Consider the following 144,179-nt stretch of genomic DNA (forward strand, 5'->3'; position numbering starts at 1 on the left):
TTCAATATTTTTTAATACAATTATAAATTTACAAGTGATAGAACTAATATTTTTAAAAATAATATTTTAAACTTATATATACATATGAAACAAAATAACATCTAATTTTTTAACTAATATTTAATTATGAATTTAATGTTTAATTTTTAATATTAATATATGTCAAAAGATTTACAATAATTTATATTTTAAAATAAAAATGTGTGATTTTATAATCATATATAAAAATAGAAACACAAGCATTAAATATTAAAAAATTAAAATTATATAAAATTCATTTCAATAATCTATTATATATATTTATTATTAAATTATATTTTTATATCATTAATATTTTTTTTACTAATATTTTATAAAAATATATTATTTAACACTCTTAAGAGATATAATTTCAATTATTAAATTAAATTTTTAATTCACTGATATTTAAAGATTTATATTATTTCAAGACTCTCGATAATTTCATAAAATTCATATAAAAGAAAAGTTAGTAATATTACATAGTTCTAAATTTTAATTGAAGGGTCGTTCACCTCAACCATACATAAAATAAAAAGGAGGATTATTTTTCAATATAACTTATCTACGAAAAAGGCTTGAGATTTATCGATTAAGGTTGTAAGTCAATACTGAATCCTTTAAAGCCTATGTTTTGTTTTTCTTGGTCAGCGTATTAGTAGAAATTTATTCCTCTTTTATAAGTATCATATGAATGTGGGAATAAACTAAAAAAGACTAGATTGAAAAATCTGCAGCCCGTTTCCATGACACAACATAGACAACCATTTTGAGTTTCTAGGTAATTTCAAAAATTATGTTCTAATTTTTGCCATTTAATTTTCTACAAGGGGCAAACAAAGAGGACAATCTTTCGAACGGAGGAAACAAAATTATGTGGGATCGCAAATGGGAATAGAAACAACTAATAGAAATGGAGAAAAATACAGTTACAGAAAAGGAATCCCACAAAAATGGAAATATTGAATGAGAGGGAATGGAAAATGTCAGAAAAAATGGGATCCATGGGCTCGACAATCTAAGTATGCAGGTTTTCGCTTTAAAACTATGGTGATTTTTCTTATAAAATAGCATAGTGTTAGGTTAGTTGGGAAGTTCATTCCCCAAAGTTAGTTTTGTACATGACAAAATAATGGCTTTTTATAAAGTATATTTTTGTACAATGGTTTGATCTTTAATTGCAGCATGTTCACCATTCTAACACATAGGACATTCATCCCATATGTTGAACACATAGAAGTTTCATCCCATATCTGCATTTTATGTAACCAACGCTTGTAACCATTGAATTTACAAGAGGGTCCATAGAACATTCATCCCATATCTGCATTTTATGTAACCAACATGTGTAACCATTGAATTTACAAGAGGTTCCATCTAAAACTCTAGATTAGATCCACCACCTCATGAAAAGTGTCATTTTGAAACTTGGGAATCGCCATGATTGCCAAGTCGATATCCTTACTACCAAAGTTTCTTTCTTTGCTTGTATTCACAGCTTTCTTCCCGAAGATGAGCTCCTTAAAGCTACACCGAAGTAGTAGACATCACTTTTACCTATGAGATGATACATTTGATGATACATCGAGTCTCCATAACTGGGCATCCCATGGGAAGGTATAGAAATATGTGTCGACTCCAGAGGCATCACCCTTGACAGCCCAAAATCAACCAGTTTTACTTTCATATGTTCATCTAACAAGATGTTAGAGGACTTAACATCTTTGTGAAAAATTTCAAGTTAAACGAAGAAGTAAAGGTAGGCATCTACAGTTTCCAAAGTAATGTTTAACTAAGCATTCCAAGATAACCCATTTTCTCTTTCTAGGTATTCATGGTGAATGTGGTAGAACAAGGTATCATTGGGGATATATTCATAAACAAGCAACAGATTTGTGTTGAGCTCATTAAGGAACTGCGCCATCCTTTTAGGGTTGTTCTCATGGAATCTCTTCTCCTCAACAATGCGCTTGTGGTCTGTATGCTTCCTCTATATAAAGTCTTTAGTTTTCTACGAAAGCAAGAGCTTATGATTATGAATGAGCTTAGAGGGGACTTTTTTTTGTAATCTCTGAATTTCATTAGCAGCAATGTTACTCTTTGTTGCCCTGTGTACTTATGTCATGCCAGTATCTAGATCAAAAAGTCTTTGAATTGTTTAACAATACCCTTCTTATTTGCTTGGTACACTAGAGGGGCATTGTTAACTATATGATTTACACTAGTAGTGATGCTGCTCTTGTAGAATTTTGCAGCTATCCCTACAAAATAAAATAGATCTAGCAGAAAAGAAAGAAGCAAACTTGCAAGTAAAATAGAGAAGAAAATCAAAACCGAATTAATGCAATTCAATCATCTCTATTACGGATCTGTATAAATTACAAATGATATATAGATCACAGGAGCATAAATTATGCATGAAATTTCTGGAGATCAGCAACTATTTGCATGAACTGTCAAAATAGATCGGGTAGAGAAGGAGGAGTTAAAAACAAGAATGAACTCCCTGGTTATCTTAATCATAAGCAATTGTCTCAGTTGTAAATCACAGAGATGAAAAGTTATGTTATGCTAACACCCCCCCGTTAAGTCTAATTAAGGAGAGATATGGGTCTTGGCAACCAAGCCTGATTAAGAACCCCATTACAAAGAAGAAAGGATAAAACCCAATTGAGAGAAACTCCTAACCATTTATTCAAACTAAAGAAGAAAGCTGCAATTGTCAATGAAGAAGAGTTGCAAATGAATCCATACTGCAACGAGATTGTATTAGAGTCATAGAAACCACTACATTAGTACATCTGTGATACTTTGAAAATGCAATTATAAATATTATGCTTTTCTCAAATAGATGAAAAAATAGGTACATGGCCTCTGAATACATAAACTAAGCATCTGAAGACGACAAGATATGAATCTGCAGAAATATTCTTCAAGTTGAAGAACTGCAAAGAAGACCTCTAGTTGGGATGATGTCATTGTTTATCCAATGCTCAATATTGTCTCGCTAGAAAGAAACTCTGGAAGCACTTCGGGATGTAACTCTGGAATCTCATGTAATCAGGAACAATCTCTAGGAGAAAACAAAGTTGCAACATTGGAATCTCATGTAGACAGGAATTTAGAACAAAAGAACATTTTTGGTTGTCAATTGGAGGAAGAGTGCATAGCAACTTTAATATTCTATTTTATTTAGGAAACTTATTGAAAGAAACCTATACTAGATGCTTTAAGCAAAAACCCTCATGTAAACTTTATAAAAGTTCAATTTTTACAAAGCTCCAAATTTCCCGATCTTTATCATGCAGTGCAAAAGATGCACAATTTCTAAAGAATCGACATAGGAAGAAAGGAAGGAGAATGCAAAAATTAGGGGAAGAATATGAATGCATCTATAAAACAAGGTTTATGTCAGCTTCCAGTTTTCATAAATATGCCTGCAAATAATTTGTGTTTAGCTTCTTCTTCCTAACTCCCAAGCTCTGATACCATCTAGAATTTTGCAGCTATCCCTGCAAAATAAAATAGATCTAGTAAAAAAGAAAGAAGCAAACTTTCTTCATACTTGGACATCTTGTTGACCATTCAAAGACTACCATAGCAACAGTGCATTAGTTAATGAATTCAGTACAAATTTTTTCATGACATGCCCTACTCCCATGCCAATAATAAATTTGGCACCATTTTTTCACAAGATGATTTGTTTTGTAGTAATAAATAGATATAGGTTGTGAAATGAAAATGAACATGTAGAGATGCAAAAAAGAAAATAGTACCAGTGCCTCCAGAGATTTCACATGTGACTCTCCTTTGTATAATTGCCCAATGCCATCATCAATTATGTCATTAAACGGAGAAGTAAAAATTCAACAAAATTTAAAAAGAAATAGCCTTATTACCCACCTTTCTGTTTGGGAAGACATCCTATCTTCTTGAATCCAAAATTGACGCCACTCTCTTCACCAAACCCTGTAGAGATGTTTTCACCACAATAGAAAAAAAACTTATCAAACCACTCAATTAAATCAAAATAAACATTGAAAAATGGAGGCTTCTGCAACCTGAGCTTATTAAAGCATGAGGATAACTAAAAAACTAACTAAAACCTTCAGTTGTAGTGTAAAAAGCCTCCCGTGATATAGCCTGCACTGCTCCTATCTGCACACGGAATCATAATTCAATACACTCCTATTATTTGCATACCCGACAGGGAATCAACTCAGAAAAAATTAGACATCATATTAACCAAACAAAAAACCCTAAAAAAATCATACTCCTGCATCTTTTACAAGACTCTCTGCAACACCATTCAACAATGGATGTCCCAAGTCAAAATACTTGAATCAGTACAAATATATTAACAATGTGAAAAAATAATCAGAGATAAAATGAAAGCAATACAAAAATTGACTCAGGCGACACACTCTTATGGGAAGCAACATGAACATTAATAACATTGAATGACATTTAGAGAATTCTGAACCATAGTTGTTATCCATGATGAGTTATCAACAAAAAATTCCATAAAAATGAAATTTAGCAGGTTGATTTTGCATACCACAATGCAGAAACATCAAAAACACAAAACGAGGAAAACCAATGACTTGGTATTTAAAAATCAAAGGATTTAAAACTCATCTGTTCCTTTTGAACAGTAACATTGAAATCCATTTTGTTTTAATTTCAAACTACAATCACTAGAGATCCACCATTGGCTTTGCCAATTTTTATGCTCCCAATTTCACTTCACACAGAAAACAAACATCAATACATTTGCTTGAACACTTAGATTTTCTCCAAAAATTGGAAATTGAGAACATTTCCTACATGTAAATTTATAATGCCTAAAAAAATTAACCAATCTAAATATCATAACAAATTTTGTGTTGTAGAATTTTTGTAAAATTGAATGGAACCCCATGCCATCTTACATAAAAATGTTGCCCCTATCATTGAGACGTCTGAATTAAGAGCTTGGCTTAAGGATCTAGATATTTCTTTGTAAGAGAAATCGCCCACCTAAAATATTGTGAAAGCCTAACCATTCCACATGTGTTTATCTAGTAAAAGGGTTAACCCTACCTATTTTGGCTTCAACTCATAAGCAATCTAGAACATCAAATTTCAAAAGCATAGTTCGACCCCCCTTGGGTTGGTTGCATCACCTCTGCCCTTTTTGTTGACTTTCTCTGTATTTCCAAATGTCCTTAGATCCAATTCTTAGTTTAACACTAGGTAAAAGGATATTTATACAGAAAAAATATACTACTTGTTTTTAAACCATAAACATTTAACATCTTTCAAAAAATATATAACTTTTATAGGTAGCTTGTACAGTTGTACTTGTTGCGTTTCAACTTTCTATTTATCTCAAGAAGGCTAGTAGGCATCTGGTCAGAGACCATAAGCAATGGAAGCAACATTTATGCAGACCATATGAAGACCATGCCATATATAAAACTATAAAACCATAGACTATGCACAAGTTTAACATGCTTTCTTGGATTGTTGTGATCCCCTTATTTCATTCAAAAGACTGGATTTTTGTGATCCCCTTATTTCATTTAGAAGACTAGAATGTAGCAAGTTTGGCATGTTTTCCTAGATTGGTTTGGCCCTCATCTAAAGTTCCAAGGAATGGCAAACCCAGCTTGTGTCCAGCAGAGCTACGTGACAATTTTCAAAATTGCAGGCTGACATTGTTGTGACAAGGAAAGAAACCATGTTGAAGAAAAAAAGTATGGATAATCAATTTTACAAATAAAGTTCATCAAGAGATTTGTCATAATTAAAAAGGTTGAAATCTGCAACTTCAGCCCAGACAACATTATAAGACTGCTCAGATGGTACTGGTCATCAATATTAAACATTTCAATAATCATATGAAGTTTATTATAAGGATGCAACATCAACAAACAAGCTCTCCATCAATTTGTTGTTAAGAACAGGAAAATAGGCAAAAGGTATATGCACTACAAAGGCACATTCTTGACAACCAAAATTGTTCCCTATGGTTAATACCATCACTATTGAACAAATTAGAAAATAACCAAGACCAGAAAAAACACCTGCCCACTTATCAAACAACTTTTTATAAATAACTCACGTAAAAGGAATCCAAAAAAGGCTTAAATCACAAGATGATTATACCTTTGATTTACTTCTGTAACCTACTATAAAAAAGCATTGAAAACCTATAAATATAAAAATATAGCACCACATCAACAAAGAACTAGGACTCCTGGCATACTAGAACAACACATAAAAAAACATATAAATCTGCTTCATAAACCAATAGAACAAAAAACCCTAATTTAACAAGAATTTCCAGGTCTGCAAAATCTTTTTCAAATGCTCAGATGCTCAGGCTCAGGTGAGAAAAATTATTTGTGTCAGTGTCTGCATAAAGGGGACACTTGGCCTTTTGTGGAGGGGACATGTAATTTGAATTTGTGCAATTAACTTGCATATGTATTCAATTGAATGCATTTATGTGAACTTTGAATTTGTGTAATTAACTTGCATATGTATTCAATTAAATGCATTTATGTGAATTGTCTCTATTACATTACGACACGTGTATAAATCGTATCATTTACTAAAGCAAAATTGTAGGCAATATGATGTTTTATTTTACCTACATATATATTTTTTGTATAGAGTATATAAAACACTTTCGGTTAGGCTAGTATCAGGAATCATCTAACAATTTTAAATTTAACTTTCCACCATTTATCTTTCATTTTCTTAGTTAGCCCAAATTCAATTACACTTTTTTGAGAATCACATTGTGAATCTAGAAAAAACTTGAACCCAAAAATAACATGCCCCAATATTATTAAACCCTAGTTTCCAAGAATATTATACACTTACATTAATTTAAAATAAAAATTTAATTGTAAGTTTAAAATAATTATACACTTATATTTATGATTAGGTTTATTTATATATTAATAATAAATAAAATGGTGTTTTTTTTTTGTTTTTGTTTTTAGCTTTTTGTTTTTTTTTTGGCAAGTGCTATCAAGATGGGGATAGCGCCCTATATTGATGAAAAGATAGATACAGTATATGATCATAAATTGCTTTCTCCCTACCAGCCCAAAACATACAACACAGCTAAAACAACATAAAACCTAACCAACCTAAACATCCCAAACAAGAAAAACATTTCTACAGAAGCCGCATGATAGTAGCCATTCACTCTCCCATTATGCCCACCTTATCAACGCTAGCCTCCGATAACCACCCATCCTCTCTCTGCATATTCTTCAAAAGGGTATAAAATCTACATTTGTGACTCCAACTCTGAACACCTCTCAAGCCTCTACCATAAACTCCCTCTTTTTGTTTCTCTGAGTGACCATCGCCATTTGTGCTTCGTCTTCTGATTCTAAACATTCAAAATCCGTTAAAAAATAGGTTGGGTTAAAGTATGGGCCTAGAATACTAGCCCACTCCTCCTCTACCTCCATTAACGCACCACCCATGAACACCGCATCCTCTTCCCTTACAAAATCTACAATTTTCTCCACACACACCTCCTTTGAAGGCATGACATCGACTAAAAGGCATAGCACAACTTCGTATAAAAACCCATTGCACCAATGTTGATTAGCACTTAACGCATTAACTACCAGCTCTTGGATAGCAGATAGTCCTTCTGGCTCGATTTTGAAGAGCCGTGCACATTGCTCTTCCATGGTCTCCTTGCGGCAAATGTAGCTTAACCCAAAATGGTGCACCATTGTTAAATATGGATTCACTATGTTCTGCTCTTTGCTTAAATAGACCGACCTCCTCTAGATGGTTCTACTGGCACTCCCATCTAATCAATCACCTGCTTTGTCCTTCACATCAGCCTTTAATTGCATACTCTCTTAGCAAGTTGTCGAAAATCTTGTCCTAATCACATGAATCTGCACTTTTTAGAGATAGAGCTCTCTACTCCCAACACACCATCCAGAGGATCTCCTTATCTAATTCCCTCCCTTGGGATGTACTCGTCGTCCTTGTGCAAAATCTTCTACAACTCTATAAACCCATTCTCTATCAATGATATGACTACAGTCCTATCCTTAGATATTCCTAAGTTGGCTAGATAATCTGCCACTTTATTGCCCTCCCGATAGATATGCTTAACTTGAAAGTCTTGCAAAGTGTTGATCAAGAGTTTAATCCTTGAAATCCATGCATTTAGTCTCTAGTTCATGAAGCCATCTTTTATGATCCCATTTAATATAATTTGGGAGTCACCCTCAATCATAACTTTCATTCATCCGAGGGAACAAATCAATTTCAACCCTTCTTCTAATGTGGTGATTTTCGTTATATTATTTGCAGCCACGCCCATAGGGCCACAAATAGCCCCAACTAAACACCCTTCCTCATCTCTGACAACTGCACCATAACCGGCTAATCCTAGGTTACCTCTACTAGCCCCATCAAAATTTATTTTTTTCGATCCAGTCAAAGGTGGTGTCCATTTTACTTTCATCCTTTCTATAGACTTAAAGTTCTGAAAATGACTGCTGATCTACTTCAGATTCCAAATTAATTTCATCTCCCTATCCCATTTGGAGTAGTATTTGAATCTCCTCCCAATAATCTTACCATTGATGGTTTCTTCAATAGCCTCTTGAATTTTAGCTAATAGGAAAGGTACCTCTAACTCTTCATCCTTAAAAATTCTTTTGTTCCCCTCTTTCCACACATGCCATACTAACATAGATGGACTAACAATCTATAAGCTGCCCCATTTAGAACTTTTACCACCCGTCGGCCACATAAATATGAAATCTTTGAAGCACTGATTGCGCATCATCTAAATTTGGAGCTTCTCCAAAAGCCAATCCCAGCACTACTTTGTAAACAAACAATCGTACAATAGATGTTCTATTGTTTCTTCATCTTTCTTACAAAGGGAACATCTACTAGGCCCTGTTATACCTATGGTTTTGATTCTATCACTTGTTAGTATCCTACCATGCAAAGCAATCCAAAGGAAGGCTCCTGCTTTAGGCAAAATTCTTTTATCCCAACACAATACGGTCGGCCAATTCTTATCTATTTGTCACTTTCTTTGTAGTTTGTACCTCAGATTAACTCTATATTTACCTGATTTTGTTGCATTCCACACTAAAGAATCATCTTCATTTGAAACAAAGGTCTTTTTGCTTTCTAGTATTTCCTCCAACTTTGACTTGTTCTCGCTCGACCATTCTCCTACCCATTTCCATGAAATTGGTGTATTAGAAGAATGGATTGTGTCAACATAATCTACCACATAGACTCCCATTTTTGCCTCTAATTGATTAATCCAATCATTGTCTTTTATAATTTCTGCCAATGCAACCTCCCCATTCCAAGAGTCCCTCCAAAACTTGGCTTTTTTCCCATTGCCAATTCTCCAAGTGAGGTGATCTATTATCATCTTCCTACTTTCCCATACAAATTTCCAAATTGGTGGTCCTCCAACCGAATTAGCCACTGTGAATATCCTTTCTGGTTCACTTGAGTCCAAATATTTCACTACCATAACCTTACACCATCCTTTTTGAGGAGCAATATACATTTTTCAGGCTAATTTGGCCCCAAGTGCTAAGTTTTGTAGTTTCATTTGCCTTAGTCTTGCCCTGCCATCCTCCTTGAGCAAGCAAGCAATATCCCAATTAATAAGAGGGATCTTTCTTGCTTCTTTCGACCCTTCCCAAAGAAATTTTTTAATCATACCATCTAAAGCAGTTGTTGCCTTACAGGACAATCTGTAACAAGACATATAATATATAGGTACTGCAGCCAATATAGACTTTATCATCTGACTGTGTCCTACCTGAGAAAGCCAATTATTCTTCCAAGTCATTGACTTAGTTTTACATTTATCAACTACTTCATCCCAGATTTTATTATCCACCCTGCCTGCAAACAAAGGAAATCCAAGGTATTTGATAGGGAAACTGCCTTGACTGAACTGAAGGATGCCATTTATTTTCAACTGAAGTCTTCTACTTGTATTAAGAAAATAAATCATGTATTTCCACTTGTTCATGTTCTGCCCAGATACTTTTCCATAATTATCTAATACCTCCTTTATGATATAAGCTTCCTTCTCTGAGGCTTCTCCAAACAATATGGTATCATCCGTAAATTGAGAATGAGAAATCGGATCCAGGGCAGTTGAAATGCTAACCCCTTTCCATAAGCCTTGCCCCACCCTGTTTGTGATGCTCCTTCCTAATACTTCAGCCATAAGTACAAACAAGAAAGGTGACAGGGGATCTCCTTGTCGAAGCCCATTAGTAGCAGGAAAAAAATCACATATAGATCCATTCACTATGATCGAAAAACTAATATAAGAGATGCAATAACTAATACATTTCAACCAAATATTATCAAAACCAAATCTTCTAAGGACTACCATTAGAAAGCTCCATACCGCGCGGTTGTATGCCTTGGACACATCTAATTTGACAATCATACCTTTGAACCTAGATGAGTGCATGGAATGTATAGTTTTAGCAGCCAAGATGATGCTATCTGAAATCTCTCGACCTGGGGTGAATCCATGCTGATTGGACGAAATGATCTTCATCAGTATCGATTTCAGCTTGTTCACCATTACCTTGGACAAAATTTTGTATATGGAATTGCATAATTAGAATGGTCGGTAATCAACTATGGAAGAGTAGTCCAATTTCTTGGGAATGAGGGCAATGTTAGTATGATTGATTTCCTTCACAAATCTACCCTACTTTCTAAAATTCTCCATAATTTTTAGAATGTCTTTCCCCAAGAACCCCCAACATTTCTGATAAAAATCCATTGTGAACCCATCAGGATCGGGAGCCTTGTTTGGATGAAGATCAAACACCATTGTTTTAACCTCCTCTAAAGAGAAAGGGCAACATAATGATAAATTATCCTCGACTGATACTGCCCTATGAATAACATTCATCATATAATGAGAAGGATTGTTGTCATTGCCGTCTCACAACAATTCCCTGAAGAAATTCACTGCCACTTCCTCTATATCCTCCATTGAAGAATGTCGGTTGCCTTCTTTGTCTAGAATCGAATCAATGTGATTTCTATTCCTTGTCGCCTTCACTGATGCATGGAAAAATTTAGTATTAGCATTGCCTTCTTTAATCCACAACTCTCTACACTTTGTTGGCATTATAACAAACAAGGGAGATTGTTGGCATTTCAATAAGGATATTGAGAAGGTTGTTGATGACTATGGATATAACTGATTAAGGATGTTCACTGTCTTAATATTATTATTTTGTCATTGATGTCAAGAAATTGATTTTCTATTTCAGTATGATGTTGCCATATCTTAAGAAGTATGTTTAGAACAAAGTTAAGAAGTCGGTAAAAGACTCAAAAAAGAATGTGATAAATAAGGGGTGGAATAAGTTATTCAATGGGCAACTATTACCGAGTTAGACAATGATGAGATCATGATGTTTAGATTATTTTGATATCCTACATATGTTATTGATTGTAAGGTTAATACTATACTATGTTACTGAGCAAAAACCTAGTCGGTAAAACCCTAAGGTTATCGCTATTCAGTTAATGAAGGCAGAATGTCTACCGAGTAAAGTTTAGTATTTATTGAGTTGCAACCGAGTAATAATAGAATGCATTGAATGTATAAAAGCATTATTTAATGAAGGAAGCTCATGAGCTGGAGTTGATTAAATGATTGGTAAGTCATGAATAAAGTTTGTTAAGGATCTATGGCAAAGGAAGATCGGCAGGAAGATCTATAGCTCATATTGAACCGCAATACCCTAGCACAAGTTCCAAGGAATGTATGCAAGTTCTGAGGTAGGGTAAAACATTTTCAGATCAAAGGATACATTGAACCTGGTCGAGTTTGAAGATCTGATGGCTATGATTTATCATGGGAAATGTGATCAAGGAGATTGAGCGGTTGGCAAAATTGTTTATAAATAAGGTATTGTTGATAAAGAATGTATGTGGGTAAGTGTATGCATAGGGATGCAACACAGTGATCACCGAGCATAGAAGCTTGAAGACCTATTTTGATAACAGAGTATAGAGCCCAGCAAAAGGACAAGATGAGTCCTATGATGAGATTGTATTGAGCAAATAAGAATCTGCTTCAGCATTTTAGATGTGAAGTTGCAGACATATTTTTATTACTGTTATTTTGTGAAGTGACAGAAAATCTCTTAACCGAGTGGACTTAACAGTCTTATTTGTAAAACCCTCTAGAAAGGTGACATTCAGATTGAGTGTTTGAAACCCTTTAACAAGGTCACCTCTAACAAGGTGAAGATCCTAACAGATCTAAGGCAAATCCCTTAACTGGGTCACATCTAGCAATGTGTTTGTAATCTTTAACAGGATTTTCTTTTAACCGAGCATACTCTAGAAGAGTATATTTCTTAGTGGGTCCGAAATCCCACAGTGGTTTTTCCCTATTTGGGTTTCCATGTCAAATCTGGTGTTATATGTTGTGTAATCTTATCTGTTTATGAGTTTGCATGCTTAACAGTTTTTCTGATAAGTTTACCGAAGTTGAGTCTGTTGTTTTTATGGATGATTAAGTTTGAATGATTCACCCCCCCCCCTCTCATCTTGTTAGCTTGACATCTGTACTAAACATTTAGTATCAAAACTATCAATTGGTATCAGATCTTTGGACTTCAAAAAAAAAGTTTAAAGGTACTTGAGGCAAAGATCCAAAGATGTATAAGAGGGATGCACCGAAGCTGAACAAGTCAAGTTTCTCTACATGGCAGAAAAGGATGAAGTTGCACTTATCAGGAGTTGGAGAATATGTTGTATATTATTTGGAGAATGATTTCATTACACCGAGCACTTATCCATTGATAATGGAAGAGATAAAGGCAAAGCAAGAACATATCCAAGCAATGATTGAAATAACATCTGCATTGACTGACTTAGAGTTTAATGACCTAGAAGGCTGCAATGATGCAAAGGCAATGTGGGATAAGCTCATATATGTGTATGGTGGAGATGAACATGTTCAAAGAGAAAAAGTGGATACTCTAAGAGGACAACTTGAATCTATGAGGATGAATGAAGGTGAGAACATAACCCAGTACAATACAAGACTAAAGGAGATTGTCAATCAAATCAAAGGAGCAGGTGGAACTATTGAAGAAAAGGATATAACAAGTAAGTTGTTAAGATCCCTTCTACCAACTTATGCAATCTGAGTCTTTGCAATCAATGAATTGAGGTTTGTACCCAATATGCCAGTTTCTTTAGATGCTACTATTGGTAAGCTACATGCTTTTGAGTTAAGTAATTTTGATAACAGTGGGTCATCGGTAAATAAAGTAGAATCTGCTTTCAGTTCTTTTCATCTTGATGAATCTGATGATTACAATGATAGAATGAGTAAGTACACTGAAGGAGATCACAGTGGAGCAAGTGAGAGATTTCAAAAGAATATGAAAAAAGTACACAAGCTGTATGAGGAAATCAGGAAGCAAGAAGAGTTTGAAGCACTATTAGCCAGAAGGTTACCAAGAGGTAAAGGTAAGTATAAGGGAAAGTTACCTTTAAAATCTTTCAATTGTGATAAGATTGGACATATGGATTCTAACTATCCTAACAGAGAATCTAGTGAAAAGAGAGATTACCGAGATGATAGACAGAAAGATAATCATTACAGAGGACATCGAGATTTCAGAGGAAGAGATAAGAAAACATGCCTAATAGCTGATGAGGAATCTAATGATGATAAATCAGATGAACTGATACAGAGGAAGTTGTTTATGTGGCTATCAAAGATGGATCAGATGAAGAAAGGTATGAAGAAAAATCCCTACTATCTCATATAAGTAAAAATGATTCTTGGATCATAGATAGTGGATGTTCACATCACATGACAGGTGATAAACACAAGTTTGTTATATTAGAAGACTATGGTGGAGGCTATGTAAGATTTGGTAATGATGCACCATGTCCGGTAAAAGGTAAAGGATCTATAACACTTCTTGACAATGCAAAATGCAATGATGTTTATTGGGTTGAAGGCTTGAAATACAATTTGTTGAGTGTAGCACAGCTAAACAACACAGGTTACCGAATAGAATTTCAGAATGGAATTGTCAAAGTTCATGACAAACATGGAAAGTTAGCTGCTACCAAGACACAAACAAAAGGTAACACATTTCACCTTGACTCAACTCGGAATAAGTGTTTATATGCAAAGATAGATGATACCTAGTTATGGCATAAAAGCTTTTGTCATGTAAATTTTGATAATCTGATCAAAATAAGAAAGAAGCACCAAGTAAGAGGTCTACCGAGTCTTGAAAAACGTGAGAATGCTATGTGCCGAGGATGCCAGATGGGAAAGATGACAAGATCAAGCTTTATAAGTAAGTCCTACACTTCTAAGGGAATTTTAGATCTTGTGCATACTGATCTTTGTGGTCCTATGAAAGTTCAGAGTTATTATGGAGATAAATATTTCATATTATTTGTGGATGATTACTCAAGGATGATGTCAGTAATGTTCTTAAAAGAAAAATCAGAATCTTTTCAAATGTTTAAATGGTACAAGGCAAGAGTTGAAAATGAGACAGGAAGACAACTGAAATGTCTTAGATCAGACAGAGGAGGAGAGTTCACATCTAATGAGTTCAACTTATTCTGCAATGATCATGGTATTAAAAGACAAGTCTCTGCAATGAGAACCCCACATCAAAATGGAATAGCTGAAAGAAGAAACAGATCTATTGTGGATTGTGCTAGAACCCTGATGATTGAAAAGAAAGTGCCACAAACATTTTGGAGAGAAGCAATAAGCACAGCAGTTTACACCCTAAACCGAGTACAACTGAAGAAAGGAACTTTGAAGACACCATATGAAATCTGGTATGACAAGAAACCTAATGTAAGTTATTTTAAAATCTTTGGAAGTAGATGCTATGTTTACAAAGATGATAGAAATGGCAAGTTTGATCAGAAAAGTGAAGAAGGAACATTTCTTGGTTATTCTTCTAGAAGCAAAGCATTTAAATGTTTGATCAAATCATCTAACAAAATAGTAGAAAGTGCAAATGTGAAAATTGATGAATTTGCAGAAAGAAATGATGAAGGAAATTCCAAGGAACCGGAAAATTATGATGAATTTGTCTATGTTCAACTGACAAGTCTTACTGAGCAGACTGCTAAAGGAAATGAAGAGAATATCCAGTTACCGAGTGATGAAGAAGATCATACAGAGCCTACTGAACCTGTATTAGCCAAATATGTCAGAAGACATCATGCATCAAGTCAGATTATAGGAGATAAGGATGATCCAGTGATGACAAGGAATAAACTGAGACAGAACACATGTCTGATATCTGAATTTGAACCGAGAATAGTGAAAGAGGCATTTAATAGTGAGGATTGGATAAATGCTATGACAGAAGATATTGATCAAATCAAGAAGAATGACACATGGACACTGGTCCCAAGATCGAAGGACAAAAATGTAATCAGTACAAAGTGGATTTTCATAAACAAGATAAATGAAAAAGGTGAGATCATTCGAAATAAGGCAAGATTAGTCTGCAAAGGTTATGCTCAAGAAGAAGGAATTGATTATGGTGAGACTTTTGCACCTGTGGCAAGACTTGAAGGAGTAAGAACTTTGTTGGCATATTCTGCTTTCAAAAATTGCAAAGTATATCAAATGGATGTCAAATCTGCATTTCTGAATGGTATTTTAGAAGAAGAAGTTTTCATTGAACAACTTGAAGGATTTGTTGAAGGAGAAAATAATGATCAGGTATGTAAATTGAACAAAGCTTTATATGGTTTGAAACAAGCACCTAGAGCATGGTATGAGAGATTGCATTCATATTTGATCAAAATTGGTTTTATAAGAACAAGTGAAAATAGCAATATGTACATGAAGAATGATGAGAATGGAATACTTATCTCAGCCATATTTGTTGATGATATTATCTTTTGTGGAAATGACTCTCTATGCAAGAACTTTGGAAATGAAATGAGCAAAGAATTTGAGATGTCATTAATCAGTGAGATAAAGTATTTTATAGGTTTACAGATACTGCAAATGAAAGATGACATTTTCATTACCCAATCCAAGTACATAAAGGAAATCTTAAAGAAATTTGGAATGGAGGATTCAAAACCAGTAAGTACTCATATGACTACCAACTGTAAACTATCAAAGAATGATGAATCTACATCTATTGATGAGACACTTTACCGATCTATGATTGGAAAGTTGCAATATGTTGTACACAACATGCCAGATATAGCACATGCAATAGGAATAGCTGCAAGATTCTCTGCAGATCCCAAGGAAACACACATGATAGCAATCAAAAGAATTTTCAAATACCTGAAAGGCACCAAAGATTATGGCTTAGTATATAGAAAAGGAAATGTATTTGATTTAAAAGTTTATACTGACGCTGATTGGGCAGGCAACATTGATGACAAGAAAAGAACAAGTGGAGGAGCTTTCTTTTTAGGAGAAAGACTAGTGAGTTGGCTTAGCAAGAAACAAGGATGTGTTTCACAGTCAACAGCAGAAGCTGAATATGTTGTTGCAGCATTGAATTGTACTAATATAGCACGGATCAAACAACTGTTGGAAGGCATAAATGAGCAAGTTACCGAGCCAATAACCATATTCTATGATAATACCAGTGCCATAAACATTTCGAAGAATCCGGTCATGCACTCTAAGACAAAGAACATCTCTATCAAATATCATTATCTTAGAGAAGAAGTTCAAGAGAAGAAAGTGGTGTTGGAATATGTTAGAACAAAGGAGCAAATAGTAGATTTCTTCACCAAACCACTACCAAGGGACACTTTTGAGTATCTCAGAAGTCAGTTAGGGGTCCTACCCCTATCTTCCATTCAATGATCGAGTTCGGTGAAAGCATCAATTCGATAACTCTACAAGAATATCTTTAGGAGTTGATGTTGATTTACACACTTTAGGAAGTTTTCTAAAGGTGTGCAAGAAACAATAATAGGGAGCAGAATTTGAAGACAAAATGCTTTGACCGAGACTGAGTAGATACATAACAGCAAGGAATTCACTTCTCAGTGGAAGAAATTATGCTTTAGTTCTTTTCATTTTTGGCATTGTTGTCAAAGGGGGAGAAGACTAACAAATGGGGGAGAAGTTTGAAGGAGGAGACTACATTTCAGAACCATGGAGAAGACTAATGATAGAAGAAGAGCATTTTAGCATTTCAACATTCTGAATCCAAAATCATTTAGGCCAAATCAATTGGTTTTGCCATCAATGCCAAAGGGGGAGATTGTTGGCATTTCAATAAGGATATTGAGAAGGTTGTTGATGACTATGGATATAACTAATTAAGGATGTTCACTGTCTTAATATTATTATTTTGTCATTGATATCAAGAAATTGATTTTCTATTTCAGTATGATGTTGCCATATCTTAAGAAGTATGTTTAGAACAGAGTTAAGAAGTCGGTAAAAGACTCAGAAAAGAATGTGATAAATAAGGGGTGGAATAAGTTATTCAATGGGCAACTATTACTGAGTTAGACAATGATGAGATCATGATGTTTAGATTATTTTGATATCCTACATATGTTATTGATTGTAAGGTTAATACTATACTATGTTACTGAGCAAAAACCTAGTCGGTAAAACCCTAAGGTTATCACTATTCAGTTAATGAAGGAGGAATGTCTACCGAGTAAAGTTGTAGTACCCCTACCGTAATCGATCTCTAACCTTGGTTTAATCTGGATTAGTTTATCGAAATATTATGTTATAGTTAGATGTTTGAATTAACGCATAGCTATTGATGTGGTTTTCTCACTAGTTGTATGCAGGTTATTCAGTGTCCCTATTTCGTGGTATTAGTATCGGACTAATGATTTCATTAATTTTATATATGTATGCATGTATGATCGTTGGTTGCAGGAGATTTCAGGTACGAAGTCGCATGAGTGCGAGGTTCGTCGTCACCTCGTTTTGCAGGTTTGAGCATACCTTTTAATCCTTAGAGTTGGATTAGGTGGTCGTAAGACCCTAGTCGACCTTAGTCGTGCTCAAGTGAGCATCGTCAGTCATCATCGGTAATCCCTTCTTGTTTGGGTTTGTGAGTCGTCTGTTTGGTTGACCTTCTCGGTTTGCGTGCCTGGTGTGTTTGGTTAATTGATGAATTAGTCCTTAGTAATTTTCTTTATTAAATATATGCGTTTGTGCATTGAGGATTAATGGATTAAATTAATCAGGTATTCGTTATGCGATTTTCGTTGTTAATGAATTGCCTATTTTAAATTGGAAGCAAATTTGATTTAATGATTGATTTGGAATATTTAATGCATTTTATATATGCTGTTGAAAAAGAAATTTTTGTATTTTATCGCAATAGACGTAATTGCATTCTATTGGATTCTGAAATTTGAAAGGTTAAATTTAATTGATTGAGGAAATCGAATTTTGAATTGAAAAGGCAAGTTATTTGTTGTGTTTGTGAGAAAGGATTAATTTTTAAGTATTATTTTTAAATAAAAGTTTTTATTCCAAAAATAGAAAATTTTGGGTCAACTCTTCCATATAACCCAATTTGGGAAATTTGGAGGGGATGGACATTTTTGGAGGATTTTGGATGGAGAAGGAAGAATTTGGGCAGCTGGAGATTGGGATTCTTCAGCCGGTCTTGCCAGGATTGCATGTTAAGGTAGGATCCAACTCTCTCAATTTTGGTTTTGTTTGGAATGAAAATGGGGGTTTTATCTTGGATTTAAATTCTCCATCGAATGCCATGTTTATGAATCAATTTGGTAAATTACCAGCTTGGCTGGAAGTGTTGTTGAGATATTGTTAATTCCTCCTTGCTTTTGGGCATTTTGTTTTGTAATAGTTCGAACTGTGTTTTTATGGAAATGAGAACATTTAATTTATCATCGAACTGTGTGTTCAACGAAATTTTAAACGTATTTTGTTCTTTTTACGAACTATGCGTTGTTATTTTAATGGGGAACGAACATGGGCATTTTAATCAAATTTGTTTTTTTATCAAATTCATGCTGGGAATGAAAACCGGACTGTGTGTTCCATTTAAAAATTTTAAACGTATTATTTTTGGTCTAGGCGTGTGCGTGTAACAGTGGGTCGGGGTTTGGGAGAGCGGGGAGCGGAGCTCCACCCGCTCCCCTCCCCTTCCCCCGTGCATCCCCCGCTTGTTTCCCCCTCCGTTTTCGGGTTCCGCATTTTGGGTGCGAGGTCGTGGCGATTGCGGCTCACGACGGTGGCCGCAGGGGCCGCGGTGGCCGCAGGGCGCCGCGGCACCTGCGGGCACCACCGCGAGCGCCGCCCTCCCTTCCCCTCAGCTAGGGTTAGGGCACGACCCCTCCCTCGCTTTCCTTCTTTGACAATGCGTTTTGTGCATTGTTTTTTTTTGTTTTAAGCAAAGCTTTTTTTTTAAATAGTTTTTTTTAATGTATTTTTTTATTATTACTTAAAAAAAATAAATGCATATGATATTATATCATGTTAATGAGGGATGTTTTTAATGTTAGGTTTAATTAGTTTTTGATTCTAATTAAGGTAGCTTATATTGGCAAATGTCAATTGGATATGGATTAACCTTATAATGGAGTTTATAAGTGCATTAACTATTCAACCCCATTCCTTGACTTATGCCCTTTTTTTTTGATTAAGTTCTAAGCCTGTAATTTTGCAATTGAATATTGTCGTTTATACTCTGATTGATCTGGGATTATTAAATCTAGACCTCACCTTCTAGCTGAATAGAGTATTTGGCTAATTGAGAAGTAGTGAAATATTTATCGTTGGGTGTTTGAATTAAACAATGTACTTTTGGAAATGACTATCTCCATTTAGATTCTCTTTCTACATTTTTATTTCCGTAATCCGTATTATGTAACTGGAATTGAAATTATGAATCTGTAGAGATTGATTTTAGACCAGTATGTCTATGATGCTTGTTGGAGATTAAATATCTTATTTTAATTGTTTAATGGTTGTCGGAATTTGATTAATATGAATTGGTTAAAAACTCCTTACAGCTTAATTTGCCTGTTCGATGTTTGAACCTTAGGAGTTAGAAAACCAAGAACAACTTATCCCTCGATGAGGTAGATAACTGTAACCCGTGTTTAGATCATGTAGAAAACTTGATCGATTTTAATGTTTAAATCAATTTGAGAAAATATTGTCCTTTCTGATTATTGCCGTGCGAGTTTAATTTATGTATTCGCCTTTAATTATGAAATGGCATGCTTTGCTTTGTTTAAAGGACCCTGTCGTATGGATGATTTGGTGTTCCTGTTTCAGTCCTTGAACTTTGAGTTGACTAGGGTGTTGTGATAGTGTCGTTTGATCAAATCCTCTTTGAGTGAGTCGATTAATGATTCATGGTTAACCTTAGTTGTCAGGTCTCTAGTTAGAGTACCGTCAGTAAGTGATTACCTTTGAGTCGTGTTTGACCAGATGATTGTATCTCTCTTCTTGAACTCCGTTCGTCTTACCATGTGTATTCCGTGGTTTGAGTTCGTCCGAGTTAGTCTAGTGTCGTATGGGAAAGTGGCTTTCGATTAGGGGCCGCGCCCAAAGTGGCTGCTGGATAACCCGTCGGAAGTGAGTCTAATAAGTGATAACCTAAGTAGATTAGAAAATAATCTCTAAATAAGATAATGTGCCTCACACATGAGACGAGTGCTATCATAGATTCGACATGATGTGAGAAGGCCTGAAATGGCAAACTACCTTCCTTGTCTTCACGAGAGGATGTGTGGGTCCACATGAGGCTTGGATGGGCCGGAAGTTCGGATTAGGTTGCCAGGGTTACCAGTGTATGGGTCGGGACCTATGAAGACTTGCCATGGTATCCATACCAGGTCGTGTGATGACACTTGTCCCTACGTTCGCTAGTGTGTTGTCGTTTTGTCCTGTTTTGAGTACCTTTGTGAGTCGTCCTTTGTCGCTGCCCTTGTGAGTGTCGGTTTCATGTTAGACCTTGGGTGGTGATGGCTCAGTATTGTGGATGCTCTTCTGGACCTTTGTTTTAGCTTTGATTATGTTCAGCTGGATCCTGTTCTTTTCAAGGATCGTTTATGTATTAATTGACCGATGTGGTCGTTTGTATATTGCTTATGTATCGCCTTGATGGCTGGATAGTACTTGGTGTAATCTTTTGTACTCTTAACTTTATTAATTATCAGAGGGGTCTTGCAGTTGAGCAGACCCGGAGATGTAGCCCTTTAGGGGTGAACTCCGAGATCATTATGGTGTTATGTGATGTATTCTTTTATATTTCCTTTAATCAGCTTTATCATGTATGTTTAACTTATGTTAGAATGGTTAAGTGGATAATTGGAATTAACTATTAATGCTTATATTTAGTCTATCTTGAACGCCTTGTTGATCGAATGCATAATTGGTTGAGATGCGATTTATCGTAATGCATGTGTGAAATCGTCCTTTTAATGCAATAAGTTGGAATATGGAATAATGTATCTTAGAGTAATGAATTATACTCAGTTGTTGTTAAGGAATTTAAATGTGCTTGGAAAGATCTCTCATGTTATGAGGAAATCCTAGTGTATTAGATGTTAGATGTATGGTTTGTAATTTTAAATTGAAAAGCTTGAATGAGGTTGATGAATGGATCTTAATGGATGAATCTTTGTTGTGATTTATATTTCCGTCCTTTGAAAGAAATTATCCTGATTATGAATTATCTCGTTATTAAGATATTCAGCTCTTGGATTAATTGTGTGAGTTAATGGAATTGTGAAAATTAAGTAATCTCGTTGGGAAACTAATTTGGTGATAGTTGTTGAAGTCTTCCGCTATGTAATCTAAATCGTTGAAACCTTGTTGCATCTTTGTGTTGTAACTTTAAAAAAATAAAAATAAAAAAATTTGCACTCTATTCTTGTGTTTGGCTTAATCCCTTCGGGGTTTCCTGGCGGGGCATTACAAAAGTTTAGTATTTACTAAGTTGCAACCGAGTAATAATAGAATGCATTGAATGTATAAAAGCATTATTTAATGAAGGAAGTTGATGAGCTGGAGTTGATTAAATGATTGGTAAGCCGTGAATAAAGTTTGTTAAGGATCTATGGCAAAGGAAGATCGGCAGGAAGATCTACAACTTATATTGAACCACAATACCCTAGCACAAGTTCCAAGGAATGTATGCAAGTTCCGAGGCAAGGTAAAAAGTTTTCAAATCAAAGGATACATTGAACCTGGTCGAGTTTGAAGATTTGATGGCTATGATTTATCATGGGAAATGTGATCAAGGAGATTGAGCGGTTGGCAAAATTGTTTATAAATAAGGTATTGTTGATAAACAATGTATGCAAGAAAGTGTATGCACAGGGATGCAACACAGTGATCACCGAGCACAGAAGCTTGAAGACCTATTTTGATAACAGAGTATAGAGCCTAGCAAAAGGACAAGATGAGTCCTATGGTGAGATTGTATTGAACAAATAAGAATCTGCTTCAGCATTTTAGATGTGAAGTTGTAGACATATTTTATTACTGTTATTTTGTGAAGTGACAGAAAATCTCTTAACCGAGTGGACTTAACAGTCTTATTTGTAAAACCCTCTAGCAAGGTGACATTCAGATTGAGTGTTTGAAACCCTTTAACAAGGTCACCTCTAACAAGGTGAAGATCCTAACAGATCTAAGGGAAATCCCTTAACCGGGTCACATCTAGCAATGTGTTTGTAATCTTTAACAGGATTTGCTTTTAACTGAGCATACTCTAGAAGAGTATATTTCTTAGTGGGTCCGAAATCCCACAATGGTTTTTCCCTATTTGGGTTTCCACGTTAAATCTGGTGTTATATGTTGTGTAATCTTATCTATTTATGAGTTTGCATGCTTAACAGTTTTTCTGATAAGTTTATCAAGTTTGAATCTGTTGTTTTTATGGATGATTAAGTTTGAATGATTCACCCCCCCTCTCATCTTGTTAGCTTGACATCTGTACTAAACATTTAGTATCAGAACTATCAGACTTATCCCTCAAAAATAATTCTTCTCTCCGAATTAACTCTACCAACTCCTCCTTTAGAGCTTTCTCTTTATAATACTCCTCATTGGAGATCTTGGAAGGGATGATAATGTTATTTAGTAATGCTAATTCATCCTCTACTCGCTCCCTTTCAGCAAAAATATTTTTTTAAATGTCTCTATTCCAAATTGTGATCTTTTCCTTTAAAAATTTTAATTTTTTAGTAAAGGTATATGACGGGGAACCGAAAAAGATATTGCTTTCACACCACCAACGTTCAAGATGTGATAAGAAATCTTTATCTCTCCACCACATTCTCATAAATCTGAAGCTACTCTTACCTTTGGAAAGAGCATCACTTAGTTTTAACTCTACAGGAAAATGATCTGATAAGGATACAGGAATAATTAACGCCTCAAGCTGATAGGATGACTCTACCCAAAAGCCTCCAACAAAGTGTCTACCCAGTCTTCCCGAAATGTGTACAAAATTAGCCCTACGATTAGTCCATGTGTATAAACCATTCTTCAGGACAACATCCATCAAATGATTCTGAACAACAAAGTCCCGAAAGTCTTCCATCACCTTGTTAGACATCCTCAAACCTCCTATTTTCTCATCTAAATCAAGCAATGCATTAAAATCTCCTGCCACAACTAATCTATCATTATTCAAAAGGAGATTTTTTTCTAAAAGAGCGCTCCAAACTTGGACCTTATCCATGGTTTTCGTAGGCCCGTAAACATTGAATAATGGAAATTCCAAATTCTCCTTGAAATAATACACATAACACATCATACAATTCTCATCTTTCTCTACTAGGGTAACTTTGACTAAAGTTGGATTCCATATGATGTCGAGGCCTCCCGCTATACCATTAGCTCCCTGAAAAATGTTGGAGTTGAGAAAATACAACACCACAAGAGCCCAAATGATCTCTGTAAGCTGAAAAACTTGTTACAAGGAGAAGCAAGGAAGCAAATCACGGAAGGAACAAAAACACAGGAAAAATATGCTCCAAAAGATGAGAGCTCAATAATCCCCAAAATGTATTGTCAATAATAATCCTTCTTCTTACAATGAAAAGAAAGAACTCAGCCTTTAATAGGTCAAGAAATCCTAAAAGGGAAAACCTAGGTTTGCACATAATAATTAATAAAAGAATTAATTATTATGCACCTAAAGTTAGCTTAAGTGTAAAAGAGATAAAGGGAACCTAAATAATTAAACAAATATTGTTTAATTAATCAAGTAAATACCTGAATACTCTAACACCCCCCCTTAAGCTAGACTTAGGGAGAAGCTAAAACCTAGAACAGCTACTGAAAGCAATAAAGATGGGTCCCGACAACAAGGCCTGATCAGGTACCCAAATACAATAAAATCTCTATGAATTGGAGAAATAGAGAAAACCACATGGGAAAAACCTCTACTCCAAAAAGAGATGGAAAAGAACACCACTGAAGCATGAAGAACCTGCAAACTTTGTCAAAGAATAACTGTTGATCTGAAGAACCTCCACTGAAATAGAACATGACCAGGTAGAGAAGACTATAATCTATATGAGTGCCCTCAAATGACACTACTCGAATCAAAAGGCAAACAAGGCAAACAACTGAGATCGAAGATACAGATGGCATGAAAACACCAAAGCCTGATGAGCTGATCAATCAAACCATAGAAGCATTAGAACCAATAGGACAAACCTCCCCATAATGCTGAAGAGGGAGAGGGATAGGTACACTGAAAATAATGACCAACAAGAACTGCAAGACGAAGAACTAGGAACATCAAAGGTGCTGAGAAAAGTACATGGTGTCGTGGAAGGAACACTCACTTGACACACATCATGAGGTGAATGTCGGGGAAGGAACACTCACTGAAAATATGCATGGAGAAGAATTAGGAAATAAAACTCATATGGCTGGAAATTACACAACACACGCTTTCCAAAAATATAAAGTTTTCAAAAAATGGAGGTCAGATGCGCATTCTACGTCTCCTAGAGTGCAAAAAAGAGACCTCACTTTGACTGGAAAAAAACATAGTCAAATATAAAAATTGAAAAAAATTACCAACATGACGAGGTCTGACTCAGAATTAGCTTTCCGACTCCTATTCATTTTCAAAAAAATGACTCCGTATGCCCAAGATATGGCCAAAACACCAAACCCCCCCTGAAAGAGGCAAAAAAGGTAGTTTGGTGGTTGGGCGGTGCTCCGATGGCCAGTGGGCTAGTGGCGCTCCAATGGCTAGGTGGAGCTCTAGTGGCCAGGCGGTGGTTTTTGACAGCGGCGAGGCCAATGGGCGTTGCGAGTGGCTGGTCTGGGCCGGGCAGTGGCGGAGGTCGTGGGCCGCAGTAGCGGTGGGGCTAGGCCGGGCAGCGGGGGCTGCAGGGAGGCCGGCGGTGGCAGGGTTGGGTCGAGTGGCAGTGGGGGTAGAGGGCTGCAATGGCAGTGGGGCCAGGGAGCAGCGGCTGGCAGCGGGCCGAGAACGAAGCATGGCGGTGGGGCCGGAGAAAGCTGCCGGAGGACCAGTAGGGGCCGGAGGGAGCTGTTGACAAGGGCCGGAGGGACGTGGAGGCCACCGGGGCCAGTGAGCCGAGGCTGACAGGTGGCCGGACTGTCAGCCCGATACCCCCTGAAAAAAAACCCCAAAAAAATTTTTATTTTTTTTGAAATTTTTTTCTCGAACTGTGTGCTAGGGTCGTACGGCCTGGATTTGAGAAAAAAATACTCCCATAGGCTCAGGAACCAAAATAGGTCAAATTTTATATGACCATATGGGTTTTCAAGCCTTCTGAGCACAATGGTGAGGTCTGTTTAGGCCCAAAGTGCTCAGAAAAAAATCCTATACCTAGGTGTATAAAAAAACTTTGTGAAACCCCAGATCTGCTTCCAAAGCAAAAAATTCTCAAAACAAGAACAGATAGCTGCAGATCTGAAGCTCTAATACCATGTTGGAGTTGAGAAAATACAACACCATAGGAGCCCAAATGATCTCTGCAAGTTGAAAAACCTATTACAAAGAGAAGCAAGGAAGCAAATCACAGAAGGAACAAAAACACGAGAAAAATATGCTCCAAAAGATGAGAGCTCAATAATCTCCAAAATGTATTGTCAATAATAATCCTTCTTCTTACAATGAAAAGAAAGAACTCAACCTTTAATAGGTCAAGAAACCCTAAAAGGGAAAACCTAGGTTTGCACATAATAATTAATAAAAGAATTAATTATTATGCACCTAAAGTTAGCTTAAGTTTAAAAGAGATAAAGGGAACTTAAATAATTAAACAAATGTTTAATTAATCAAGTAAATACCCAAATACTCTAACAAAAAATGTCCTCCCAACCTTTACAATATTTCATAAAACTGATCGACTGCTCTAAACTTATTTTAGTTTCTTGAAAAATGATAATTTTGCTACTGCTTCTACAAATTGCTCGTTTTATCAAGCATCTTTTGTCAGGGGTGGAAAGACCCCTGATGTTCCATGTTGTGATCTTCATTTCTTTCCTAGGGAATGACCTTCTCCCTTGGCTTTTTGCATAAAGTCAAACACACTAACTAATCCCTTCTCATTAGCTTTGTCTTCCCTTTTTTGACTATTACTCCTCCTACCCCGACAGCCTTTAGCTTTCCCTAGCAAAGCGTTGGTCGAATGACTAATGCATCTCGGATCCACAATCTCAAGGGCATCTTCAAGGAACAACTCTTCTTTGAATTCCTTATCTATTTCAAACTCTGTGTCAGAGACACCTCTACACAATTGATTGCTTCATGGGGGTGTCAAATTCCCTTCCATTATTTTTGGAGAATCCTGCCTGAGAAGATCCTCTCCACTACCGATCTCCCTGATAGCGATGGTATTTTTCTCTACATCCATAGAGTCTTTCCCTGATTTTGAGAAGGGTTCCTTATCTAATTGCTAACACTGATAATTTGCTTCTTGGAAATTTTCAGTTGAGCCCGTAACCATTTTTTACTGTATCGATTTAGGCCTCCATTTTTGTGAGGGATGGCTAAATGATTTTCTTGCTTTCCTAACAAACATCTTAAAATCTATTTGTCCATGAAATTTTCTACCACATCTAGAGCAACAACGAATCTCTTTTTCGACTTCCACCTGTTGACACCATACCCCATTCAACACTCTCAGTATTATGGATTTCGGGACACGTCTCACCATCACTATCCTTAGTCTTACATATTTGCATAGATATTCTTCATCATCAAAATTTATCTCCATAACCGTTCCTAGCATTCTGCCATTTTTTTCCAGAAAAACCTCACCCCAATACATAATCGGAAGACTGTATAATCGGATCCATAAAGGGCCTGAATAAACCGCCAATGGAATAGGGTCAAAATTTGGAGTCCATGGCTAAATATACACCGCATGCATATTTGCAAACCAATTTTCTTGATTAAGAATGTGGTCTCTTTCCGACCCTTCTTCAAACAACACCACAAAAAATCTTTTGGGCAAAAATTTGACAACTACTCGGTTCCCCCATTTCTCCTCGACCCATGATTTAATTTCTTTTCTGGACCAGTTGATACCAAGGATCCTAGCAATAACAGCGTGGTTAGCCCAAAACTTGTGATCTTCCTCCATTTCTTCCGTGAGATCTACCACTATCTCTCCATTGGCTTCAACCTTACTTCCATCCACCCTACCAAGTTCCTCTAATCCGCCATTGTCTTCCAACTGTTTCTACAGACCCGAATCCACCATCTTTTTTTTTTGTTATAATAAGCACTATGATTACAATTAGGGTACATAAAATGATGAGTTATAATTAATAGAATATAAATATTTAAAAAATAATATAATTAAAAAATATTAATTAAAAAAAAGATTTAAAATTAAGTTTATTATTATATTCTAATATTGAAATTTGAATTATGTACATTAAATTATAATTATAATTATATAATTTTCAATGATGTTACAATATGTTCAATTAATTTATTCAATATTTCATTCCCTAAAATAGAGCTAATTTTAAGTTAGAGTTAGAATTAAAATTGATATAATAAAGATTATATTTCTTTATTTAATATTTTTGAAATTAAGTACTATCATTTTCATGATACCTCTCTCAATAAACAATATATTTAATTTTAGCTAATATAGATATACTATTCTTAAATGATATATAATTACTTTATGACAAAAATTAAATCTAGTTTCTAACTTACTCAAATAGATTTCAATCAAAAGACAAGATCAACCTACAACTTTTCCTTTTCTCCCCTGCCATCTACATTTTTGACATTCGGCAGGAACATGATGCATTGCATCTCTTGTTGGAAGTGTTTCTATTAAGACCTCAAAATTTTATTAATGTCCTTGGAAATGTGTGGAGCTTTTTTATATTAATTGTCAATCAACTTAAATTATATTATAGTTAGTTTGGGAGAGAGAAATGACCAATACATTTAGTTAATTTTTTAATATTTTTTAATAAATTTAATTTTTAAAACTACATTTAAAAAAAGTAATTTTATATAATATTTAATATTTAATTTTATATATATATATATATTTCAAATTTGATTTAATAAAGATTTTAAAGATTAATTTTTCTTAATAATTTTTTATGTTTTAGTAAAGATTAATAAGTTCATCAAATTATTAGTTATAATCTTTAATTTACAAAAATAAAGATTTGACAATTATTAGTTATAATCTTTAATGTACAAAAATAAAAGATTTGACAATTATCTTGAATGTGCAAAAATAAAGATTTGACAATTATTTTTATTTTTAACTTTTATTAGATTTTATTTTTTTTGAATTATTGATTTAAGCTTTTAACAACCCTTCTTTATAAATGATTTATGAAAAATTAGAATTTTCAAGCATATCAATAATTGTGTGGATTGAATGATTGCAACATATTCTATATTATAGAAAACCAAAAAGTTTAATTTTATTAAATTAATATGTTTTAAAAACACACATATTTATAAGATTTATATTTTGAAATGACATATCATTGAAAGTATTTAAAATTTTAATTTTTGACAATTAAATTCAATGGACACTCCATTTAAACATCATACTCTTTAATGTTAAATAATTAATAGAAATTTCCTAGGTTATTCAACAATCATGAAATATTATGCAGCATCCAATTCAAAGAATCAAGTTACCCTCAACCCTATCTTCATCAATATACAAAGCTGAGAAAATTTTGTGAATAAAATAATAATTTGACTATTAGCATATACCAATTTTCGTAGAGTTGTAGACCTCTTCCATTTCAAAACTCACAAAACAATAATGTGTAGATAATCAACATCTTTCATTTGTATAGCATATAATTTCTCTCCATAAGAAAAAGATTGAGTATAGAAAATGAACCAATTCCATATTTGACATTATACGTGTGGAATGAAGAGTGGTAGCAACGACATCCCTATAGTTAAATCCAACAATAACTTTAGAAATTTTAGAAGGCTTAGTATACTACTAAAATAATGTCTATACTACTAAAATTTCACTTTTATGAGATCATTTTTTTATAAATTAAAATAATGTCTTGTAAAAAACATCTATTTGTAAAATTCACCTAAAATCGTGAATTACTAAACACCTTTATGACCTAAATAGGGACTTAACCATATCCTTATATCATCACCTATTAGCTAAATACTTTGATCCATCTCCTCCTATTGACTTGGCATATATTTATATTTTAGGTATTCTTATATTTAATTGGTGAAGAAATTAAATTGTGCAAGTAAAGAGAGGGTTATTAGTCATAGCTACTATATGGTATAACCTTGAGAGAGAGATATTCAACACTATAAAGTTGAAATTGATATATTGTGAAGTCATTTTTTTATAAATAAAGCTTGAAACAACAAGAATGTACAATCTAAAATTTCTAAAAAATATTGAAAAGAACACTTAAAAGTAGACTATAATATTATTAAAAATAGAAGAACAAAATATACAATAGAAAAGTATTTACTTTCATGTGGGGGATGTGAATGTAAACTCAAATCAAATCAAATCAAATCAAAAGAAATAGATGCACTTTCTTATTCTAATCATGATCTTCAAACCTTTGAAAATGAGCTTCTTTTCTCAAAAAATTGGTTTTCATGCATTATGAGGTTATATTAATGTTGTTTATCTTTTCAATTTCACAAGTATTTATTTTGATAGGAATAAGCTATAAAATTGATATTAACTATTTAACTATTGAAGAGTGTGATTTTGAAATACTGTCCATTGAATTTCATAGTCAAAAGTAAAAAATGAGTGATAAAAAGGGACAATTGTTTACCTTTTTTATAGGAATAAGCTATAAATTACTAATGATTATTTGACCATTAAAGTGTATAATGTTTAAATAGATTTTCTTTTGTCTATATACCTACCTGAGATAATTTCCTTTTTCTATATACCTGAGATAATTTCTTAAGAACTCATAAAAAATATGGCCCAACTAAGAGCCATCATCATCCTCATCATCGACATCAATAATCATTAGTTGCTAGAGATCTAGCTAAGCACTTTTATTATTTGGGTGACAACCTCAAAGAATTTTTTTATAGATATTTTAGCTATCTATATATTTATTAAATTTCATATTTGTCATAATCATATATATTTAAAAATATTTTGAAATATAGATAAAAAGTATTTATATTTAATTTTTGAAATAAAATATATATTTAGATATGCATCTTTTAGTTAAATATGTTTGAGATTTTATACTAGTTTAGAATATGCATATTATAACATATCACTTCATCATTTACACTATTATGACTTAATTTAGATTGAAATTTGTATAAATGTATGTAGTATTTTGTTAACTTTAAAAATAGTAATATGAATATAATTTTTAATATATATCTTATCTATTACATATAGATATAGAGACAAATATATAAATAAATCCACACATAAATAGAAAAAAATTTAAAAATAAAATGTTTATTTTAATTTTTATAATTGTTTTAGTTTAAGAGAGGGGAAAAATTAAAATTCAAAGGTAATATAATAATTCTTAAAAGTCACATACAACTTTCCAAAAAGTAGATTGAAAATAAATGATTTACTTAAAGTTTATTTTCTTTTTTATATGAATATCATTTCTAAAATCCATTTGAACTACTAAATCTATATGTAAGAAAAAGTATACTTTTTATTTAACTATATATTTAAGAACTATTTTATGTTAGACATTATTTTAATAAACTAAACCAAAATGAATTATTTAATTTTACTTTTACTTAATTTTTAATTTTTAAGAGTAATAAAGCAACCAACACATACAAATGATTATAAGATAGTTAAATCAATATATTTTATTCTATTTATCAATTATTACATCATTAATATTATATTTTTTATTAAATATTAATAATTTGGTATTAATATAAATGTCTAATTCAAATTGAGAGTTTTGTTAGCATATTATTATAATCCATTCTTTTTTAATAAATGATTTTAAAAAGTTATAGTTAATTTTAATTAATATTTATATTATAAAATAAAAATTATTATCACTTATTGTAAATAATTTTAATTTGATATAAAAACCTTAAAAAGAAATCAAATATATTAATGAAATTTGAACACTTTCAATGGTATTTCATTTGAAAATATAAATATCATAAATATCTATGTTAGATATTTTATGAGAATATAATTTATTAGTAAACAGGACGAAAAATGAATATATGTTAAATATTGATGATTAATTGATTGACCAATTGATTTTGAAATATAGTTAAAAGTGAAATTATGAACTCTTACAAATGCTCAATTATGAAATAGGTTGGAGAGGGAGTAATAAATTTCACACATATTTAAAATATCTATATTAATTTCTATTATATATTTTCTAATGTGATGATTTTTCCAATATTTTTTAATAGAATTTATAATTTACAAGTGATATAATTAATATTTTAAACTTATATATACATATGAAACAAAATAACATCTAATTTTTCAAATAATATTTAGTTATCAATTTTATGTTTAATTTTTAATATTAATATATGTCAAAAGATTTACAATAATTTATATTTTAAAATAAAAATGTGTGATTTTATAGTCATATATAAAAATAGAAACACAAGCATTAAATATTAAAAAAATAAAATTATTTAAAATTCATTTCAACAATCTATTATATATATTTATTATTAAATTATATTTTTATACCATTAATATTTTTTTACTGATATTTTATAAAAATATATTATTTAACACTCTTAAGAGATATACTTTCAATTATTAAATTAAATTTTTAATTCATTGATATTTAAAAATTTATATTATTTCAAAACTCTAGATAATTTCATAAAATTCATATAAAATAAAAGTTAGTAATATTACATAGTTCTAAATTTTAATTGAAGGGTCATTCACCTCAACCATCCATAAAATAAAAATGAGGATTATTTTTCAATATAACTTATTTACAAAAAAGGCTTGAGATTTATCGATAAAGGTTGTAAGTCAATATTGAATCCTTTAAAGCCTGTGTTTTGTTTTCCTTGGTCAACATATTAGTAGAAATTTATTCCTCTCTTATGAGTATCGTATGAATGTGGGAATAAACTAAAAAAGACTAGATTGAAAAATCTACAGCCCGTTTCCACAACACAACATAGACAACCATTTTGAGTTTCTAGGTAATTTCAAAAATTATGTTCTATTTTTTGCCATTTAATTTTCTACAAGGGAGGGACAAAGAGGAGAATCTTTCAAATGAAGGAAAATGAAATTTTGTGAGATCGCAAACAGGAATGGAAACGACTAACAGAAACAGAGAAAAATACAGTTACGGAATGGAATCCCACAAAATGGAAATATTGAATGACAGCGAATGGAAAATATCAGAAAAAGTGGGGTCCATGGACTCAATAATCTAAGTATGCATATTTTTGCTTTAAAACTATGGTGATTTTGCTTATAAAATAGCATAGTGTTAGGTTAGTTGGGAAGTTCATTCCCCAAAGTTAGTTTTGTACATGACAAAATAATGGCTTTTTATAAAGTATATTTTTGTAAAATGGTTTGATATTTAATTGCAGTATGTTCACCATTCTAACTCATAGAACATTCATCCCATATGGTGAACACATAGAACATGCATCCCATAGCTGCATTTTATGTAACCAACGCCTATAAGCATTGAATTTACAAGAGGGTCCATAGAACATTCATCCCATATATGTATTTTATGTAACCAACGTCTGTAACCATCGAATTTACAAGAGGGTCCATTTGAAACTCTAGATTAGATCCACAACCTCGTGCAAACTACCATTTTCAAACTTGGGAATCGCCATAATTGCCAAGTCAATGTCCTTACTACCAAACTTTCTTTGTTTGTTTGTATTCATGGCTTTCTTCCCGAAGATGAGCTCCTCCAAAGCTACACTGAAGTTGTAGACATCACTTTTATCTGTGAGATGATACATTTGATGATACATCGGGTCTACATAACTGGGTCCCAGAGGCATAACCCTTGATAGCCCAAAATCAACCACTTTTACTTTCATATGTTCATCTAACAAGATGTTAGAGGACCTCACATCTTTGTGAAAATTTTTAGGTTAAACAAAGAAGTAAAGGTAGGCATCTATAGTTTCCAAAGTAATCTTTAACTGAGCCTTCCAAGATAAACCATTTTGTGTTTCTAGGTATTCACGGTGAAGGTGGTGGAACAAGGTGTCATTGGGGACATATTCATAAACAAGCAGCAGATTTGCATTGAGCTCATTAAGGAATTTCCAGCCTTTTAGGGTTGTTCTCATAGAATCTCTTCACTGCCACAGTGCACCCATGGTTTGTATTCTTCCTCTATATAAAGTCTTTAGTTATCTATGAAGGCAAGAGCTTATGATTATTAATGAGCTTAAAAGGGACTCTTTTTGTAATCTTTGAATTTCATTTGTTGCCCTATGTACTTATGCTGACCCAGTAACTAGATCAAAAAGTATTTGAATTGTTTAACAATACCCTTCTTGTTTGCTTGGTACACTAGAGGGGCATTGTTAACTATACGATTTACACCAGTACCGATGCTCCTCTTGTATAATTTTGTAGCTATCCCTACAAAATAAAATAGGTCTAGCAGAAAAGAAAGAAGCAAACTTGCAAGTAAAATAGAGAAGAAAATCAAAACCGAATTAATGCAATTCAATCATCTCTATTACGGATCTGTATGAATTACAAATGATATATAGAGTACAGGAGCATAAATTATGCATGAAATTTCTGGAGATCAACAACTATTTGCATTAATTGACAAAATAGATCGGATAGAGAAGGAGGAGTTAAAACAAGAATGAACTCCCTAGTTAGCTTAAACATAAGCAACAGCCTCAGCCATAAATCATGGAGACGGAAAGTTATGTTACGCTAACACCCCCCCCCTTAAGTTTAACTAAGGAGAGATATGGGTCTTGGCAACAAAGCCTGATTAAGAACCCCATTAAAAATAAGAAAGGAGAAAACCCAATTGAGAGAAGCTCCTAAACATTTATTCAAACTAAAGAAGAAAGTTGCAATTGTCAATGAAGAAGAACTGCAAATGAATCCACACTGCAACAGGATTGTATCAAAGTCATAGAAACCACTGCATGAGTACCTCTATGATACTTTGAAAATGTAATTGTACATATTTGGCATTGCTCAAATAGATGAACAAATAGGTACATGGCCTCTGAATACATAAACTGGTCATCTGAAGATGGGGAGATATGAATCTACAGAAATATGCTCCAAGGTGAAGAACTGCAAAGAAGACCTCTCATTGGGATGATGTCATTGTTTATCCAATGCTCAATATTGTCTCACTAGAAAGAAACTCTGGAAGCACTTGAGGATGCAACTCTGGAATCTCATGTAGTCGAGAACCCTACAAGAAATAATTGCTAGGAGCAAACAAAGTTACAACATTGGAATCTCATGTAGATAGGAATTTAGAACAAAAGAACATTTTTGGTTGTCAATTGGAGGAAGAGTGCATAGCAACTTTAATCTTCTCTTTTATGCAGGAAACATATTGAAAGAAACCTATACTAGATGCTTTAAGCAAAAAACCCCATGTAAACTTTATAAAAGTTCAAATTTTACAAAGCTCCAAATTTCCAGATCTTTATCATGCAGTGCTTGCAAAACACGTACAATTTCTAAAGAATCAACATAGGAAGAAAGGATGGAGTATGCAAAAAATAGGGGAAGAATATGCATGCATCTATAAAAGAAGGTTTACGTCAGCTTCCATTTTTCAGAAATATGCCTGCAAATAATTTGTGTTTAGCTTCTTCTTCCTAACTCCCAAGCTCTCATACCATGTAGAATTTTGCAACAATCCCTGCAAAATAAAATAGTCTAGCAGAAAAGAAAGAAGCAAACTTGTTTCATACTTTGACAACGTGTTCACCATTCAAAGACTACCATAGCAACAGTGCATTAGTTAATGAATTCAGTACAACTTTTTTCATGGCATGCCCTGCTCCCATGCCAATAATAAATTTGGCACCATTTTTTTCACAATATGACTTGTTTTGTAGTAATAAATCGATATAGGTTGTGAACTGGAAATGAACATGTAGAGATGCAGAAAAGAAAATAGTTCCAATGCCTCTAGAGATTTCCCATGTGGCTCTCCTTTGGATAATTTCCCAACACCATCATCAATTATGTCAATAAATAGACAAGTAAAAATTCTACAAGCTTTAAAAAGAAATAGCCTTATTACCCACCTTTCAGTTTGGGAAGACGCCTTATCTTCTTGAATCCAAAATTGACGCCACTCTCTTCACTAAACCCTACAGAGATGTTTTCAGCACAATAGAAAAAAAAATTATCAAACCACTCAATTAAATCAAAATAAACATTGAAAAATGGAGGCTTCTGCAAACTGAGCTTATTCTTGCAGGAGGATAACCAAAAAACTAAACAAAAGCTTTAATTGCAGTGTAAAAAGCCTCCCATGATACAACCTGCATTTCTCCTATCTGCATGCAGAATCATAATTTAATACACTCCTATAATTTGCATACCCGATAGGGAATCAACTCGAAAAAAAATAGACATCATATTAACCAAACAAAAAACCCTAAAAAATCATACTCCTGCAGCTTTTACAAAGCTCTCTGCAAAACCATTCAACAATGGATGTCCCAAGTCGAAATACTTGAATCAGTGCAAATATATTAAGAGTGTGAAAAAATAATCAGAGATAAAATGAAAGCAATACAAAAATTGACTCAGACGACATACTCTTATGGGAAGCAATATGACCATTAATAACATTGAATGACATTTAGAGAATTCTGAACCATAGTTCTTATCCATGATGAGTTATCAACAAAAAATTCCATAAAAATAAAAATTTAGAAGGTTGATTTTGCATACCACAATACAGAAATGTCAAAAACACAAAACAACGAAAACCAATGACTTGGCATTTCAAAATCAAAAGATTTAAAACTCATCTATTCATTTTGAACATTAACATTGAAATCCATTTTGTTTTAATTTCAAACTACAATCACTAGAGATCCACCATTGGCTTTGCCAATTTTTATGCTCCCAATTTCACTTCACACAGAAAACAAAGATCAATACATTTGCTTGAACACTTAGATTTTCTCAAAAAATTGTAAATTGAGAAAATTTTCTACATGTAAATTTATAATGCCTACAAAAATAGACCAATCTGAATATCATAATAAATTTTGTGTTGTAGCAATTTTGTAAAATTGTACGGAGCCCCTTGCCATTTTACTTAAAAATATTGTCGTTCTCATTGAGACATCTCAATTTAGAGCTTGGCTTAAGGATCTAGATATTTCTTTGTAGGAGAAATCACCCACCTAAAATATTGTGAAATTCTAACCATTCCACCTATGTTTATGCAGTTAAAGGGCTAACCCTACCTATTTGGGCTTCAACTCATAAGAAATCTTGGACATCAAGTTTCAAAAGCATAGTTCGACCCCCCTGGGTTGGTTGCATCACCACTACCCTTTTTGTTGAGTTTCTCTATATGTCCAAATGTTCTTAGATCCAATTATTAGTTTAACACTAGGTAGAAGGACATTTATACAGAAAAAATATCCTACCTTTTTTTAAACCAAAAACATTTAACATCTTTCAAAAAAAGCATATATCTAACTTTTATTGTTTGTAACTTTTATAGGTAGCTTGTACATTTGTACTTGTTGTGTTTCAACTTTCTATTTATCTCAGGAAGGCTAGTAGGCATCTAGTCGGAGACCATAAGCAATGGAAGCAACATTTCTACAGACCATATGAAGCCCATGCCATATATAAAACTATAAAACCATAGACTATGCACAAGTTTAGTAGGCTTTCCTGGATTGTTGTGATCCCCTTATTTCATTCAGAAGACTGGATTGTTGTGATCCCCTTATTTCATTTAGAAGACTATATTGTAAGCAAGTTTGGCATGTTTTCCTAGATTGGTTTGGCCCTCATCTAAATTTCCAAGGAATAGCAAACCCAATTCGTCTCCAGCTGAGCTATGTGACAATTTTCAAAATTGCAGGCTGACATTGTTCTGACAAGGAAAGAAACCATGTTGAAGAAAAACCTATAGATAATTAATTTTACAAATAAAGTTCATCAAGAGATTTGTCAGAATTAAGAAGGTTGAAATCTGCAACTTCAGCCCAGACAACATTGTAAGACTGGTCAGATGGTAGTGGTCATCAATACTAAACATTTCAATAATCATATTAAGCTTATTATAAGGATGCAACATCAACAAACAAGCTCTCCATCAATTTATAGTTAAGAATAGGAAAAATAGGCAAAAGGTATCCGCACTACAAAGGCACATTCTTGACAACCAAAATTGTTCCCTATGGTTAATACCATCACTATTGAACAGATTCTAAAATAACCAGGACCAAAAAAAAACACCCGTCCACTTATCAAATAGCTTTTTATAAATAACTCACATAAAAGGAATCCAAAAAAGGCTTAAATCACAAGATGATTATACCTCTGATTTACTTCTGCAACCTACTATAAAAAATCATTTAAACCCTGTAAATCTAAAAATATAGAACCACATCAACAAAGAACTAGGATTCCTAGCATACTAGAACACCACATAAAAAAAACACATAAATTTGCTTCATAAACCAACAGCACAAAAAACCCTAGTTTAACGAGAATTTTCAGGTCTGCAAAATCTTTTTCAAATGTTCAGATGCTCAAACTCGGGTGAGAAAAAGTATTTGTGTCAACATCTGCATAAAGGGGACACTTTGCCTTTTGTGGAGGGGACATGTAATTTGAATTTGTGCAATTAACTTGCATATGGGTTCAATTGAATGCATTTATGTGTTCACTGTCTCTATTACATTATGACACGTGTATAAATCTTATCAGTTACTAAAGCAAAATTGTAGGCAATATGATGTTTTATTTTACCTACATATATTTTTTTTGTATAGAGTATATACAACACTTTCAGTTAGGCTAGTATCAGGAATCATCTAACAATTTTAAATTTAACTTTCCACCATTTCTCTTCCATTTTCTCAGCTAGCCCAAATTCAATTACACTTTTTTGAGAATCACATTGTGAATCTAGAAAAAACTCAAACCCAAAAAAAACACGCCCCAATATTATTAAACCCTGGTTTCCAAGAATATTATACACTTACATTAATTTAAAATAAAAATTTAATTGTAAGTTTAAAATAATTATACACTTAGATTTATGATTAAGTTTATTTATATATTACTAATAAATAAAATGGTGCTCGTTATAATTAATAGAATATAAATATAATATATGGATCCTAGCAGGCCAAACAATATACCCGTCCTGGACCATCGCAAGGCAAGGAATATAGTTTTGCGAGGGGAAAATGATAGTGCAAAAACATTACAAACTATAGTTTTGTAGGGGAAACTATAGGTCTGCAAAAAATTGGATTTGTTTTTTGTTGAGTTCCCGATTCTCCCCCAGTAGATTTAAAATTAAGTTTATTATTATATTCTAAGATTGAAATTTGAATTATGTACATAAAATTAGAATTATAATTATATAATTTTCAATGACGTTACAATATGTTCAATTAATTTATTCAATATTCCATTCTATAAAATAGAGCTAATTTTAAGTTAGAGTTAGAAGTAAAATTGATATAATAGATATTATATTTATTTATTTAATTTTTTTAAAATTAAGTACTATTATTTTCATGATACCTCTCTCAATAAACAATATATTTACTTAGATATACTATTCTTAAATGATATATAATTACTTTATGACAAAAATTAAATCTAGTTTCTAACTTACTCAAATAGAATTGAATCAAAAGACAGGATCAACCTACAACTTTTCCTTTTCTCCCCTGCCATCTACATTTCTAACATTCAACAGGAACATGATGCATCGCATCTCTTGTTGGAAGTGTTTCTATTAAGACCTCAAAATTTTATTAATGTCCTTCAAAATGTGTGGAGCTTTTTTATATTAATTGGCAATCAACTTAAATTATATTACAATTAGTTTGCGAGAGAGAAACGAACAATACATTTAGTTAATTTTTTAATATTTTTTAATAAATTTAAATTTTAAAATTAATTTTTTTTTAAAGTAATTTTATATAATATTTTATATTTAAGTTTTATATATATATATATATTTTAAATTTGATTTAATAAAGATTTTAAAGATTCTTTTTTCTTAATATTTTTTTATGTTTTAATGAGTTAATCTAATTATTAGTTATAATCTTTAATGTACAAAAAATAAAGATTTGACAATTTTTAGTTATAATCTTTAATGTACAAAAATAAAGATTTGACAATTATCTTGAATATGCAAAAATAAAGATTTGACAATTATTTTTATTTTTAACTTTATTTGATTTTTATTTTTTTTGAATTATTGATTTAAACTTTTAACAACCCTTCTTTATAAATGTTTTATGAAAGATTAAAATTCTCAAGCATATCAATAATTGTGTGGATTGAATGGTTGCAACATATTTTATAGTTGTTTTTAATAGTATAGAAAACAAAAAAGTTTAATTTTATAAAATTAATATGTTTTAAAAACACACATATTTATAAGATTTATATTTTGAAATGACATTGTAGCTAGGAATTCGGAAATCATCACAAGCAATTCAAAATATTAATCATAGCTCAATCACAAAAGCTCAAATGCAATGATCAATCCTAACACACTCAATAAAGACATGAAAATAAAACATTCAAAACTAAAAACTAAGCAAACCAGATGCAAATCCGAATGTCTCCTTCATGCGGCTCCATTGTCCTTCTTTCTTCTCCAAATAGCCTTTGTTTGTGGATCTCACCTTCAAGTGCATAAACCTAATGTGAAAGCAAGATTGACATTGACACAAGAATACTCAAAGCGTGATTGATTTGACAAAGTGATTCGAAAAAGTGATTATTAGATCAATAATGTGATTATTAGGGGATCAGGGGCCTTGATTGAAGAAAATCATCCAATTTATAGACAAATTGGAGAAATGATCAAATTAGCATGATTCAATTCAAATGGAAATTGTAAATCAAAAATGTCAATTATGACAAATTATGCACTTTCTATGCAAAATTGATTGATTGATAATTTATGACAAAATTATGACAAATTTCTATGTCAAAAATTGATTGATTGTCAATTATGACAAATTATGACAAATTGAAATGTCATTCCCATGAAATTAGGAGAAAAATAGGAGAGAATTGAAATTAGGAATTAGAAAATTAGAAAATTAGAAAAAGAGGAAAATTAGGAATTAAGAAATTAGGTGAATTAATTAATAATTTGTCATTTATTAATTAATTCACAAAAAGAGGAATAATTAGCCAATTAAATGAACATTTAATTGTGATGAGAAGACTTAGGATAAATAAATAATTTATTAATCCTAAAGGGTGAAATGACAAACAAGGTTAAATGATTAAAAAATCACGAAACCCTAGAAGATGAATTAGCAATGCAAAGATGACAATTAGGTCTTGATGAAAGATAATTGATATCGATTTGATTCTGATTAACAAAGGACCAATGTGATAAATGATTTAATTGATAAATGCACCAATTGACAAGGAACAATGACAAATTGATCCAAATTGGCATAATTGAGACAGACAACGGTCGATGGCAAATTGATCGCAAAATGATAAAATTGACAAGAGAACAAGGATCGATGACAAAATAGATTGCAAGACAACAAAAATGACCACGATCGATGACAAATCGATCGCAAAATGACAAGATCAAACATGACAACGATCGATGACAAATCGATCGTTAAAACGACAAGATTGAAAATGATAAGGATTGATGGCAAATCGATCGCCAGATGACAAGATTGATAAGAGGACAAAACCCTAATTAGGATTGACGATGTCCAAAATGATGACAAATGAGCACGCACATTGATGCGACAGGATAAGATCGATCAAAATCATGATTGAAGATTGTTGTCGAGAAGACCAAATTTGAGAGCGAGACGAATGAAGAATGCAGAAGAAAGACTCAATGCTTGCAAATGATAAAGACCAAGTGCGAATCATAGGAGAAATGTTAATGCAACGCAAAAACCTAAAATGAGGCAATGCGCAAATGTTAAAGTATGATCCCGCAAACGTTGACCATTTTTAGGTGTCTACATTTTGCCCCTCTTTGAGACAATGCGATTTTAAGCGTTGTTTCAAAGAATAGTAATGAAAATGCCCCAGACAATGACAATGACATATGCATGCCCCCTCGAGGAATTGGCCGGAAACATGCAGAAAAGAGGCCAATTGATCGACAAAAATGATAGGATCGAACGAACTGACAATCAGAGACCGAATGCATGAAGGACAAGCAATTGATGGTGCAAAAGACCACAACCAACATAAGATGGAGGGGGTGCACGTCCATCTATGCACTGACAAAGATCTATAAATGAGACAAAGAGAATGAAATTTGTTCATTTGCACTAGCCCAAGAAGAGGATTTGTTGCTTTGGAAAAGGACACTTGTAGAGAGATGGTGAACATTCCAAGGGCAGATCACCTCGAAGAACATGTACGCACGTATAGACAATTGAACGACGCAGGAGCAGCGGTATGTATCTCAAAAACCCATGTTTTCAATTTTATGAATTTGACTTGCTTGCGGGACATTGCGGGGCCCACAGGGGATGCAGAAAGGGACTCCTACGCTTGTGTAGGGTGAATCTTGCGCTTGTGTAGGGTCTTCTGCACTTGTGTAAGGGTACACAGGTGTAGGTTATGATACACAAGCGCAAGATGTAGAACACAAGCGCAGAAGTGCATTGGCAACCCTAATTTAGGTCAAAAACAGCATGCAAATGATCCGAAAAGGGGGGATAAGGGTAGGATAGGTCAGAATAGATGAAAAACACCCTAATTTGGACATGAAAATGAGGAAATGCAACCCGTAGGAGCAAACCCTAAAACTGACAAAATGTGCCCCAATTGTGATGCAGAGTCGACAATATCCATTGATCACGCAGGAGAACCGACCAGACTGCTTCATGTTACGGCATAGACTCAAAAGCATGAACAGAGATACATTAGCAGGACTGGGGATATACTATGTCACATTCATGCCCGAGATTAGGGCAAACACACGACTGCTTACCGCATTGGCAGAGCGATGGCATTCGGAGACTTCCTCATTCCATTTGGCAACTGGAGAGGCGACTGTGACTCTAGAGGATGTATGGCGTATCCTCCGCATTCTGATTCATGGAGAGATGGTAGAGTATGACCCAGTGACAGGGAGAGATGCGTTGTGCAGATTATTTGAGTGCGACACAGATGATTTGGATATCGTAGAGAGGGAAATTGGCTGGGAGACCATGGCATCAGAGTATGATCGACGATATGTGGTGATAGCCGTGGTGATAGCATGCCTACTAGCAGGAGACAGATGAGGACATGGATTCCCTATTGGATGGGGAAGTGTGCTAGAGTGGATGGCGATAGAGGGGACAGTGTATGCATGGGGACCATGTGTACTGGCTATGCTATATTTTCAGTTGCATCAGATAGCATATCAGGGAGTGCAGACTTTGAGCTATGGAGTCACATTGCTACAGGTATGGGCATTTGAGCACATAGCCATATGTCGACCAATTACAGAGAGACAGGTAGTACCACATCAACCATATGTGTACTGCTATGGGGGAGCACTGAGACAAGGTCCTTTTGGATACATATTGTATTGGTGACACGAGCTAGACAGATTGAGAGAGTTCACATGGAGGCCATATCGTGATTGCCCTGGATGGTCAGATGATAGTGATGAGCTACCGTATTGTAGACAAGAGAGGTACCTGATTGGGCAACTAGTGAATCACCAGAGAGTGATTGAGTTGTACCTACTAGAGAGATTCAGACGATAGTTTGGAGAGAGGCAGGATGTACCTAGGAGGACTGCACACTTTGCCCAATCTCACAGAGAGACGAGTCAGTGGGGGAGTATGATTCAGCCACACATAGCATATGCTGACTTCTCACAGCTACAATAGAGATAGTGGGATTGGAGATCAGATGTAGCAGACGTTGGGATGACAGAGGAGTATGAGAGATGGTTTGCACAACGACAGCCAGTGCCATTGACAGATCCAGATATTCCAGTACCTAGGAGACAGGAGGACTTCCCACTCACTGGAGAGGAGGAGGGAGATGATGAGGACGAGGAGGATGAGGGTGGTGATGAGGATGAGGGGGATGACGAGAATGGAGATGAGGATGGGGATGACGAGGATGAGCCAGATTCAGGCGAGCATGAGGCATTGCAGGATATACCCATAGAGCCAGAGACAGCTAGGATAGAGGAGATGGAGATGTGCAGGGCTACCATAGCGAGTTAGCATGATCATATTGTGACTTTAGAGAGAGAGCATGAGCAGTTCAGAGTGGAGATAGCCAGACTCACAGCGGCTTGAGATACAGTGATAGCACAGGCACAGTGAGAAGAACAGAGAGTCACTGAGTATATTGGGTCGATTCAGGATGCCAGTGCACGGGAGATGGCACAAATGTTGGTAGAGACCAGAGAGGAGATACGCCATTGGAGGACGCTATATGAGAGTGAAGTTCCACCAGAGTAGAGAGTAGCTTCATATTAGGCATGATCGAGGATAGAGAGTAGGGCACGCTCTCGGAGGTCATTGAGCAGCATGGGGGTAAGTGGACCTATGAGACCACCACAGCCAGGACCAGGAGGGACATCATCCGTGAGACATGGCAGGGATGAGGAGGACAGAGGGAGCACCCAGTGACAGAGGCACATGCTCCGTATGACTGACAGATGTAGTTTGATATTTTGTAGTCAGCCTACGGGCCATACTTAGGACAGATAGTCCAATTTTGTACTTCGATATTATGTGGATATATGATATGATATGCATCGATATGATGGGATGCAATGTGTTATGACATATGTTATTCTCCATGTATGGATGACTTATGCATTGTGGATGTACCATTGTGGAACATGTATGGATGTATTTTTTTATGTGTCTTTTGATGCATTGATAATATGAAATGGATAAAATGCTTGATGTGATGTTTGATATAATGCAAATGTACTAACCAAATGAATGCAGGATGCAGCATATGTGTATGGAGAAATCGGAGCACTAGACCGAATTGACTATCCGAACAGACGGAAGAAATGTTAGTAAGAAGAAAATGAGACAGAGGACAGTTAGAGATGAAGAAGAACTTGCTTTCACTAATGCACTTTGTAGGTGAGAACCTTTATTTTAATGTAGCAAAATGGATGTGTAGCATCATGGCATTGAAGGCCAGAGCTGAAATGCAACCCTTTTTGCAAAAGACAGACACATCGCAAACAAACAACAATTACAACCAAAAAGAAAAGGACCATGAACCATCTCGGTCACTCTAAATCACTCAATGACATCATCGAGCAACATAGGAACATGATCGAAGCAAAAGATAAATCAGTAAAAGATAAGATGCACAAATTCCAACAAATCAAACAAACATCTTGATTTTCATTGTCAAAAGTTGAAAGTGTTGATAGGATGATCATGTTGTCTGGTTTCAGGGAATGCGGTACCCCGTCTAAGATAGGACACAGTCTGGTGTCGAGTATACCACACCCTGTGTAAGACCCATGATAGTATGCCAAGGATGAATGATAGTTGAGGTTGATCGATATGACAATTCTTATCAGTTTGAATGTCTGGTTTAAGTGAAAAAGTTCATCTGTTAATGCGTGATTGCATTAAAGTGCAGCGTTGTGATTAATTGTTGTTGGATGCATACTCAGTGATCTGTCTATGCACAGAGGGATCATTTATTGACAAAATGCTTGTTTTTGGATTTTAATGTTTTGAAATTTTTTTGTTCATTTTTTCTTTTCAGGACTTTATTTGACTTTTTAGGGATTTTTTCAGGACATCATTTGATTTTTAGGGATTTTTTTCAGGACATTTTTCAATTTTTTTGGATTATTTCAGGACATTTTTCAATTTTTTGTGGATTTTTTCAGGACATTTTTCAATTTTTTGTGGATTTATTTCAGGACATTTTCCAATTTTTTGGAATTATTTCAGGACATTTTTTGATTTTTTTGATTTTTGCCCCCAGTGTCTAGCAAGGAAAGGAATATGACAGGTGAATAAATAGGCTTTCTAAAATGATGGTGGATAGAGGGAAAACAAAGGCCTTTTATTATGGAGACAATACGGATGCAATTTTCAAGGGCTATGACATGATGGGACAAGAGACTGGATATGACAATGTAAAGCAATGACACGGCATGAGGGACATATCAAGAGGTTTTTGAAACCATGTTTAAATTTTGCGTCCTTATGTCAGATCAAGATCAAGGAATGAAAAAGAGTGTATGGATAGTGGTAAGATATGGATAGGATAAGCAAGACCAAGAATGGATAAGGGACATGGACTGAAGGTCGGGATAGGATACGGGATAGTGGCAGAAAGTTGCAATAAGCTAGGGAATATGGATGAAAAGTTATAATAAGCAAATGGATAAAGACCAAAAGCTACGATAGACTAAAAGTTGCAAACAAGATGCATGATGCTCATGATGATCCTCAGCCTTGTCAAGATCAAAGGTGGAAAGAGGAAATGGACATGAGGGACAATAGGATAATGGAGGAGTATGACATGGTATGATAGGATAATGAAAGGCATTAGGATATGAAGGAGGAAACCTGCCCCCAAGTGTGGTGTGCAAGAAGTTCATAGATTACGCATGATGCTTGTTTGCCAGGTTTTCATCACGGTACTTGCCCAAGGCGCCTGTTTGCCAGGTTTTCACCAGTGGACAAATTATTTTTGCTTTATTTTTTTCTTTTGTCTTTTTTTTTCACTTTTTTTTTTTTTTTTTTTTTGTATTTTGAATTTTTCAATAGAAGATGGACACATGATAGGGGATGGAAGAAGGACTCAAAAATCTTTTTGTTTAGATAGTAGCCTTGAAAAAAATGGACCATGACCTTTGAAAGTATGCTCAAAGATGTTGGTAGGATAAGGACATGGAAAATAAGATGAAACTAAGGCGAGGATTTATGCAAAGGATTGGATCAAAGGGATGGAAGGATGGAAAATATGCATTGGATAATGGATAGGGTATTGGAAGAATTGGGATTCAGTGGATGGAAATGAAGGCAAGATCAACATTGGCACACACCTTGAGGGGTGATGGACTGATGGAGGACAAATGTATTTTGGATATTGAGATTTTGGCGAAGGAACGACTATGGATTTTGGGACATAAGGGCCCAAAACGGATGAAGAAGGTGGTGGAGAAATAGACTTGGAAGGTTTGGATGGAGGAACAAATTTGAGAGGGTTGGATGGAGGAATAGCAACTTTGGATGCCAAGTTGGATGTTTCTTTAGGCTTTTGTGCTTCAAGGAGCCGCTTAGGGATCCACATGGTTTTTGATTTTTCGTACTTTTGTGGTTCCTTGGAGTGCATTGCTTGCACAAGGGATTTAGGAACCCATATATATTTTGACTTTTCTTTATTTTGCTCAGTGGGCCTTTGTGGCCTTTTTGATATTTCTTTTTCTTTATAGATCATATTTTTCTTTGTTTTGACATGTCGATTATATTGGACATGTTGATCCTTGAATACATGTGGATTTCTAGACTTATGACTTTTATACTTGGCATCCAAATTGCTTGGAGGGGGAAAGGAATGCACGGATGGATATGAATGAAATGGAGTTCTTTTGGATTGATGAAATTTACTCAAGGATGTGTGCTTTTGCTGACCTTGCATAGAGGACGAAGGGATATAAGGACCTAAGATGGATGGAAGGTGTGATGGGGAAGGTGTATGTTTTGATCTTGATGGAGGGATACCAACGTCTTGCGAGTGAGTTGTGTAGACATGACCCTTAACATTTTCTTTCACATGAAGGGATTCTTGCTTATGGAGATCTACTCCTTTTTCTTTATGAATATCTTGACTTGTAGGATACTCTTTTCTTTGGGAAGAAGACGCGAATCCATTATGAGGTGGATATGATATGAGAGAAATAATGAGATCTTGAAGTGGATCAGATTGCACCAAAGTGGAAGAACCCATTATGCATGTTGAGGGTTCATGAACATCTTGCACTGACACGTTAGAATCATGAGGGGGATTAGGATCATGAGGGGGATTAGGATTGTGTAGTGGACATGATTCAATGATAGGCTCTTCAAGAGATGGAATGGGAGAAATAATGGGATCATCACAAGAAATGCGATCTTGGAGTGTATATGGAGCATTAGGACAAGGAGATGGAGGAACAAGTGGATCTTGTGGAGGATCTGAAGGAATAATTTGATCTTGACAAGGAGGAAGATCATTGGAATCCTCTTTAAAGTTGCTTTGCTCTTGACTTCCAATGGGATCATCGGAAAGGATGGAAGGGATATCTTGATTTTTCTTAGGAAGTGGAATGTCAATGGGATTTGAAAGGATATTTTGTTCATGAAATGTAAGGGGATTGTTTGGGATTGGATGGACTGAGATATCTTGAGCTTGCTTGGGAAATGGAGTGTCAATAGGACTTTGGATAGGATGGAGAAGAATAGGGGAATCATCATGAGTTTCTGGGAAGATGAGATCCTGGTCAACAATTGGATGGGATGATAAGGTTTCAGGATCTTGATCTTGATCTATTTTAACACACATTTCTTTATGCTCTAAATTATCCTCTTGACATGGGGTTAGACTTTGGATATGCATGGGGGATTTTGACAAGGAATCAATGTTTGAACATGAGGAAGAGGGACTTCGAATGGGGTCCTCTAAAATAGGTATTGGCAATAAAGTGTATGGTGGCATTGGGTCTTGTATTTTTGCAACATGACAAGGATGTGCACCATGAATTGGATTATCTTGGCAATCAATTATGGATAGCCCTTGGATAATTGCATCCTTGGGTGTATTGTTTGATGAGGACAATATAGAAGGTTCTTGTGAAACTTCTAAAGGTGTAGGGATAGATGCCACTGGAGAGTCAATTTGTTTGCGAGGGGATGAGGCATTGCTAGACAGAATTGTATTATCTTGATCTTCTTCAAAGAACTCACTTGGTAGGTTCCTTAAGAGCCTTGCAATAAATCCACCTTTCTTTCGAGGTTTTGACATAGTTGTATCTGGAATTTGAACTTGTTTGGCAAGGAGTTGGTTCTAATCTGATGTCATGTTTTGATATTGGACTTGGTTCAATTGTTCTAACATATTTGAAACTTGGCTTGGTGTGTGTTGCAACCTTTGTTTTTGAATGTTTGGTTGTAGTTGTTGACATTGATATTCCACCATTGGTTGAACCATTTGTGGACATTGTATAGTTGGTTGGACATATTGTTGAAATTGGACCATTGGTTGTGTTGGTTGTAAATGTTGGACCATTGGTTGTGTCTATTGGAAATGTTGAACAATTGGTTGTGATGGTTGAAAATCTGATTGATAGTAAACACCTTCTTGTTCTTGTTGTGGAGGCACATAATGTTGAAATTGTTGTTGTCTCTTTTCTTGAAATTGTTTCATCATCTCTATTTGTGAGAGGAGAGATGGTATGTCTGATCGTTCAAGAAGAGATCTTACATCAATTGGCTCAATATTTGGATTTTGACCTAGAAATTTTTGAAACATTTTGGACATTTGTGATCTATTCTTCTCAATGTTTTTCACTCTTTGTTCCAAAATCTCATTTTCTTGAGCTAGTTTCTCCTCTAGTTTTTGTATTTGGAGACTTGTTTCATCATAAAAAGTTTGATCGATATTGCCTTGTTGTTGGGTTGGATATAATTGTGATTGCATTGTCGGTTGATATGTCAAACTTTGTTGCATCATTGGTGCTTGGAACCTTGTTTAAATAGACATGTCACTATGCAAATGCAATATTTTTGGAATTTTTCAAGGATAATATATGATATGCAACTAAATGCAAACTAAATAAATAAAAATGCAATCTATGGCAAGAATGTAACCTATGTTTTTGGTTGTTTTTCAAGATTTTGACAAACTTTTTGAAATGCAAATCTAAAAGAGACAGTTAGGAAATTGAAATGATGTCTAGACCTCAAAGGACAAAAGGACCAAGTGACAAAAAGACAAATGACAAAGTCTCCCCTATATGCTTGGATACTGAGCTAGGTTTGATGAAATGACAATAATGACATAAAGAGAAAAGGTTTGATAAGGTCTAGACTTCCTAACAATGACTTAGGGTTTATCAAAGATTTGGATTACTCAAGTATGACAAAACCTAGTTTGACACTATATGCAAAGGAACAATTACTATGCAAATAACCCTAATATGATATGACAATGACCTAAGCTTAGGTTGAATTATGAAATGGTATTACTCTAATGCAAGAGGACACATGCAAATGGATGACCCTTATTGATATGCAAAGGAGTATGACCTAGATGAAACCTAATCTTGGTACTTGACAATGACTTTGCAAAATGCAAACCTAGGATGAACCTAAATCTAAGTGACATGAATGTTGAGACAAGATTTTGAAAAATGTTTGACAACCATGTTTGAAGGTGTTTTGAACTTTGTTGGATGAAATGTTCCTGTGTTTAGCCCTGTTTTGGATCAATTTGTCTTGCTTTTGAAATGAGATGCAATTCAACTTTTGACAAGCAAAGAAGACAAGATATTTCAACTTAGACTCAATACAATCATGCTCATTCACACATTTCTTATGGTAGGCAAGGACATTAGGTACTTGAGAGATAGACTCATTATGAGATTCAAGGAGAATACATAGATGCTTGACCCCACGGGCTCCCCTCCATGGTTCTCAGGGCAGCCAAGCATCAGTCCCCATGGAAATCTCCCCATGGCAAACTTAGTATCTCTTCCAAGTATCCGAACTTGTCCTTCTCAAGAAACTAGAAGGATTTTTGGCCTCTAAATACAAGGTGTTTAGTAAGGATTTTTGTTAAGCATTACTCCTTGGTGTCACGCAAGTGTGATTAAGACATTAAGCCCACCAAGATACCAAACAAATGTAGTCGTGCAAGCACGATTCAGACCATGAGGCCCTACTTAGATGTTGATATGAGAAAGAGTCCAAGGGTCATCACTTCCCAAGTAAATACAATTCCCACGTAACCCTTCCTTCAAAGCTTTTGCTCATCAGGTATTTATTTATAGTGAGTTAGAATGCCAAGGTATTCTAGCCGTACTCACTTTGGGTCATTCCCTTCTCACGATTGTCACTTGCTTGCAAAAGCAAATGGTCAGGAAGGCAGGCCCTCTAAAGGTGATACACAATCAAAAACATGAGCATGGTATCGAAGATCTGGATTTCTGATCACCCTAAGAAGGATGAGAGCATACTCTCCTACTCCAATGTCAAACTCAACAATCAAAGCAAACATATATTCATTCCATCCTATTTAGAAATCACTAGGTGCCTAAATATTAATTGCAAACACAAAGTTTAGTTGTAGTCCAAGGCAACCTGCAAAACCCAAGTCAGAAGTTTGATATGTTTAGTCTTTGACTATCGAACCTGTAGAAAAACGTGTTAGTAGTTTCATTCGTTGTCTTTGCCATGCATATGCCAAGATTCTGCATAGAGAATTAGTACCAAAAAAACCAAAAAGCAGAAATAGCATGCAAAAGAAAACAATTTGCAAGTAAAAACACTGCTTTTTTGCCTTTGTTTCTGGACTTTACACAGGCGCAGAAGTCTTGACACAGGCGCAGAAGTCTTGACACAAGCATAGAAGTCTTGACACAAGCATAGAATGTCCTTGACATAGGCACAGAATGTCTGACACAGGCGCAGAATGCTTGACACAGGCGCAGAAGTTCCCAGAAAACACTGCACTACCTTGTTTCTTGGGTTTTTGACCTGCAAATCATCTCAAAAGCACTCAAAAAGCATGGTTAGGGGGTTAGTTCACATCGGGTTCACCAATTAATGTAGCTAGGAATTCGGAAATCATCACAAGCAATTCAAAATATTAATCATAGCTCAATCACAAAAGCTCAAATGCAATGATCAATCCTAACACACTCAATAAAGACATGAAAATAAAACATTCAAAACTAAAAACTAAGCAAACCAGATGCAGATCCAAATGTCTCCTTCATGCAGCTCCATTGTCCTTCTTTCTTCTCCAAATAGCCTTTGTTTGTGGATCTCACCTTCAAGTGCATAAACCTAATGTGAAAGAAAGATTGACATTGGCACAAGAATACTCAAAGCGTGATTGATTCAACAAAGTGATTCGAAAAAGTGATTATTAGACCAATAATGTGATTATTAGGGGATCAGGGGCCTTGATTGAAGAAAATCATCCAATTTATAGACAAATTGGAGAAATGATCAAATTAGCATGATTCAATTCAAATGGAAATTGTAAATCAAAAATGTCAATTATGACAAATTATGCACTTTCTATGCAAAATTGATTGATTGATAATTTATGACAAAATTATGACAAATTTCTATGTCAAAAATTGATTGATTGTCAATTATGACAAATTATGACAAATTGAAATGTCATTCCCATGAAATTAGGAGAAAAATAGGAGAGAATTGAAATTAGGAATTAGAAAATTAGAAAATTAGAAAAAGAGGAAAATTAGGAATTAAGAAATTAGGTGAATTAATTAATAATTTGTCATTTATTAATTAATTCACAAAAAGAGGAATAATTAGCCAATTAAATGAACATTTAATTGTGATGAGAAGACTTAGGATAAATAAATAATTTATTAATCCTAAAGGGAGAAATGACAAACAAGGTTAAATGATTAAAAAATCACGAAACCCTAGAAGATGAATTAGCAATGCAAAGATGACAATTAGGTCTTGATGAAAGATAATTGATATCAATTTGATTCTGATTAACAAAGGACCAATGTGATAAATGATTTAATTGATAAATGCGCCAATTGACAAGGAACAATGACAAATTGATCCAAATTGGCATAATTGAGACAGACAACGGTCGATGGCAAATTGATCGCAAAATGATAAAATTGACAAGAGAACAAGGATCGATGACAAAATAGATTGCAAGACAACAAAAATGACCACGATCGATGACAAATCGATCACAAAATGACAAGATCAAACATGACAATGATCGATGACAAATCGATCGTTAAAACGACAAGATTGAAAATGATAAGGATTGATGGCAAATCGATCGCCAGATGAAAAGATTGATAAGGGGACAAAACCCTAATTAGGATTGACGATGTCCAAAATGATGACAAATGAGCACGCACATTGATGCGACAGGATAAGATCGATCAAAATCATGACTGAAGATTGTTGTCGACAAGACCAAATTTGAGAGCGAGATGAATGAAGAATGTAGAAGAAAGACTCGATGCTTGCAAATGATAAAGACCAAGTGCGAATCATAGGAGAAATGTTAATGCGATGCAAAAACCTAAAATGAGGCAATGCGCAAATGTTAAAGTATGATCCTGCAAGCGTTGACCATTTTTAGGTGTCTACAGACATATCATTGAAAGTGTTTAAAATTTTAATTTTTGACAATTGAATTCAATGGACACTCCATTTGAACATCATGCTCTTTAATGGTTAAATAATTAATAGAAATTTCGTAGGTTATTTAATAATCATGTAATGTTATGTAATATCCAATTCAAAGAATCAAGTTACCCTCAACCCTATCTTTATCAATATACAAAGCTAAGAAAATTTTGTGAATAAAATAATAATTTGACTATTAGCATATACCAATTTTCGTAGAGTTGTAGATCTCTTCCATTTCAAAACTCACAAAGCATTCAACATCTTTCATTTGTATAGCATGTAATTTCTTTGCATAAGAACAAGATTGAGTATAGAAAATGAACCAATTCCATATTTGACATCATACACGTGGAATGAAGAGGGGTAGCAACAATTTCCATATAGTTGAATCCAACAGTAACTTTAGAAATTTTAGAAGGCTTAGTATTTGAAAGATAGGTGCTATTTTTATAATTTTTATGTGGGTTTCTGAGGGCCATCCATTTGTTATAAATTGCCTATACTACTAAAATTCCACTTTTATGAGATCATTTTTAATAAATGAAAATAATGTCTTGTTACAAACATCTATTTGTAAAATTGACTTAAAATCGTGAATTACTAAACACCTTTATGACCTAAATAGGGACTTAACCATATCCTTATATCATCACCTATTAGCTAAATACTTTGATCCATCTCCTCTTATTGACTTGGCATATATTTATATTTTAGGTATCTTATATTTATTTGGTGAAGAAATTAAATTGTGCAAAGTAAAGAGGGTTGTTAGTCATAGCTTCTATATGGTATAACCTTGAGAGAGAGATATTCAACACTATAAAGTTGAAATTGATATCTTGTGAAGTCATTTTTGTATAAATAAAGCTTGAAGCAACAAGAATGTACAATCTAAAACTTCTAAAAAAAAATTGAAAAGAACACTTAAAAGTTGACTATAATATTATTAGAAATAGATGAACAAAATATATAATAGAAAAGTATTTACTTTCATGTGGGGGATGTGAATGTAAACTCAAATCAAATCAAAAGAAATAGATACACTTTCTTATTCTAAGCATGATCTTCAAACCTCTGAAAAGGAGCTTATTTTCTCAAAAAATGTGTTTTCATGCATTATGAGGTTATATTTATGTTGTTTATATTTTCAATTTTACAAGTATTTATTTTGATAGGAATAAGCTATAAAATTGCTATTAACTATTTAATTGTTGAAGGGTATGATTTTGAAATACTATCCATTGAATTCCATAGTCAAAAGTAAAATATGAGTGATAAAAAGGGACAATTATTTACCTTTTTGATAGGAATAAGCTATAAATTACTAATGATTATTTGACCATTAAAGAGTATAATGTTTAAATAGATTGTCTTTTCCTGAGATAATTTATTTTGTCTATATACCTGAGATAACTTCTTAAGAAAGATAATTTCTTTTGTCTATATACCTGAGATAATTTCTTAAGAACTCATAAAAATGTGGCCCAGCTAAGAACCATCATCATCCTCATCATCAGCATCAATAATCATTACTTACTTGAGATCTAGCTAAGCACTTTTATCATTTGGATGACAACCTCAAAGAATTTGTTTATAGATATTTTAGCTATCTATATATTTATAAAATTGCATATTTGTCATAATCATATATATTTTAAAATATTTTGAAATATAGATAAAAAGTGTTTATAATTAATTTTTGAAATAAAATATATATTTAGATATGCATCTTTTAATTAAATATGTTTAAGATTTTATACTAGTTTAGAATATACATATTACAACATATCACTTTATCATTTACATTATTATGACTTAATTTAGATTGAAATTTGTATAAATGTGTGTAGTATTTTGTTAACCTTTTTTAAAAATATTTACATGAGTATAATTTTTAATATATATCTTAATTATTACATATAGATATAGGGACAAATATATAAATAAATCCACACATAAATAGAAAAAATATATAAACAAAATAATATTTATTTTAATTTTTATAATTGTTTTAGTTTAAGAAAGGGGAAAAGATCAAATTCAAAGGTAATATAATAAATCTTAAAAGTCACATACAAATTTACAAAAAGTAAATTGACAATAAATGATTTACTTAAAATTTATTTTCTTTTTTATATGAATACCATTTCTAAAATCCATTTGAACTACTAAATCTATGGGTAAGAAAAAGTATACTTTTTATTTAACTGTACATTTAAGAACTATTTTATGTTAGACATTATTTTAATAAAGTAAAATAAAATGAATTATTTAATTTGAGTTTTACTTAATTTTTAATTTTTAAGAGTAATAAAGCAACCAACACATACAAATGATTATAGAATAGTCAAATCAATATATTTTATTCTATTTATCAATTATTACATCATTAATATTATGTTTTTTATTAAATATTAATCATTTGGTATTAATATAAATGTCCAATTCAAATTGAGAGTTTTGTTAGCATATTATTATAATCCATTCTTTTTTAATAAATGATTTTAAAAAGTTATAATTAATTTTAATTTTTAATATATGTTATAAAATTAAAAAATTAAAAAAAAATTGGCAAGGTGGCAATGCCACTTGATATATTTTATTAATAATATATAATTTTTACAATATATTTAAAAACTAGTTCAAACTGAGCTCCCAGAGAAAAGAACCGGCAAGAAAAACTTTGGTCATTGATCATCAACATGACTATAGAAGAGAAGTAGTGAACAATCCTCTAGCCAGAGCTAGTTACAAAATAGAGATCAGCAAAGGAGCATGCAGGCTCATTTACAAATAGGAACATGCAAGCTCATTTTACAGAATAGAAGCATGCAAGCTTATTTACAAAATAAGGACATGAAATAGAAATAACATAGGCTGCCCAATTAATGAAGAAGAGAGCTCCAAAAAGCAAGAGGACTAAACCAACATCGAAGGGCAGATCCATCTTTCTGGGATATCTTGAAGGCCCTACAACAAAGAACTCCTGCAACCAAAATTGGCATGCCCCTACACCAAAAAATACCTGCAACCAAAATTGGCATGCCCCTACACCAAAAAATACCTGCAACCAAAATATATATATACTACAGAACGCAGAGAATTTACAAGAAACACAAGGGTCCAAAACATGACTGACACCAACGACATGAGATCTGTGGTCCACCATTATAGACAAATGCCAAAGGAGAAGAGGTGAATGCAAAAATGCTAGAGAGAAATGAAGCCCAAATTTTTTATGTTGTAAATGAAAAGAAAGAGGAGATATATCATAAAAAATCTAACAAACCAAAAGAAGCAGCATACAGAGATAATCATGAAAACAACGCCACGCCAAACTTTAAATGGCATATGAAGGACGGATTCCCAATGCGAAAATAAATATCTCTAGATTTTGCACCAGAAGAGAGTACCAAACACATGAACAACATCAATAACAATCAACTCATCATTGATGGATGCCAAGTGATGATCGAGTAAAGCAAAGTACCTCAAATCAAAACCAAATGGAATTATGAAAAGGAATACCTCACCAAGAGAAGAGAATATCAACTAGTATAAACGAGCAATCATATAATAAGAAAGATTAAATACTCGATTCTCTACAGGCTATACTTAATAGGTTTGGGAAGCTCATCAAATCACACCCCAATCGAGAGGAATCAATAACAGTTTTGTCACAACCCATATTAGCGAGGTAATCAGCCAATGCATTACCTTCACGATAAACATGTGAGATGATGAGGTGCTCAAACGTATCAAGAAGAGTCCATATTTGTTCAAGAATATACCAAAAATTCCAATTATCAGCTTTTCTTGCCTTGCAAGCATTAATGACAATAGCTAAATCACCTTTTTTTTTATATTGCATATAAGGGGATAAGATTATTACAAAAAAATAGTTACAGATTCACCAGTATATCTCAATCTGGATAGCAGGTCCAGCCATCACCAGTTTAACAGTTTTACCTAAAATATAAACAGAGATATAGAAGTTTATACATATAGTATGACAGTATTTATGCCAAAAATGGAACAACCATCCATGAGGTACAAAAGGGTGCATCCATCCATGTCACTTATCCTTGAAGGATTTGATCCTGCGGAGATTCCATCCATGCGGTCCAACCCCTGGGGCCCTCCATCCAAATGGCTTGTTTTCCGTCAAGGAGCTCTGTAAGAATCTGGATCTGGTCTCTGATAGGGTCTCTCGCTCTAGCTACCTCTGCTTGTAGGGTCTCCAAAGCCAGGTCCACTTATTTCTTCCCTTTGAGTGTCTTTTTCCATTTATACCTGTTCTCCATCTCATGAAGGAACATCCTTGCATTTCCATCCTTTATGAATCTGAAGAATTTGTTCTTTTCCACATTCATTGTTACTGCTACCTGCAAGAGAATTCGATGAAGGGTGAGTCCATGAAAAGACTCAGTAAGAGCCCTACTTGAGCCCTGAAATTTGTCTTCATTTCTTAATTTCCAAATGTGCCATAAACTCTTAGATGTAAGAACATACCAGAAAAGGTTAGTGTCCTTTTTTAGATCTTTAATGTATCCAATTATAACATCTAAAATAGTAAATTGAATAGGAAATTGAATACCAAATAATAACCAGATTTCTTTAGCAATGCTACACTCAAAAAAATTATGTCTAATTGATTCAGGAACCCTGCAAATGTTACAGATGTCATTATTGTTATGATCTTTTCTGATTGGTAACCTATTTAAAATCAGCAGCCATTGAAAACATTTTTCCTTAGGAGCGACAGGACTACTCCAAAGCCTATTGAACACCTTCTGCCACTGTTTAACTGTAAAATCTGCAAACCACGGCTTGTTAGCATGGGAAATTATTGATTCATCATAAGTTAGGGTCTTATAAATAATGCTAGTTTTAACATTACACACTGGGATGGTATTATTCCACAAAAGGTCCTTACAGCAGTTTGCATCATTATTACATTTTTTGGGCAAAAGCTTCTCACAAAATTTCTGTAACAAAGTATATGTGCGCTTATGGGAACTCAGCAAGTTAAATTTAGCACTAAGGGTGTCCCAATCCAGCAGCATATCATTCTCAATGATATCTTTAAAGCAACAAATGCCTTTTGCCGCCCATGCTTTGGCAGAGCACCCCTGAGTAAGGGCCAAGGGTTTGGATGAGTGTAGGAGGTTCCACCAAATGGATCTAGACCCATAAATAAACTCATTATTGCTGACTCTATAATTGTTGATAAAGGGCTTCACACTACTCCAGGCCTTCCAAATAGATTTGAAGATGTTGGACCCCTGAACTGAGACCTCGAAGTCTCCAACCACAAGGTCACAGAAAGGGAGGGATTTCCAAGTTTTGGCCTTCTTTGGCACGGCTTTCAGAATATTATTCCTAACCAGCACATTCCACAGTTCATTCCCATCTATAGCCTGTAAAATCCACTTTGCTGCAAGAGCAATTCCTTGGAGTCCCAAGTCCTTAAGTATTAGGCCTCCCAGGCTCTTATCCTTATGACACCACTCCCATTTAACAAAGTGCATTTTCTTTTTACCTTTTCCATCAGACCACAAGAAGTTCCTGATGGTTTTCTATATTTCTAGGATCTAGTAATTAGAGAACATCCATACTGAAGAGTAATAAATATTGTAGGAAGAAAGAATTTTCTGACAAACCTGCATTCTCCCGGCAAGTGAAAGATATTTATTATCCCATCTGTTGAGCTTATTTTCTATTTTGGTTCTAACCCATTGCCACATATCTTTAAGAGAAGGGGATATTGCAAATGGAATTCCTAAGTACCTGACTATCTTGTTAGGTCCTCCCCATTGGATCCCAAACTGTTGTAACCAGCCCGAAGGCTGCTCCTCCCATCCAAGCATGATAGATTTGCTTTGTGAGATTTTAGCTCCTAAAATCTCCCTAGAAACTTGATTTTTCCTTCTAAAGCATTCAAGTTGTGCTTACTGATATCTAGAAAGAGTGTTGTGTCATCAGCAAATTGTGCATTGATCAACTCTTCTCCATTTGGAAGTTGGATCCCCTGAACTTTAGGAGAGATAGTAGAGTCTCTAAGAATGTAGAATAGGGCATTGGCTCCAATAACAAAGAGAGCAAGGGCTAAGGGGCATCCCTATCTAATGGACCTGCCTAGAGAGATACTTTGAGTCAAGGATCTATTAACTTCAACCTGAGTTGACGCGTCTTTGAGCAAGACCATCATCCATTTGCAAAATTTTGTTGGGAAACCAAAAGCTTCTAACATAGTCAAGATAAAGCCCCATTCTACCCTATCATATGCTTTTTCAAAATCTAGGAGGAACATGGCTGCATTTTGTTTTGAGGTCCTCACCCATTCCATGACCTCCCAACTGGTAATTAAATTTTCCAGTATATATCTTCCTTTGATGAAGCCTGTTTGTGTAGAACAGATGAATTTGGGGAGAATGTTTTCCAGTCTGATCGCTAGAGCTTTGGCCAAAATTTTGTAGGACACGTTAAGAAGTGTTATCGGTCTCCAGTTTTTTATCAGGGATTTGTCCCCATCTTTGGGAAGTAATTTGATAATCCCACTATTAATTATTTCTCCTAGAGAGCCAGTGTTAAAAGCTTCAGTGTAGAGTTCATGTAGGTCATGACTCACCCAATCCTCATTGGCTTTGTAGAACTAAATCACCTTCAATATGAAGGTATTTGAAATTAAAATCCTTAGCCATAACAAGACCTTCTAAAAGAGCACAAGCCTCAGCCATATTATTTGTGCCAAAATAAATTGGCATAGCTTTTAATGCTAATAAAGAACCCAAATGATCACGAAAAACTATCCCTATTCCTGAATCACCAAGATTTCCACGGGAGGATCCATCAAAATTCAATTTACAAAATGGGGCATTAGGAGGATGTCATTTTATGGAATTTTCGTCTATAGGTGTTTTCCGAATCCTTGGAAAGGCGGGTGATACAGGAATAATGATACTTTTCCAAGAAGAAATCATAAAATTGTCTCAGGAAGAGAACTATGAATTCATATTAAAATATTTATGAACATGAGCATTAACTTGCTCAATAATACTTTTTTTCAAAATCCCAAGAACAACAAATAAATTCGATGAGTCACATCTAAAAATGCGCTTGTTTCTTTCCCACCAAATGGTCCATATGACTGAAGAGGGAATTATAAACCACAAACAAGCAAATAGAGAAGATGAATATAAAATTGGCCAAGACTGAAACATGTCCCATAAAGATAAAGGTAAAGGGAATGAAAGAGATAACTTTTGGAGGACAAAATGCTAACTACTTGCAAACTCACAATGAAGAAAAAGATGATTGACATCTTCAAGGGCTTTACCACATAAGACACAAGAAAAGGAGGTTGTAATATTAAATTTGACTAAACGATCACTAGTCAAAATTCTATTTTTCAGCGTGAGCCAGGAAAAAACATCAGTTTTAGGTAATACTAAATTATTCCAATAGAACAAAAAGGCACGATGAGGAGCATTTTGATTGGCCATTTTTTGAACAACAAAATATCCTTATTTAACAGAGTAGTTTCCCGATTTAGAAGGGCACCAAATAAGTTGATCTTTGATGTTAGAAAGGAAAGCCACTTGGTCTTGCAAAACAGATTTAAATTTTTGAATTTTTCGCAAGGACAATGGAAGACTAGAGGGATCCTTCCATGAGACCTTGTGAGAAAATAGGTCAACACTATCTACATAATCAACCAATCTAACTCCCCATGATTGAGAAAGAACAACTGAAACAGAAGCAAGAGAATCATGTTGTGAAAGAGGGGGAAAGCCATTCCAGGAGTCTTTCCAAAAAAAAAAATCTTCCCCGAATGGACCTGCCAGGAGAGAAAATTAGAGACCACTTCCCTACATGAGATCATAAAGTTCCAAATAGCAGACCCCTGTGGAGGATTAGAAATTGTGAAGATCCTAGCAGGATTCTGGAAATCCAAATACCTAGCCTGCATAATTTGGCACCAAAAAGATTGGGGCTTAGTATACATAGACCAAACTAGTTTGCCCCCAAAAGCCCTATTTCTTTTAGATAAGTCCTAAATCCCAGCACCACCAACTTTCTTGCAAAGAGACATCTTGGTCAAAGAAATCAGTGGAATCTTTTTATCTTCTGTCATGTTATTTTTCCAAAGAAAAGATCCAATAATCTTTTCAATTTGGGAGATGACTGATATGGGATCTTGAAGAACTGAGATATAGTAATTAGGAGTGGCAGATAGGACCATTTTAATGAGAAGTATCCTACCTAAAAGAGACAACCACCTAGCCTTCCAAGCAGAAATATGAGATTTAAGTCTCTCAATAACCGAATTCCAAAAAGAAGACTTAGCAAATCCCATAAAGAAAGGAATCCCCAAATAGGTAGAAGGAAGAGAGTCTACTGGGAAACCTAAGATATTCACAAGTCTATTAGCCACCAACTAAGGAGTATTAAAAATGAATATCTTGTATTTATGGGGGCTAATCTGTTGGCCAGATCCAACAATATAAGTATCCAGAATAAATTTAAGATGAGTAGCCTCTTGAATAGAAGAACACCCAAATAAAAGTGTATCATCAGCAAAAAAGTTATGAGTGACTGAAATATCAAAATTAGGAATTAACACCCCTTGCCAAAAGCCCAGATCCCTTTTCTTAATAACCAATCAACTAAAATCTTTTGCCATAATGATTAATAAGAAAGGAGATAAAGGATCTCCTTGTCTAACACCTTGGGTTGAAGAAAAGTATCCAGAGGGAGCTCCATTAATAATGACAGGAAATAAAGCAGTAGAAATACAACTCTTGATCCATTTACACCAGCTTTCAGAGAAACCAAATTTTCTCAAAACTTTGAGCAAAAAAACCCAACAAACTTTATCATAAGCCTTCATCATATCAAGTTTGACCACAAAAGTTGGGATATTGGACGAATTTATGGAATGTAAATTTTCATGAGCAACAATTTCTCCCTCATGAGTTTCCCGACCCAGAACAAAACCTTCTTGTTGAGGAGGGATGATACGAGGAAGGAGAATTTTAAGTCTTAAATAAATAGCCTTGGTGAAGATTTTGTAAATAGAGTTGCACAAAGAAATGGGTCTAAATTCAACAAAAGTTTGGGGATTCTTAGATTTTGGGATAAGGGCAATATAAGTGATGTTGAAAAATTTAAGATATACCCACCCCTCCTAGACTCTTCCAAAGCCATTAATAAGTCAAAACCAATAAAATCCCAACATTTCTGAAAGAACAAGATAGTAAACCCATCAGGACCTGGAGCTTTGTCAGGGGCCATGGAACAAACAACAGAATGAAGCTCATCTAAAGAAAAAGGCCTCATAAGAAAGTCATTATCCTCATGAGAAACAAGGGAGGGGATAGAATCTAAAAGCAAATCCACATGATGATCCATAGAGGAAGAAGAAAAAGAAGGAGATAACAATTCCTTAAAAAAGGACACCCCCTCCTCTCTAATTTGTTGATCTAAATTAAGGACATAACCAGACTTAGAATCCTTAATACTAAAAATTATAGAAGTGGCTTGTTTAAGCTTGGTTGTAGCTTGAAAGAAGGCAGTATTCATGTCACCTTCTTTAAGCCAAACCTCATGAGACTTTTGTTGCCAATAGATTTCGACCTAGGAGCAAAGGATCTCCCAGTAAGCTTGCAATTTCTTTTGAGCATCATTAGTGGAGGAATTAGTGCCATGTCTAATAATCTCCTCATTAACAACCTTCAAATCATTGGCAACTGCCTCTTTTTCATGAGAAATGTTCTTAAAGACCAATTTATTCCAAGCCATAATTTAAGATTTCACAAATTTCAGTTTGGAATAAAATTGAAACATCTTAGTACCTTTGCAAAACGGAGCACTTATCCACCATTGCTTTAATAAAGAAAAAAAATGAGGATGAGTGAACCACATTTTCTCAAACTTAAAAGAAGGTCTAACAGAGGAAACATGATCCAATTTATCAAAATTGAGCAAAATTGGGAAATGGTCAGAATCTGAGGAGGTAAGAATCTCAGAAGAAAAGGAAAAGTTGCTCAAATGTAGGTTTAGGGAAATAAGAAATTTGTCAAGGCGAGAGGCAATTTGGCATTTAGATCTCCTATTAGTCCAAGTGAAAGAACCATTAGAAGGAAAAATATTGAATAACGCACTATCTTGTACAAAGGAAGAAAAGTCATCAATAACCTTCTCAGTTGTAGGATTACCCCCTCTTTTTTCATCCGAGGAAAGAAGAGCATTAAAATCACCCCCAAGCACAATTCAAAAAATCATCATATCGTAAAAATAATTCAGATAAGGAATCCAGTTTTATCTGAAGGAGAAGTCGGACCATAAATATTAAACAGAACAAAAGAGACTTCAAACCAGTCAACCTTTAACAACTGCCAATGAGAAGCAAAAGATAACATCTCAACTTTGACTGATTTAGGATTCCATAAAGTTGTAGGACCACCAAAAGCACCCAAAGAAGGAACATGAACAACTTTCCAAAGGGACCATTTGGAAATTATGTTATCAAAAGAATCTTGAGAAAGTTTAGACTCTTGCAATAAGATGATATCCACTTTTGAAGAATCAAGAAATTTCTTGATCCTTCCCCTTTTCTCAGGGGCATTTAAGCCCCTGACATTCCAAGACAAAATCCTCATTTATGACAAGGAGAGCAACATGCCCTCCTTGTTTTCACTTGGGAAGAAAATTTCTCTACAATAGTGGATTGAATACCAGCTGCAATCTCCTCCTTGATTTTAGCCAATTTTGGTTTTCGACCCCTCTTCTTAGGAGTTTTAACAATAGGGGGGGATACAGAAGGAGATTGCTCCAAGGCTAACTTCTAAGAGAAATCAATTATTACTTATTATAAATAATTTCAATTTGATATAAAAACCTTAAAAGAAAATCAAATATATTAATTAAATTTGAACACTTTCAATGGTACTTCATTTGAAAGTATAAATATCATAAATATTTATGTTAGATATTGTATGAGAATATAATTTATTAGTAAACAGTCTTCATGAATTTAAGTTTGTCCCTTAAAATGAATATATGTTAAATATTGATGATTAATTGATTGACCAATTGATTTTGAAATATAGTTAAAAGTGAAATTATGAACTCTTACAAATGCTCAATTATGAAATAGGTTGGAGAGGGAGTGATAAATTTCAGACATATTTAAAATATCTATACTGATTTCTATTATATATTTTCTAATGTGATTATTTTTCCAATATTTTTTAATAGAATTATAAATTTACAAGTGATAGAATTAATATTTTAAAAATATATATTTTAAACTTATATATACATATGAAACAAAATAACATCTAATTTTTTAAATAATATTTAATTACGAATTTTATGTTTAATTTTTAATATTAATATAAGTCAAAAGATTTACAATAAATTATATTTTAAAATAACAATGTCTGATGTTATAATCATATATAAAAATAGAAACACAAGCATTAAAAATTTTAAAAATAAAATTATATAAAATTCATTTCAACAACTATTATATATATTTATTATTAAATTATATTTTTATACCATTAATATTCTTTTTAATTATATTTTATAAAAATATATTATTTAACACTCTTAAGAGATATAATTTCAATTATTAGATTAAATTTTTAATTCATTGATATTTAAAAATTTATATTATTTCAACACTCTAGATAATTTCATAAAATTCATATAAAAGAAAAGTTAGTAATATTACATAGTTCTAAATTTTAATTGAAGGGTCGTTCACCTCATCCATCCATAAAATAAAAAGGAGGATTATTTTTCAATATAACTTATTTACAAAAAAGGCTTGAGATTTATCGATTAAGGTTGTAAGTCAATACTGAATCCTTTAAAGCCTATGTTTTGTTTTCCTTGGTCAGCATAGTAGTAGAAATTTATTCCTCTCTTATGAGTATCGTATGAATGTGGGAATAAACTAAAAAAGACTAGATTGAAAAATCTACAGCCTGTTTCCACGACACAACATAGACAAGCATTTTGAGTTTCTAGGTAATTTCAAAAATTATTTTCTAATTTTTGCCATTTAATTTTCTATAGGGGAGGAACAAAGAGGAGAATCTTTCGAACGGAGGAAACGAAATTCTACAGGATCGCAAACGGGAATAGAAACGACTAACGAAAATGGAGAAAAATACAGTTAAGGAAACGGAATCCCACAAAAACAGAAATATTGAATGACAAGGAATGAAAAATGTCAGAAAAAGTGGGGTCCGTGGGCTCGATAATCTAAGTATGCAGGTTTTTGCTTTAAAAATATGGTGATTTTTCTTATAAAATAGTATAGTGTTAGGTTAGTTGGGAAGTTCATTCCCCAAAGTTAGTTTTGTACATGACAAAATAACAGCTTTTTATAAAGTATATTTTTGTACAATGGTTTGATCTTTAATTGCAGTATGTTCACCATTCTAACACATAAGACATTCATCCCATATGGTGAACACATAGAACATTCATCCCATATCTTTATTTTATGTAACCACACCTGTAACCATTGAATTTACAAGAGGTTCCATAGAACATTCAACCCATATCTGCATTTTATGTAAGCAACATCTGTAACCATTGAATTTACAAGAGGGTCCATCTAAAACTCTAGATTAGATCCACCACCTCATGCAAAGTGCCATTTTGAAACTTGGGAATCGCCATGATTGCCAAGTCAATGCACTCGCTACCAAACTTACTTTCTTTGTTTGTATTCACAGCTTTCTTCCTGAGGATGAGCTCCTCCAAAGCTACATAAAAGTTGTAGACATCACTTTTATCTGTGAGATGATACATTTGATGATACATCGGGTCTACATAACTGGGTGTCCCATGGGAAGCTACAAAAATATTTGTGGACTCCAGAGGCATCACCCTTGATAGCCAAAAATCAACCACTTTTACTTCCATATGTTCATCTAACAAGATGTTAGAGGACTTCACATCTTTGTGAGAAATTGCAGGCTAAACAAAGAAGTAAAGGTAGGCATCTGCAGTTTCCAAAGTAATGTTTAACTGGGCCTTCCAAGGTAAACCAATTTCTCTTTCTAGGTATTCACGGTGAAGGTGGTGGAACAAGGTGTTGTTGGGGACATATTCATAAACAAGCAACATATTTGTATTGAGCTCATTAAGGAACTGCGCCAGCCTTTTAGGGTTGTTCTCATGGAATCTCTTCACTGCCACAATGCACCCGTGATCTATATTCTTCCTCTATATAAAGTCTTTAGTTTTCTACGAAGGCAAGAGCTTATGATTATGAATGAGCTTAGAGAGGACCTTTTTTGTAGTCTTTGAATTTCATTAGCAGCAATGTTACTCTTTGTTGCCTTGTGTACTTATGTCGACCCAGTATCTAGATCAAAAAGCCTTTGAATTGTTTAACAATACCCTTCTTTGCTTAGTACACGAGAGGGGCATTGCTAACTATACGATTTACACCAATAGTGATGCTCCTCTTGTACAATTTTGCAGTTATCCCTACAAAATAAAATAGATCTAGCAGAAAAGAAAGAAGCAAACTTGCAAGTAAAATAGAGAAGAAAATCAAAACCGAATTAATGCAATTCAATCATCTCTATTACGAATTTGTATGAATTACAAATGATATATAGATCACAGGAGCAAAAATTATGCATAAAATTTCTGGAGATCAACAACTATTTGAGTGAACTGTCAAAATAGATCAGGTAGAGAAGGAGGAGTTAAAAACAAGAATGAACTCTCTAGTTAGCTGAAATATAAGCAACTGTCTCGGTCGTAAATCACGGAGATGGAAAATTAAATATTGCGCTAACACCCCCCCTTAAGTCTAACTAAGGAGAGATATGGGTCTTGGCAACAAAGTCTAATTAAGAACCCCATTACAAAGAAGAAAGGAGAAAACCAAATTGAGAGAAGTTCCTAACCATTTATTCAAACTAAAGAAGAAAGTTGCAATTGTCAATGAAGAAGAACTGCAAATGAATCCACATTGCAACAAGATTGTATCAGAATCATAGAAACCATTGCATGAGTACCTTTGGGATACTTTGAAAATGAAATTGTACATATTTTGCATTGCTCAAATAAATGAACAAATAGGTACATAGCCTCAAAATACAGAAATTGATCATCTGAAGACGGGAAGATATGAATCTACATAAATATCCTCCAAGCTGAAGAACTGCGAAGAAGACCTCTGGTTGGGATAATGCCATTGTTTATCCAATGCTCAATATTGTCTCGCTAGAAAGAAACTCTAGAAGCACTTGGGGGTGCGACTCTAGAATCTCATGTAGTCAGGAACCCTGCTAGAAAGAATCTCTAGGAGCAAACAAAGTTGCAACATTGGAATCTCATGTAGACAGAAATTTAGGACAAAAGAACATTTTTTGCTGTCAATTGGAGGAAGAGTGCATAGGAACTTTAATCTTCTATTTTATTCAAGAAACTTATTGAAAGAAACCTATACTAGATGCTTTAAGCAAAAAACCCCATGTAAACTTTATAAAATTTCAATTTTTATAAAGCTCCAAATTTCCAAATCTTTATCATGCAGTGCTTGCAAAACACGCACAATTTCTAAAGAATCAACATAAGAAGAAAGGAAGGAGCATGCAAAAATTAGGGGAAGAATATGCATGCATCTATAAAAGAAGGTTTACGTCAGCTTCCATTTTTCATAAATATGTCTGTGCTAGTCCACCCGTAATTTTCTCTTTTAAATATTCAAATTCGCGGGTTGCCTTTTGTGCCTTTGCTTTTGTCTGGTCATTTGTTCTCCTCGTACTTGAACTGTTAAACTCTTTTTAAAAAAAAATCAAGTGGTTCAAGGTTCAAAGCATGTTTTAAAAGAGTCATTTTTGGTCTTTGTCGTCGTGCGGCCAAGTGCATTTTTGTTTGTGGTCATTGAAGTTTTGAACCCATTGAACCAAATTTCAAACGATTCAAGGTTCAAAGTTCAAAATGCCTTTTGATGAGTCGCGGCAATGTATCGTTATATGACGAGCGTGAGTCCTTATGTTTTGAGTTGATATGCGACCTTGAACCTTGAACCAAATTTCAAGCAATTTAAAAGGTTCAAGGTTCACGTTTAATAGTCCTTTTATTTTGTCACTTGTTCCTAGTGTTGTTTTGCATGCCACCCACTCACTATTATATTTCTTTAGTGAACTTGAACCAATGAACCTTTTTGTCAAACGGTTCAAGGTTCATGGGCTCATTTCAAAATTAACTCTAAAACTTTTTGGTGGAAATAAAAGCGGCACGACAAGAAGGAATATTCCCTTATTTAGAAATTTAAAATTCTAAATGTGGAAAGTAATCATGAGAACATCAAATTACTTGTGCGGAAGTGATGGATAATTAAGAAGTTGTCAGTCTGTGTCATTTCACCGTCACTTCATACACTTAGGTAAATCATGTTGAAGCGTGTGTAGCTCTAAAGATATTTATCCGTCCGATTGAAGGAAATGTGTATGAATTTATTTCCATATTTAAGAAGGTCACAGCTGCCATACTTCAGTAAATTGGAGGCACCGAAGGTAAAACCAGCTCTATTCTCTAGAAGAATTTCCAGTTTTCATGGAGTTAACGGGTAAGTTCAGTTGATTTCTCCTAGGTTGTGTTTCTTTGATTTCTGAGGTTTTTATCAGTATAGAAAAGGGAAATCTCTAAATTGTTGGGGTGGGATATTGTCTTGTTGTTAAAATTTCTTGGTTAAGGGGGTAGATAGTTAACATGAGGCCAATGTTGTTGAAGCTTGGTTGGACCTCATGTCTAGTGAGTATTTTGCCGAAATTGGAAGACACCTCCTTAGTTCATGTAGATTTAGGGGATTTCCTGGAAAGAACCAAGAACCCTCAGACTGGTTCATTAATGGAAAAGATAGTTAAGAGTGGTCTTGTGGAAGCTGATGCATTCCCGCTCGTCGCACCATGCCCAGATTTAGTGTTGGCATGCATGAACAGATATGACTCTGAGAACAGATGTATCAGAACCAGAGATGGTGAGGAACTGGTCAGTATTAATAGAGAAACGGTGATGGTGGCAATGGGTATTCCGCATAAGGATGAGTATGAGGACTAGACTATTGGGAGTTCGTATGCCTATTTCTCTGAAAAGAAGAGCAAGTAAAGGAGTGTAATTGCTAGAAATTGGCTCTTGAAGATTCAGAAAGGAGGATCACAGTTACCCAAGTCCTTGACTAGAGAGCACTTCATCATAGAGGTGCGGGACATTGTTATACTTTTGAACAGAGTAAAGAGGAATTCACATTCCTTCTACTAGGAGGATTGGATGTACTTTTTCATCCAAGTGGTTCTATCTGGTGATAGATTTTTGGATTGGTCTCAAGTAATTGCAGAGAGACTTCACGAAGGATTGAGCAATTTTGTGGGGATGACAGGTTTTTACATGTCTTCCTACCTCTTCTACATTTTAGCTTGCACAAGGGATTGGCCTAGACTACCTAATGAACCCTGGATTGATGGAATAAGGGTTTACAATTTTTACCCTCTATTGCAACAACAGAGACATGTTGATCAGATTAACAAATGGAATGGAGTCTTCGCAGGGAGACTTGCCTTTGAGCTTCAGGGCGATGCAAACAGGAGAATGTCAGTTGAAGCTATGGAATTTGTGAGTATATATGGAAGTTTCTTTATCCAATTTCCTTGGTTTACTTACATACGGGTAGGTGGCTTTGAAGGCCAACCATTCAAACTATAGCTACGTGCTTATAGAAGTGAGCAGGCAATTGGCCTACATAGATAAAAGATTAGGAGCAAAGGGTGAGTCTGGGGTGGTATTTCCCGTTGAACTCGGATATTACAATTGCAAGTCTGTATCGGATACCTTGAACCTAGAACTGGAGTTCAAAAGGATGAACCTGCAGCCATATGTGGCAAGGCGAAAATATGATAGCAAGGGTTATGCAAGGGAGAACCTTAATGTAGACAGTCATTTTTGCCATGAACCTCAGATAGAGGATTATTGGGAGAACTGCAAGGATGAATACGAATTGAGAAAGAGAATGTGGTCCAAATTAACTTTGCAGCAGATAACTACCATGAGGCTCTCAATTAATATATCTGGTGTATCAGAAGATACAGAGAGGGATGTTTTGGATCCTAAGTTTGATACCACGATTGAAGGAAAGTCGATTCCAAAAATTGACTGGAACAAAAAGGAAGATGGCAGTATCCAAACAAGGACATTCAATATTGTCAGGAGAATAGAGAGATGGTTGAGGAATCAGAAGTTCAAGGAGGGACCCCACATGTCCTCACATGAATCAAGAATTGATTCACACATTGTGGTTTAATCTCTTGTTTTTGCCACTAATGAGGTTGTTGATGTTGCAGGTTTTTTAAAGCCCGTTGTAGAGAAAATTCAACCTAGAAGCACGAAAAGATCGTCATCTTCCGGTCTCACAGTTGCTCGAGTAACTCGGTCCAGAAGCAAAAAGAAGAGTAGGGAGCCCATCCGGAGATAGGTTATTGTAGACTTGGACCCCAGTGAAGAGCTTGAACAAACAATGGATTCACAAGATCAAAGCGAACCTGGGATGCAAGAAATGGACACAAATAAAGAAGTGGAAATTCAACATGATCCCATGAATACCTTGGTAATTTTTACTTCACCAGATGCACAGACCACCCCGCCACCTAAGGAACCTACAATCGCACCAAGATGGCTGGAAGCCACCATTGGAAAAAAAAAGGAGTGTAGTGTCGGTCACAATTCCAATGGAGGACATGGTTAGCAGATGCTTGGGAAAGACATCAAAGACAAAAAAGCTCAAAACACAAGCAATGCTTGATGTGGATGACACAACAGGTCACTAGACAGCTAAAGTTGCCAAACCCATTCCTAGAAGAGATGTAGACAAGGCTACGGAGGAGGATTTCACTATGGAGAAGATAGATTTGGGGGTTGCTTCAAGGGTTGTAGATGTTAAGCATCTAGAATCCTCCATGAAGAGGATAATTTCAAGGAATTGGAAGGATGAAAAGCATAAAAGAGAACTAAAGCAAGTTGTCACACTGATGGCTGAGTACATCAATGCTATCCACAACCCAGACCCCCAACCATTATCGCAGATACCAGTGTCATTCGATCCTAAATCACCAACAAACCAAAAAATGCTAGATCAGGTTCAAAGGAACAAGGTAGTGATGGAGATGTTTAATAAATGGTTGGACCTGATAATACAACAAGGGTCAGATTATATTAGTAATCTGGTTAAAGTTTATAAGGATGCTGAAACTATGAGTAAAGAGCTTGAACTGGAAACGACCGCCTAGGAAAAAGAAAGGATTAAGTGGGTAGCAGTTCTTGCACAAATGAATGATGTTCAGAAGTATGGAGTGATGAAATTCCTGGTTGAGAAATCAGTGGAGAAATTAGATGACAATGTGTTGTATGTGTCAAGGAAAAACATGGAATGCCACAATTCGATCATCAAGCAGGGCCATGAAGAATCCACCAAGCTGCTCAAAGGATTGACTGACTTGATTGACACGATGCAGAAGGACCTCAAGTGTATTGATATTCAACTCATGAAGGAGGGCGCCAAGGTAATCGAAGAAGCTACAGACATGACTAAGGTTTTTCAAGAAAGGATTCAGTTCATTCAGACAACAAAATCCTTGACCACTAATGACTTTTCAAAAGTGGCAAGGATTGAATCAATACTCATTGTTTGTTCGGACCATTTAGAGGTTCACAAGACAAAAGTTACACATGTAAATATGGACAAAGAAGTGTGGAAGCAGAGGATCCTGCACATCGGTTTGCCCTATTTCCAAGTCATCTTAAATTTCTCAGCAGCGCACCTTGAATGGCGTGGTTCTGCGGCAAAGCAGGACAAGCCCGTAACCTCCTCTGCCACGGGGGAAGCCTAGCTAATCTGAAAATGAAATACCATTCTTTTAGTGGTTGCTAGCTTAGTTTTCTTTTATGTTGCTTTAAATGGTTTCTTTCACCTAGGTGAAAGTAAATGTTATTTGATCATGTAAAAACTATGGCCTAGTGGCTATTTAAGCGGAAGAGCTTGTCCTTGTATGGGTTTCGAAAACTATGATTTTGGGAGTAGTAGATAAAATTTTGGTTTCTGATATGAATTGTTTGAATGATACAATGACTGGTTATTAATGAAATGTTGTGTTATCTTTGAATCTGTGCGTTCTAAGATTCATAATCTTTCTTAAGTTGTTATGGGCACAATATAACTTGGTGATCAATTATGTCTGCATTTCTTCTCAGTTCATGTTTATTATTAATTGTTGGACGACTCGTATTGTATTGATTTGCTTGATCCCCCTTGCCTTGTGAGGCATGAGAGAGTATCGATCAAGCCATTAATTTTTGCTCAGTCCCAATTTTGTTTTGAATTTATACAGCAAGTATGTTATAAATCAAAGTCTGTGAACTCTCCTTTGAATATTCTTTGAGATACTTTCCTATGTTGCAGTTTTGAAGGCATTTATTTCTGTTGATGGATAAATGTTGAGCCTTTCAATGCTTTCTGGTTAAAAGTGTTAGCATATCAATTGTATAATAAATTCATTGTAAATCATACGAGGATCTGCCCTCTAATGCAGAGGTTGAATTTTCATTAATTCTTCCAACTATTGGTATATTTGTTTCTTTCTAAAGGGTAAAACGGAGTCATGTTTTTCTTTAAGAAGATAATAGTTAAAATTTCAAGGAGACAAATCTATTAACCAACAGCCTGCAAATAATTTGTGTTTAGCTTCTTCTTCCTAACTCCCAAGATCTGATACCATGTAGAATTTTGCAGCTATCCCTACAAAATAAAATAGATCTAGCAGAAAAGAAAGAAGCAAACTTGCAAGTAAAATAGAGAAGAAAATCAAAATTGAATTAATACAATTCAATCATCTCTATTACCAAATTGTATGAATTACAAATGATACATAGATCACAGGAGCATAAATTATGCATAAAATGCATGAAATTTTTGGAGATCAACAACTATTTGCATGAACTGTCAAAATAGATCGGGTAGAAAAGGAGGAGTTAAAAACAAGAATGAACTCCCTAGTTAGCTTAAACATAAGCAATAGTCTCAATTGTAAAACACAGAGACGGAAAGTTATGTTGCGCTAATACTCTTTCATGTTCTAGCATTTCAAAATCTTTTATATAACTAAGAGTTGGAAACTCTACTGATATTGGCAATTTGGCCTCTTTGCCATAAACTAGAACATAAGGTTAAAAACTTGTATCTCTTTTTGGTGTCATCCTATCAACCCATAGGGCTAATTTTAGCTCTTCATGCCATGTTCTTTGATTATGCTGAATAGACTTTTTAATGATCTTAATCAGATTTTTATTGGTTGATTCAACATGTCCTACCTTGGGGGTAATAATTTGATGAAGCACTTATAAAAACATTGTTCTTAATAGACCAATCTGATACTTTTAAACCAATAAAAGCTAAGGCATTATCTGATATAATTCCATCAGGGGTACCAAACCTGGATACTAGATCTTGGTAAAAATTCAGAACTGATTTTTCATTTGCCTCCTTAAGTGTGACTGCTTCAGTCCATTTGGTAAAGTAATCCATTCCTATTAGGATCCATTTTTGTCCTGCACTTGAGAGTAGATTAATAGGCCTAATAAAGTATAATCCCCATTTAGCAAATGGTTGTTCTATTTGTATTGGTTGAAGTGGCAAAGCTGCAAATCTTTGCTTTCCTGCAAAAAGTGAGCATTTTTCACATTCCCACCGACCTTTATGTATCTTTGAACAAATCCGGCCAGTAGTAACCAACTCTCATGATTTTCAAGGTTGTTGCTCTTGCTGCTAAATGACCTCCTGCAGGTCCATTATGGAATTCTTCTAAAATTCTATCAATCTGAGTAGAACTCCATGAAAATCTCTTTTATAAAGCACATTATCTGTAACAGCATAAGATATTGCTTGTAATCTATAATACCTTCTTTTAGACTTGTCTAATCCTTCAGGGCAGTCACCAATAAGTAAATAATGGATCATTTTTTGGATCTAATCAGGTTCAGGCACTATGTTATCAATTTTTGTATCTATCTCTTCATCTGGGATAGTATCCTCTTCTTCATTTATGAGTATAAGGGCGGCTTGTTCTTCTGTTTGATGGTTGTTTTCTGCATCTTCTACCATCTGTTCACATAGATCTTTGCCTCTAAGCAGTTTTGTTACTTTAATGTCAACATCATACTCCATAACTCTAGTTATCCATCTTGCCCTCTTATCATTGTTGTCTTTATTAAGCAAAAATTCCTTGACTGTAGGATGAGCTACTTACAGATGAATTTTATTATTGCGCGGCATGTGTCTGAATTTTTTTAGGCTCCCAATAACTCCAAGTACATGCTTTTCTATGAAGGAATATCTTACCCCATAGCCCTATAGTATATGACTATAAAATGCAATTGGTTGCTCTTGTCCTTCTTCATTTTGCTAACAAAGCATGGCTGAGATAGTATCAGCACCTCCAAAAGCATATAGTATGAAGTCCTTCTCATAATTTGGATTAATCAGTGTTGGGGTTGATGCAAGTGCCTCCTTGATATCTGCAAAACTTTTGGTACCTTCCTTGGTCTATTTGAAAACTGCATTCTTTTTAAGCATTATTGTCAATGGCTACAATAATGTTGCAATGTTGGGTATAAATCTCCTAACAAAATTAATTCTCCCTATAAAACTTTGCGAGCCCTTTTTATGTGTTGGAAGTGGCAATGCTAGAATAGTTATGATTCTTTCTAGGTCTATTGAAATACCTTCTTTTGATACAATGTATCCCAGAAGCTTACCTTCATGAACAAAAAAAATCCTCTTTTTGGATTTGGTGAGACTCCAAACTCTCTGCATCTTTCAAAAATCTGTCTTAAATGATCAAAATGTTGATCACCACTCCTTGAGAAAACAGTAATGTCATATAGATATACAAGCACAAATTTATTAATAAGCCCCTTGAAAGCCATATCCATTGCTCTCTGAAAAGTGGTTCTTGCATTAGATAGTCTAAATGGCATTTTTCTATACGCCATTGTACTCCACTTAGTTGTAAATACAATTTTATGTTGATCAATGATCATCTTCCTTTACTAGAATTTGATTACAACCTAAATATCCATCTAGTAAAGAAAATCTCTCAGAACCATAAACAACTTGCAAAATTTGCTCCATGGAGGGCAATGGATAATGGTCCTTAAGTGAAGCAATGTTCAAATCACATAAATCAACACATAGCCTTATTTCACCATTTTTATTTCTAACTGGTATTAAATTGGAAATCCATGAAGTGTTCTTAATAGAATAAATGATATTATCTTCAATGAGTTTGTTCAATTCAACCTTCATTAAATGTTCAAGCTTGGGATTCAGGGGTCTTTGTTTCTGGCTAATTGGCTTTGCATTTGGCTATAACTCAATAGTATGTTGAGCAAGTGTAGGGTTAAAACCCTTCAAGTCTCCATACTCCCAAGCAAAAATGTCATTAAATTCTTGATAGAGTGAAATAAAAGCTTATTGTTCTGAACTATTACACACTTTTCCAAGCTTGAGCAGCTTGTTATCTTAGATCTAAATTTTCTCAAAATGATCTTGCTTCATTATCAAGCTTCTTTTATCTCTTCTAGCGTGATCATCAAAACTGAAAAATTGATTCTAGGGTGATTAGACCCTTCGGTACTTTATTTGTTTTCAGCTGCACTATCTGATCATCATATTGTTACTACCATTTTTTTATCACCAGCAGTAAATTTTGCTTCTTGTATTAAGAAATTGATGATCTCTTCATCGTTGTCAAACCCTTGCCAATTTGTTATATTTTCTGGTACAGATGGTTTGACTACCACTTTGACATACTGTTTTACATTTACATTTTCTAAATCAGCAGGAACATCATATTGGGCCCCTTAAGAGGCTAACATATCAACATGTTTATTTTGGTTCCTTGGAATTGGCATCAAATTAAAAGCATCAAAATCTTCTATTAAATCCCATGCTCACATGCAGATTTATAATTTGATTTGTTACTAATTTGGAATCACCATATACCTATAAGGATTTAATACCTTTCTTTTTGGCCCATTCTAGGCCATGAATTAGGGCTTCATATTCAGCAGCATTATTTGTTAATTTGAAAGTGAATCTAAAAGTTGAATAATACCTTTCTCCCTCTAGTTATATCAGCATAGCCCCTCCACTTGCACCGGTTTTACTCCTTGAGCCATCAAAATATAATTTCCAAAGCTGATTACCTTGTTGTTTTGGTTCTTTTTTCCTCTTAATCAAATTTGGTATAATTGCATCATATTCTTGAATCATATAGACTCCTAGCTCAGCTTGTTCTATGTGAACGAGAGGATCAATTTCATGATTTTCAATTGCCCAATTGTCTAAATTGATATCTGATATATCATCAATGGGTGTATTAGGTAGGCTCTTTAATCAAAATTGGCTCTTCTTCCTCTTGGATAACTAGATTTGCATTAATGGGACTTGGCACATATGGTTCTAAATGATCCTTAGCTAATGGCTTAGATTTAATGGTTACCTTGACCTACCATATCTGAATCTAAAAAATATATGAGACCAGTCTAATGATAGATAACCACCTAATTTGGATGTAAAGTCTTTAGATAAGCATATTCCAAAATAAGTTGGTAAGTTTATCACATAGATATCTTGAGGAACTGAGAAATTAGGACAAGCATGCAATGTGAATGGCAGATCTTTAATCACACTGCTTGACTTAATTGATGACCCATCTAACTGAACAACACCTTTTGAAAAAGGTTCAACTGTTAGACCTAGTTGGTCAGCTAACAGCATAGGTATAATTGAGCTACTAGCTCCTGAATCTATCATGTCGTTATGCAATAAATGATCTCCAATCACTAGAGTAACATAGAAAGGTGGTGGCTTAATTTCTTTGGCTACTTGAAATTTTTATCATCATCAGCAAGGGCCTAATTAGGCTAATCTAAATCAACATCAGTTATTATAATTATGGCTATAGCCTCTTGCAATAAATCAGTTTAACCAAGAATTTTTAATGCATCACATAGTAATATTGACAGGTGCTTTCTTCATCTGATCAACTATATTAAATACAGTTGTACTAACCTTTTGCTGCACTCTTGGGATATTTTGAGCCTTAGAAATTTGTGCTTGAAGTGGCTGGTTTTGTCCTCTAGGAAAATTTTGAATATTAGGGGTCACTGGAGCTATTGTTTTAGCTTGTTGTCTTGTAGCAATAAGCTATTTGGAAGGATCAACTTGTTGTCCTGCAGTATCAATTTGTTGTCCTGTAGTACCAGCTTGTTGTCTGGCATCTAATGCTCTCATTTTTTAGCTAGTATCTGTTGCTATTGTTGTAGATGACTGATTTTGTCCTTGAGTGCCATTTATGCCACAAAATTCATTAGTTTGTCAATTAACTAATGCAATATCAGACTCACTTTGCTGATTTTCTTGATTAATTTCATCTTGAGGCTGAGGTTGATTCCCATAGGTTTTATGTAGCATTAATGCCTTACACTGAGCTGCCTGAGTGCATGTTAATTGATTATGAGGTTGATGACATGGAAAACACCAATCAACACCTTGAGCCATATTATTCTGAACTGGAACAATCTCCCTAGAATTTGAGGCAGTATTTGGATTATAGGGCTGATTAGTCCTATTATTATAATTCTTGTTCTGATAAGGCTACCTATTATGTTGATTTTGTTGGTAAGGAGGCTGATAGGGTTTAGAATTTTTCCCTACTTTATTTTCAATGTTAACCAACTTATTACCAAAACCCTGCAAAGTCTTTTACATCTGTTGATTATTCTCATTAAAATTATTCAACATCCCTTTTAACTCTTGAAAATCATTATTTGGGACTTGGGTAGGGATAAAAGATGGAATTTTTTGGTTTTGCTGATTTTGTTGATTCATGAAAGATGGGACATCGGCTATAATAGGGGGTACAGCTGGAACAAAAGGTTGTATCTCTAGAAAAAAAAGGGCATCAAGGGCCTTGGGGCTATTTTCTTGACTTGAATCAAACTATTCTCAGCCCTCACAGCTATTTCATAGCCATTAGGCAAAGAAAACCCTCCCATTGATTGGATAATTATAGATATATCACTATTTAAGGCCTTTAAATAATAGATGAAAGCATGGTCATTTGTAGGCCTTACCGCTTGTAGAATGTGATTCAATGTCTTCTAGAAGTGGTTGTTGAAGTCAATCATGTGCTCATAAGGTGCTCTCTTGATAGTAGTAAGCTTCTCAATCAGAGAAAAATTATCTAATTTGTCTTCAAAGTGTTGATTTAGAGCAGCTCCCAACTGATCCCATGAATTAATTGACGCCATTGGCAATGATCTAAACCATTCCAAGGATTTTCCTCTAAAACTTGCTACCAACAGCCTGATTACTACATCTTTGTGTGTGATTTGATGAAATCCACATAAAGTAGCTATATCCCTTATATGCTCTGTAGACACCTAAAATTGTCATGTCTAATTAAATAAATATTTTATTTATTTTATTATTTTAGCCTAATTCTTCTATTAATTAAATAAATCTTTATTTATTTAATTAATTCATTTATCCTCTTCTAGCCTTATTTCTCATTTAAATAAATACATTTATTTATTTAAATTATCCTTTTCCTAAATTAAATAAATATCTTATTTATTTAATTGATCTCACTTCTTCTATTAATTAAATAAATCTTTATTTATTTAATTAATTCATTAGCCTTTTCTACCTATGACACATGTCATTCATCTTTTAATTCATACACTACCTACCCCTTTCATTATTTTATTATTTCTTTTACCTACCCTCTAATCATAGCCGACCTCCTTTTACACCTCTCAATCTTATCCCTCCATTTCATATAGTGTCTTCTATATAAGGAGATACTTCCTTCATTATCAAACCCTAATCATTTTTATGCACTTGACTACACTACGCTTTTGAGCATATGTGATCCTACTTGCAACCACATTCTGTTCTTTGTTGAGCTCTTGTGCACATAAAATCTGAGAGCAAATATATCAAGCAAGATCAACAGAGATAGGAAGAATGGAGATCCAAACCCTATTGGACATGTGATGGTATAATCTTTGTGATTTCATTTGATTTGCATTGTCTTAGGTAATCTTCATATGTTATGGTGGATCTTTATTGTTGTTAGGCTAGGGTTTTGTGGTTGAATTCATTTAGCCTTTCAATATTGTTATTATTGTTATCCATTTTCACCATAAACATTTTGGCATGCCCGGTGGGACACTTGTCCCTTTTTTGCATTTAACATCCTTGTTGCAGATTTTGTGTTTTGAAGTTGCAGATCTGACATTTTTTACAGCATTTTGATATTTTCGCGTCTATGTACTTTCGGATTGCATTTTTGATTTTCCGGCGCGTCTATGACATCTGGAACCGCGTCTGTGTTATCGACAGTATTTTATTTTGCAGATTTCAGAAACCGCGTTTGTGTTCCTTAGTCGCGTCTGCGATGTTTTTAGACACATCTGTGTCCAGAAGTTGCGTCTGGGTTCTGGAGCCATGTCTATGTCTCACAGAGCCGCGTCTGTGTCACGAAGTCGCGTCTGTGTCGAAGGTAACCGCGTCTGTGTGCAGCGGTTTTAAATTTTATTTTTATTTTATTTTTTTTTAGGTTTTCATTTTTCATCATTTGGTCTTGCATTTAATGTTTCAGATCTAATTTATTTTGAGCTAACATCTTCAAATCTAGCTAACGAAATTGGTGCATCTTGTCTTGAAAGCAAAATAGTTTTGTTGAAGGCCCCTATTTTCACAAAGTCTTTTGGGATTTAAAATTTACCTAACTTATGTGCTTGCAGGAAGGGGTGATCATTTGAAACAATCCAAACTACTAATAAATCTTTGTTGCAGGTCCTTGGCAAGAGTTTTTTTTTTTTTTTTTTTTATTGTGTGCCTTGTTTTCATAGACTAGAAAACACTTCAATTGGTGCACTAAAATTGAATCATTGTCTTTTGTGTCTTGAGCAATAGGCTCTTTTTGTTTAATCTTTAGAGGGTCTGTCTTCCCGTGTGGTCATTAGGACTACTAGTGAGAAGAAAACGACCCAAGTGGTAGCAAGGAAAACCCACCTCTTCCAAACCACTATAAATAATTATATTCATGGTGAAAACTACGAATAACGTGTGTTGATTAGTTCATACCGACACTATGTCTCCCCATAAACAAGTTTGATCAAATTTATTTGATCATTCGTAGGGCGTAACCCCTACCGACTGGGAGCCTTCTGTATTTACAAAGCTGAAAGTGCTGCATGTATGGCCACACGAGCGGATGCCCTTACTAGCACCTTTTTGTTTTAGAAGCCCAAATCCTTCTAGTTGTTGGGGCAGGAGGTCGGACCTCTGGTAGCAGCCCACACACATACGGTTCTTAGTAGAGATACAAAGTTCGCCACGGGGAGTTTTCGTGGGGACTGATGTTTGGCTGACCCGAGAAGTGAGTGTCGAGGGTGGAGCCAGTGAGGTCAAGCATCTAAGTATCTGCTCTGAATAGCTTGGCCTCGAGGGTAAAACCCCATGTGGGATCAACAACTATTGTCTTGGCCAGCCATAAGAATTGTGCTTGACTTATTTTAAACATTCAAACATTCAAAACCAAACAACAAAACATTGTGTCTTTTGTGTCTTCAAGTGTATGCAAAACAATTTTACATCAAACAACACACTTTTTTTTTTAGTCATTTTGGAGTCTAGACACTTACAAACATTGGGTTTTCATCAACATTGTGTCCTCTTGTCACAAAAAAACAGTCAAACAGTCAGATTTGGTCACAACAAAATGACTTCACAGATTGGAAAAAATTGCACAAATTTTGCAGAAACGCGTCTGTGTCTAACATAATAGCGTCTGTGTTGTATAACTGCATCTGTGAAGGACATAAACGCATCTGTGTTTCCAGAATCAACATTGCAATTTGCACAAAAATCTCAAAAACACGTTTGTGTTGAACAGAACCATGTCTGTGTCAGGAAATCACGTCTGTGAAGTATACAGGCACGTTTGTGATCAGAATTGAAAAAAAAAAAAAACTATTACAGTCCAGCAAACAAACACAGTCAGTTACGGAATTCTTGAGCTTCCTAGGTCCTTTCTCCAAGTTTCATTTAGCATTCAACCTGTCTTTGGGTCTCACATAGTCCATCATTGCTTCACATCTCACATTACATTCACATTTGTCTAAACTTGAGTCAAAAGGTCACTTGCTTGTCCTCATCATACTTGGTCAACACACTACATACAACAACATTTTGCTAAGTGGTCCCTCATCAAGATCTATCACCTTTGGGTCTCATTTGGTCTTACTTAGAGTCAAGGCCAACTTACCTCATCAAGAGAAACTATCCTCTCTTTGGAAGTCACACCTACTCTACTACATACATCCTTGGTCTTACACTTTGGACATTGCAAGTACACTTCAGATTCATTTACATTCCATCCAACTCTTGGTCTTCCATACTTTTTCCATTTTCATCTAGTCTCACACATCTCGGTCAATACCTAGTTCATGGTTGAAACCCGTCTTCAAAAATCTAGGAGAGAAACTAAAGAGGCTCAAGAGTCCGCAAATATGAGTTCCTATGAGTATGACAATGATATCTTTTTCAATTCTAATCATACTACATTACCTGACATGGATGCCTATAGAAACATTCCAAATGTTGAGAACATGGACACTACAAACAACAATGGTACACACAATGATGATATGGACAACTTTTCAGTACATTCAGCAAATGTGGAAGAATCCATTATGGATCCCCGTTTCAATCGATTGGTTGAGGAAATAATGAGGAGGGATAGACAATACTTCTTACAAATGATGGCACAAAGTGGAGCCAAGATACCTCATGATTTTGACATGTCTCAAATAATGGAAAATCGACCTTTGCAACAACCTCACTCCAACATGGATCAAAGGAGGCCTAATAGTGGAGGCAATAGAAGACCACATCTTGTGCCTAAATCACCATCATCTTTATTTCAAAAACCAGAGGTCCCACATACACATGATCAAGCATATGATACTCACCTTCGCAGACCATTATGGAAGTCTTATGCAGAGAAATATGCTCAATCACATATCAATGCTAAGGATAAACCACCAAAGCAATTGGATATTCAAATGCATGCTCAAAATTTGGACACAAGGAACCCCATGTCAAATTTGGGGGCAACACATTAGAATATGACATGCCTGTAGAGTATGGTATACATGCACAAAATAGATATGGTGTTCTTCAACATGAATCTATACCAAGTGGTCCATATACGCAGCATCACTATAGACCTCCTCCATATGAACATATGTATGATCAATATCATCCATATATGCAACATGCTCCTCCTCCAATTGGTGTCTCAAGCATGGGGTATGGTCCAAGAAGTCGATCTCCACCTAAGAGCAATTTGGAGCAACAAATCAGGGACTTACAAAAGAAAATGGAGGACATAAATACACCAAAGCCAACATACACAATGAGAGACATATGTCCCTATCCATTTGACAAAAGCATTCCAATGCCTCCATTTCCTACACACTTTGTGACACCTAAGTTTGATAAGTATAGAGGAAAAGGGGATCCTAAGGCACACATAAGACAGTTTTTCACAACTTGCATTGAGGTAGCAGCAGAAGAGACATATTTGATGAGATTATTCCCACAAAGCCTAGGTGATCAAGCTATGGAATGGTTCTCCCAACTCCCACCTGGAATTAAGTCATGGGGTGACTTAGCAGAGGCATTTATTCAACATTTCTCCTACAATATAGAGACAGACATATTAGTCACTACTTTATGCAACACCAAGCAAAAAGAGGAAGAGTCTTTTGCATCATTTTTACAAAGATGGAGGAATCTAGCTAGCATATGCTCTTGTGAAATTCCACAAAAACAAATGGTAGAAATGTTCACCCAGAATGTTAACAAAGACATTGGTTATGATCTAAGGAAAGCTTGTTTGTCCACCTTCAAGGATGTCATTGAAAAGGGTTTAGCGACAGAAAAGGTCCTAATTGAACAAGGAGTCATTAAGATATTCAACGAAAACAAAGATGACTTTAAAGGAAAAGACAAGCCAAGATTTTGGAATAAAAACAAGAACACAATCAATGATGGTGTTGTTGACGCCAACACAGTGCGACCCAAATTCATCTTTTCGGGATCAAGTTCTACAAACAATCAAGTGAATACTTAAACAACTTCCAGATCACGAAGGAAGTACACCCCATTGGGAGAACCACTTGAGTCAGTCTTTAAAAAGCTAGTGGCAAACAAGGTAATCACAGTTCCAGATTTTCCTCCATATGAACCAAAGGTTAAACCAAATTGGTGGAACGATGATGAGTATTGTGAATTTCATAAGAGCAAGGGTCATAAGATAGGAAATTGTCATCGACTAAAGAACATCATACAAGATCTCATTGATAGGGGTGACATTGAGATTGAAGGGCACTCATCCAATCAAGAACATGAAATGTTTAAGGAACCATTCCCAAAGCATGACAAGGGAAAAGCTAAAGCCATAGATGACCAAACCAACTATACTAGAGCATCTTATAACTATGATTCAACCATCAATCACATCTCGATGGACAATTACGTCTCTACCATTATCATCAAGGACAAAAACCCTGAGAATTCTACTCGGAGACCCAAGATTGTCCTAAAAGGTGTTGGATCTTCTTCCGTACCTACCTCTGAATGTCATGTTACAACCCGTCGAGGTAAAATCACTTTGCAAGGTGCTCCCACCAAGAACACTGCTTCTTCATCAACTAAGCCTGAGTACGACCTTGTAGAACGGTTAGGGAAGACACCCGCGCTCATCTCCATCCTTGAGCTCTTACGCATATCCCCAACACATAAAGCCATTCTTGACAAAATCTTGAGAGATATCATCATTCCTACTGATCTGAACATGGACCAGTTTCAAGCCATGGTGGGATACCTTTCTGTTCCACATTCCCTTATATTCACAAAAGTTGACGATGCCTCCGTAAGTCAGCCACATAATGCACCACTACACATTGAAGCCTTCATACACAAACATCGAATAAAATGGGTCCTGACAGATGGAGGAGCTGGTCTAAACATTTGTACATTGAGCACAATTAAACAATTGGGATATTCTGATAAAGTTGTGAATTCTACAGATCAAATCACCATCAAGGCATATGATGATGAAGAGCGTTCGTCGAAGGGCACAGTCACCTTACCTCTCAGAGTTGGGCCAGTTACGAAGGATGTGGTTTGTCAAGTCCTAGATCTAGATCTCACTTATAACATATTGCTAGGACGTCCTTGGATTCATGAAATGAGGGCAATCCCATCTACATATCACCAATGCATTAAGTTTCCTCACAATGGAGTGGAGGTAACAGTTAACGGTGATCCTAATCCGTTCATATACTGTAATAACCTGAGATCAAAACTGAGACCATCATTCCCAGTAATCGTGAAGTTGTTCCTTCTTCGACATACATTGATCCTGAGTCATTAAAACCTTCGACATCAAAACAAGGTGAGCTTAAAGGCAAGTTTCAGGACAAAGGCATGGGGGAATACACTTTAAATCAGACCATGTACTTACAACAAGTCATGAGTTCACCAAAAGAATACGGAAGACCACATCCTAACAAGCAAGTATCCATGAGTACCCCTACTACCTTTCAAAGATGGGGCGAACTGGAAGAGGAAGACTTATACAAAATGCTTTACAAAGACATTGAAGATGATACACAAGATCACATCAGTCTACCATGTGAGAAATATGGCAAAGGCTTCAAGATCCTACAAAAATTCGGGTATGATGGAAAAAGAACTCTTGGGTTACGAAAGGAAGGTATCATTGAAGCTTTACAACATGAATTGACTTTCAAAAAGGAACGCTCGAAAGGACTTGGTTTCTTGACTTCCAAGGTCCACACTCAAAGGACAGAAGAAGCCTTACAAATCAAAGCTGCCAAAATTCAATAAGAGGATCGCTATTCCACAGACTCCAACGAATGGGAATGGGGTTCAAACAAATCCTCCAGTGACTACGAGCTCATCGAAACATTCAAAGAGCTAGATGAACCCACAAAAGAAGAGGAATTTTACAAAAATTTCAAAGTTGGTCAAGAAACAACCCATGAGGATTCCACACAGTCCTTATCTCAAGGTTCTAGGTTGAAATCACATAGGATGAGAACACCTATCCCAGAATGTGCTACTAGTGACGATAATTTGGATTCATTCGCAATCGAGACTAATGAGGAGAGTGCCATCGATGACCTCGATAATTACCTTGACATACCCAAATATAACTGCATCTTCACTCTTAGCCCCGCTAACTTCGAAGACATTAAAGGCCTTCCCCTTGTTCACCACCAACTCATTGACTAGGATCATGAAGGACCTGCATAGTTTGACATATTCCAAAATAATGAAGCTTTTATTGACTATCTTGGCATATGAGATTATCTTCCCCCTGGGGACCATAAAGCGGGATACACTATACAACTCAATAGCGTGGCATATTTTGGTGAGGGTGTCGGACCTTCCAGTTGCAAAAATGTGAAAATAAGAACAAACCAAGGGTCTTATGGCGAAAACCACACTGTGGCGCTATCTAACCCCAAAAAAGTAAAAAGAAAGGACGTATCTGAGGGTGAAAACCTTTCTGAGGCACCCAAAGATGGAAGGCTCGACATTCTCCCAGCATCATATGAGGAAAAGTCATCCATGTTGGTAGAAGAGACTGGAAAAACAAACATTGGTACAGAAGAGGTTCCACACAACATATTCATGGCTCAATCATTGATGGAGTCAGAAAGGTCAAAATTCATAAGTTTCTTCAAAGATCGACAAATCAAATTTGCATGGTCATACGCTGATATGCCTGGATTGGATCCAAATTTGGTAATGCATCATTTGACAGTTAAACCGGGAGCAAAACCAGTGAAACAGAAATTAAGAAAGATGCATCCACAAGTGGCATTACTAGTCAAAGCAGAACTTGAGAAATTATTGGATGTCAGATTCATACGCCCAATTGATTATCCTGAATGGATCTCCAACTTAGTGTCTGTCAGTAAACCATATCGCAGCATCAGAATATGTACAAATTTCAAAGACATCAACAAAGCTTGTCCAAAGGATGACTTCCCATTACCAAATATTGACTTGATTGTTGATCTCACAGCAGGTCATGAAATGTTATCATTGATGGATGGATTCTCTAGTTATAATCAAATAAAGATTGCGCCCGAGGATCAACATAAAACATCATTCACTTGTCCTTGGGGAACTTTCTGCTGGAATGTCATGCCCTTTGGGCTAAAAAATGCAGGTGCTACATATCAAAGAGCCATGACTACTATCTTTCATGATCTCATGCACGTAACTGTGGAAGATTATGTCGACGACCTCTTGGGTAAATCAATAGATAGAAATACACATTTGGACATACTTTCAGTCATCTTTGATCGGTTGGAAAAATAAAAAGTAAGATTAAACCCCAAGAAATGTGTTTTTGGAGTAACCTCCGGGAAGCTCCTAGGATTCATTGTATCCAAAAGAGGAATCGAAGTTGATCCAGCAAAAGTCAAGGCCATCCTAGAGATGCAACCACCAAGAAATATCAGTCAACTTTGGTCTTTACAAGGCAGACTCCAGTCCATACGAAGATTCATAGCGCCACTTGCAGATAAGTGTAATCCTTTTCAGCACTTACTACATAAAAACATCAAATTCAAATGGGATGATAACTGTCAATAGGCTTTCTAGACGCTCAAAGATTATCTTCTAAATCCACCAGTTCTGATGCCACCAGTTCCAGATCAGCCTCTATTACTATACATATCAGCTACTCCAACAGCACTAGGGGCACTCTTAGCACAACAAATTGCTAAGGGCAAGGAAAAAGCAGTATACTATATCAGTCGTACATTGGTGGGATATGAGCTAAACTACACACCAATTGAGCGTGCATGTCTCACCATGGTCTTTGCCTCACAGAAATTATGACATTACATGCTCACTCATAAGACTAAGTTGGTTGCAAGAATCAATCCATTGAAATACCTTCTCAATAAAGCAACACTTATTGGGCAACTAGCCAAATGGGTAATGATCCTAAGTGAATTCGACATTGAGTATGTGGACAGAAAAGCAATAAAAGGACAAGCCATCGCAGATCAATTAGCAGATGCTCCCATGATAGATGATGTTCCTCTAAGTTCATAATTTCCAGATGAATCCATTTTAACAATGTCACATGCGAAGCCATGGCAACTGTACTTCGATGGCTCATACACACAACATGGGGCAGGAGCTAGCATCCTCTTTATAACTCCTCAAGGGGATTCTATACCAAAATCATACTGCTTATCATTTCCTTGCACTAACAATATAGCAGAATATGAGGCATTAACAACTGGATTACGGATCACAGTTCAACGGAAGATCCAGGAACTTTGTGTTTTTGGGGACTCTCAACTTATAATCTGTCAAGCAACTGATGATTACCAAACAAAAGATGAAAAATTAATGCCTTACAAACAAATGGTGGATGACCTGAAACAATACTTCACAAAGATAGATTTTGAGCAAATACCACGAGAGTAGAATCGCGCCGCAGATGTCATGGCTAAAATTGCTTCACTGATCAATCTACCTCCAAATGAGACCCACTATGAGTTCTTGGTGGATAACCTTTTGGTTCCTTCATATGAGATCATTCCTACTGAGATGATATGTGTTGTCGGTCCCGAGTCCCAGTTATATGGTTCTATTTTCACATACCTTCATGACAATACCCTACCTCCTAATCTATCAAATAACCAACATCACACTTTCATTCGCCAATCCTCTCGATATGTCATTTCAGCTGATATTCTATACCGGCAAGGTCTAGATGGCACTCTTCTTAGATGTTTAGAAAGTGACGAAGCTCAGATTGCGTTACGGGAAGTACATGAAGGGATATGTGGTCCACATGCCAGTGGTCCTACCTTGGCCAAGAAACTCATCAGGACTGGATATTATTGGCCCAATATGGAAAAAGACTCATATCAGTTTGTCAAGAAATGTAAGCAATGTCAAATTCATGGAGACCTCATACATGCGCCAGCACAAGAACTTCAACCAATTGCATCTCCTTGGCCCTTTTGTCAGTGGGGACTCGATCTCATAGGCAAGATTCACCCTCCTTCTTCCAATGGTCATAAATTCATTATCACTGCCACAGAGTATTTCACAAAATGGATTGAAGTTGTACCTCTCACACAAGTCATTGGAAAACAGATTGCTACGTTCATCCTCAATTATATCATTTGCCGATACGGTATTCCTGTTTCCATTATCACTGATAACGGGCGTCCCTTCAAAAATTAGGATGTTCGTGAACTCTGTGACCACTTCCATATTTCTCATCATTTCTCCACACCATATTACCCCCAAGGTAATGGTCAAGTTGAGGCGTCTAATAAGACAATCCTTAAAATCCTCAAAAAGACAGTCGACGACGCTGGCCGTAATTGGCATATCCAACTTAATCCTGCACTTTGGGCCTACCGCACAAGTGTCCGCACACCTACAGGAGCTACACCCTATTCACTTGTCTTTGGCACTGAAGCCATCTTGCCTACTGAGGTCGAGCTACCCTCTTTACGGGTCTCTTTGCAAAACATCATCAGTGATGAAGACTATAGGGTCTCTCGCTTACAAGAGCTTGAACTACTGGATAAACGAAGACAAACTGCTTTTAATCATCTCAAGGCTTACCAACAATAAATGAGTCACAACTACAATCACAAGGTCAAGCCTCGCACATTTGAGGTAGGTGATTTGGTTCTCAGAGAAAACCCCAAAAATTAGCAAGACAAAGAGAAGAAGGGCAAGTTCAAACCAAATTGGCTTGGTCCTTACATCATTACAGCAGCATATGGATCTGGGGCATATCAGCTCTCAACTACAGAAGGTGAACCTTTGGAGGATCCTATCAACAGCATGCACCTTCGCAGGTTCTACACATAGCTCTTTGGAATATCCTAATTCAAAAATACAAAAAAATACAAAAATTCAAAAATACAAAAAAAAAAAAAAAAAAATTGAAAAAATAAAAAAAGTAAAGAGAAATAATTTTGTCCAATGGTGAAAACCACTTCAGTGGCACCCTAGGCAAGTACCATGGTGAAAACTGGGTCACCAGTGCCATGTGTAGAGACATTGCTCCTCCCTCCTTCAGGATTCTCTTTCATCCTTTCACTTTGCACACACTCAAAACCTATTCGTTCATAATAAACTTACTCATTCCCATCATGGCTTGTTAATTGATCTACCCAAGATTGGTTAGCCATTCATAGTAAACCTCCCTTTTCACTCCCTTTCCATCCATAATAAATCAAATCCTATCTGTGGCTAAGGCAAATCCTACGTCTAGTGATGGGTGTGGAACTGAGAACATCACATGTTTCGAGGAGTACAGTTTCTTCCAGCTTCCTTCAATCTATCCGCGCACAATCCGCAATAAAGCAACACTTGCATCGCCAATCCACAATAAAGTTTCACTTTCTCCGCAATAAAGTATCAGTTTTATGGATTCAGTCAGTTTCAGGTGAGACACGGCAGTAACAATGGGCTTCAACAAATCAAATCTTTCAATAGACTCAAACAACATATGGTTCAGTGCTATCTATCCTTTCTGTGAAAGTAAACACTGTGACCACAATCAAATAAGACTTATACAAGTAACAAGGGACACTAAAACTTGAGGACTACAGTGGATGTTGGTGTCGAGTCTTGGTTTTCTTTTGATTTTATCTTTTGGGTGACATGTCTTTTAGCTTTTCCAGGATGACTCTGACTAGAGATTCTATCTCCAGGATGTCTTTGACTAGAAAGGCGAGGATGGGGTATTGTCTCCTATTTGTATTTGTTGTCTGTGGATTGTCTTTTAGTAATGCTATGACTTGTCCAAGGATATGAGGACACTGTGAGTCTAGTATGAACTGGGGCATTCTTTGTTTGTGACTGTCTTATCTCCATGCAAACAGGTACAATGACTTTCCAGGTCGAACATATGCCTCGATTGTCATAACCTACTTGCCATAATAAAGCTCAATGATGATAACGCACAAGAAGCTCTTTTCACTTTCATATCTTCTATCTTCCATCCCCATTTCTTGATTGACTTTTATCATCCTTCTCGAGTCCGTGTAGCCTGCTATCATATGACTGAGTATAATGACACACCAAAAACATTTGCATTTCATGTAGTTGCACCTGCATTACCACATATTAAGCATTTCATACATACATATAGATATCACAACTGCATCACATCCTGCACACAACACCTGTTAGCACAATTTACATTTGCATTATCATATTCATCTCTATTACATACATTCACATTTACATCATGCATACACATATAAAACATAAAAGAACACAAAAAAATTGCATTTCCTCATGTACATATTTGCATCCATATCATAAGCATCACATAGAACATACATCATGAAACATACATCACATAGGTACGCATGCATATAGCTGTCGCAAAGATGAATCATCTCATATATATATAAAGTGTCATGATACAATGATGTCAAAATACATATGGCTACAATCACCCGAAGGTGTCTACATCATCATACAAAAATGATACAAAATTGATACATAGGGAGCCCTCTACGGCTATGATGAATTCCCTACCTCAGAGCTGGCTGGCCTCGATGGAGTCTGAGCCCCCGAAGGACCCGCCCCAGGATCATCCCTCGTGTCTCCTCTATCTGGTGGTGGTGGAGGACCCATAACCCCACCACTAGACGCCTGTCTCCTCCGGCTCCCTCCCGTAGTTGTCGCTGTCCACGATGGTCTATGGAAGCTTCTCGCCCGCTGATCAGCTGGCACCGCACCATAATAAAGATCTCACCAGTAGGCAATCTCCTCCCCTGCCCATAGGACGTAGGCATATCCAACCCCTGTGTCCTCTACCGCCTGCCTCCCAGCCCTCAGTGCTGTCTCAGCCTCTGTGTAGCGCTGAATGGCTTGATCCCGCTCCCGCTCAGTATCTTTCAGCCGCCTCTTGAGCCTATCCCTCTCCCTCTCCAAGTCTTGGATCTCATCTGTATGTCCCTGGCAAATCTCCCTCAGCTCCGTCAGCTCATCCTCCTTTGCCTCAGCCCCCTGTGGCTCTGCCTGTGGCTCCCCCTGTATGGGTGCCTGTGCCTATACTGATGCCTGTACTGGTGCATGTCCCTGTATCTGTCCCTGTACCTGCACCTGTCTGGGACCCGATGCTGCTGACACCTGTAGTGGTAATCCACCATGACCCCTCACCACCCGAGCCTACCTGTCCTCTCCACCCTCCCTCCGTGGTGCCACCCTCCTCTCTCCAACTACCCCCCTCCTCCTTCGTCAGCCTCTAACCCCATCATCTCCATCATCATCACCATCCCCACCACCATCTCCATCTAGTAGCTCTCCTGGATCTGTCAGGTGTGGGAATGGATGCTCAACCCAGTATGTTGTGTACTCAGCATCCATGCTGGCATCCTTAATCTCTGGCCACATATCCCAGGGTAGGGGCATCATCTCCACTAGTTGTGTAACAGCCTGATCATATGATAATAAGGGCCCAAACTACATCTGATCCCTGACAGTCGGTGCATACATGCCTGAACCCCGTGGCATCCGCTGGATCCTGTCGAACTGCTTGCCCACCCTGTCCACTAGCTGCCTCTCTAGTACATAGGGCGTCCGCCCAATCAAACACCTACTCCGAAAGGTGTAGGGAATCTCTACCGCATCATCCTCCCACTGCTCACATCCCAGGTATGGCCTCCATATAACTATATCAATGTCATCAATCACCCACCACCAGTGCTCTAACCTGCCAATCAGTGGCTGCAAAGTGATCATGTCGTACAAGTGTACAAAATTGTGTCTATGACCTCTGCCCCTGAAATGTATCGGTCTCGTCACTAGCAAATGTTCATAGGCCCACACCTGTAACAATGTGACCCTGCAGCCCAATCCCACTGACCCGTGGTACACAAACTGATGCAGCTCGTAATACATGTGTGCTAGCACACATGATCCCCAGGCATATCTGGTGTGCTGTGTCACCAACATCTCCAATGCACCTCCCCAGCCCATAGCCAACCCTCCTGACATTTTTTCCATCACAGACGCGTCTGGCGAGCATAGGCGCACTGGACGTTTTTGACATTTTTTTGGACCCTATTCTAAGCGCATTTATTACCCTATCTAGCATGCATTAATGACAACAATAAATGCATCAAAGTACGAGGAGGTTTTGCGGTACTTACCGGCTCTCCTCCCTCTGCTGGCCTCTGGAATCGGCAAACGTGATCAAATTTGTGAACAAAGGCCATCGCTGCTGACTGCTGCTGCTCTTTTCTCTCTTTGCACTCTGATTTCTTGGATGTGTAGATGACAATGAGGATGTATTTTCCCTCATGGTCTATCTTATAGACTTCACTAGCCCTCATTTCTCGAGTCAGTCTTCATTATCCCGTGACTCTGTCACTTTATCCGGTCAGTCCATTCTATCCCGTCTTTCTTATCAAGAGATTGTCTGCGATCTTTCCAGACATTTTTCATCCAATCTCTCAAGGGGGCATATCATTCGCATCTTGGGGCAACTCTGTATCAGTTCATATTATCTTCTTTGAAACAACGCGATAAGCCGCATTGTCTCAAAGAGGGGCAAAATGTAGACACCTAAAATTGTCATGTCTAATTAAATAAATATTTTATTTATTTAATTATTTTAGCCTAATTCTTCTATTAATTAAATAAATCTTTATTTATTTAATTAATTCATTTATCCTCTTCTAGCCTTATTTCTCATTTAAATAAATACATTTATTTATTTAAATTATCCTTCTCCTAAATTAAATAAATATCTTATTTATTTAATTGATCCCACTTCTTCTATTAATTAAATAAATCTTTATTTATTTAATTAATTCATTAGCCTTTTCTACATATGACACATGTCATTCATCTCTTAATTCATACACTACCTACCCCTTTCATTATTTTATTATTTCTTTTACCTACCCTCTAATCATAGCCGACCTCCTTTTACACCTCTCAATCTTATCCCTCCATTTCATATAGTGTCTTCTATATAAGGAGATACTTCCTTCATTATCAAACCCTAATCATTTTTATGCACTTGACTACACTACGCTTTTGAGCATATGTGATCCTACTTGCAACCACATTCTGTTCTTTGTTGAGCTCTTGTGCACATAAAATCTGAGAGCAAATATATCAAGCAAGATCAATGGAGATAGGAAGAATGGAGATCCAAACCCTATTGGACATGTGATGGTATAATCTTTGTGATTTCATTTGATTTGCATTGTCTTAGGTAATCTTCATATGTTATGGTGGATCTTTGTTGTTGTTAGGCTAGGGTTTTGTGGTTGAATTCATTTAGCCTTTCAATATTGTTATTATTGTTATCCATTTTCACCATAAACATGCTCAACTAATGTTACCTGATTCTCTCTAGTGTAATTTGGCAAGTTTTTCATAGTAGTAGCTAGAATATCATGGTAATTAGGCAGAACTAGAGGATTACCTTGGCTAAATGCCACGAATAGTTGGTTCCTTGGTGGATTGAGGGTTATTTGAAACAGTTGAACTAGTTGAACTAGTGATACTGGCTGCACTACTCAAACTGGTGATTGATCACTTGAATAATTTGATCCCTCAAATTGATCTGCAAAAAGGGGGTTTGAAAAAGCTGCAACTTCTTCTGTACTTATGAAATTTTTAGAATTCACCTGGCTAGTAGAACTATCACCAGTTTTCAATGCTTTAACCCTCTTTTTGACAATTGTCAATTGTACATGTTTTGCAAGATCAAATTTTGATCTTGTTTGTCTCATAGGCTATAATACTGATATGATTTTCCTAGATCTTCAGAGTCACCAGGTACTTAAAATTCACCTCAAAAGGCTGTAAAAACTATTGTAAGTACCCAAACAGTAGAAAAATATGGTATTCGCATGAGCTAAATGATAACTCTGAAATTGATTGACAGATCTGATACTAAATGGTTAGTACAGATGCCAAGCAAATAAGATGAGAGGGGGGGAGTGAATCATACAAACTTAATCTTGCATAAAAACAACAGATTCAACCTCGATAACTTTGATAAAAAAATTGTAAAGCATTCAAACTCATAAACAGTTAAGATCACAAAACATATAACACTAGATTTAATGTGGAAACCCAAATAGGGAAAAACCACTGTGGGATTTCGGACCCACTAAGAAATATACTCTTCTAGAGTATGCTCGGTTAAAAGCAAATCCGGTTAAAGATTACAAAACACATTGCTAGATGTGACTCGGTTAAGGGATTTCCCTCAGATCTATTAGGATCTTCACCTTGTTAGAAGTGACCTTATCAAAGGATTTCAAACACTCGATCAGAATGTCACCTTGCTAGAGGATTTACAAATAAGACTGTTAAGTCCACTCAGTTAAGAGATTTTATGTCACTTTACAAAATAACAGTAATAAAAATCTATCTGCAACTTCACATCTAAAATGTTAAAGCAGATTCTTATTTGCTCAATACAATCTAGTCATAGGACTTATCTTATCCGTTTGCTGGGCTCTATACTCTGTTTTCAAAATAGATCTTCAAGCTTCTGTGCTCGGTAAATACTATGTAGCATCCCTGTGCTTACACTTGCCCGCATCCATTATTTATCAATAGTTCCTTATTTATAAACAATTTGCCAACCGCATAATCTCCTTGATCACATTTCCCATGATCAATCATAGCCATCAGATCTTCAATATTGACTCGGTTCAATGTATCCTTCAATCTGAAAAATGTTTTACCCCACCTTGGAACTTGCATACAATTCTTGGAACTTGTGCTAGGGTATTGTGGTTCAATCTAAGTTGTAGATCTTCTTGTCGATCTTCCTTTGCCATAGATTATTTAACAATCTTCATGCACGGTTTACTAATCATTTAAACAACTCTAGCTCATCAGCTTCCTTCATTAAATAACACATTCAATCATTTAATGCATTCTGTTATTACTCGGTTGAAACTTGGTGAATACTAAACTTCACTCGGTAGACTTTCCGCCTTCATTAACCGATAGCGATAACCTTAGGGTTTATTGACTAGGTTCCTTAGGGTTTACCGACTAGGTTCTTTGCTCGGTAACATAGTATAGTATTAACCTTACAAACAACAAAATATGTAAGATACCAAAACAATCTAAAATATCATGATCTCATCATTGTCTAACTCGATAATAGTTGCTCATTGAAAAAATTATTTCTCCCCTTATTCATCATATTCTTTCTGTGTCTTTTACCGACTTCTTTATACTCATCAAAACATACTTCTTAAGATATGGCAACATCATACTGAATTAGAAAATCAATTTCTTGACATCAATGACAAAATAATAATATTAAGATAGTAAATATCCTTAATCAGTTATATCCATAATCATCAACAACCTTCTCAATAACCTTATTGAAATGTCAACAATCTCTCATTGTAATTGGAATGCCAACAATCTCCCCTTGTTTGTTATAATGCCAACAGTCTCCCCCTTTGGCATTGATGGCAAAACTAATTGATTCGAATTCAGATTGATGTAAAATGCTAAAATGCTCTCCTCCTGTCATCAGAATTCTCCCCAATACATTAGTCTTCTCCTCCTTTCTTCAGTCTTCTCCCCCTTTGACAACAATGCCAAAAAGTAAATAACTAAAACATAATTTTTGTCGTTGAGAAGTGAATTCCTTAGCGATATGTGTCAACTCAGTCTCGGTCAAAGCATTTTGTCTTCAATTCCTGTTCTCTGTTATTGTTTCCTGTACACCTTTAGAAAACTTCCTAAAGTGTGTAAGTCAGCATCAACTCCTGAAAGATATTCTGTAGAGTCATCGAACTGATGCTTTCACTGAACTTAGTTAGTGAATGGAAGATAGGGGTAGGACCCCTAACTTGCTTCTGAGATACTCAAAAGTGTCCCTTGGCAGTGGCTTGGTGAAGATATCTATTATTTCTTCCTTTGTGCTAACATACTCCAAAACTTTTTTCTCTTGAACTTCTTCTCTAAGATAATGATATTTGATAGAGATGTGCTTTGTCTTAGAGTGCATAACAGGATTCTTTGAAATGTTAATGGCACTAGTATTGTCACAGAATATAGTTACTGGCTCGGTAACTTGCTCATTTATGCTTTCCAATAGTTATTTGATCCATGCTATATTAGTGCAATTCAATGTTGTAGCAACATATTCAGCTTCTGTTGTTGACTGTGAAACACATCCTTGTTTCTTGCTAAGCCAACTCACTAGTCTTTCTCCTAAAAAGAAAGCTCCTCCACTTGTGTTTTTCCTGTCATCAATGTTGTCTGCCCAATCAGCATCAGTATAAACTTTTAAATCAAAATCATTTCCTTTCTGATATACTAAGCCATAATCTTCAGTGCCTTTCAAGTATCTAAAAATTCTCTTGATTGTTGTCATGGGTGTTTCCTTGGGATCTGCAGAAAATCTTGCAACTATACCTACTGCATGTGTTATATCTAGTCTGTTGTGAACAACATATTGTAGTTTTCCAATCATAGATTGGTAGAGTGTCTCATCAACAGATGCAGATTCATCATTCTTTGATAATTTACAGTTGGTAGTCATAGGAGTACTTACTGGTTTTGAATCCTCCATTCCAAATTTCTTCAAGATTTCCTTTATGTACTTGGATTGGGTAATGAATCTCATCTTTCATTTCCAGTATCTGTAGACCTATAAAATACTTTATCTCACCGATTAGTGACATCTCAAATTCTTTGCTCATTTCATTTCCAAAGTTCTTGCATAGAGAGTCATTTCCACAAATAATATGAAATATTTATCACCATAATAACTCTAAACTTTCATAGGACCATAAAGATCAGTATGCACAAGATCTAAAATTCCCTTAGAAGTGTAGGACTTACTTGTAAAGCTTGATCTTGTCATTTTACCCATCTGACATCCTCGGCACATAGCATTTTTCAGGTTTCTCAAGACTCGATAGACCTCTTACTCGGTGCTTCTTACTTATTTTGATCAAATTATCAAAATTTACATGACAAAACCTTTTATGCCATAACCAGGTATCATCTATCTTTGCATATAGACACTTATTCTGAGTTGAGTCAAGGTGAAATCTATTACCTTTTGTTTGTGTCCTGGTAGCAGCTAACTTTCCATGCTTGTCATGAACTTTGACAATTCCATTCTGAAATTCTATTCGGTAACCTGTGTTGTTTAGCTGTGCTACACTCAACAAATTGTATTTCAAACATTCAACCCAATAAACATCATTGCATTTTGCATTGTCAAGAAGTGTTAGATCCTTTACCTTTTACCAGACATGGTGCATCATTACCAAATCTTACATAGCCTCCATCATAGTCTTCTAATATAACAAACTTGTGTTTATCACCTGTCATGTGATGTGAACATCCACTATCTATGATCCAAGAATCATTTTTACTTATATGAGATAGGAGGGCTCTTTCTTCATACCTTTCTTCATCTGATCCATCTTTAATAGCCACATAAACAACTTCCTCTGTATCAGTTCCATCTGATTTATCATCATTAGATTCCTCATCAGCTATTAGGCATGTCTTCTTATCTCTTCTTCTAAAATCTCGGTGTCCTCCGTAATGATTATCTTTTTGTTTGTCATCTCGGTAATCTCTCTTTTTACTAGATTCTCTGTTAGGACAGTTAGAAGCCATATGTCCTATCTTATCACAATTGAAACATTTCAAAGGTAGTTTTCCTTTATACTTACCTTTGCCTCTCAGTAACCTTCTGGCTAATAATGCTTCAAACTCTTCTTGTTTCCTAATTTCCTCATACAACTTGTGTACTTTTTCCATATTCTTGCGAAATCTCTCACTTGCTCCATTGTGATCTCCTTCAGTGTACTTACTTGTTCTATCATTGTAATCATCAGATTCATCAAGATGAAAAGAATTGAAAGCATATTCAACTTTATTTACCGATGACCCACTGTTATCAAAATTACTTAACTCAAAAGCATGTAGCTTACCAATAGTAGCATCTAAAGAAACTAGCATATTGGGTACAGACCTCAATTCATTTATTGCAGAGACTCAGATTGCATAAGCTGGTAGAAGGGTTCTTAACAACTTACTTGTTATATCATTTTCTTCAATAGTTCCACCTGCTCCTTTGATTTGATTAACAATCTCTTTTAACCTTGTGCTGTACTGGGTTATGTTCTTGCCTTCATTCATCCTCATTGATTCAAGTTGTCCTCTTAGACTATCCACTTTTGCTCTTTGAACATGTTCATCACCACCATACACATATATGAGCTTATCCCACATTGCCTTTGCATCATTGTTGCCTTCTAGATCATTAAACTCTGAGTCGGTCAATGCAGATGTTATTTCAATCATTGCTTGGATATGTTCTTGATTTGCCTTTATCTCTTCCATTATCAATGGATAGGTGCTTGATGAAATGAAATCATTCTCTAGATAATATACAACATATTCTCCAACTCCTGATAAGTGTAGTTTCATCCTTTTCTGCCATGTAGAGAAACTTGACTTATTCAACTTCGGTGCATCCCTCTGATACATCTTTGGATCTTTGCCTCAAGTACCTTTAAATTTTTTTCTTCCGGAGTCTAATGCTCTGATACCAATTGATAACTTTGAAATTGATTGATAGATCTGATACTAAATGGTTAGTACATATGCCAAGCAAATAAGATGAGAGGGGGGGTGAATCATACAAACTTAATCTTGCATAAAAACAACAGATTCAACCTCGGCAACTTTATTAAAAAAATTGTAAAGCATTCAAACTCATAAACAGTTAAGATCACAAAACATATAACACCAGATTTAACGTGGAAACTCAAATAGGGAAAAACCACTGTGAGATTTCAGACCCACTAAGAAATATACTCTTCTAGAGTATGCTCGGTTAAAAGCAAATCCGGTTAAAGATTACAAAACACATTGCTAGATGTGACCCGGTTAAGGGATTTCCCTCAAATCTGTTAGGATCTTCACCTTGTTAGAAGTGACCTTATCAAAGGATTTCAAACACTCGATTAGAATGTCACCTTGCTAGAGGATTTACAAATAAGACTGTTAAGTCCACTCAGTTAAGAGATTTTCTGTCACTTTACAAAATAACAGTAATAAAAATCTATCTGCAACTTCACATCTAAAATGCTAAAGTAGATTCTTATTTGCTCAATACAATCTAGTCATGGGACTTATCTTATCCCTCTGTTGGGCTCTATACTCTATTTTCAAAACAGGTCTTCAAGCTTCTGTGCTCGGTAAATACTGTGCAGCATCCCTGTGCTTACACTTGCCCGCATCCATTGTTTATCAACAGTTCCTTATTTATAAACAATTTGCCAACCGCATAATCTCCTTGATCACATTTCCCATGATCAATCATATCCATCAGATCTTCAATATTGACTCGGTTCAATGTATCCTTTGAACTGAAAAATGTTTTACCCCACCTTGGAACTTGCATACAATTCTTGGAACTTGTGCTAGGGTATTGTGGTTCAATCTGAGCTGTAGATCTTCTTGTCAATCTTCCTTTGCCATAGATTATTTAACAATCTTCATGCATGGTTTACTAATCATTTAAACAACTCTAGCTCATCAGCTTCCTTCATTAAATAATGCATTCAATCATTTAATGCATTCTATTATTACTCGGTTGCAACTCAGTTGAAACTCAGTGAATACTAAACTTCACTCGGTAGACTTTCCGCCTTCATTAACCGATAGCGATAACCTTAGGGTTTATCGACTAGGTTCCTTAGGGTTTACCGACTAGGTTCTTTGCTCGGTAACATAGGATAGTATTAACCTTACAAACAACAACATATGTAAGATATCAAAACAATCTAAAATATCATGATCTCATCATTATCTAACTTGGTAATAGTTGCCCATTGAAAAACTTATTTCTCCCCTTATTCATCATATTCTTTATGTGTCTTTAACCGACTTCTTTATACTCATCAAAACATACTTCTTAAGATATGGCAACATCATACTGAATTAGAAAATCAATTTCTTGACATCAATGACAAAATAATAATATTAAGATAGTAAATATCCTTAATCAGTTATATCCATAATCATCAACAACCTTCTCAATATCCTTATTGAAATGTCAACAATCTCTCATTGTAATTGGAATGCCAACAATCTCCCCTTGTCTGTTATAATGCCAACACTAAAACAACTCAATGAGTCCCACGGGGCATGCCAAAAATCGTTGTCATGGAGGATGTACCCGCTTCTGCAAATCAAATCAGTACCAGTGCTTATGCAATCCTATGCAACATGAAAACGAAACTCAAGTTGTAGGTAAACTCAAAAAGAGAAACAAATCCCTGGGTTATGGGCCGACTCCCTTTGAAATACCTCCTAAAACTAATGATGGGTATGGAAAAGATTAAAGAGTGATTGGATTGGCTTAAAACTAAAATTATTCTAGGAGGTGATGCACCAAAAATGTGATGATAAAACTGTCATGACTCACAAAAATTTATCAGAAACTCTACTTACATAAAATAAATAACTTCCCCCTCACATGAGCATTTCTCAAAAAGGTTAATTAATTAATAAACTTGGAAGGATAGTTAACTTCTCAACACATATTTACTAAACCTGCAACACAAACTAAGACCTGTGATTCTGAAAGAAGTAATAATGCATACACACTAAGAAAAGCAGGATATTCAAGGTTTCAGATGAAACACATAAATATTCCTATCAAATTCGTCATGAACAAACACCATTATCAAGGCAAACTTATGAAACTCTGCAAATAAAAGGAGTCTTGCTAAAAATATATGTCTGAAAATTGTTGCAAATCTCTATATAAAAAAAAATATGAGTTGCAAATCTCTGAAATTCTCTTAAGGCAAGAGAAAAACAAAGGCAATAACTGAGGAAAAAAGCTCACTTGCTTTCCTCTATATACAATAATAAGGCATGCAAACTTTAAAAGAATGAACTGCACTCCTAAAAAGGTGAACTCAAGTCTGAAATCCGAGGACAAGGAAAAAGCCTGAAAAATAGGTGTCAAATTTGCATGTAATGATGCAATAATACCGCCAAAAAGCCCTCTAGCCAACATGTAACCCCAAGAGACTCTCAAAATAGCCTCCAACTGTTGATAACTACCTCGAACCACCTCTAAATTGTTGTTGAAACTCGATTTGTGTATGTCATATGCATGTCTGTGTGAAGGGAAAATAAAATAAATATTAAAGTGTAGTCATGTGTGACTTTACTTTTAATATCTATTGTGTATGCATGATTTCGTCCCCTATTATGTCTATATAATAAATATTAAAAGTGATTTATAGGAGCATCACTTTAATATTTATTTTACATTTTCAGTTATGCATGCATGCATATGATAGAAAAAAAACCCTTAAGTGCATTAAATTAACTATTTTTATTTGTTTACTAATAATGGTATTTGTTTTTTCAATATTTTTTTTTTAATACCATTATTAAATAAATAAGGGTTTTTAAGCCCCCACGGCTTGCATGCCAATTAGGACTTTTAGCCCTAGTGGGAGTTAAAAAAAACTCGACCATTATTTACAATTAAAAGCAGCTTTTAAAACAAATAAAACAAGCCCATTAAAATCTCAAGAGAGATTAGGGCACACCAAGGTAAAAAGGGTTCAAAACCCTAAAATCATTCATTTGCATCTTTGTCTTTTGTGGAAGACTTGTCTCTTTGGCCACCATCGTGTATGTCTCAGATCTAGAGCTGAGGTTTAAACTATTGTTTCAATAGGGTCTTGCATGATTTCTCAACACGATATGTGCTTGATTTTCCTCATATCTTCATGTCATTTCTTTTGGAAGAAGATCTATTGCAGAAAATATTGCTTTAATCCATGCATAAATTTAGGGTTTTATACATGCATCCTTTTATTTCTGAGTGCTCTGGTGGCTTTGATGACTTTCTAGGCTACGATTATCATGATTTTTTGCTGATTTTTAGAGTATAAACCCTAATACGGTTTTGCCTTTTCCTAGTTTTAAAAGTTGCATTGTGAACTATTGAAACCTTCAAACCTTTCTATTTGGCTCTCAGATTACTAATACCCCATTTGAGAAACTCATTGCCATATGACTGTGATTCACCGTTGATTTATATCATGCAGTTGTAATCATGTGATTTTCATTATTATTGATTGTGATTTGCATGAAATCTCTGTTCTTTTGTCTGATGAGTTTACTTCGATGGGTCTGTCATTTTTAACCAGGGAGTTATTTGTATTTCAACGAAGCCATGGCTAGGTTTTATCATTAATCAATGAATCTTATTGTATTTGCATTTCCTGCCCTTTGCAATGTAGACCATGTTTAGTCTTATATTAGACTGCATTTATACCTGGTATGACAACCCATTATTTCCATCTTTACTATGACTATTATAAGCTTGAAAGAATACTATAATATGTCTCATACTATCATCTTATTGGAGTTCCTTATTTTGACTTGTGAGACCCGAAATCTTCACCAAACTATATCAATTCTTTTTTTAAAGGTGGTCATGACTTTATCATGGGACTGTTGTATAGGTCTTGCATATCACTTTTATGCTTATAAGCATTGTCCTCAACTTTTAACAGCCACGAGACTATTCTTTAATCATCTTTATTGGCATATCTTACGTAGGTTCTTTTATGACAGAGAATTTTGGCATTGAATATCACTATCTCTTCGTTGATCTCCTTTATCTGGTTCAAAGTTGTATTTTGTTCTAAGGGTTGCACTGTTCATGGCTAAGGTTGCTATCTTTCTTTTAGCAATCACTTTCTTGCATCTATTCTTTAGTTGTGACTATTCTTGTGTTTTGGATTGTACCAATGTGATCTGGCCTCAAGTATATATCTAAATGCTATATTCTTTGTTCTCGGGTGATGGTTATCTCTTCAAAGCCCGGTACCCTAAAATGAATTTGAGAGGAACAACGAAGCATCTACATATCAACAATATCATGAGGTTGTTCATACACTCTTGATTGTCATTTCATTATATATGTTCACATTTTTGTATCACTATCACTATCCATGTACTTGAATGTTGTAACAATAGGCTCATGTACTCAACATCTCCTTTATCTTGGACTATCTATGCATCCTCAATTGTTTCTAACCTCTTGACTATTGTGTTCTTAATAACCATAATATACTCATTACTAACATATTTTGAAGTTATAGTAGTGGCTACATGATACCTTTTACTGTTATTTATCTTTGAGTTTTATCACATAAGCCTATCTCTTAGTATGCTTCATGGTTGTGTACAGGTATGGTGCTCTAATAAGGGTTTTCATGTTTTCAACAAAGGTTTGATAATGCTCTTGGCTAAGAAAAAATTGATTGCACCAATATGTTTGAAAGTCTCCTTACCATGATACTCTTCTTGAGGTTCAATATCCTATCTATTTTATCATGTAATGGCTCATGATTGTCTTAGGGGAATATTGTGACTTCTATTGCATTATTATTGTATTGTACCATTTATTCAGCCCTTCACCACTGGTTTTACCTATGAGTGTAGCCCTTAGTCTTTGATGTTGTTGATGGCTAATAATGACTATCAAAGCTTTCATTTGGATCTTAAAACTCCATTGCATGAATGATTGTTTTCTTTCTATAAGCTTTAACTTTTAAACAAAAATCTTTAATGCCTATCCATTATTTTAATAGTCCCTTTATGCATTTGGAGTGTCAATGTGCTTAAGATTGTTCATTGTTCATATGCATAGGCCTATAGTTGTCCATTGTTATAACTTAAGATGCTAATACATATGATAAGTGTAGTATACTAACTATTCTTATTCGACTGTCCAATATGCTTAAGTTCATTACCATAAGTTGTTACCTTGACCCTTACATTGGTTGTCATGATCTTTGATTGTTTCTTAAGGTATTATTTGCATTGACTACTCCATGTTGCTATAAAGCTTTTGAAATTGTGGCACTGCATTAATGGATGTCACTTTTGTAGCTATTCATTGTGCTCATGTTGTTATGATAGTGATGTTTGGACTATAACATGGGTGCTTTCTAATGATATTGAATCTTCAAAATGCATACATTATATCATATATGGCTGCTTGTAGATACTATTTTTTGAATTCGCTATGCTTAATATAATCTTTGTTTTGTTGTCTTTAGGAACTGTTACTTGTGTGAAAGCTTTGACCTCTATTACAATCATTAATGTTGCACTTTTCTCTGACTGTCCTAAGGATATTGACTATATCTTCTTAATTAATAGGCATTCGTCGTAAATGATCATCTCCTTATGAACCCTGTCATGTGTTTATTCATTGATGCCTCGATGTTCCTATCTCAATCATACTGTTATTTATATTCATGACTGTCTTTTGAGTTGGTATTACTACCTTGACTGTTGTTGTATGCCTTGAGACTACAACCTTGAATATCTTACTCTTTTCAATAGCAAACTGACTTGGATTTTAGTTTCTACTAAACTACCCATGATTGCTACTTCTTTGTGACTGTAGTATTTTTCCCTAATACTGAGACAAAAATATGAGAATGTCTTCATTGGACTGCTAAACTTCTCCATGTGATATGTTGCTAACTCTAAGTATCTTTGGCCTTCATTAATGCTTATTATACTGTGTGACCATGCTCATTGTGATCTTTGTTGTAATTGTCTTTATGTTTTGGATAGCACTAATGCCTTTTCTCATATGATGGATTTGGTCACCTGTCGGTCGTGGGATGCTTTTTTATTCATTGTTGTATGTATTGACATTGGATGGCAAATTTTATTTGTCATTGAATGCTAATATATGGGACTGTGGATATAGTCATGTCTCATACTTGATAGTTGATTAATGATACCCTGTGAGAATTGACTAGTATGTTGAGCTCAACCCTCGTGGGAGCCCATTTTAACCCACATACTTGATACTTATGAGATGGAAACTTGCCTTATACCAGCACAATGAACAAGCAAGTTAGAAAAAACAAGAAGCTCATAAAGCTTTTGATGATTTGACATTCTGATCACTGATTCTCTTGTTGTTCTGGTCTGATTCCTTCCATTTATGGTCTGATGTATATGTGTATGAGTAGATTTGTTAGAGAAATTGAGATCTCGAGCTCTAACACACCTATCCTTCACCTCTTACAGGCACTCTAGGAGTGCTAGGAACATGAAGATACAAGATGCAGCTTGATCACATCAACGGTTTGTTATTGAAAGGCACTGATGGATCCCCTTTTCTCTCTTTTCTATTTATCTATTTGTGTCGCATTCTACTTATTTTACATTCTCAGTCATACCCATGGCTTGTGTGGGTCCTTACACATTTATGTAAATGCAAAGTTTCTTTCATGTGTAGTTTTGAAAGTACATTACTGAAATGTATTGCATTCTGAAAAGAATTCTTCATTTGTATATTTAAATCTAAATAAATGATAAATTACAAGAAAATTTTGTGTACCTATCTTTCATTTGATGTTTAAGGCCGATCATAGGCCTATCAAATTTTGATGGTTCAAAATTTAGATAGCAATGATCTGTGGTGATTTCTTCATTAAAATGATTTGTTTTCTATTTTTCCTCTTTTCTTATTGGTCTATCACATTTTGCTAAGCTTTTTATGGATTTTTCTATTGGTAAATTTGAAATAACAAGGTTAGGCCAATCAAAATTAATCAGATAAAGTTTAACTTGAGGTTTTCATGGAACCTCCAAACTGCACATGATGGCATTTATTCACAATCCACATGCCTTGACTATGATTACACATTTTGCATACCCTTTTAGACGTGGAAAATGTTGAGATAAATAAGAGTTTTTTGTTGTCTTAGAGCGTTTTGGCTGACTGGTGGTATTAGATTAATCTCGTCATAGGAATGCCCAACCAAATCTTTACCAAATAATATTTAGTGAATAATAAATGGTGGTCATCTCGACATAATTTTTTTTGGATCTGTATTTGGCATTGTTTGAATCAATGGCTTCTTCAATTTTGTTTCATCTTGCCTTGCAAAAAAATCTCAAAATTGTAGTCTTGCAAAGATTGCAATTGACGGATAATATTAGGTCTATACAATTTTACAGTCATGTTGTGTTGCCCATGATGTGGAAGAATTTGCTTGCTCTCACCTACCAACTCACTTTATTGTATTTTCAGGGTTTGTATTTTCCAGGAAGCATCACTTCGAGCACCCAAATGATAAGAGGTTGTGAATGATATCTAAAAATTCATGAAGGTATTTTAATCGATTATGTGATGTAGGTGCACTTCTATTTGTTGGAGTTTTTTTCTCATTTCTTATAACTGGTAGCATTCCTACTATTCATTTTGGGGTCATTTTAGGTGAGATACATTTATCAAGATCAAATTAAGCCTTAAAGTGTGGGAAAGGGGGAATTCATGTGTGACCTATGTGAAAGTACATTTTGATAGGGATATTTCTTTTATTTCTGAGCTATTATTATATATTTGATAAAATCTCTCAATTTGATCAAAAAAGATTTGGATAGTTTCTACTGCAATCACTAAAGCATAAAAAGGATGAAAATCCAACATGAAATGCAAATAATATTTAAAACTTTGTTTTGTTTTCTCACTACAACATCTACCAAGTACAAGATTTATTTTTATATGATCTTGTATCAACAAAGGATGAGCTTCCTATTTTTCCAAGGCTTTTGTTACGCTTTTGTATCTCGCTTTTACTCAAAAAATAATTTGTCTTTATTTGGATTTTTCATCTAGAGATTGACTTATTGTTGTCTAAGAGATAAGTGTATGTTCAAATTGAACATTGTCAACTTGTTGGACTATTCCTTTATGTCATTTTGTGGACCATTAAGACATCAAATTTCAAGAATATTATATAAAGTATGTTGTAAAGTTGACTATTTGTATTCAAAACTAGACATAAAAAATTACAAACCTATCGATTTTAGCATTATGATTTTGGAGTTTATGAATTCTAAACTAGCATACTTTTGGTATTTTATCTAATTTGGCTATTTACACCTATGCATCATTAACAATGACAAACTATAGCATCTCATATGTTTATGTTGTTACTATAATAATCATTGACCTTTTTGAATTTTTTTTCTTTTTCAAACAACAATGGGTTCATTATAATAACATTAGAACTTATTTTTTCTCTCAAACTTCTATTGTTAGGATCTTGGCTGACTTGGATCTCTCAAAACCCCTTCTTATGGAGATCTCTCTTTTGGGTTGGTGAACTTCGATGGAGGCAATGCTTGGACTATGAAGGGTTCTTTTTCGATGGCCATGTTTCTTTGCCACGAGGCACCTAGCTTCTTCTTGCCCTTATGGGTCTTGTATTTAGTTGTCCCTCACTCAATGGAAGGATACAGATAGGCACCAATCTCACTATTTTTCTAAAACTTTTGAGCTCCCTTCTTCACCAACTACCTATGCTTTGATGATTTGTACGATGACCCCTATGGCTTCTTCCTCTTTGCTCCCTATTGCTACGACTCAATCCATAAGAGCTCCTACCTCGCCTGAAGCATGTATTGTTTCTACCTTGCAGTCACCTTTGGTGGATCTCTCAAGCATGAGGCACATCCCTTCTTTGGTCCCGAACTATCTCTCCCCTGACTACCAAGTTCCTCTCCTAATATTTGGAGCCCCTCTCTCTAACTTTGTGGTTGTCTCGTTTGGATTAGACAACTCTTAGTTGTGTGTTTCTCTTGTCAATAACTCCTATTAGACTATGGTTTGCGGAAAGAAAAAAGGTTTTCTTTCTTTGTTGAAGTCCCAAACTATTCCTTTGGGCCCATTTCTTGCTCCAGGTTATTTTTTTAGGTCTTTGATGTTTGTTTGCAATGTTGTTTTGTTGTAAGGGTTACCTTGTTATAGCCATATTGTCGTCTTTGGGTTTAAGTTGTAATCTATCAATTCTATAATGGGTTGGGGCCCTTCCCCACTTTAATAAAAAATGTTGGAACTTAGTTTGTCATTTCCTTTAAGGTATGTGAGTTGGTCTTGTAATCTTCTACGTTGTGAAAATTTCTTGATGCAAGTGAATATTTTTGGTTTATTTTAATTAAAAAAATCATTTGTTATATGTGGATATAGAATTGATTTTTTTCATTTCTTTTATGATTTTGTGACTTTATGCTTTGGTTCTTTTTTTAGAAAGGGATAATACACATTCATTATGGTCAACTATTTCGTACTTTATTTTGTTATTTAACTCAATATTTTTCTCTATGGACATTGTTTGCAGTCGTTGCTCACATTATATTTGTAATGGAGATGCGATTACTTTTCTAGGTAGAGACTTCATTTTCTATAGAAATTTGGGTGTGACTACACTTTCCATTCTCTGTTTTCTCATTAGTACTTAAGATGTAGAGAATGTTTTGGCACATTCATTCAATTTTTGAATAAAGTCCATAAAATAATATCTATTTTTGCCATATATTGGTTAGAAATACTATTAGAAATTCTCAAGTTCTATTAATCAATTAAATCTATTGAGTACACGTTGTGCATAGTCCTTTATAAAGCATGGTAAGCGCCCATGCAATATAAGCAACAAAAAGATAGATAGATGGACTAGATAGCTTTTAGTTGGTTGAATTGCATACCATATTAGCATATATACTCATTATAAATATTTTATGTTCTTCACTGTTAGACCTTACATTTAGCTTATTATATGTTTGAAGGCAACAAGCATCAACAGTGTTGTTGATGGCAAGTAATCTCCTTTTTCAAAGTAATAGATTTTGGATTTTATTTGTAAATTCTTAATTTGATTTAATTTTTAATTTTGTTGTTCACAATATAATCAATTTGCAAGTTTTGCATCATGGCAAGAGGTACTTGTGGTTGTACTAACTTAATGATATATATTCAGATGCATGTTCTTTGAAAACTTTAAGTTATCTTTCATTTCTATGTTGAACATAATTACATACCAAAACTCTCCTTCAACATATTTTCATGAATTTTCATACCCGAAACCTAAAATTCTAAACATAACATAACAAAGGAACATGCACTTTGAATATTGAACAAAGCAAATTGAAAAGTAGGGATCCTACAACTTACCTAGAAACCTCTAGAGCATCTTTGATGTTTTTTTGTATTAGGCAGGGAATCCAACTACAACACCACTCTTTTTTATTAATGTTTTGTCTTATTACAAGGATTTACCCAATAAATTAAAATAGTTTTCTTTTAATCTAGCAATTATGCATGTTTTTGTCCTAGAATATTTCAAGGCTTTTCTAGAACCCATTTCTTTGTGTTATCTCTTCTACAAAACCCTATCTATTTAACCTCATTTAGATTAATCATTCTCTTCCTTTGTATATATACATACTTTTTATGTTAATATTTTTTTTATTATATTTTGGTTGTAGACAAATTGGTATTTAAGTAGATGGTAAGGTCTTGTACATATACAATACTGAGGTGGAATAGAGCATTTCAGGCATATGGTGAAAAAATTGGAGTATCTTGTTTCCACGGTGGTCAATTTCAATCTTTAGCCTTAATGCCTTCATGTTGTTGTAATTAATTACTTTCTTTTGTAAAAGATTTTATATGTAAGACAATGTAAAATAAATTAAGAATCAATGTAGATACACAATTTTGGATCACGTTAAACATCCTTCACATTAGTAAGAGGCTTGGGATCATTCTCTCTATGAAGGTTATCTAATAAGCTCAATTTTTTAATAAAAAATTAATAGAGCAATTACTATTGTAAATTGCTTCAAATGGAGGCTAAACACTATGATAATGTAACTTATCTTATCAATCATGTATGTGTTAGGTCCCGGAGACAACTAAGAGGGGGGGTGAATCAGTTGTCCAATAAATTTAACCAAAATTAACTTAACCAAAACTTAATGCTTAATGTCGATAAACCAAACTTTATGTCGGTAGACAGTTTTATCAGTTAATTGCAGTACCGGTAAAGATTAATGCATGAAACAGAAAGACAATAACATCCACAACACATAACACAAATATTTGTATGTGGAAACCCTGTAAGGGGAAGAACCATGGTGGGAAGCCTTACCCACAATCAAATGATACTACTGCAGATAGTATGTGTGTACAATATGGATTCTGCACATGCAGAAAGGCCAGCTGCCTAAAGCTCATTGCTCACTCACAAAATGAGAGTCACACTGACTACAATTGGATGGTTAAATCTAATGATAATGTACTGCATAAAATAGCATCTTCATATGCTGGATTCAGTACCGGTTTAGTTCTGATTGCCTTCACAAAAACCTTCCTTCAACCTTCAAATGATGTCTGTGTGTATAGTTATGCTTATTTTTGCATATATCCTATTACAATATCTATCCTTGCATATATATCAATCTCACAAATGAGATCTTACATTTATACCATAACCTAAGACCAATTGAGTAGGTCAGGTCACTAAAAGACATTACAATGAAATTAATTACAAATAAATCAATATCTGATGCATGATGTGAGCTCAATGCATTTACAATAATAATAAATCATCTCCATAATGTGTCGTGTTGATCTGGAATAGATATGTCTGTCGGTGTATATCCTGGACCTATTTGTCGGTAACAGGAAATATGCAAACCCGAATAAACCAATAACCAAATCGCCAAAACCAAGTGATCAGATAATATCTTTGACATAACCAAGTAGTTTTCAAGTCATTCCAAGTGCTGGTGAATAATATAATCTGCCAGTGAACCAAATACCGGTGACTGTGCATAAGTCTCTGACTTGTCGGTGAACATAACCAAAGATCTCCAAGTGTTGCTAAGTGTTGATAAGTGCTGATAGGTGTTGACATCAATGACAAAACCATATCAACATATCCAAAATACCAACAATCTCCTCCTTTGGCATTGATGGCAACACAATATGGAAAAACCATCAAAGTGTCAAAACAGAAATGCCAAAAACCAAAAACCAACAATCTCCTAAAGAGATCATTAACTAGAAATCAAAATACATAATGTCTCTCCCCTAGGAATAATCTCTCCCAAAACATATTATCTCTCCCCAAAAAAATTTTCCATAATATCTCTCCCCCTTTGACATCAAATGCCAAAGCATTACAAAAACTAGTTTCAAATACAAAATACCAACTTATTATACCAACTACTCCCCCTGAGAAGTAGCTCTCCTCATCAAAGCTGGAAAAAGATTTCTCTGTTCATTTTGTCGGTTGATGACAAACATCAACTGTCTAAGTCTCTACCGGTGGGGGTAGGACTCTAATTTTCTCTCTAAGATATTCAAAAGTTTCCTTAGGCAAAGGCTTTGTAAAAATATCTGCAATCTGCTCTTTAGTATTCACATAAACCAATTTCACTTCTTTTGCTTCAACATTCTCTTTTAGAAAATTGAATTTGATAGAAACATGATTAGTCTTAGAGTGAAATACCAGGTTCTTTGATATATCAATTGCTACCATATTATCACAGTAAATAGTTATAGGTTCCTTGCATTTTACCTTTATGTCCTTCAACATTTGTTTGATCCATAATACCTATGTACAGTTTGTTGTTGCTGCAACAAATTCTGATTCTGTTGTTGATAGACTTGTACAACTCTATTGCTTGCTCAACCATGAAATTAGTCTGCTACCAAGAAAAAATTCTCCACCGATGGTGCTTTTTCTATCATCCACATCTCCTGCCCAATTAGCATCTGTGTATGCACATAAGTCAAAATTTTCATCTCTAGGATACCATAAACCAAGATTTGTAGTGCCTTGTAGGTACCGAAAAATACTTTTTACTGTTGATTCATGATTTTCTTTAGGATTACTCTGAAATATTGAAATAATACATACCACATTCATAATATCAGGCCTTATTTGTGTCAAATATAGTAAACCTTCTATCATAGACTTGTATCTAGTCGAATTAACAGGTGTTGATTCATCCTTCAAAGATAATTTATCAGTTGTAGTCATGGGTGTGCTTACCGGTTTACAGTTTTTCATGCCAAATTTCTTTAGTAATTCCTTCAAGTAGTTAGATTGACATAGGAATATACCTTTATCAGTCTATGAAATCTGCAATCCTAAAAATAATTTTATCTCTCCAATCATAGACATTTCAAATTCTTGTTGTATTTTGTTAGAAAAGTGTTTACACAATCCATATTCTCCTCCAAAGATTATATCATCAACAAAAACTTCAATAACCAAGATGTCATCATTAGTCACTTTGTAGTATAGATTGTTGTCAGCATTACCTTTAGTGTATCCAAGCTTTAAAAGATATTTGTCCAATCTAGCATACCAAGCTCTAGGAGCTTGTTTTAGACCATATAAAGCTTTCCTTAACCTGCAAACCATGTCTTTGTTATCTATCAAATAAAATCCATCAAGTTGTTCAATATAAAATTCTTCTTCAAGATCTCCATTCAGAAATGCACATTTAACGTCCATTTGATATATCATTAGTCACTTTGTAGTATAGATTGTTGTCAGCATTACCTTTAGTGTATCCAAGCTTTAAAAGATATTTGTCCAATCTAGCATACCAAGCTCTAGGAGCTTGTTTTAGACCATATAAAGCTTTCCTTAACCTGCAAACCATGTCTTTGTTATCTATCAAATAAAATCCATCAAGTTGTTCAATATAAAATTCTTCTTCAAGATCTCCATTCAGAAATGCACATTTAACATCCATTTGATATTCTTTATAGTTCTTTTGTGTTGCAAAAGCCAATAAAAGTCTGATTGCCTCAATTCTAGCTACCGGTGCAAAGGTTTCATTGTAATCAATTCCTTCTTCCTATGAATATCCCTTACACACTAATCTTTCTTTGTTTATGATTACCTTACCATCTTCATTAAGTTTATTTCTGAAAGCCCATTTAGTTCCAATTACATTTTTGTCTTTAGGTCGGGAAACTAATGACCAAGTGCTATTCCTTTCAATTTGTTCCAATTCATCTTCCATAGCTTTAATCCAATATTTATCTTCACATGCCTCATTAATTGATGTAGGTTCAATTTGATAAATAAGACATACCTCGTCATTTGTCAATCTTCCTCTAGTCATAACTCCTTGAAATTTGTTTCCAATTATCTGATCTTCAGAATGATTTAATCTTACATACCGGGGTGTTTTTATTTGTTGTTGTTCTTCAGTGACTGTTGAATCCTCAGATGATGTCGGTCTAACTAGATCACCATTCTGTACCGATGTATTCATAGTAGGTTCATTTGTGATTATCTCTATTGTCGGTTCAGAGTCTGTGTACCTTGAATTTCCTCTAAATTGTTCATCAATCTTCACATTTGCACTCTCAACAATTTTTTGCAATCTCTTGTTAAAACATCTATATGCCTTGCTCTTAGATGAACAACCAAGAAATATTACTTCATCACTTCTAGGATTAAATTTGCCAATATACTCATCTCTTCTAATATAGCATTTACTTTCAAATATTCTGAAATATTTAAGAGTAGGAGTATTACCAAACCATAGTTCATGAGGGGTCTTACCGGTTTCACCTCTTCTGTGAACTCTGTTGAATGTATAAATTGTTGTATTGACCACTTCTCTCTAGTATATATGAGATAGATTTGCTTCTGATATCATACTTATGGCTGCATCCAAGATAGTTTTGTTTTTCCTTTCCACAACTCCATTCTGCTGGGGTGTCTGGGGTGCTGATAAATGTCTTCTGATTCCATTCACTTCACAGAATGTATTAAATTCCTTAGATGTGAATTCACCTCCTTGATCTGATCTCAAACATTTTATTTTCTTTCCAGTTTCATTTTCTACCATCACCTTGAATAGTTTGAATTTCCCAAATGCTTCAGATTTTTCCCTAAGAAAAGTAACCCAACACATTCTAGAATAGTCATCAATGATTAGCATAAAATACCTATCTCCTTGTATACTTCTAGTTCTTGCTGGACCACATAAATCAGTATGAATTAAATCAAGAACATTGTTAGACTTCTCTAGAATACTCTTGAAAGTTTCTCTAACTTGCTTTCCAAATTGACATTCCTTACATATCGGATTGTGAGGTTTAACAATCTTAGGTAAATCTCTTACTGCCTTAGTTGTACTAATTTTCACAATGCAATCAAAATTTACATGACAAAGTCTCTTATGCCATAACCAACTTTCGTCAATATGTGAAATCAAACATGCTTTCTCATTGTTGTTCAAATGAAAGATATTACCTCTAGTCTGATTACTGGTGGCAATTTCCAAACCAGTTATGTTTAATATTTTGCATTTACCATTCTTGAATTATAACTGAAATCCTTTCTCAACTAATTGACCAACACTCAAAAGATTATGCTTCAAACCTTCAACATAGTAAACGTTATCAATATTGTGCTTACCATCAAAAGATATAGTGCCTTTTCTTTTGATCAAACAAGCTTTATCATCTCCAAATCTTACTAGACCTCCATTGTATTCCTGAAAGGTTAAGAATTTACTCTTATCACCAGTCATGTGATGTGAACATCCTGAATCAATAATCCATTCATTCTTATCTTCAACTTTAGCTGTCAGGGCCTACTCTACCGGTTGAACAATAGGTGCTGGTTGATCTTCTGTTATAGCAACAAAAGCCCATCCATTGTTTGTCGGATCCTCATCAGAATCATCAGTAACTCCTTCATCAGCATAATAACTAGATTTGTCTATATTCTTCTCAAACTTGTATTTCTGATAATCAGGGTTAGGCTTATATGTTCTTTTAGCTTCTTCTCTTAATCTTGCATGTTTATCAGGACATCTAGAAGCCATATGACCAATCTTATTACAGTTAAAACATTTAAAGGGTGCTTTACCTTCATACTTACTTCCAATTGGACCTTTAGGCATTTTCCTTGCAAATAGTGTTTCAAGTTCTTCAAGTTCTTCATTTTCTCTCCTTCTTTCTTTAAGTTCTCTTGCATAGAAGGCTTTACAATCAAATTTCTCAGATGATAATGATGATGTTGCAGTTGATGATGATGCCTTGAAAGCTAGATCTGTCTTAATAGTAGTAACAGGACCAAATTCCTCAAGTTCAAAAGCTGAAAGTTTTCCAACCAAGGTGTCTCTAGATACTGATGCATTAGGCATTGTTCTCAATTCATTTATAGCAGTAACTTTCATTTTATATGTCAATGGCAAAGCTCTTAAAACTTTAGAAATAATCTCATCTTCAATTAAGGTTCCTCCACAACATTGTATACCCAAAACAATTTCATTTACTCTCTTCATAAAAGCAGAAATTCTTTCATCTTCTTCTATTTTCGGACTTTCATACCTGACCCGAAAGCATTCAAGTTTTGCAGTTTTGAATGTGGAATCTCCTTCATTCAATATTTCCAGTTTATCCCAAATAGATTTAGCAGTAGATATGTCTAATAGTCCCATGACTTGCTGATCTGACAATGCGCTCAAAAGTACTTCTCTTGCTTTACAATCATTTTCCTCATCTTTAGCTAGGTTAGGTGGATTAGGTTGACCTTGAGTAGGAGTAGTATAGCCATTCTTTGTAACATCCCATATGTTATTTCCAATGAAATTCAAATGTGTCTCCATCCCGATCTTCCATATGCCATAGTTCCATCAAGTTTTGGACTGTCCTTCCTGAAATAGTTAGAAGACATTGGATCTCCTCAAGTTGTTAAACTTCTGCAAAAAGAGGACTAGGCTCTGATACCAATTGTTAGGCCCCAAAGACAACTGAGAAGGGGGGGTGAATCAGTTTTCCAATAAATTCATCGAAAATTAACTTAACCAAAACTTAATGCTTAATGTCGGTAAACCAAACTTTATGTCGGTAGACAGTTTTATCACTTAATTGCAGTACCGGTAAAGATTAATGCATGAAACAGAAAGACAATAACATCCACAACACATAAAATATATGTGGAAACCCTGTAAGGGGAAAAACCATGGTGGGAAGCCTTACCCACAATCAAATGATACTAATGCAAATAGTATATGTGTACAATATGAGTTCTGCACATGTAGAAAGGCTAGCTGCCTAGAGCTCACTGCTCAATCATAAAATGAGAGTCACACTAACTACATTGGATGGTTAAATCCAATGATAATGTACTGCATAAAATAGCATCTTCATATGCTGGATTCAGTACCGGTTTAGTTCTGATTGCCTTCACAAAAACCTTCCTTCAACCTTCAAATAATGTATGTGTGTATAGCTCTGCTTATTTTCACATATATCATATTACAATCTCTATCCTTGCATATATATCAATCTCACACATGAGATCTTACATTTATACCATAACCTAAGACCAATTGAGTAGGTCGGCTCACTAAAAGATATTACAATGAAATTAATTACAAATAAATCGATATGCAATGTATGATGTCAGTTCAATGCATTTAAAATAATAATAAATCATCTCCATAATGTGTCGTGTTGATCTAGAATAGATATGTCTGTCGGTGTATATCCTGGACCTATTTGCCGGTAACAACAAATATGCAAACCCCAAATAAACCAATAACCAAATCGCCAAAACCAAGTGATCAGATAATGTCTTCGACATAACCAAGTAGTCTTCAAGTCATTCCAAGTGCGGTGAACAATATAATCTGTCAGTGAACCAAATACTGGTGACTGTGCATAAGTCTCTGACTTGCCGGTGAACATAACCAAAGGTCTCCAAGTGCTGATAAGTGTTGATAAGTGATGACAGGTGTTGACATCAATGACAAAACTATATCAACATATCCAAAATACAAACAATATGTCTATTTACTAAGGTAAACAAGTCATTATATGATTTGAAAAAAGAAGGTTTTTGTAGAATTCATTCATACTAATTTATTTTATTGATTCTTTCCTTGACATCAATTCTAATAATATAAACTTAGATTAGCAATATTGGTTTACCTGATATATACAATAACAAATGAATGTGATGATGTAAATTTAAACTAAATTTAATAAAAGAAATTCATTGTGGTTTTGGTCTTTTTGAAGGGAGTGGTGTAGAAAATATTCATAAATGGGTCTTCAAATAATGAAAGAGTAAATATATTGGCCATTAATAGGCACCAAATACTTGTGAAAGGGATGAAAATGAGAAGGCATATACTTGTAATTTCTATGACCCTAAATTATCAAATTGGGAAAGAAAACAATGTACTTGTAGTGTCGTAAATAGTATCCAATGTAATTCCATGCTCATTTGGGTCTTACCTTGGTGTTTTTCCTTTTTCGCCCCATTTTTTCTCAAACAATGATAGATAAGAGGTATATGTTATGTCTTTGCTTCTTGACCTTGTCCTAGTCCAAAAGGACTGGACTAGGCACTAGTTCTAGACCAAGACGAGGGAACTAGGCACCATATTTCTCTTGGACTAATGCATTAGGCACCATAGTCTAGGAAAAAGGGGCCCAAATTTGAACTCTCTAGTGCTCAAAAAAAGTTGAGCGAGAAAAGATTCTCAATGTTGGCCTTCCTCATAATTTTCAACATGTTTTATGAGGTTGATTATAAAAGCAAGGCGTATCCCCTCATTTGAAACATCTCTCTCACATCTCTCATCAAGGAATTCATTTCACATCAAACATTTCAAGTGAGCTAGTAATCAAGCATCATCAAGGCAATCAAAGAGATGTCAAGTATTTATATTTTCTAGCTTTCAAGATGGTATTCATGTTCAAGTTTATGTGAAGGTGTGCATGAGTTTCTACCTAGAAATATCACCCTTTCATGAATAATTTAAGGCAAATAAGATTCATAAGGAAAGGTATATCATTTTAATTTAGCATTTTATTCCAAATCTAGCTTATTGCCTACAAGAGGAAGCTTTTTTTTCTACCAATTCTTCAATATAGGGTTAATTCCAAACTTAGGTCTAACCTAGGCAAACCCTTCTCAACCCAAAACTATGTTTCCTCTCTTGTTTGTGCAAGTTACAAATATAGTGGAATAGTATTGATTTAGAAAGTGTAGGCTAAGACAAAGAGGTCTAGACAACCTTGGGCAAGCAACTGCATTCAATGTTTAATACCTTTCTGATGAAATTTTAGAAAAATATTCGAAGTGGCATATTGATCCTAAATTTTTTTTTGACATCTTCATCTGACACCTTCGGGACGTTTATACCTATTAACATAGTCCAACACTTTTGGGCTCAAATTGTAGACATAGGCTCCTCTTTAATTCTCATATATAGATTTGACACTCAAAGTTTGCATATCTATTATGTAGCTTATTGTTTATGTTGATTACTCTCAATTTCACATCATTAGCTTTAGTTCTTGCATTTCATTATTCTATCTTATCCAATTGCATCTACACTGAGTAAAGGAAACAACCCAATCCATTATGCCTAAATATCTCAAGGGTTTATTGTTGGTCATATTGGTTGTTTCCTCGATCTATGTTGATGTGAATGGGTTTGATTCCTAGTTTGCATGTTTAGACTAATGAGCCCCATTCGTCGCTTATTACAGTACGATTTTCAATTCCAAAAGAATACCTGATATTCTTAAAGGGGTAAACAATTTTGAAGGTGGTGATTGTACAAACTCAACTAGCATCAATTTCAAGAGGGTTAAACAATCTTGAAAGTAGTGATTGTATGAACTCAAGGAGCATCAATTTCAAGAAGGGTAAACAATCAACAAAACTCATGATTGGTTAGCATTATTGAACCATGAGTGGATTGGAACCACCACCCATATGAAGAATTTTTTTGCGAGACTAGGAATTGAATGCTTGGAAAAAAATTCTAATACTTGCATAAGTGGTTTGAATCCAACTACTTGGAAAAATTGTCCAAAGTTTTAGACATGTTATAAGTGTTTTACTCTTAAGTTGACTAAATATAACACTTAGGATGTGACTTACCATAGGTTTGATGTGTTAAAATATATAATAATAAAATAATATAAATTAATAATAAATATATACAATTATTATTAATAAAATTTAAATAATAAATATCAGATTAGGATTAAATTTAAAAACATGTTTAAAATTTATAATAATATATCTAATATTTATTAAATATAAAAAATATGTTAATGATATATATTTATTTAATTAATATTTATATTATAATAACATAAATATATCTAGGCCTGTAATGGGATTTTGAGGGTTGGTCCTACTTCTATGCCATTGAGAAAGGTGGCTTGGGAAAGACCAAGTCAAGGATGGGTGAAGATAAACTTCGATGGTGCCTCTAAAGGGAATCCTAGAGTGTCAAGGGTAGGTTGCGTAGCACACAATGAGTATGGAGTAATATTAATTATTGGAGCTTAGAGAATTAAGCATGGAACCAATAATAAAGTTGAAGTATAAGTGGCTTTGCTTGCACTTAGGCTAGCTAGGCATCTCCGTGTTTCTAAAATCCACCTTGAAGGCGATTCCTAGATAATAGTAAATGTTATGGCATCGAGAGAAGCTCAAAATTGGAAGATCAATAAATACATCAAATTGATTTTGAATCGTCCACAACAATTTCAAGATTTTATATTTTCCCATATTTAAAGGGAAGGTAATGAACTTTCTAACAGCACATTGAATTGGGGGTGTGGACTAGATAGTTTGGAAAAAATAAAATGGTGGGATGATACGAAAAAAATTCCCTTCTCAATACACAAGGATGTAGGAATTATAGTCGAGCTAGTAGCAGGGGGCATGTAAAGGAAGAATTTTAAACTGACAAGACCTAGAGGATGGGGTGGAGTAGTCTTTGAAGATCAACAGTTTGTATCCTACACCAACATTCTCACTGGTTATGCTCCTAAGAGTGTGCCTTCCAAAATAGGGAGAATTGGTCTTTTTTTGCCCAAACAACATGCAGGCCTCTATGTGGAGAGTCTGACTAATTGGAAATATAGTTGCTTACAGGTTGATCTACGACGGAAGCCAAATTCTCACTTGGGGCTACAAAACAATAGGGTGCCTTCAAAGGGGTCATTACGGAGGAGCACATGAGGTATATATTAAAAATTGAAAACCCTTAGTTTTTTAGGAATGGTGGATATGCTGCTGGGAGAGAAATACATGAAGTCTTTGTTTATAATTCAAACAAATGCATATGTGGCCTCCATTGTTTTGGCTTGTTGTTCGGAGTCGAGAGTAAAGGAGGATGCAAAATGGGTGATGAGAGAATGTGTTAGAGAGGAATGGAAAGAGGTTCTCGACACCTTCTTAGTAATGGTGTGGCTAGGAGAAGGTTTTGCTACAAAGGATGGAGAGTGGGTGCATGTGGCTAAGTTTGAGCTACCATTGAGGCCATTTTTAGTTTGGGATGTTGATGATGGTAATGGAGAAAGAAGAGCTTAAGTGCAAGATGGATGGAGGCATATTAAAGAGCATCTCAGAAATAGATCTGGGCAACTATACAAGACTACGAAGGAGAGGATTCAAAGACGAAGAACAAGAAGAAGCCATACTTTAGGAAATAAGACTATTGGCTCAGTAGAGGATGAGCATAGGAGAACCTTCAAAACAGTGAAGGGTATTTGTATCTTCTTAATGTTCTAGTATATGTATCAGGGCTTAGGAGCGTGGCCATTTTGTATCTATGTTTTGATGGGTATGATGTTAGAGAAAATGGTTAGGAAGTTGATATAGATGGTTTTTAGGTTGTTTTGAAGGTTAGGAGTTGGGAGTGGTTGGATGGTTACTTATGTAATGGGCATTAAAAAAAAAATTGTAGCTATGTAACTCTTATTTTTTATGGATGGATGGTTATATATATATATATATATATATATATATATATATATATATATATAGTATGCGGGAAAAGCGGGTCAATAGAACTTAATATGTGAAAAATGTTCCAAAAGACTTGTCCACACACACACACACAGGACTTCTTGGTGCAATCTATGGAGTCATGAAGCATAACTCAACTTCCCAAGGTGGGTCCCATGGTTCTCTATCCTACAATGTCCCTCAAACCAATGTTTTTGCTCTTAGATCACTGAGCAAAATGGTTTAGGGATGGCAAATGTAAGAACGAGGGATGCTTTTATAGATTTTAGAATGAAATGCATCCTAAGCTATGCATGATTCTAGAAATGCAATAAACTAACTATAAGATGACAAGGTTAGTATAAATACTATCCTAACATGATATATTAGTCTATGATTGAGCTAAATGATAAAGAAAATATTCTAAACATGCATATTTAGACTAATTCCTGATTTAAAAGAGGCTAAAATGATGAGCATAAAAATGATATGTGAAAGCTTGAATGTATTTGAGCATAAGTATGATACTACAAATTTGGAGGATGATTGCTAAAAATGGAGGAATGAGAGCTCTATTTATAGCAAAAATAGGGCAATGGATGGTCAGGATTGAAAGAGTTGATCAAGGGCTGAGTTTGAAAGTTGGGAATCCATGTTTGCAATTTGCACCAATGAAATGGTGACAAGTGTCAACATAGGGTTGGGTTGAGAGAAGGGGTTGGAGGCATTAAATGCCTGAGAAGACCTTAGGGTTATCTAGAAGGTAAGGGTCAAGTCTAAATTAAGATTACCCATTGGATTAAGAGTTAATCCAAGGATAAACCCTTGTGCAAATGATTAAGAGATAATCATGGTCAAAGCATTAAATGCTTGATGAGACCCTTGGGTTGGATGAAGGTTGAGTTAAAAGAAATTCTTTAACCATGTAAGAGGGTTTGAGTTAACCATTAATGGTTATGAAGACTTTGGGGAATTAAGTGGTTGAAGGCTTGAAGCCTTTAATGGTTATCAAAGACTTTGAGGAATTAAGTGGTTGAAGGCTTGAAGCCTTTAATGGTTATCAAAGACTTTAAGGTTTTGAGAAGTGACTTCCCTTTGCTTAGGGATGTGACAAAGTTTAGAAGATGGGTTAGGCTAATTAGAAGCGATTAGAAGAGTCTAGAAGGGATTAGATAGGGGTTTAGGAAGGCAAGTGGGAGATGTAGGATTTTGCAAGTGGATGGAGGGATAATAGGATTTAATTGAAATAAAGTTAATTTAATTCAATTTGGTTGCAATTAAATAAATTAGATTTATTTAATTTAGGATAACTATTTAATTAAATTTGAATTTAATTAAAGTGGATAGGGGGGATTTAATTGAATAAAATGATTTATTCATTAAATGGTAAAAAGAAGTCTAGTAAATTTAATTTAAATAAATTGAGTAATTTACTTAATTAAATAGAGGAATGTGGATAATTTAATTAAATTGGATTTAATTAAATAGAGAAATGAACATAAAATATTCATTTAGGAATATGGTCATTTTTATACATCTACATATATATATATATATATATATAAAATAAACCAGTGAATAATAATAAATCAAGTTGCTCCAAACATACCAACTCATGTCCTCCTTAACTAAGTCCTCTATAACCCTAGAATAATCCAGGGACATGTTATGCCTAGCATATCTATTTCCCCGTTAGTCTCCTTGAGTCAAAATTTGGGTCCCCTTTGTTTTCTCTTTGCTTTCCTTTCGGTTTTGACCTCGGAACTCCAGAGTCTCGAGGTCCTTTTGCTTTCCTTTTGGTTTTCACCTCGGAACTCCGGAGTCCCAAGGTCCCTTTGCTTTCCTTTTGGTTTTGACCTCGGAACTTCGAAGTCCCAAGGTCCCTTTTCGTTTTGACCTCGGAACTCCAGAGTCTCGGAGTCCCAAGATCCCTTTGCTTTTGACCTCGAAAATCCGGAGTCCCGGAGTCCCAAGATAGGGGCATCCTTTTTCTTGCTTCGGAACCCCGAACCCCTGGAGTTCCGGGTTAGGGTGTTCCTTTTTGTCGAGTTCGGAACCTCAGGACCCTGGAGTCCTCGGGTCGTGTTTAAGGCCTTCATACGGACGGACTTGGGGGGAGCTATAAATAGAGATGATGGACTTTTAAAGTTCATTTGTGCATCCACAACTCCTCCTCCCTAGCTCCAAGTCGCGAACCTCTAGACCTCTGAGTTTTCTTTGGCATTTTCGGGCATTTCAATTCACCAGGTTGGTGATTTTTCTTGCTCATGTTGGTGGTTTCTAGTTTAGTTTTTTTTTCTTTCCTCATTTTGTTGTGATTGTTGGTTTTTGTTTGTTTTTCTTTGCGTGCTCTTGTTTTTGCGTGCCCTATTTTTTAAGCCCAGAACCCCAGAGTTTCGGGTAGTTGGTTTTTATGCCCCCAGAACCCCGGAGTTCCAGGTGGCTGTTTGACCTAACCCCGGACCCCCGGAGTTCCAGGTAGCTCTTAACCCCGAACCCCCGGAGTTCTGGGTAGCTCTCAACCCGAAACCCTAGAGTTCCAGGTGTCTTCCACTTAGGCATAAGCCCGGACCCCCGGAGTTCTGGGATTCCTTTTACACCCAATATAAGCCCGAAACCCCGGAGTTCCAAGCCTTCTTCACTTATGCCTATCTCGGAACCCCGAAGTCCCGAGGTAAATCAACTTTTATGCTTGTTATCAAAAACTAAGGATTTGTGTTCTGATTGTAGGTTCGAGTGGTTAGATGGACTCATCCTCCAGAAAAAGAGGCAAAGAAATTGATAGACTCCCAACCACCATGAAATACCATTATCAAGGACAGGTCTATGTTTTGAAGCTAGAGGATCAAATTAAATGGGTCACAGATAATGAAATTGGTCATATAGAAATTGAAGATATCAAGGCTCAATTGGAAAAACCTAGTCTGGAGGCCCTCCACCAAAGAATCAAGAGGTCCGGCCTAGTTGAAGCTACTGTCTTCCCATGGTCAGTACAGGCACCGAAATTCATAATGACCATTGCCCCATTTTATAACCCAGAAACTAGAAAGTGCACAAATACACAAGGAAAGACAGTATCAGGGAGGAGGTATTTCTGTTAACCGAAGAAGAGGCCTTAAAGGCATGGAATGACAAAATATCAGCTAGTAAGAGGCACATGAATACAAAATGGTTAGAAGAAGAAAGAAAGACAGGACTCAAGGCAACCAAGATCCTAAGGGCGGATTTCAAAGAGCCTCAAAGAGACTTAATCATTATGCTTAGCGGGGCCTTTGGTAAGCCAGATTGCAAGCATTTTCATCCCTAGATGTTCCAATTCATGAGCACTATTCTAATAGGAAAACAATACTTTGATTGGTCGTAAACCCTCTCTGACAATATCTATAAGCAGATGAAAGAAGTTCAGCATACTCAAAAGTTCTTTTTCATGTCATATGTCATCTGGGTAGCCGCTAGAGCTCGAAAGTTTCCAGGGCTACAAGTAGAAGGTCAATTGGGAGAGAAGGAAGGATGGAAGAAGATATGGGAGTATTATGATCAACTCACTCTAGCCAATGCAAAGACTCATTTTAAAAGAGTTAATGATGCCTTCGTCTTCCCAATAATAATCAAATTGATAGGAGATGCAGGATATCGGATTAGCCCGGAGGCCATGGCTATCATCCGAGAGTGGGCATGTTGGTTTATCCAAAACCCACTCTCTACTTACATCAAGGTTAGCAGATTCACAGGAAACCCAATGCTACTGCCCCGATACTGCAATGATAGGATAATTTTGCTAGAGTATGTGAGGTAGCTTGTGGGCCTCCAGTCACTTTTGTCATCAAAACACAAAGTAGGTATCGATTTCTCAGTATCTATTGGATACTTTGCATGTTCCAAAATACAAGTAGCTAAGTTAGCAGAACAAGAGCTTTAAGATTTGAACTTGAAAGAGTATGATCATGCTAGGGAGTTCTATGATCCCTACGGGAAACTTAAACAAGCTATGCCTAAGGCTTATGAGGGGCACAGGCCCAGCTTGGAGGACTTTTGGGCCAATCTTCAAGACAGTTTCGAGGTTAGGGAGAAGAAATATAACAGGTTATATGTGCCACAGATAAGAGATTTCAGAATCGAGACTAACCTCCCTAAAGACCTTAGGGATGATGGCGACTTACTTGATCTAGCTTATAGGGAATCAGGGATAGATAAAAGGCCCCTCTCCCCAATAAAATGGTCTGCAAGTGAAGACACAAATATGGAGAAGGTCTCCCAAGTGGTCATCAACAGGACCAAGCAATGGTTACGCCACAGGGTAAGGCCTAGCATCTCAAAGGCAAAACAAAAGGAATCCACTTTAGGGGTACCTCAATCAAGGGGCCATAAGGAGTACACTCGAAAGATAAGGTCAGCCTCGAGGCAAAATACGTCCACCAATCTAGGTGAAGAAGACAAACCTCAAGGAAGCACTAAGGACTTACTGAAGAAAATCCAAGAAAAGATGAGAGAGTCTAAATTATTAAAGAAGGTTGTGGACCTGGGAGTGACCGATGGATTGGGAGTGGTACCACTTGCCAAAGTTCTCCCACAGAGGATGGCTATAGGGAACACTAAAGGAGAGGGTACCCAAGAACAAGAAGAAAATATAGAAGCTACTGAGGAGATACCCGCTCAGCCACCTTCAACAGATGTCACAAATGCTCCAAGCACCAGTGCCCCCGCACCACCACTAGTCAATATATCCGCAGGGCAGCCCGGAGTGCAAGGCTTCAGACCTACCACTGAAGGAATAAAAGTTAGAAACCTTGAGTCTGATTCGGATCAGGAGGAAGAGGATCTTGAGCAACAATGACCGCTAGAAGGCGAACAAGAAGGGGATGAGGCAGGAGACCTCTTGAATGAAAGACTAGTGCTAACCCCTCAAGATCAAGAGGACCTTCTTAAGGATATAGCAGTCGGGCAAGGGGAAACAGAGGTAGGTGATGAAGAAATGGAATTTAATGAGGAGGTCAGTGGAAAACTAGGAGAGTTACATAAGCAATAAGCTCTCCAAACCAATTTAGCTCATTAAGTTATATCATCTCAAGACCCTGGGCAAATGGAAGAAGAGGCAAGAGGCAGAGCAGAGTAGGTAGAGGTTCATGTTATAACTGCGGATATAGTGTCACATCAAGGTGACAAGGATGAAGATATACCACAATGGCTGGAATTTGCCTTTGGGAAGAAAAAGAGAAAAGCAGAGCTCCCTAAGGTTACTCTACAACAAGTAATCACTGAGGAGCCACCAAAGGCTAAGAAGCTGAAAACTATTCATCACCTATCGAAAACTAGTTCCGGTGAAGTGATTGCATATGTGGCAGTTCCATCTCAGGATGAGGGACAAGCTTCTCCCAAATACCAAATATTAGAGATAAATTTGGGCAAACAAACCAAGTGGGGGGAGTTAGATACTTTGGAGTTATCCACGAGCGTCGTCAAAGGACGTGTAGAGAAGGAGCATACTTCCAACGTGGAACTCAAATCACAACTAGGACAATATAAGCAGTTGCTAATTGAAATGAGAAAACCCCTGGACTCGTGCAGAACTGATGACTTGCCTTCTACCTCATCGCTGTCAGAAGAAGAAGCAAAAGCATTAATGGAGGTGAAGCGGGTGGCAGCTGCAACCAAGTCATGGGCCCAAGTAAATACGGCCAGAATAAGATTATTTTTGCAAGATACTATGGGGATATATAGTAAGGTGGTACATGTAGGTGGAGCTTTGGCTTCCTGTTCCACACAATGGGAACAGAAGTTGAACATTTTCACCAAACAATTCCAAGTTTTGAAGAAGATATTATGGCTAGGGGAAGAGACAGTGATAAAGGAGGACCTCTTAGGGGGTGACAGCTATAAAAACTTACAGTCTTATGTATACATCTTGGAGCTAAAGATTGAAATGTTTCAGCAATATATCAAGGATATGACCGAGATTTGAGACCCTCTCCTTAGAGAAATTTTGTCATACAAGAATTTTGTAAAGAATATGCTAGGACCTTTTCGCCTCAGATTAGCTGATACAGGAATAATGGACCAGCAGCAAGTTTTGAATCAGTGAGATGCATATGAGGCACAACACCTAAGACCCGCGGCCCAGTTTGATGTCACCCTTATGGACAGGTACACGTATCTGATTACTTAGTGTCAAGAGGTGGCACACACAGTGAAGGAGTTAGAGGAGGGGAGAACGCATGTGGATGAAGTTTTGAAGAAGTATAAATTTAGAGTTAAGCATGTAGCAGATCCTCCGGTTCAAGCAGTTGAATGTATAGTTGATAATTATAGGGCTTTTATCAGGAAATAAAGGATAAGCACACAATTGCTAAAAATGGCAAAGCTTTTTTAATAAATCCTTAAATCTTGTATTTTTAACTGCGGCTTTTACTCGAGTTCCAAATTTGAGAGAAATTCTGCATGATTACGAAAAAGTGGCTCACCTAGCAGGGTTTTCGTAGTGCTCATGCAGTCCCCATTTCGTAGTTGTTAAGTGGAGTGTCAAGGCAGAAACTTGCAAGTTAACTGCGACTCTTAGTTTCAGTTCTTAATTTAGGGTAGGGTTATTTCCTAGATAGTAGGGTAAAAAACTTCTATAAATTGAGAAGTTGGATTCATTTGTAAGGGTCCCAAATTGATGATTTGTGGCCTACTTAGAGATTTTAGAATAGTTTGCAGATTGATTAAGAAGTTTGAGTTATTTTTGTTATACATTCATTGAGATTAATATGAAAAGTAGCTTATAGATTGCCTAATCTACGTTCATATTCTACCAAATTGTTCTATGTTATCTGGTAACGTCTATTATTTGGAGTTAGCAACGTGGTTTAATCTTTTTGTCTATCACTTTATGAATCATATTGCACACATCAGTGGTGTATGAGAATTATTGTGATAGGCCATATTGTTGATGATTTTATTTCCATAGATTTGTGAAATTGATGATTTTACAGGTTTTCTGGAGGTCCTTTGTTGAATGCTAACTTGGATAATATTGGATAATTGCTTAGATTGCAGGGAACTAATTGAGTAGTTCATTAAGTTGTTATTATATTGGTCTTTATTGTTATTTTCTTGTTTGCCTTTATGCTTTGCATTTTATTTCCCAAAGAATCTTAAACCATAAAAATATAAAAAGAAAGGAAGTGCAGTTATCCATAGCTAGCGAGATTTAGTTCCAACCAGCAGGCCCCTTTACAGGTATAACCACATCAACCATTGGGCTACCCATCACCGTCGAGACCCGACTATAGAGACCTTGGAGTAGTGAGTTTTCCAAACTCATTAACTTTTCAGGAGAGGTGGTGAGTGTTCACACTAGCTACCTAACTATTGGTGGGGGTGTCAAAAATAGTCGTCAACAGGACAACCGACCCTAATCCTCCACTTGCCACAGACCAGCCTACTCAAATGCCCATTTTTCTAAGCAATCTACCATCTTATTCCATTCTAGAGAGTCACAAAGAATAAATATTTGTCTTGCCATTCTAACAAATTGCTAGCTCACACCCTCCAAATGATGCTTGATAAGCATTTCCGCAATGATTTGTGAATCCAATTTAATGAAAATTTTCCTCCAACCCAAAGAACAACCTTTCTCCAAATCATGAAAGATCGCCAGGGCCTCCATCAATTTATTTGTCTGGTATCCTCTATATGAAGAGAAGAAGAACTGGACCACCCCATAGCTATCTTTGCCAACTCCTCCAATTCCAGCATGCCAAGGATTATCGCAAGAAGAATCATCAATATTAATCTTCAAAACTCCTAGGGAATGAGGTGCCCAACAACCATCATGTTGAACCCTGCTCCTAAATTGAGTACCATCCTTAGATAAGGGTGACCTACCCAGACATCCATCCAATCCCATCCTCTATATAACCACCTGAATACCAACATCCACTTGACCAGACATATCACATTTAGCTAGAATATTTTCTTGTAAGTTACATATAATAATTCACATCCAAAGTTGGTGATTTATAATTCCTTTCCCCTAAAAGTTCTTTTTATTCCCCTCCAACCAAATGTGCCATAAAATAAAGGAAGGAACTATTTCCCAAGAAATATGGAGGAAAAAGGCCTTGGCCAGAGGACTCCCCACACAATCCTAGAACTCAACCAAGGAGGAAAAATGGAGACAAGACTTATTCCAAACCCTCCACCAACAATGCCAAGGCTCCTTGGAAAAAGGGAAAGAAAAGAAGAGATGAGAAGAGCTTTCTTCACTTTTCTTACATAGGAAAAACATAGAAGGATGATGAAATCCTCTCCTTCTCAAATTATCCCAATCGAGGCATTGATTCCAAGCAAACAACCACAAAAATAAATTGCATTTGGGCCAAGAGAATCTACTCCAAACCTACTTCCACCAATAAATCCCCTCTCTTCCATTAGCTAGTTTGCCCAACTCTTGATAGCTTAAAGAAAAGGTGAACTTAAATTTTGATTCTAGACCCCAAGCAAGGGATTCCCTCTCCTCCAAATAATTGCAAGTCCTACCAGACAAGATATTGTTAAGTTATTGTTGATCCTCATCAATACCTCTTGGAGGCCACTCGTGAGGTGCTTTCCACCTATATGTGACAACTTGATCATTCCATTTGGAAATTTTTATAATCTTGTACCTTATTCCATCTTGCCTCCATAAAAATATCACTTAGAGATCTCAGATGAGGATAAGCCGACACGATGGGTAGAAACCCATCCCAAGAATCCAAGTAGAAGATATCTTTTGAGAAATTATTGCATATCCAAAATAATACCTATTTAAAAAGCTTATCCCCATGATTGAGAGTGTTATAGATCATAGGCCCCTCATCCTCAATGTTGTATCGCATAACAATTGTTAATCCTATGAGGATCCGGTTAATACCGAGAGGGGGGGTGAATTAGTATTAAGACCAATAGAAATTTCAAACAAAATCAAACTAATATCAGATCTGAAACCTTTTAACAAATATCTCAACTTCTTTAATCAGATCTGACCATCTCTTAATCAAATTTGCTTAAAGCATTAATCAAATTATTTACCATATCAATCAATGCTTTCACCACCAAAGCAATCATATAAACTTGATCATTTACCAACTCATTAACTTTATCAATCATATCAAAAACTTTCTCAAATAATTCCTTATCAATACCAGTAACCTCTGATAAAACATCATAACCTGTGTCTCAAAAATAATGCATGAAATGAAACTTAAACAAGAACATCACATGAAAAACATTCCACACATGAACGCCATAAGTTTTTGACGTGGAAACCCAAATAGGGAAAAACCATGGTGGGAGTTGGCACCCACAAATATTTGTAATCTTTTGAAGTACACCCTATTAGGAGCTTACAATACGCTTGGTTAGGAGCAGACCCTCTTAGGAGTCACCCGATTAGGGGATTTTCCTAGTAGCCCGGTTAGGAGCTTGATGATCTGTTAGGATTAACCTCGTGAGAGGATTTAACACTCTTTGAGAGCTGCCCTGTTAGGGAACTTAAATGTTTAAGGCCTGTTAGGACCTACCCAGTTAAGGGATTTAACCTATTGCAACTCTTAGGGAAAGACAGTAAGAAAATAATCTATTAACTTGCACTTCTCTTATTGCTTGATCATATCCAGTTATACTCAAAACTCTGCAACTCTCAGGTAGATCTCACACTTCCCTTGGATGGCTTAACACAATCTTTAAGACCACCAACACAATAAACATCAACTGTGTCATCCTAAATATCCATCTCAACTAGGTCAGCCACAAAACCCTAATTACATAATGAATTTATAATTTGAATCATAAGAGATCATCACAGATCATTATACAGATCATTACAAAAAATTACAATGCAATATCAACCATTGGTTGATCATAACTCATCACAAAAATCTGATTTGTACCAAAGTTAAACCCTCAAAACACTTTGCTAAGCGTTTTGTTGATTCCCAAGAAAATCTTCCTTGAATTACGTCAAAACAATAGTTACTCTTTCATGTAAGTTGTGTCATGTCACCAACTTCATGTAGACTCATTGTCGATCGCCGTCATAACAAAAATCATTATCAGTTTGATGTTTTCTTCACCGGTCTTAAACCCTACTAAAACCTTAGCAAAACTTCATCAAAAATTTGAAACACGCCTTCTGGTAATCTTCAAAAGTTTTGGTTCCATTCAAATATACCTTTCCATGATACAAGTTCACAACCCAAACTGCAAATTACCAATCATCGTCGATCGACCGATCCAATCAAAACAACTCTTCTTTACCAGTTAAAGTCCTATTTCACAGACTTTAGCTCTTTGTCGATAAACCCTATCTTCTGGTAAACCAAATCACTTAGATGACAAAACAAAACATCAGGAACATCTGTTGCCAATCAATGACAACACAAATAACTGATCATGTCATCTATTTGTAGAATCTCAATCTCTTCATCACAAATAGAACTATATCCTTTACCAGTGCAGTCATCCAAATTCAACTGCATCACCTCATATGTATCAGTTATGCCAAATGCCAACAATATCCCCCTTTGGCATTGATGGCAACACTAATCAGATATACAATCAAAGTATCATCATCATTTGCAACTTGCTTTCCGATATCACATATGTTGGTTCTCCTCCTTTTGTCATCTCCCCCTTAACCAATGCTTCACTCAATCTGATCTTCAACTTCTCCCATATCTGCCATATTTGATTTATATTCTTTTCTTCTCCCCCTTTGACAATAATGCCAAAGATATAAATGCATCACTTGACTTCAATTCTATTGCTGCCTCTTCCATCATCTCTGCTACATAAATTAGAAAAATTATAACAGAGCATTAAATCATAACTTTTACATCAAACTTTCTCCCCCAAAGGAGTAGCATGTACCTTCATCAATCCTTAGTGAAAAATAAACATGAAATCCATGGGATTGATGGATCTTCATCATTCTAGTTCTTTCGATGGAGGGGTCTAACTCCTAGTTTACCTCTAAGAAACTCAAAGGAAGCCTTCGGTAAGGGCTTAGTAAAGATATCAACTAACTGATCTTTACTCTTCACATAGACCATCTTCACTTCCTTTTCTGGAATTCTTTCCCTTAGGAAGTGATACTTCAATTCAATGTGCTTAGTTTTGGAATGAAGTACATGATTCTTAGAAATGTTTATTGTACTTGTATTATCATAATAGATAGTCATCGGTTCAGACATATCTATCTTGAATCCTTCTAGCACATGTCTCGTCCATACTGCATGTGTGAAATTCATGGATGCAACTACATACTTTGCTTCAGCTGTAGATTGAGAAACACAAGTTTGTTTCTTACTCATCCATGCCACTAATCTTCCTCCAAGTAGAAAATCTCCACCGATTGTGCTTTTTCGATCATCCACATTACCTGCCCAATCAACATCAATAAAGACATCTAAAGTAAAATCTCCTTTATAGGGATACCATAAACCATAGTCTATTGTGCCTTTGAGGTACCAAAAAATTATCTTCACAGCCACCATGTGACTCTCCTTAGGCTCTTTTTGAAATCTGACCACTAATCCAACAACATGAGCAATGTTCGGTTTGCTATGGACAACATAGTGTAGCTTGCCAATCATAGACGTGTACTCTTTTTCACTAACACCAGGGGAATCATCTTCCTTTGACAACTTGCAACCAATCACAATCGGTGTTCCTACCGGTTTGCAGTCTTCCATGTTGAAATTCTTCAACACCTCTTTGATATACTTGGTCTAACAAATAAAGATACCACCATCCAGTTGTTGGACCTATAAGCCAATAAAGAAATTAATTTTACTGATTAGAGATATTTCAAATTCCTTTTTCATAATATCAGCAAAGTTCATACACATATCATCATTTCCACAAAAAAATTATGTCATCAACAAATATTTATGCTTGTCTCCATCAGTCTTCAAATAAATGTCGTTGTCCTCACTGGTACGTTGGAATCCAATTTTGATCAAATATACATGTAATCTCTCATACCATGCTCTCGATGCCTGCTTTAGACCATATAGTGCTTGTGCAATTTACACACCATGTCTTTATCATCAGTCAAGGAAAATCCATCTGGTTGTTCAATGTATACTTCTTCTTCTAGAATCCCATTTAGAAAGGCTGACTTGACATCCATCTGGTAAACTTTGAATCCCTTATATGCATCAAATGCCAACAACATCCTTACACCTTCTAATCTAGCAACACATGCAAATGTTTCACCATAATCCTCACCATCCTCTTGAGCATACCCTTTGTAGACTAACCTTACCTTGTTTCTTACAATCCTTCCTTGTTCACCCAATTTATTCCTAAAGACCCTTTTGCTCCAATCACATTCTTATCCTCTGGTCTAGGAACAAGTGACCATGTCTGATTCTTCTCATTTTGATCTAATTCTTCATTCATTGCATTCACCCAATCATCATCATTTAGTGCTTCCTTAACTATCGAGTTAAATTGTAGATATCAAACATGAGTTCTCTCGGATCTTTCTCCTGGTTTGCACACTAGCATTCTTATCACTGATTATTTTCTCTTGTAAATGATTCAATCTAACATATCTAGGTATTTACTGTGTCAGTTCTGCATCTTCTTCATCAGGTTCTTCATCTTCATCCTCACTGTCATCGCTTACCGGTTGAGCATGTTACTACTTATCAAGTTGCCATTAGTTTTTATATTCAAAGTCATACTATATACTCTAGTCGGTACACACAGAGAAGTTGGTATGCACAATATAGTCAGTTACAGAGGAAAGTTGTCACAGAACGCAGTAAACACCAAGTTGTCTATCGAGTATCTTTTTATGTCTACCGATTAGCAAAGATGACACACTGAGTTGATATACACCGAGTGAAATGTGTTACTAGATACAGTGAACCTGGACATGCATATGAAAACATGTTACAAGATCGAGGCACATCTAACCGTTATTACATTGGAAATTGCACTAGAAGATTGTTTATGATTTTGAGATCAATCTAACTAATGAAATATTTTGTATAGTTATTCATTCGAGGAATCATGCTTGTAAGATCAAAGCAATGAATTGGATCACTGTCTTAAGAGATCTATTTATACAGCATGAGTTAAGGATGTACATATGAGTAAGAAGACTATTACAGAGATACAAAGGTCACCGAGAAGGTTTTCAGAGAACAGTCGAAGAACAGAGTAAACAGAAGGGTTTACTGAGTTACTATATGGGTTACCGAGGTATGCTATAAGCAAGGTAATCTATTATGAGCACATAGAATCTGCTATAACATTTCAGATGTAAAGATGGAGATATTTGTAATGATTTTATTGTAATATTGTGAAGTTGAAAGAGAAACCTTTAACAGGGTAAAAGACTCTAATCAAGTCTATAAATTGTAAAGCCTCTAACCAGGTGCAGCATTTAGAATAAATGTTGTAAAATCCTTTAGCAAAGTAGATCTAACAGATCTGGTTACTCCTAATAGGGTAAGCTATCAGAAATAGCTAAAATGTAGCTCTAACCGAGCACTCTTTATTATTGCAGTAGTGAAGTTGTGGGTGCCATCCCCGCCGCAATTTTTCTCTCTAACCAAGAGTTTCTGCGTAACCAAAATATATGTGTTATGGAGTGAATCATGTATGATTGTTATCTATTTGCTTTAACTTTATTTTATGTTACTGCACTATTATGTTTATGCATAACAATAAAGTTATTATTCAAGAAAAGTTTTGAAGTATTGATTCACCCCTCCCCTCTTAGTACATTAGCTTTCCATATTGGGCCTAACAATTGGTATCAAAGCTTGAATCTTGGAAAAGGGTTTAACTACTTAAAGAGAAAGATCTTATCAATGGAAGGCTACAAACAATCTCGGAGGATTGTATATCTGCAAGAAGAGTTGGATCATGCTAATCAAGTGATTGCAGACATGCAAAGGCAAATGCAAAAATCTCTGAAAGTAAGAAGAAGACTATCTGATGACTTGCAGGACTCTCAAGAGTTAGTGGAACAAATTGAGACATCATCTGAGAATAGTATATCTGAAGAGACTGAAGAAATGATTGGAGTATTGAAAGAAAAGAACAAAGCATTGGTTGATCAAATAAAAGCAATGAAAAGAGAACAAGAACATTTCGGTACACAGATGACTGAAAATCTAGATGCATTGAGGATAGCTGAGGATAAAGCAAGAGATCTACAAAGAGAGAAACAACAACTTGAAGTCTTGGTATCTGATAAAAATGATGAAATCATAAGATTGACTGGGATTCAACAAAATATGATAGATCAACTAGGTTATGCACATCATGAAGCAATTATGAAGAATGATGAGAATCAAGCATTAAAACTTGAAGTATCAAGGTTGACCGATGAACTTGAAACAGAGAAGAAATCCAAAGAAACACTGAAGAAGAGTTATGAAGCATCAAATATGTTGGATGAGCAATTGAATACAAGAAGACCCAACAAAGATGCAAGACTCGGTTACAAAGGAATTCATACTACCGAGAGAGGAGAATCATCAAAGCGAGCTGGAAAAAGGAATAACATCAAAAGAAAGAAGCCTATTTGCTACTACTGTGGAAATCAAGGTCATACTATCAACATGTGCCAAATCAGAAAAGGTAAGCAACCGAATATCACTAAGTCCAATGGTTATTGTTACAATTGCAATAAATATGGTCACACGTTTAACCAATGTAGGACAAAGTCTGTTAACAACTATCAGAAGGCAAAATACAAAGGGTTTTGTAGAAACTGCAATAGATATGGACATAGTACTGAGAAGTGCTGGCTTAAGCAAAAGAAGTACATGTGGTCTGCACACCGAGCAAACACTAGAGGTTACCGAACTCACACAAATCCTTACCGACAATATGCAGTAGTACCATGGGATTACAATACAAGGATATGGTGTGAATGTTGTGGAAGATATGGACATATTAGTGCCAACTGTTTTATAAGGTTTGGAATGAACAACCGAAGATCATGGAGAAATCCTGGTATGGCATGTTTTCATTATCACAAAGTTGGACATTTAGCTGGAGATTGCAGAGATCAACCTAGAGGAGACACTGAAGAAATAAAAGAAAAATTAAAGATGATTTGGAAAAAGAAGGAAATTGTGTCAAATGAAGACAGCACCTTACCTACCGAGTTAGGTGCACCTATTCCAAATTAATCAGCAAAGGTATGAAGGGACTACATTCTCTGAAGGTTAAAATCATAACAGTTCCTATTCTATTATGTACTAAATTCAAAATCTGCATAGTTAAGATGCATTAGTAAGTTTGAAATTCTATCAAAAGTACTTTACAAGAAACCTGTCAAGTCAGTGAATACAAGAAGCCTGTCAAGTCGGTAAATGAAGGAAATTTGGCTACCCGGTTAAAACAAAAAAAGAGAGTAAATCGGTTAAAGGTGAACCAAGTGCATTTAATATCTGTGACCTAACCCGCACGGAGCCCGATAAGGTATTTTGTGTACTTAAAAGCATTTTTGCATTCATTTACATTCACCAAGTTTTCAAGAGAGCGGAGCAGAGCGAATCAAGGCAATCAAACCTCATTCAAAGCGAATTTCAAGGTATTTACATCAAATCTCATCACATTGTCAAGCTAGTTTACCGATCTTATCAAATTGTTATTATCTACTGAGTGTGAAGCGTCTGTCATTCATAAACCGTCAAACCCTAAGGATAGTTTGCTAAGTTTTACCTGAAATCTACAATGGTGCCCAAGATCCAAAATCCCATTATTGTCAAGAATGTAGAGAAGCCCTCACTGAAATACACTTTGACTCCTAAAGTTGCCTCTGAACCGGATGACAAAACTACCTTTTCACTCATCCTGGATCGAGTCTTGTTAGTTGAAGATGTGAGATTCTTCACCAAATGTCGTGTTGAAGAACTCGGTCATGTTGAGATTAGAGACACCTATGATGAATTATGTACCAATGGTGTATTAAACAACAAGTATGAACACATCAAAATCAAGGGATTGACTGAAGCCCTAACCTACCCTCGAGTGTTCAAACCCCAATGGGTTAAGTTTGTTTTAAGCAGAGTTCATGGTGATTTCATGTGGCTAGAAGAGCAACCATTCAAAATCACCAAGGAAATCATTCATGTGATCACCGGTTATCCTATCTATGATCATGCACGAGCTCAAAAGATGATATCACAGAAGGAATTAATCAGTTTAACCGGAGTAGAATCTGATTATAGAGGACTGAAATTGAACAATGTCACTGATGCAGAACTTAAGTTTGCCATTAGAGTAATGGATTACTGTTTCTTCCAATCAGCAAGGGAAAATAGTGTACCCTGTGCAGCAATTGACTTAGCCTATAAATTGTGAAAAAGGGATTGAAAGTTGACTTATATGAAGTGTTATTGAAGATCCTATTTGAGAATTTGAACACAATAAGGAAGTTGAAGAAGAACAACTCAGCAAATACACTGAAGTTTGGTTCACTTCTTGTATGCATGTTTTTCTACTTTGAGAAATTCTTTCCATCAGTCGGTAAAGTAGTTTGGGAGCTACACTGACCAATCACCCATCAAATTAATGACTTTATCTAGAAGCTAGGTGATAATTTCAATGATATAATGGATGACTACTTCAGCAAATTTCAAGAGAAGATGCACAATAGGTACCGGATTCCACCCCAGCTAGTGGAGAAATATAAGGATGATATATGCTTTGAGGTAGATATTGATTACTGTTATGTGAATGTTGTGGAACCGAGAACTCAATCTTTGCCACCTATGGGTTACGAGATTGACTTTGATATCACACAACAACAAATTGATGCATATCTTACATTACCAAGGCATGCTACCAAGCTGAGGTATGGAACCTATGAAGAGGTAAAGGGAAAAGTAAAAATGAGCATTATAGTACCCAAGGCTACAAGAAAAGCAACAAAGATGATAAAGGTTTTAATGGAGAAATTTGGAGAAGATTCTTCCTCCACACCTGTCAAAGGCACTCTTGCCATCACCAAAGAGGAATTTGAAGCTCAAGAGGCAGCTATAACATTGAGCACTGAACTGCCTAAGGGTAAAGTGTTGAAGAGAAAGAAACAGTACATTTCAAAGGCCCTACCAACTCCACCAACAAAGAGACCTAATACAAGAGCATTAGCTGCATCACCGAGTAAGAAACAAAAGAGTGTTACTGCTCCCAAGGTAACCAAGACCTACAAGAAATCTACTCGGAGACTCATTCTGGCAAAAGAGTCTAGTGATACAGAATCCGAAGATGCAAACAGATTCCAAATTGTAAAGAGCAAGAAGGTAAATATACATAGTGTTGAAAACTTTTGTGCCAATCTAAAAGAATATGGTGGATTTGCAGGATTTAGATATGTCAAGTATGTAACAAGAAATAATGATGAGAAGAGACAAATTGAAGAAGCTATTATTTGCACACTTCTAAAGTTTTGGTTAGCTCCATTAGAACTAGTAAAGTCACTTCCAAATGAACTTTACTTGCATATTGATAATAGGTGGAAATATGCAATGGACTCAGAGAAACAAATTAGAGAAAGAAGTCTAGTCCATCTATTTCCTGATATGTCTGTAGCAGAAATAAAGGAACATTTGACAACCTACAATTCAAAATTTCTTGTCAAACAGAGAGCCTTAAAACTGATGAATGGGCTATATATTGATGTAGAAAATGAGACAAAAGCAAAATGGCAGGAAATCTTCAAAATCAAGGATGTCGGTGAACAATCTAAAGTTGAAATCATTGATGTCACCGAACAAGATCCTGATGTCACCGAGCACGGTCCTGATGCTACCAAGCAAGACCCGACTGACACTATTCAAATTGATGAAGATATCATAGATATAGAGGAACATGAGCAGGAGATGATAGAAGGCACTACATATGCAAAACTTGTATCTAGTGAATCCGTTTTAGAACAAGTTCAGCCTTACCCACTGATCAATTAACCTGTCTCTACCGAAGCTCCTCAGGATACAGCACAAGGCACCGAAGGTCACCAGTCTGAAGCAATAGAAGGTACAACTCAAGAACAGGCCTCTAAAGCACCTTTGAGCACTGAAAAGGTAGCAACTGAGACACCCAGTACCGAGACACCGAAAGACACCACAGCAGCTGCAAGAACCGACCAGAGTGTTGCCTCTACCGAGCAACCTACCGAGGGTCAACAAGCCTCTCAAGCTATTGTCTTGGTCCAACCAACCAAAGGTAAAGAGAAGAAGGTGAAAAAGCATAGTTTCAAAGTTGATTTATCTAAACCAATAGTGTTGCCCAATGTGGATATCTCAAAATTAAAGGGGCAAGCACTCATTGATTTTGGTGAACTATGCAAAGCAAAGGTCGAACAAGAAAAACAGATGGCCATTCAAAAGAAGAATAAAGTACTTCAGAAGGTGAAGACACCGCTATCCGATATGCTACCTACAACTACAGTGTCAACCGATGCAGCCATCCACATTCAACTAGATGAACTCCTTAATCAAATAGAAACATCCGGAGTAGATGCATCTGAGTATTTGAGCAAGCTAAAAGACAAGGAGCTTACTGCAAAAATGATAGAAGAGGTACAAAAAGCTCTAGCTATTGGGAAAGTCAAGCTTGTCAAATTCATTGCTAAGTTGTCCCCTCAACTCAAGCATATTCTTTATTTATTTCAGAAACTTTGCACATTTTCTATATTCATTAAAGATATCAAGAATAAAACTGATGCAATTGAGAAAGAGATCACCGATCTCTCAAATAAGTTGACCACTGAGCCCAATTCAATTCAAAAAATTTATACAAAGCTTCAACAGCTCATGGCTCAACAACTGGAACTAAGAAATGAAGATCATGATGGACATAATGACACTCCAGACACTATTCCTTCCTCATCTTTCATCAGTTCAAGAATAGATTAACCGAGCTACACGCCTATCTACTACACAAGAGCGAAGCACTCTTGATGGCTTAATATACCTATTGGCTGATATTCAAGCACAAAATTCTTTAATGGAAAGTGTCAAAGATGCACTCTCTGTCGCACTCACCGACGCCAGGAAGAAATATAAATCTATTTTTGATTAGTTACCACCCCCGTATGGAAATTACGTTTTTGATGTTTGTCAAAAAGGGGGAGTGATACTATATATTTGGGGAGTGATACACTTTTGGTGATACACTTTTGATACAGTATTCGGAGTATTGTATACAGGGGGAGTATACCAAGTAGTGTATGCAGAGTATCCAAGGATAGTAAGCAGAGCACAAGCACAGAACCGAGCATGCAAAATCAGAGTTATGTACAGTATAATGATAAGGGGAGTATATCTGAATATACTATTTCATTGACTATTGTATATGCTGTCAAATATAGTCATTTTGCAAAGTATATAGATTTTTGAGTTATGACTTTGAAAGTAGTTTTTGTCAAACATCTCAACTAATGTCAAAAGGGGAGATTGTTACTACTTATCAAGTTGCCATTAGTTTTTATATTCAAAGTCATACTATATACTCTAGTCGGTTAGCACTACCAAATCATGCAGTCGGTACACACAAAGAAGTCGGTATGCACAATCTAGTCGGTTACAGAGGAAAGTAGTCACAGAACACAGTAAACACCGAGCTATCTACCGAGTATCTTTTTATGTCTACCGAGTAGCAAAGATGACACACCGAGTGAAATGTGTTACCAGATACATTGAACCTGGACATGCATATGAAAACGTGTTACAAGATCGAGGCACATCTAATCGTTATTACATTGGAAATTACAGCAGAAGATTGTGTATGATTTTGAGATCAATCTAACCAATGAAATATTTTGTATAGTTATTCATTTGAGGAATCATGCTTGTAAGATCAAAGCAATGAATTGGATCACCGTCTTAAGAGATCTATTTATACAACATGAGTTAAGGATGTACATATGAGTAAGAAGACTATTACAGAGATACAAAGGTCACCGAGAAGGTTTTCAGAGAACAGTCGAAGAACAGAGTAAACAAAAGGGTTTACCGAGTTACTATATGGGTTACCGAGGTATGCTATAAGCAAGGTAATCTATTATGAGCACATAGAATCTGCTATAACATTTCAGATGTAAAGATGCAGATATTTGTAATGATTTTATTGTAATATTGTGAAGTTGAAAGAGAAACCTTTAACAGGGTAAAAGACTCTAATCAAGTCTATAAATTGTAAAGCCTCTAACTAGGTGCAGCATTTAGAATAAATGTTGTAAAATCCTTTAGCAAAGTAGATCTAACAGATCTGGTTACTCCTAACAAGGTAAGCTATCAGAAATAGCTAAAATGTAGCTCTAACCGAGCACTCTTTATTATTGCAATAGTGAAGTTGTGGGTGCCATCCCCACCGCAATTTTTCTCTCTAACCAAGAGTTTCTGCGTAACCAAAATATATGTGTTATGGAGTGAATCATGTATGATTGTTATCTATTTGCTTTAACTTTATTTTATGTTACTGCACTATTATGTTTATGCATAACAATAAAGTTATTATTCAAGAAAAGTTTTGAAGTATTGATTCACCCCTCCCCTCTTAGTACATTAGCTTTCCATATTGGGCCTAACAGAGCATTCAATTCTGCATTTGCCAGTTCTTCATTATTCTTTGCTTCAAGTTTAATGATCACAAACTTTTCTTCATTATCATCCTTTCCAGGTTCTGATCTTCTTGTACCTTCAGACTTATCAGATAGATCATCAACTTTTATATGAGCACTTTCAACAATTTTCTTAGTTCTGTTATTGTAACATTTATATGCCTTATTCTTAGAAGAGTAACCAAGAAAAATTCCGTCATCAGATTTTGCATCAAATTTCTCACTGTAGTTATCTCTCTTGATAAAACATTAACTTGCAAAAAAATTAAAATAATTAACCCAAGGATTTTTTCCATACCATAGCTCATAGGGTGTCTTATTGTTACCTCTATTTACCAGTACCCGGTTTAGAGTGTATACAGCAATACTGATCACTTCTCTCCAAAATATTTTGTATACATTACCCTATAATAACATGGTTCTTGATGCTTCAAGTATTGTTATGTTCATCATTTATACTATTTCATTCTATTGTGGTGTCCTCAGAGCAGACATTTGTCTCTTAATACCCTGTTCATCACAATACTTAACAAATTCATCAGATGTGAATTCACCTCCTTGGTCTGATCTTAAACACTTCAAGTTCTTACTAGTTTCATTTTCAACCAGAGCTTTAAATGATTTAAATTTATTAAATGCATCTAATTTTTCTCTAAAAAATGTCACCCACATCATTTTAGAATATTCACCGGTGAAGATCATGAAATACCTATCACCATAATAATTCTTTGTTCTCATAGGGCCACAGAGATCGGTATGTACCAAATCTAAAACATTCTCAAAAATACAATTCTTGCTCTTGAAATAAATAGAGGTCATCTTACCAATTTGACAATCTTTGCATATCACACTATTTGGTTTGACAAGTTGGCAAAATCCTCTTACAACACTTGACTTGCTTATCTTAACCAAATTATCAAAATTAACATGATAACATCTTCTATGCCATAACCAATTGTCTTCCATTCTTGCAACCAAATAATTATTAATATTACTATTCAAATGGAATAAGTTACCTCTAGTTTGCTTCCCGATAGCAATCAGTTCACCATTACCTCCAATAATTTTGTAGACTCCACTCTTAAACTCAAGCAAATAACCTTTACCATTGGGCTGACCAAAACCTAAAAGATTATGCTTAAGACCATCAACCCAAAATACATCATCAGCATTGCTCTTCCCATTAAGAGAAATTGAACCTTTACCTTTCACCATGCAAGGAGAGTTGTTTCCAAATATAACAACACCTCCATCAAATTCTTTAAGGGTTGTGAACTTACATTTATCTCCAGTCATGTGGTGTGAGAAACCATTGTCTATTATCCATTCATCACCATTCTCCATATGAGATATTAGTGCCTTTTCATCTAACAGCTCCTCCTTCATGGCTACAAACACAATCTCTTCGTTGTCATCTTCATCTTCAAACTCCTTGTCGGTCACACCTTCATCTACTACAACATAACAATGTTTCTTGCCCTTTCCTTTGAATCTTCTAAACTTTTCTTTCTTATCGGTGTTAGAGAAGTTAGCAACAATATGACCAATTTTACTACAAGAGAAACACTTCAAAGGTAGCTTTCATTTGTACTTACTAGTGCCTCTTAGAAGTCTCTTTGATAACAGTGCCTCAAGTTTTATCACTTGATCTTCATTGTCTTCATTTCCTCGGTTACTTCCATGACTTGTCCTGCACTCATGATTTTGACATCTATCTTTTCCTTTTCTAGCAAATGAACCGGTAACAGAAGTTTTAAAGGCAGATTCAGTAGATTTAGTCACACTATTGTTAAAACTATTTAACTCAAAAGTTATCATCTTACCAATCAATGAATCAATAGTTACCTTATCCTTCGAAATAGATCTTAGTTCTTGGATTGCCGATACTCTTATAGCATATTGAGATTGAAGAGTTTTGAGCATTTTACTTACTATTGCATCATCTTCTTTTTTACCTCTTGCACTCTTTATGTCGCCAACAACTTCTTTGATTCTCTGACCATACTGTGCAATATTCTCTCCTTCAAGCATTCTCATGTCATTGAACTTTCCTCTCAATCTTTCCTCTTTGGCTCTTTGAACATGCTCATCTCCTCCACAGATTAACTCTAAATTTTCCCAAACCTCACCAGCAGTTTCCAATCCTTGAACATCAATATATTCTGAATCAGATAAAGTACTTACAATAGCTTCTATGGCTTGTAGGTTATCTTTCTTCTCTCTGAGTTCATCTAGTGTCAAGGGAGTAGTAGTAGGAGCAACATATGTTGTTTCAACTTGCTTCCAATATTGTGCACCGAGACCTTTTATATAGATCTTCATTCTGTCTTTCCAGATCTTGTAGTTATCCTTGTTGAACTTAGGACCCTCTTTCTTCATCATCTTTACTTCCTCAGAATATTTTCCTCAAGTGGTTAGGCTTTCTGCACACATAGGACCAATGCTCTAATACCAATTTTTAA

Source organism: Cryptomeria japonica, chromosome 6 (assembly GCF_030272615.1).
Source record: "Cryptomeria japonica chromosome 6, Sugi_1.0, whole genome shotgun sequence".
NCBI lineage: Eukaryota > Viridiplantae > Streptophyta > Pinopsida > Cupressales > Cupressaceae > Cryptomeria > Cryptomeria japonica.